Source organism: Macaca nemestrina, chromosome 13 (assembly GCF_043159975.1).
Source record: "Macaca nemestrina isolate mMacNem1 chromosome 13, mMacNem.hap1, whole genome shotgun sequence".
NCBI lineage: Eukaryota > Metazoa > Chordata > Mammalia > Primates > Cercopithecidae > Macaca > Macaca nemestrina.
In genome coordinates this window covers 97,208,987-97,353,165 of record NC_092137.1, presented here as the reverse complement: position 1 = coordinate 97,353,165, position 144,179 = coordinate 97,208,987, and positions in this window count along the sequence as shown.

The window sequence follows — 144,179 nt, the reverse complement described above, 5'->3', positions numbered from 1 at the left end:
CAGAGTTACATCTGTATTTCGTGGATCTCTTTGCTAGCCTTATTTCTGTGGAATCTGAGAACAGATATTTCGGATCCCTTGGAAGACTATAGGGCCAAAGGAAATATCCTCCGATAACAAACAGAAAGAAGCTTTCTGAGAAACTTCTTTGTGTTCTGTGAAATCATCTCACAGAGTTACAGCTTTCCCCTCAAGAAGCCTTTCGCTAAGACAGTTCTTGTGGAATTGGCAAAGTGATATTTGGAAGCCCATAGAGGGCTATGGTGAAAAAGGAAATATCCTCACATGAAATCTGGAAAGAAGCTTTCTGAGAAACTGCTTAGTGTTCTGTTAATTCATCTCACAGAGTTACATCTGTATTTCGTGGATCTCTTTGCTAGCCTTATTTCTGTGGAATCTGAGAACAGATATTTCGGATCCCTTGGAAGACTATAGGGCCAAAGGAAATATCCTCCGATAACAAAGAGAAAGAAGCTTTCTGAGAAACTTCTTTGTGTTCTGTGAAATCATCTCACAGAGTTACAGCTTTCCCCTCAAGAAGCCTTTCGCTAAGACAGTTCTTGTGGAATTGGCAAGGTGATATTTGGAAGCCCATAGAGGGCTATGGTGAAAAAGGAAATATCCTCAGATGAAATCTGGAAAGAAGCTTTCTGAGAAACTGCTTAGTGTTCTCTTAATTCATCTCACAGAGTTACATCTGTATTTCGTGGATCTCTTTGCTAGCCTTATTTCTGTGGAATCTGAGAACAGATATTTCGGATCCCTTGGAAGACTATAGGGCCAAAGGAAATATCCTCCGATAACAAAGAGAAAGAAGCTTTCTGAGAAACTTCTTTGTGTTCTGAGAAATCATCTCACAGAGTTACAGCTTTCCCCTCAAGAAGCCTTTCGCTAAGACAGTTCTTGTGGAATTGGCAAAGTGATATTTGGAAGCCCATAGAGGGCTATGGTGAAAAAGGAAATATCCTCAGATGAAATGTGGAAAGAAGCTTTCTGAGAAACTGCTTAGTGTTCTGTTAATTCATCTCACAGAGTTACATCTGTATTTCGTGGTTCTCTTTGCTAGCCTTATTTCTGTGGAATCTGAGAACAGATATTTCGGATTCCTTGGAAGACTATAGGGCCAAAGGAAATATCCTCCGATAACAAAGAGAAAGAAGCTTTCTGAGAAACTTCTTTGTGTTCTGTGAAATCATCTCACAGAGTTACAGCTTTCCCCTCAAGAAGCCTTTCGCTAAGACAGTTCTTGTGGAATTGGCAAAGTGATATTTGGAAGCCCAGAGAGGGCTATGGTGAAAAAGGAAATATCCTCAGATGCAATCTGGAAAGAAGCTTTCTGAGAAACTGCTTAGTGTTCTGTGAATTCATCTCACAATGTTATATCTGTATTTCGTGGATCTCTTTGCTAGCCTTATTTCTGTGGAATCTGAGAACAGATATTTCGGATCCCTTTGAAGACTATAGGGCCAAAGGAAATATCCTCCGATAACAAACAGAAAGAAGCTTTCTGAGAAACTTCTTTGTGTTCCTTGAAATCATCTCACAGAGTTACAGCTTTCCCCTCAAGAAGCCTTTCGCTAAGACAGTTCTTGTGGAATTGGCAAAGTGATATTTGGAAGCCACTAGGGGGCTATGGTGAAAAAGGAAATATCCTCACATGAAATCTGGAAAGAAGCTTTCTGAGAAACTGCTTAGTGTTCTGTTAATTCATCTCACAGACTTACATCTGTATTTCGTGGATCTCTTTGCTAGCCTTATTTCTGTGGAATCTGAGAACAGATATTTCGGATCCCTTGGAAGACTATAGGGCCAAAGGAAATATCCTCCGATAACAAACAGAAAGAAGCTTTCTGAGAAACTTCTTTGTGTTCTGTGAAATTATCTCACAGAGTTACAGCTTTCACCTCAAGAAGCCTTTCGCTAAGACAGTTCTTGTGGAATTGGCAAAGTGATATTTGGAAGCCCATAGAGGGCTATGGTGAAAAAGGAAATATCCTCAGATGAAATCTGGAAAGAAGCTTTCTGAGAAACTGCTTAGTGTTCTGTTAATTCATCTCACAGAGTTACATCTGTATTTCGTGGATCTCTTTGCTAGCCTTATTTCTGTGGAATCTGAGAACAGATATTTCGGATCCCTTGGAAGACTATAGGGCCAAAGGAAATAACCTCCGATAACAAACAGAAAGAAGCTTTCTGAGAAACTTCTTTGTGTTCTGTGAAATCATCTCACAGAGTTACAGCTTTCCCCTCAAGAAGCCTTTCGCTAAGACAGTTCTTGTGGAATTGGCAAAGTGATATTTGGAAGCCCATAGAGGGCTATGGTGAAAAAGGAAATATCCTCACATGAAATCTGGAAAGAAGCTTTCTGAGAAACTGCTTAGTGTTCTGTTAATTCATCTCACAGAGTTACATCTGTATTTCGTGGATCTCTTTGCTAGCCTTATTTCTGTGGAATCTGAGAACAGATATTTCGGATCCCTTGGAAGACTATAGGGCCAAAGGAAATATCCTCCGATAACAAAGAGAAAGAAGCTTTCTGAGAAACTTCTTTGTGTTCTGTGAAATCATCTCACAGAGTTACAGCTTTCCCCTCAAGAAGCCTTTCGCTAAGACAGTTCTTGTGGAATTGGCAAGGTGATATTTGGAAGCCCATAGAGGGCTATGGTGAAAAAGGAAATATCCTCAGATGACATCTGGAAGGAAGCTTTCTGAGAAACTGCTTAGTGTTCTCTTAATTCATCTCACAGAGTTACATCTGTATTTCGTGGATCTCTTTGCTAGCCTTATTTCTGTGGAATCTGAGAACAGATATTTCGGATCCCTTGGAAGACTATAGGGCCAAAGGAAATATCCTCCGATAACAAAGAGAAAGAAGCTTTCTGAGAAACTTCTTTGTGTTCTGAGAAATCATCTCACAGAGTTACAGCTTTCCCCTCAAGAAGCCTTTCGCTAAGACAGTTCTTGTGGAATTGGCAAAGTGATATTTGGAAGCCCATAGAGGGCTATGGTGAAAAAGGAAATATCCTCAGATGAAATGTGGAAAGAAGCTTTCTGAGAAACTGCTTGGTGTTCTGTTAATTCATCTCACAGAGTTACATCTGTATTTCGTGGATCTCTTTGCTAGCCTTATTTCTGTGGAATCTGAGAACAGATATTTCGGATTCCTTGGAAGACTATAGGGCCAAAGGAAATATCCTCCGATAACAAAGAGAAAGAAGCTTTCTGAGAAACTTCTTTGTGTTCTGTGAAATCATCTCACAGAGTTACAGCTTTCCCCTCAAGAAGCCTTTGGCTAAGACAGTTCTTGTGGAATTGGCAAAGTGATATTTGGAAGCCCAGAGAGGGCTATGGTGAAAAAGGAAATATCCTCAGATGAAATCTGGAAAGAAGCTTTCTGAGAAACTGCTTAGTGTTCTGTGAATTCATCTCACAGAGTTATATCTGTATTTCGTGGATCTCTTTGCTAGCCTTATTTCTGTGGAATCTGAGAACAGATATTTCGGATCCCTTTGAAGACTATAGGGCCAAAGGAAATATCCTCCGATAACAAACAGAAAGAAGCTTTCTGAGAAACTTCTTTGTGTTCCGTGAAATCATCTCACAGAGTTACAGCTTTCCCCTCAAGAAGCCTTTCGCTAAGACAGTTCTTGTGGAATTGGCAAAGTGATATTTGGAAGCCACTAGGGGGCTATGATGAAAAAGGAAATATCCTCACATGAAATCTGGAAAGAAGCTTTCTGAGAAACTGCTTAGTGTTCTGTTAATTAATCTCACAGACTTACATCTGTATTTCGTGGATCTCTTTGCTAGCCTTATTTCTGTGGAATCTGGGAACAGATATTTCGGATCCCTTGGAAGACTATAGGGCCAAAGGAAATATCCTCCGATAACAAACAGAAAGAAGCTTTCTGAGAAACTTCTTTGTGTTCTGTGAAATCATCTCACAGAGTTACAGCTTTCACCTCAAGAAGTCTTTCGCTAAGACAGTTCTTGTGGAATTGGCAAAGTGATATTTGGAAGCCCATAGAGGGCTATGGTGAAAAAGGAAATATCCTCAGATGAAATCTGGAAAGAAGCTTTCTGAGAAACTGCTTAGTGTTCTGTTAATTCATCTCACAGACTTACATCTGTATTTCGTGGATCTCTTTGCTAGCCTTATTTCTGTGGAATCTGAGAACAGATATTTCGGATCCCTTGGAAGACTATAGGGCCAAAGGAAATATCCTCCGATAACAAAGAGAAAGAAGCTTTCTGAGAAACTTCTTTGTGTTCTGTGAAATCATCTCACAGAGTTACAGCTTTCCCCTCAAGAAGCCTTTCGCTAAGACAGTTCTTGTGGAATTGGCAAGGTGATATTTGGAAGCCCATAGAGGGCTATGGTGAAAAAGGAAATATCCTCAGATGACATCTGGAAGGAAGCTTTCTGAGAAACTGCTTAGTGTTCTCTTAATTCATCTCACAGAGTTACATCTGTATTTCGTGGATCTCTTTGCTAGCCTTATTTCTGTGGAATCTGAGAACAGATATTTCGGATCCCTTGGAAGACTATAGGGCCAAAGGAAATATCCTCCGATAACAAAGAGAAAGAAGCTTTCTGAGAAACTTCTTTGTGTTCTGAGAAATCATCTCACAGAGTTACAGCTTTCCCCTCAAGAAGCCTTTCGCTAAGACAGTTCTTGTGGAATTGGCAAAGTGATATTTGGAAGCCCATAGAGGGCTATGGTGAAAAAGGAAATATCCTCAGATGAAATGTGGAAAGAAGCTTTCTGAGAAACTGCTTAGTGTTCTGTTAATTCATCTCACAGAGTTACATCTGTATTTCGTGGATCTCTTTGCTAGCCTTATTTCTGTGGAATCTGAGAACAGATATTTCGGATTCCTTGGAAGACTATAGGGCCAAAGGAAATATCCTCCGATAACAAAGAGAAAGAAGCTTTCTGAGAAACTTCTTTGTGTTCTGTGAAATCATCTCACAGAGTTACAGCTTTCCCCTCAAGAAGCCTTTCGCTAAGACAGTTCTTGTGGAATTGGCAAAGTGATATTTGGAAGCCCAGAGAGGGCTATGGTGAAAAAGGAAATATCCTCAGATGAAATCTGGAAAGAAGCTTTCTGAGAAACTGCTTAGTGTTCTGTGAATTCATCTCACAGAGTTATATCTGTATTTCGTGGATCTCTTTGCTAGCCTTATTTCTGTGGAATCTGAGAACAGATATTTCGGATCCCTTTGAAGACTATAGGGCCAAAGGAAATATCCTCCGATAACAAACAGAAAGAAGCTTTCTGAGAAACTTCTTTGTGTTCCGTGAAATCATCTCACAGAGTTACAGCTTTCCCCTCAAGAAGCCTTTCGCTAAGACAGTTCTTGTGGAATTGGCAAAGTGATATTTGGAAGCCACTAGGGGGCTATGATGAAAAAGGAAATATCCTCACATGAAATCTGGAAAGAAGCTTTCTGAGAAACTGCTTAGTGTTCTGTTAATTAATCTCACAGACTTACATCTGTATTTCGTGGATCTCTTTGCTAGCCTTATTTCTGTGGAATCTGGGAACAGATATTTCGGATCCCTTGGAAGACTATAGGGCCAAAGGAAATATCCTCCGATAACAAAGAGAAAGAAGCTTTCTGAGAAACTTCTTTGTGTTCTGTGAAATCATCTCACAGAGTTACAGCTTTCACCTCAAGAAGCCTTTCGCTAAGACAGTTCTTGTGGAATTGGCAAAGTGATATTTGGAAGCCCATAGAGGGCTATGGTGAAAAAGGAAATATCCTCAGATGAAATCTGGAAAGAAGCTTTCTGAGAAACTGCTTAGTGTTCTGTTAATTCATCTCACAGAGTTACATCTGTATTTCGTGGATCTCTTTGCTAGCCTTATTTCTGTGGTATCTGAGAACAGATATTTCGGATCCCTTGGAAGACTATAGGGCCAAAGGAAATATCCTCCGATAACAAAGAGAAAGAAGCTTTCTGAGAAATTTCTTTGTGTTCTGTGAAATCATCTCACAGAGTTACAGCTTTCCCCTCAAGAAGCCTTTCGCTAAGACAGTTCTTGTGGAATTGGCAAAGTGATATTTGGAAGCCCATAGAGGGCTATGGTGAAAAAGGAAATATCCTCCGATGAAATGTGGAAAGAAGCTTTCTGAGAAACTGCTTAGTGTTCTGTTAATTCATCTCACAGAGTTACATCTGTATTTCGTGGATCTCTTTGCTAGCCTTATTTCTGTGGAATCTGAGAACAGATATTTCGGATCCCTTGGAAGACTATAGGGCCAAAGGAAATATCCTCCGATAACAAAGAGAAAGAAGCTTTCTGAGAAACTTCTTTGTGTTCTGTGAAATCATCTCACAGAGATACAGCTTTCCCCTCAAGAAGCCTTTCGCTAAGACAGTTCTTGTGGAATTGGCAAAGTGATATTTGGAAGCCCATAGAGGGCTATGGTGAAAAAGGAAATATCCTCAGATGAAATGTGGAAAGAAGCTTTCTGAGAAACTGCTTAGTGTTCTGTTAATTCATCTCACAGACTTACATCTGTATTTCGTGGATCTCTTTGCTAGCCTTATTTCTGTGGAATCTGAGAACAGATATTTCGGATCCCTTGGAAGACTATAGGGCCAAAGGAAATATCCTCCGATAACAAACAGAAAGAAGCTTTCTGAGAAACTTCTTTGTGTTCTGTGAAATCATCTCACAGAGTTACAGCTTTCACCTCAAGAAGCCTTTCGCTAAGACAGTTCTTGTGGAATTGGCAAAGTGATATTTGGAAGCCCATAGAGGGCTATGGTGAAAAAGGAAATATCCTCAGATGAAATCTGGAAAGAAGCTTTCTGAGAAACTGCTTAGTGTTCTGTTAATTCATCTCACAGACTTACATCTGTATTTCGTGGATCTCTTTGCTAGCCTTATTTCTGTGGAATCTGAGAACAGATATTTCGGATCCCTTGGAAGACTATAGGGCCAAAGGAAATAACCTCCGATAACAAACAGAAAGAAGCTTTCTGAGAAACTTCTTTGTGTTCTGTGAAATCATCTCACAGAGTTACAGCTTTCCCCTCAAGAAGCCTTTCGCTAAGACAGTTCTTGTGGAATTGGCAAAGTGATATTTGGAAGCCCATAGAGGGCTATGGTGAAAAAGGAAATATCCTCACATGAAATCTGGAAAGAAGCTTTCTGAGAAACTGCTTAGTGTTCTGTTAATTCATCTCACAGAGTTACATCTGTATTTCGTGGATCTCTTTGCTAGCCTTATTTCTGTGGAATCTGAGAACAGATATTTCGGATCCCTTGGAAGACTATAGGGCCAAAGGAAATATCCTCCGATAACAAAGAGAAAGAAGCTTTCTGAGAAACTTCTTTGTGTTCTGTGAAATCATCTCACAGAGTTACAGCTTTCCCCTCAAGAAGCCTTTCGCTAAGACAGTTCTTGTGGAATTGGCAAGGTGATATTTGGAAGCCCATAGAGGGCTATGGTGAAAAAGGAAATATCCTCAGATGACATCTGGAAGGAAGCTTTCTGAGAAACTGCTTAGTGTTCTCTTAATTCATCTCACAGAGTTACATCTGTATTTCGTGGATCTCTTTGCTAGCCTTATTTCTGTGGAATCTGAGAACAGATATTTCGGATCCCTTGGAAGACTATAGGGCCAAAGGAAATATCCTCCGATAACAAAGAGAAAGAAGCTTTCTGAGAAACTTCTTTGTGTTCTGAGAAATCATCTCACAGAGTTACAGCTTTCCCCTCAAGAAGCCTTTCGCTAAGACAGTTCTTGTGGAATTGGCAAAGTGATATTTGGAAGCCCATAGAGGGCTATGGTGAAAAAGGAAATATCCTCAGATGAAATGTGGAAAGAAGCTTTCTGAGAAACTGCTTACTGTTCTGTTAATTCATCTCACAGAGTTACATCTGTATTTCGTGGATCTCTTTGCTAGCCTTATTTCTGTGGAATCTGAGAACAGATATTTCGGATTCCTTGGAAGACTATAGGGACAAAGGAAATATCCTCCGATAACAAAGAGAAAGAAGCTTTCTGAGAAACTTCTTTGTGTTCTGTGAAATCATCTCACAGAGTTACAGCTTTCCCCTCAAGAAGCCTTTCGCTAAGACAGTTCTTGTGGAATTGGCAAAGTGATATTTGGAAGCCCATAGAGGGCTATGGTGAAAAAGGAAATATCCTCAGATGAAATCTGGAAAGAAGCTTTCTGAGAAACTGCTTAGTGTTCTGTTAATTCATCTCACAGAGTTATATCTGTATTTCGTGGATCTCTTTGCTAGCCTTATTTCTGTGGAATCTGAGAACAGATATTTCGGATCCCTTTGAAGACTATAGGGCCAAAGGAAATATCCTCCGATAACAAACAGAAAGAAGCTTTCTGAGAAACTTCTTTGTGTTCCGTGAAATCATCTCACAGAGTTACAGCTTTCCCCTCAAGAAGCCTTTCGCTAAGACAGTTCTTGTGGAATTGGCAAAGTGATATTTGGAATCCACTAGGGGGCTATGGCGAAAAAGGAAATATCCTCACATGAAATCTGGAAAGAAGCTTTCTGAGAAACTGCTTAGTGTTCTGTTAATTCATCTCACAGACTTACATCTGTATTTCGTGGATCTCTTTGCTAGCCTTATTTCTGTGGAATCTGAGAACAGATATTTCGGATCCCTTGGAAGACTATAGGGCCAAAGGAAATATCCTCCGATAACAAACAGAAAGAAGCTTTCTGAGAAACTTCTTTGTGTTCTGTGAAATCATCTCACAGAGTTACAGCTTTCCCCTCAAGAAGCCTTTCGCTAAGACAGTTCTTGTGGAATTGGCAAAGTGATATTTGGAAGCCCATAGAGGGCTATGGTGAAAAAGGAAATATCCTCCGATGAAATCTGGAAAGAAGCTTTCTGAGAAACTGCTTAGTGTTCTGTTAATTCATCTCACAGAGTTACATCTGTATTTCGTGGATCTCTTTGCTAGCCTTATTTCTGTGGAATCTGAGAACAGATATTTCGGATCCCTTGGAAGACTATAGGGCCAAAGGAAATATCCTCCGATAACAAACAGAAAGAAGCTTTCTGAGAAACTTCTTTGTGTTCTGAGAAATCATCTCACAGAGTTACAGCTTTCCCCTCAAGAAGCCTTTCGCTAAGACAGTTCTTGTAGAATTGGCAAAGTGATATTTGGAAGCCCATAGAGGGCTATGGTGAAAAAGGAAATATCCTCACATGAAATCTGGAAAGAAGCCATCTGAGAAACTGCTTAGTGTTCTGTTAATTCATCTCACAGAGTTACATCTGTATTTCGTGGATCTCTTTGCTAGCCTTATTTCTGTGGAATCTGAGAACAGATATTTCGGATTCCTTGGAAGACTATAGGGCCAAAGGAAATATCCTCCGATAACAAAGAGAAAGAAGCTTTCTGAGAAACTTCTTTGTGTTCTGTGAAATCATCTCACAGAGTTACAGCTTTCCCCTCAAGAAGCCTTTCGCTAAGACAGTTCTTGTGGAATTGGCAAAGTGATATTTGGAAGCCCAGAGAGGGCTATGGTGAAAAAGGAAATATCCTCCGATGAAATGTGGAAAGAAGCTTTCTGAGAAACTGCTTAGTGTTCTGTTAATTCATCTCACAGAGTTACATCTGTATTTCGTGGATCTCTTTGCTAGCCTTATTTCTGTGGAATCTGAGAACAGATATTTCGGATCCCTTGGAAGACTATAGGGCCAAAGGAAATATCCTCCGATAACAAAGAGAAAGAAGCTTTCTGAGAAACTTCTTTGTGTTCTGAGAAATCATCTCACAGAGTTACAGCTTTCCCCTCAAGAAGCCTTTCGCTAAGACAGTTCTTGTGGAATTGGCAAAGTGATATTTGGAAGCCCATAGAGGGCTATGGTGAAAAAGGAAATATCCTCAGATGAAATGTGGAAAGAAGCTTTCTGAGAAACTGCTTAGTGTTCTGTTAATTCATCTCACAGAGTTACATCTGTATTTCGTGGATCTCTTTGCTAGCCTTATTTCTGTGGAATCTGAGAACAGATATTTCGGATTCCTTGGAAGACTATAGGGCCAAAGGAAATATCCTCCGATAACAAAGAGAAAGAAGCTTTCTGAGAAACTTCTTTGTGTTCTGTGAAATCATCTCACAGAGTTACAGCTTTCCCCTCAAGAAGCCTTTCGCTAAGACAGTTCTTGTGGAATTGGCAAAGTGATATTTGGAAGCCCAGAGAGGGCTATGGTGAAAAAGGAAATATCCTCAGATGAAATCTGGAAAGAAGCTTTCTGAGAAACTGCTTAGTGTTCTGTGAATTCATCTCACAGAGTTATATCTGTATTTCGTGGATCTCTTTGCTAGCCTTATTTCTGTGGAATCTGAGAACAGATATTTCGGATCCCTTTGAAGACTATAGGGCCAAAGGAAATATCCTGCGATAACAAACAGAAAGAAGCTTTCTGAGAAACTTCTTTGTGTTCTGTGAAATCATCTCACAGAGTTACAGCTTTCCCCTCAAGAAGCCTTTCGCTAAGACAGTTCTTGTGGAATTGGCAAAGTGATATTTGGAAGCCACTAGGAGGCTATGGTGAAAAAGGAAATATCCTCACATGAAATCTGGAAAGAATCTTTCTGAGAAACTGCTTAGTGTTCTGTTAATTCATCTCACAGACTTACATCTGTATTTCGTGGATCTCTTTGCTAGCCTTATTTCTGTGGAATCTGAGAACAGATATTTCCTTTCCCTTTGAAGACTATAGGGCCAAAGGAAATATCCTCCGATAACAAACAGAAAGAAGCTTTCTGAGAAACTTCTTTGTGTTCTGTGAAATTATCTCACAGAGTTACAGCTTTCACCTCAAGAAGCCTTTCGCTAAGACAGTTCTTGTGGAATTGGCAAAGTGATATTTGGAAGCCCATAGAGGGCTATGGTGAAAAAGGAAATATCCTCAGATGAAATCTGGAAAGAAGCTTTCTGAGAAACTGCTTAGTGTTCTGTTAATTCATCTCACAGACTTACATCTGTATTTCGTGGATCTCTTTGCTAGCCTTATTTCTGTGGTATCTGAGAACAGATATTTCGGATCCCTTGGAAGACTATAGGGCCAAAGGAATTATCCTCCGATAACAAAGAGAAAGAAGCTTTCTGAGAAACTTCTTTGTGTTCTGTGAAATCATCTCACAGAGTTACAGCTTTCCCCTCAAGAAGCCTTTCCCTAAGACAGTTCTTGTGGAATTGGCAAAGTGATATTTGGAAGCCCATAGAGGGCTATGGTGAAAAAGGAAATATCCTCCGATGAAATGTGGAAAGAAGCTTTCTGAGAAACTGCTTAGTGTTCTGTTAATTCATCTCACAGAGTTACATCTGTATTTCGTGGATCTCTTTGCTAGCCTTATTTCTGTGGAATCTGAGAACAGATATTTCGGATCCCTTGGAAGACTATAGGGCCAAAGGAAATATCCTCCGATAACAAAGAGAAAGAAGCTTTCTGAGAAACTTCTTTGTGTTCTGTGAAATCATCTCACAGAGATACAGCTTTCCCCTCAAGAAGCCTTTCGCTAAGACAGTTCTTGTGGAATTGGCAAAGTGATATTTGGAAGCCCATAGAGGGCTATGGTGAAAAAGGAAATATCCTCAGATGAAATGTGGAAAGAAGCTTTCTGAGAAACTGCTTAGTGTTCTGTTAATTCATCTCACAGAGTTACATCTGTATTTCGTGGATCTCTTTGCTAGCCTTATTTCTGTGGAATCTGAGAACAGATATTTCGGATCCCTTGGAAGACTATAGGGCCAAAGGAAATATCCTCCGATAACAAAGAGAAAGAAGCTTTCTCAGAAACTTCTTTGTGTTCTGTGAAATCATCTCACAGAGTTACAGCTTTCCCCTCAAGAAGCCTTTCGCTAAGACAGTTCTTGTGGAATTGGCAAGGTGATATTTGGAAGCCCATAGAGGGCTATGGTGAAAAAGGAAATATCCTCAGATGACATCTGGAAGGAAGCTTTCTGAGAAACTGCTTAGTGTTCTCTTAATTCATCTCACAGAGTTACATCTGTATTTCGTGGATCTCTTTGCTAGCCTTATTTCTGTGGAATCTGAGAACAGATATTTCGGATCCCTTGGAAGACTATAGGGCCAAAGGAAATATCCTCCGATAACAAAGAGAAAGAAGCTTTCTGAGAAACTTCTTTGTGTTCTGAGAAATCATCTCACAGAGTTACAGCTTTCCCCTCAAGAAGCCTTTCGCTAAGACAGTTCTTGTGGAATTGGCAAAGTGATATTTGGAAGCCCATAGAGGGCTATGGTGAAAAAAGAAATATCCTCAGATGAAATGTGGAAAGAAGCTTTCTGAGAAACTGCTTAGTGTTCTGTTAATTCATCTCACAGAGTTACATCTGTATTTCGTGGATCTCTTTGCTAGCCTTATTTCTGTGGAATCTGAGAACAGATATTTCGGATCACTTGGAAGACTATAGGGCCAAAGGAAATATCCTCCGATAACAAACAGAAAGAAGCTTTCTGAGAAACTTCTTTGTGTTCTGTGAAATCATCTCACAGAGTTACAGCTTTCCTCTCAAGAAGTCTTTCGCTAAGACAGTTCTTGTGGAATTGGCAAGGTGATATTTGGAAGCCCATAGAGGGTTATGGTGAAAAAGGAAATATCCTCAGATGACATCTGGAAGGAAGCTTTCTGAGAAACTGCTTAGTGTTCTGTTAATTCATCTCACAGAGTTACATCTGTATTTCGTGGATCTCTTTGCTAGCCTTATTTCTGTGGAATCTGAGAACAGATATTTCGGATCCCTTGGAAGACTATAGGGCCAAAGGAAATATCCTCCGATAACAAAGACAGAGAAGTTTTCTGAGAAACATCTTTGTGTTCTGTGAAATCATCTCACAGAGTTACAGCATTCCCCTCAAAAAGCCTTTCGCTAAGACAGTGCTTGTGGAATTGGCAAAGTGATATTTGGAAGCCCATAGAGGGCTATGGTGAAAAAGGAAATATCCTCAGATGAAATCTGGAAAGAAGCTTTCTGAGAAACTGCTTAGTGTTCTGTTAATTCATCTCACAGAGTTACATCTGTATTTCGTGGATCTCTTTGCTAGCCTTATTTCTGTGGAATCTGAGAACAGATATTTCGGATCCCTTGGAAGACTATAGGGCCAAATGAAATATCCTCGGATAACAAACAGAAAGAAGCTTTCTGAGGAAATTCTTTGTGTTCTGTGAAATCATCTCACAGAGTTACAGCATACCCCTCAAGAAGCCTTTCGCTAAGACAGTTCTTGTGGAATTGGCAAAGTGATATTTGGAAGCCCATAGAGGACTATGGTGAAAAAGGAAATATCCTCACATGAAATGTGGAAAGAAGCTTTCTGAGAAACTGCTTAGTGTTCTGTTAATTCATCTCACAGAGATACATCTGTATTTCGTGGATCTCTTTGCTAGCCTTATTTCTGTGGAATCTGAGAACAGATATTTCGGATTCCTTGGAAGACTATAGGGCCAAAGGAAATATCCTCCGATAACAAAGAGAAAGAAGCTTTCTGAGAAACTTCTTTGTGTTCTGTGAAATCATCTCACAGAGTTACAGCTTTCCCCTCAAGAAGCCTTTCGCTAAGACAGTTCTTGTGGAATTGGCAAAGTGATATTTGGAAGCCCATAGAGGGCTATGGTGAAAAAGGAAATATCCTCCGATGAAATGTGGAAAGAAGCTTTCTGAGAAACTGCTTAGTGTTCTGTTAATTCATCTCACAGAGTTACATCTGTATTTCGTGGATCTCTTTGCTAGCCTTATTTCTGTGGAATCTGAGAACAGATATTTCGGATCCCTTGGAAGACTATAGGGCCAAAGGAAATATCCTCCGATAACAAACAGAAAGAAGCTTTCTGAGAAACTTCTTTGTGTTCTGAGAAATCATCTCACAGAGTTACAGCTTTCCCCTCAAGAAGCCTTTCGCTAAGACAGTTCTTGTAGAATTGGCAAAGTGATATTTGGAAGCCCATAGAGGGCTATGGTGAAAAAGGAAATATCCTCACATGAAATCTGGAAAGAAGCTATCTGAGAAACTGCTTAGTGTTCTGTTAATTCATCTCACAGAGTTACATCTGTATTTCGTGGATCTCTTTGCTAGCCTTATTTCTGTGGAATCTGAGAACAGATATTTCGGATTCCTTGGAAGACTATAGGGCCAAAGGAAATATCCTCCGATAACAAAGAGAAAGAAGCTTTCTGAGAAACTTCTTTGTGTTCTGTGAAATCATCTCACAGAGTTACAGCTTTCCCCTCAAGAAGCCTTTCGCTAAGACAGTTCTTGTGGAATTGACAAAGTGATATTTGGAAGCCCAGAGAGGGCTATGGTGAAAAAGGAAATATCCTCCGATGAAATGTGGAAAGAAGCTTTCTGAGAAACTGCTTAGTGTTCTGTTAATTCATCTCACAGAGTTACATCTGTATTTCGTGGATCTCTTTGCTAGCCTTATTTCTGTGGAATCTGAGAACAGATATTTCGGATCCCTTGGAAGACTATAGGGCCAAAGGAAATATCCTCCGATAACAAAGAGAAAGAAGCTTTCTGAGAAACTTCTTTGTGTTCTGAGAAATCATCTCACAGAGTTACAGCTTTCCCCTCAAGAAGCCTTTCGCTAAGACAGTTCTTGTGGAATTGGCAAAGTGATATTTGGAAGCCCATAGAGGGCTATGGTGAAAAAGGAAATATCCTCAGATGAAATGTGGAAAGAAGCTTTCTGAGAAACTGCTTAGTGTTCTGTTAATTCATCTCACAGAGTTACATCTGTATTTCGTGGATCTCTTTGCTAGCCTTATTTCTGTGGAATCTGAGAACAGATATTTCGGATTCCTTGGAAGACTATAGGGCCAAAGGAAATATCCTCCGATAACAAAGAGAAAGAAGCTTTCTGAGAAACTTCTTTGTGTTCTGTGAAATCATCTCACAGAGTTACAGCTTTCCCCTCAAGAAGCCTTTCGCTAAGACAGTTCTTGTGGAATTGGCAAAGTGATATTTGGAAGCCCAGAGAGGGCTATGGTGAAAAAGGAAATATCCTCAGATGAAATCTGGAAAGAAGCTTTCTGAGAAACTGCTTAGTGTTCTGTGAATTCATCTCACAGAGTTATATCTGTATTTCGTGGATCTCTTTGCTAGCCTTATTTCTGTGGAATCTGAGAACAGATATTTCGGATCCCTTTGAAGACTATAGGGCCAAAGGAAATATCCTGCGATAACAAACAGAAAGAAGCTTTCTGAGAAACTTCTTTGTGTTCCGTGAAATCATCTCACAGAGTTACAGCTTTCCCCTCAAGAAGCCTTTCGCTAAGACAGTTCTTGTGGAATTGGCAAAGTGATATTTGGAAGCCACTAGGAGGCTATGGTGAAAAAGGAAATATCCTCACATGAAATCTGGAAAGAAGCTTTCTGAGAAACTGCTTAGTGTTCTGTTAATTCATCTCACAGACTTACATCTGTATTTCGTGGATCTCTTTGCTAGCCTTATTTCTGTGGAATCTGAGAACAGATATTTCCTTTCCCTTTGAAGACTATAGGGCCAAAGGAAATATCCTCCGATAACAAACAGAAAGAAGCTTTCTGAGAAACTTCTTTGTGTTCTGTGAAATTATCTCACAGAGTTACAGCTTTCACCTCAAGAAGCCTTTCGCTAAGACAGTTCTTGTGGAATTGGCAAAGTGATATTTGGAAGCCCATAGAGGGCTATGGTGAAAAAGGAAATATCCTCAGATGAAATCTGGAAAGAAGCTTTCTGAGAAACTGCTTAGTGTTCTGTTAATTCATCTCACAGACTTACATCTGTATTTCGTGGATCTCTTTGCTAGCCTTATTTCTGTGGTATCTGAGAACAGATATTTCGGATCCCTTGGAAGACTATAGGGCCAAAGGAATTATCCTCCGATAACAAAGAGAAAGAAGCTTTCTGAGAAACTTCTTTGTGTTCTGTGAAATCATCTCACAGAGTTACAGCTTTCCCCTCAAGAAGCCTTTCCCTAAGACAGTTCTTGTGGAATTGGCAAAGTGATATTTGGAAGCCCATAGAGGGCTATGGTGAAAAAGGAAATATCCTCCGATGAAATGTGGAAAGAAGCTTTCTGAGAAACTGCTTAGTGTTCTGTTAATTCATCTCACAGAGTTACATCTGTATTTCGTGGATCTCTTTGCTAGCCTTATTTCTGTGGAATCTGAGAACAGATATTTCGGATCCCTTGGAAGACTATAGGGCCAAAGGAAATATCCTCCGATAACAAAGAGAAAGAAGCTTTCTGAGAAACTTCTTTGTGTTCTGTGAAATCATCTCACAGAGATACAGCTTTCCCCTCAAGAAGCCTTTCGCTAAGACAGTTCTTGTGGAATTGGCAAAGTGATATTTGGAAGCCCATAGAGGGCTATGGTGAAAAAGGAAATATCCTCAGATGAAATGTGGAAAGAAGCTTTCTGAGAAACTGCTTAGTGTTCTGTTAATTCATCTCACAGAGTTACATCTGTATTTCGTGGATCTCTTTGCTAGCCTTATTTCTGTGGAATCTGAGAACAGATATTTCGGATCCCTTGGAAGACTATAGGGCCAAAGGAAATATCCTCCGATAACAAAGAGAAAGAAGCTTTCTCAGAAACTTCTTTGTGTTCTGTGAAATCATCTCACAGAGTTACAGCTTTCCCCTCAAGAAGCCTTTCGCTAAGACAGTTCTTGTGGAATTGGCAAGGTGATATTTGGAAGCCCATAGAGGGCTATGGTGAAAAAGGAAATATCCTCAGATGACATCTGGAAGGAAGCTTTCTGAGAAACTGCTTAGTGTTCTCTTAATTCATCTCACAGAGTTACATCTGTATTTCGTGGATCTCTTTGCTAGCCTTATTTCTGTGGAATCTGAGAACAGATATTTCGGATCCCTTGGAAGACTATAGGGCCAAAGGAAATATCCTCCGATAACAAAGAGAAAGAAGCTTTCTGAGAAACTTCTTTGTGTTCTGAGAAATCATCTCACAGAGTTACAGCTTTCCCCTCAAGAAGCCTTTCGCTAAGACAGTTCTTGTGGAATTGGCAAAGTGATATTTGGAAGCCCATAGAGGGCTATGGTGAAAAAAGAAATATCCTCAGATGAAATGTGGAAAGAAGCTTTCTGAGAAACTGCTTAGTGTTCTGTTAATTCATCTCACAGAGTTACATCTGTATTTGGTGGATCTCTTTGCTAGCCTTATTTCTGTGGAATCTGAGAACAGATATTTCGGATCACTTGGAAGACTATAGGGCCAAAGGAAATATCCTCCGATAACAAACAGAAAGAAGCTTTCTGAGAAACTTCTTTGTGTTCTGTGAAATCATCTCACAGAGTTACAGCTTTCCTCTCAAGAAGTCTTTCGCTAAGACAGTTCTTGTGGAATTGGCAAGGTGATATTTGGAAGCCCATAGAGGGTTATGGTGAAAAAGGAAATATCCTCAGATGACATCTGGAAGGAAGCTTTCTGAGAAACTGCTTAGTGTTCTGTTAATTCATCTCACAGAGTTACATCTGTATTTCGTGGATCTCTTTGCTAGCCTTATTTCTGTGGAATCTGAGAACAGATATTTCGGATCCCTTGGAAGACTATAGGGCCAAATGAAATATCCTCCGATAACAAAGACAGAGAAGCTTTCTGAGAAACATCTTTGTGTTCTGTGAAATCATCTCACAGAGTTACAGCATTCCCCTCAAAAAGCCTTTCGCTAAGACAGTGCTTGTGGAATTGGCAAAGTGATATTTGGAAGCCCATAGAGGGCTATGGTGAAAAAGGAAATATCCTCAGATGAAATCTGGAAAGAAGCTTTCTGAGAAACTGCTTAGTGTTCTGTTAATTCATCTCACAGAGTTACATCTGTATTTCGTGGATCTCTTTGCTAGCCTTATTTCTGTGGAATCTGAGAACAGATATTTCGGATCCCTTGGAAGACTATAGGGCCAAATGAAATATCCTCGGATAACAAACAGAAAGAAGCTTTCTGAGGAAATTCTTTGTGTTCTGTGAAATCATCTCACAGAGTTACAGCATACCCCTCAAGAAGCCTTTCGCTAAGACAGTTCTTGTGGAATTGGCAAAGTGATATTTGGAAGCCCATAGAGGACTATGGTGAAAAAGGAAATATCCTCACATGAAATGTGGAAAGAAGCTTTCTGAGAAACTGCTTAGTGTTCTGTTAATTCATCTCACAGAGATACATCTGTATTTCGTGGATCTCTTTGCTAGCCTTATTTCTGTGGAATCTGAGAACAGATATTTCGGATCCCTTGGAAGACTATAGGGCCAAAGGAAATATCCTCCGATAACAAACAGAAAGAGGCTTTCTGAGAAACTTCTTTGTGTTCTGTGAAATCATCTCACAGAGTTACAGCTTTCCCCTCAAGAAGCCTTTCCCTAAGACAGTTCTTGTGGAATTGGCAAAGTGATATTTGGAAGCCCATAGAGGGCTATGGTGAAAAAGGAAATATCCTCCGATGAAATGTGGAAAGAAGCTTTCTGAGAAACTGCTTAGTGTTCTGTTAATTCATCTCACAGAGTTACATCTGTATTTCGTGGATCTCTTTGCTAGCCTTATTTCTGTGGAATCTGAGAACAGATATTTCGGATCCCTTGGAAGACTATAGGGCCAAAGGAAATATCCTCCGATAACAAAGAGAAAGAAGCTTTCTGAGAAACTTCTTTGTGTTCTGTGAAATCATCTCACAGAGTTACAGCTTTTCCCTCAAGAAGCCTTTCCCTAAGACAGTTCTTGTGGAATTGGCAAAGTGATATTTGGAAGCCCATAGAGGGCTATGGTGAAAAAGGAAATATCCTCTCATGAAATCTGGAAAGAGGCTTTCTGAGAAACTGCTTTGTGTTCTGTTAATTCATCTCACAGAGTTACATCTGTATTTCGTGGATCTCTTTGCTAGCCTTATTTCTGTGGAATCTGAGAACAGATATTTCGGATCCCTTGGAAGACTATAGGGCCAAAGGAAATATCCTCCGATAACAAAGAGAAAGAAGCTTTCTGAGAAACTTCTTTGTGTTTTGTGAAATCATCTCACAGAGTTACAGCTTTCCCGTCAAGAAGCCTTTCGCTAAGACAGTTCTTGTGGAATTGGCAAAGTGATATTTGGAAGCCCATAGAGGGCTATGGTGAAAAAGGAAATATCCTCACATGAAATCTGGAAAGTAGCCTTCTGAGAAACTCCTTAGTGTTCTGTTAATTCATCGCACAGAGTTACATCTGTATTTCGTGGATCTCTTTGCTAGCCTTATTTCTGTGGAATCTGAGAACAGATATTTCCTTTCCCTTTGAAGACTATAGGGCCAAAGGAAATATCCTCCGATAACAAAGAGAAAGAAGCTTTCTGAGAAATTTCTTTGTGTTCTGTGAAATCATCTCACAGAGTTACAGCTTTCCCCTCAAGAAGCCTTTCGCTAAGACAGTTCTTGTGGAATTGGCAAAGTGATATTTGGAAGCCCATAGAGTGCTATGGTAAAAAAGGAAATATCCTCAGATGAAATCTGGAAAGTAGCTTTCTGAGAAACTGCTTAGTATTCTGTTAATTCATCTCACAGAGTTACATCTGTATTTCGTGGATCTCTTTGCTAGCCTTATTTCTGTGGAATCTGAGAACAGATATTTCGGATCCATTGGAAGACTATAGGGCCAAAGGAAATATCCTGCGATAACAAAGAGAAAGAAGCTTTCTGAGAAAATTCTTTGTGTTCTGTGAAATCATCTCACAGAGTTACAGCTTTCCCCTCAAGAAGCCTTTCGCTAAGACAGTTCTTGTGGAATTGGCAAAGTGATATTTGGAAGCCCATAGAGGGCTATGGTGAAAAAGGAAATATCCTCACATGAAATCTGGAAAGAAGCTTTCTGAGAAACTGCTTAGTGTTCTGTTAATTCATCGCACAGAGTTACATCTGTATTTCGTGGATCTCTTTGCTAGCCTTATTTCTGTGGAATCTGAGAACAGATATTTCCTTTCCCTTTGAAGACTATAGGGCCAAAGGAAATATCCTCCGATAACAAAGAGAAAGAAGCTTTCTGAGAAATTTCTTTGTGTTCTGTGAAATCATCTCACAGAGTTACAGCTTTCCCCTCAAGAAGCCTTTCGCTAAGACAGTTCTTGTGGAATTGGCAAAGTGATATTTGGAAGCCCATAGAGGGCTATGGTGAAAAAGGAAATATCCTCAGATGAAATCTGGAAAGTAGCTTTCTGAGAAACTGCTTAGTGTTCTGTTAATTCATCTCACAGAGTTACATCTGTATTTCGTGGATTTCTTTGCTAGCCTTATTTCTGTGGAAGCTGAGAACAGATATTTCGGATCCCTTCGAAGACTATAGGGCCAAAGGAAATATCCTGCGATAACAAAGAGAAAGAAGCTTTCTGAGAAACTACTTTGTGTTCTGTGAAATCATCTCACAGAGTTACAGCTTTCCCCTCAAGAAGCCTTTCGCTAAGACAGTTCTTGTGGAATTGGCAAAGTGATATTTGGAAGCCCATAGAGGGCTATGGTGAAAAAGGAAATATCCTCACATGAAATCTGGAAAGAAGCTTTCTGAGAAACTCCTAAGTGTTCTGTTAATTCATCTCACAGAGTTACATCTGTATTTCGTGGATCTCTTTGCTAGCCTTATTTCTGTGGAATCTGAGAACAGATATTTCCTTTCCCTTTGAAGACTATAGGGCCAAAGCAAATATCCTCCGATAACAAAGAGAAAGAAGCTTTCTGAGAAACTTCTTTGTGTTCTGTGAAATCATCTCACAGAGTTACAGCTTTCCCCTCAAGAAGCCTTTCGCTAAGACAGTTCTTGTGGAATTGGCAAAGTGATATTTGGAAGCCCATAGAGGGCTATGGTGAAAAAGGAAATATCCTCAGATGAAATCTGGAAAGTAGCTTTCTGAGAAACTGCTTAGTGTTCTGTTAATTCATCTCACAGAGTTACATCTGTATTTCGTGGATCTCTTTGCTAGCCTTATTTCTGTGGAATCTGAGAACAGATATTTCGGATCCCTTGGAAGACTATAGGGCCAAAGGAAATATCCTCCGATAACAAAGAGAAAGAAGCTTTCTGAGAAACTTCTTTGTGTTTTGTGAAATCATCTCACAGAGTTACAGCTTTCCCGTCAAGAAGCCTTTCGCTAAGACAGTTCTTGTGGAATTGGCAAAGTGATATTTGGAAGCCCATAGAGGGCTATGGTGAAAAAGGAAATATCCTCACATGAAATCTGGAAAGAAGCTTTCTGAGAAACTCCTTAGTGTTCTGTTAATTCATCGCACAGAGTTACATCTGTATTTCGTGGATCTCTTTGCTAGCCTTATTTCTGTGGAATCTGAGAACAGATATTTCGGATCCATTGGAAGACTACAGGGCCAAAGGAAATATCCTGCGATAACAAAGAGAAAGAAGCTTTCTGAGAAACTTCTTTGGGTTCTGTGAAATCATCTCACAGAGTTACAGCTTTCCCCTCAAGAAGCCTTTCGCTAAGACAGTTCTTGTGGAATTGGCAAAGTGATATTTGGAAGCCCATAGAGGGCTATGGTGAAAAAGGAAATATCCTCAGATGAAATCTGGAAAGAAGCTTTCTGAGAAACTGCTTAGTGTTCTGTTAATTCATCTCACAGAGTTACATCTGTATTTCGTGGATCTCTTTGCTAGCCTTATTTCTGTGGAATCTGAGAACAGATATTTCGGATCCCTTGGAAGACTATAGGGCCAAAGGAAATATCCTCCGATAACAAAGAGAAAGAAGCTTTCTGAGAAACTTCTTTGTGTTCTGTGAAATCATCTCACAGAGTTACAGCTTTCCCCTCAAGAAGCCTTTCCCTAAGACAGTTCCTGTGGAATTGGCAAAGTGATATTTGGAAGCCCATAGAGGGCTATGGTGAAAAAGGAAATATCCTCACATGAAATCTGGAAAGAAGCTTTCTGAGAAACTGCTTAGTGTTCTGTTAATTCATCTCACAGAGTTACATCTGTATTTCGTGGATCTCTTTGCTAGCCTTATTTCTGTGGAATCTGAGAACAGATATTTCGGATCCCTTGCAAGACTATAGGGCCAAAGGAAATATCCTCCAATAACAAACAGAAAGAAGCTTTCTGAGAAACTTCTTTGTGTTCTGTGAAATCATCTCACAGAGTTACAGCTTTCCCCTCAAGAAGCCTTTCGCTAAGACAGTTTTTGTGGAATTGGCAAAGTGATATTTGGAAGCCCATAGAGGGCAATGGTGAAAAAGGAAATATCCTCAAATGAAATCTGTTAAGAAGCTTTCTGAGAAACTGCTTAGTGTTCTGTTAATTCATCTCACAGAGTTACATCTGTATTTCGTGGATCTCTTTGCTAGCCTTATTTCTGTGGAATCTGAGAACAGATATTTCGGATCCCTTGGAAGACTATAGGGCCAAAGGAAATATCCTCCGATAACAAAGAGAAAGAAGCTTTCTGAGAAACTTCTTTGTGTTTTGTGAAATCATCTCACAGAGTTACAGCTTTCCCGTCAAGAAGCCTTTCGCTAAGACAGTTCTTGTGGAATTGGCAAAGTGATATTTGGAAGCCCATAGAGGGCTATGGTGAAAAAGGAAATATCCTCACATGAAATCTGGAAAGAAGCTTTCTGAGAAACTCCTTAGTGTTCTGTTAATTCATCTCACAGAGTTACATCTGTATTTCGTGGATCTCTTTGCTAGCCTTATTTCTGTGGAATCTGAGAAGAGATATTTCCTTTCCCTTTGAAGACTATAGGGCCAAAGGAAATATCCTCCGATAACAAAGAGAAAGAAGCTTTCTGAGAAACTTCTTTGTGTTCTGTGAAATCATCTCACAGAGTTACAGCTTTCCCCTCAAGAAGCCTTTAGCTAAGACAGTTGTTGTGGAATTGGCAAAGTGATATTTGGAAGCCCATAGAGGGCTATGGTGAAAAAGGAAATATCCTCAGATGAAATCTGGAAAGTAGCTTTCTGAGAAACTGCTTAGTGTTCTGTTAATTCATCTCACAGAGTTACATCTGTATTTCGTGGATCTCTTTGCTAGCCTTATTTCTGTGGAATCTGAGAACAGATATTTCGGATCCATTGGAAGACTATAGGGCCAAAGGAAATATCCTGCGATAACGAAGAGAAAGAAGCTTTCTGAGAAACTTCTTTGTGTTCTGTGAAATCATCTCACAGAGTTACAGCTTTCCCCTCAAGAAGCCTTTCGCTAAGACAGTTCTTGTGGAATTGGCAAAGTGATATTTGGAAGCCCATAGAGGGCTATGGTGAAAAAGGATATATCCTCAGATGAAATCTGGAAAGAAGCTTTCTGAGAAACTGCTTAGTGTTCTGTTAATTCATCTCACAGACTTACATCTATATTTCGTGGATCTCTTTGCTAGCCTTATTTCTGTGGAATCTGAGAACAGATATTTCGGATACCTTGGAAGACTATAGGGCCAAAGGAAATATCCTCCGATAACAAAGAGAAAGAAGCTTTCTGAGAAACTTCTTTGTGTTCTGTGAAATCATCTCACAGAGTTACAGCTTTCCCCTCAAGAAGCCTTTCCCTAAGACAGTTCTTGTGGAATTGGCAAAGTGATATTTGGAAGCCCTTAGAGGGCTATGGTGAAAAAGGAAATATCCTCAGATGAAATCTGGAAAGAAGCTTTCTGAGAAACTGCTTAGTGTTCTGTTAATTCATCTCACAGAGTTACATCTGTATTTCGTGGATCTCTTTGCTAGCCTTATTTCTGTGGAATCTGAGAACAGATATTTCGGATCCCTTGGAAGACTATAGGGCCAAAGGAAATATCCTGCGATAACAAAGAGAAAGAAGCTTTCTGAGAAATTTCTTTGTGTTCTGTGAAATCATCTCACAGAGTTACAGCTTTCCCGTGAAGAAGCCTTTCGCTAAGACAGTTCTTGTGGAATTGGCAAAGTGATATTTGGAAGCCCATAGAGGGCTATGGTGAAAAAGGAAATATCCTCACATGAAATCTGGAAAGAGGCTTTCTGAGAAACTGCTTTGTGTTCTGTTAATTCATCTCACAGAGTTACATCTGTATTTCGTGGATCTCTTTGCTAGCCTTATTTCTGTGGAATCTGAGAACAGATATTTCGGATCCCTTGGAAGACTATAGGGCCAAAGGAAATATCCTCCGATAACAAAGAGAAAGAAGCTTTCTGAGAAACTTCTTTGTGTTCTGTGAAATCATCTCACAGAGTTACAGCTTTCCCCTCAAGAAGCCTTTCCCTAAGACAGTTCTTGTGGAATTGGCAAAGTGATATTTGGAAGCCCATAGAGGGCTATGGTGAAAAAGGAAATATCCTCACTTGAAATCTGGAAAGAAGCTTTCTGAGAAACTGCTTAGTGTTCTGTTAATTCATCTCACAGAGTTACATCTGTATTTCGTGGATCTCTTTGCTAGCCTTATTTCTGTGGAATCTGAGAACAGATATTTCGGATCCCTTGGAAGACTATAGGGCCAAAGGAAATATCCTCCGATAACAAAGAGAAAGAAGCTTTCTGAGAAACTTCTTTGTGTTTTGTGAAATCATCTCACAGAGTTACAGCTTTCCCGTCAAGAAGCCTTTCGCTAAGACAGTTCTTGTGGAATTGGCAAAGTGATATTTGGAAGCCCATAGAGGGCTATGGTGAAAAAGGAAATATCCTCACATGAAATCTGGAAAGAAGCTTTCTGAGAAACTCCTTAGTGTTCTGTTAATTCATCTCACAGAGTTACATCTGTATTTCGTGGATCTCTTTGCTAGCCTTATTTCTGTGGAATCTGAGAACAGATATTTCCTTTCCCTTTGAAGACTATAGGGCCAAAGGAAATATCCTCCGATAAAAAAGAGAAAGAAGCTTTCTGAGAAACTTCTTTGTGTTCTGTGAAATCATCTCACAGAGTTACAGCTTTCCCCTCAAGAAGCCTTTCGCTAAGACAGTTCTTGTGGAATTGGCAAAGTGATATTTGGAAGCCCATAGAGGGCTATGGTGAAAAAGGAAATATCCTCAGATGAAATCTGGAAAGTAGCTTTCTGAGAAACTGCTTAGTGTTCTGTTAATTCATCTCACAGAGTTACATCTGTATTTCGTGGATCTCTTTGCTAGCCTTATTTCTGTGGAATCTGAGACCAGATATTTCGGATCCATTGGAAGACTACAGGGCCAAAGGAAATATCCTGCGATAACAAAGAGAAAGAAGCTTTCTGAGAAACTTCTTTGTGTTCTGTGAAATCATCTCACAGAGTTACAGCTTTCCCCTCAAGAAGCCTTTCCCTAAGACAGTTCTTGTGGAATTGGCAAAGTGATATTTGGAAGCCCATAGAGGGCTATGGTGAAAAAGGAAATATCCTCACATGAAATCTGGAAAGAAGCTTTCTGAGAAACTCCTTAGTGTTCTGTTAATTCATCTCACAGAGTTACATCTGTATTTCGTGGATCTCTTTGCTAGCCTTATTTCTGTGGAATCTGAGAACAGATATTTCGGATCCCTTGCAAGACTATAGGGCCAAAGAAAATATCCTCCTATAACAAACAGAAAGAAGCTTTCTGAGAAACTTCTTTGTGTTCTGTGAAATCATCTCACAGAGTTACAGCTTTCCCCTCAAGAAGCCTTTCGCTAAGACAGTTCTTGTGGAATTGGCAAAGTGATATTTGGAAGCCCATAGAGGGCCATGGTGAAAAAGGAAATATCCTCACATGAAATCTGGAAAGAAGCTTTCTGAGAAACTGCTTAGTGTTCTGTTAATTCATCTCACAGAGTTACATCTGTATTTCGTGGATCTCTTTGCTAGCCTTATTTCTGTGGAATCTGAGAACAGATATTTCGGATCCCTTGGAAGACTATAGGGCCAAAGGAAATATCCTCCGATAACAAAGAGAAAGAAGCTTTCTGAGAAACTTCTTTGTGTTTTGTGAAATCATCTCACAGAGTTACAGCTTTCCCGTCAAGAAGCCTTTCGCTAAGACAGTTCTTGTGGAATTGGCAAAGTGATATTTGGAAGCCCATAGAGGGCTATGGTGAAAAAGGAAATATCCTCACATGAAATATGGAAAGAAGCTTTCTGAGAAACTCCTTAGTGTTCTGTTAATTCATCTCACAGAGTTACATCTGTATTTCGTGTATCTCTTTGCTAGCCTTATTTCTGTGGAATCTGAGAACAGATATTTCCTTTCCCTTTGAAGACTATAGGGCCAAAGGAAATATCCTCCGATAACAAAGAGAAAGAAGCTTTCTGAGAGACTTCTTTGTGTTCTGTGAAATCATCTCACAGAGTTACAGCTTTCCCCTCAAGAAGCCTTTCGCTAAGACAGTTCTTGTGGAATTGGCAAAGTGATATTTGGAAGCCCATAGAGGGCTATGGTGAAAAAGGAAATATCCTCAGATGAAATCTGGAAAGTAGCTTTCTGAGAAACTGCTTAGTGTTCTGTTAATTCATCTCACAGAGTTACATCTGTATTTCGTGGATCTCTTTGCTAGCCTTATTTCTGTGGAATCTGAGAACAGATATTTCGGATACCTTGGAAGACTATAGGGCCAAAGGAAATATCCTGCGATAACAAAGAGAAAGAAGCTTTCTGAGAAATTTCTTTGTGTTCTGTGAAATCATCTCACAGAGTTACAGCTTTCCCCTCAAGAAGCCTTTCGCTAAGACAGTTCTTGTGGAATTGGCAAAGTGATATTTGGAAGCCCATAGAGGGCTATGGTGAAAAAGGAAATATCCTCACATGAAATCTGGAAAGAGGCTTTCTGAGAAACTGCTTTGTGTTCTGTTAATTCATCTCACAGAGTTACATCTGTATTTCGTGGATCTCTTTGCTAGCCTTATTTCTGTGGAATCTGAGAACAGATATTTCGGATCCCTTGGAAGACTATAGGGCCAAAGGAAATATCCTCCGATAACAAAGAGAAAGAAGCTTTCTGAGAAACTTCTTTGTGTTTTGTGAAATCATCTCACAGAGTTACAGCTTTCCCGTCAAGAAGCCTTTCGCTAAGACAGTTCTTGTGGAATTGGCAAAGTGATATTTGGAAGCCCATAGAGGGCTATGGTGAAAAAGGAAATATCCTCACATGAAATCTGGAAAGAAGCTTTCTGAGAAACTCCTTAGTGTTCTGTTAATTCATCGCACAGAGTTACATCTGTATTTCGTGGATCTCTTTGCTAGCCTTATTTCTGTGGAATCTGAGAACAGATATTTCCTTTCCCTTTGAAGACTATAGGGCCAAAGGAAATATCCTCCGATAACAAAGAGAAAGAAGCTTTCTGAGAAATTTCTTAGTGTTCTGTGAAATCATCTCACAGAGTTACAGCTTTCCCCTCAAGAAGCCTTTCGCTAAGACAGTTGTTGTGGAATTGGCAAAGTGATATTTGGAAGCCCATAGAGGGCTATGGTAAAAAAGGAAATATCCTCAGATGAAATCTGGAAAGTAGCTTTCTGAGAAACTGCTTAGTGTTCTGTTAATTCATCTCACAGAGTTACATCTGTATTTCGTGGATCTCTTTGCTAGCCTTATTTCTGTGGAATCTGAGAACAGATATTTCGGATCCATTGGAAGACTATAGGGCCAAAGGAAATATCCTGCGATAACGAAGAGAAAGAAGCTTTCTGAGAAACTTCTTTGTGTTCTGTGAAATCATCTCACAGAGTTACAGCTTTCCCCTCAAGAAGCCTTTCGCTAAGACAGTTCTTGTGGAATTGGCAAAGTGATATTTGGAAGCCCATAGAGGGCTATGGTGAAAAAGAAATATCCTCACATGAAATCTGGAAAGTAGCTTTCTGAGAAACTGCTTAGTGTTCTGTTAATTCATCTCACAGAGTTACATCTGTATTTCGTGGATCTCTTTGCTAGCCTTATTTCTGTGGAATCTGAGAACAGATATTTCGGATCCCTTGGAAGACTATAGGGTCAAAGGAAATATCCTGCGATAACAAAGAGAAAGAAGCTTTCTGAGAAACTACTTTGTGTTCTGTGAAATCATCTCACAGAGTTACAGCTTTCCCCTCAAGAAGCCTTTCGCTAAGACAGTTCTTGTGGAATTGGCAAAGTGATATTTGGAAGCCCATAGAGGGCTATGGTGAAAAAGGAAATATCCTCCGATGAAATGTGGAAAGAAGCTGTCTGAGAAACTGCTTAGTGTTCTGTTAATTCATCTCACAGAGTTACATCTGTATTTCGTGGATCTCTTTGCTAGCCTTATTTCTGTGGAATCTGAGAACAGATATTTCGGATACCTTGGAAGACTATAGGGCCAAAGGAAATATCCTCCGATAACAAAGAGAAAGAAGCTTTCTGAGAAACTTCTTTGTGTTCTGTGAAATCATCTCACGGAATTACAGCTTTCCCCTCAAGAAGCCTTTCGCTAAGACAGTTCTTGTGGAATTGGCAAAGTGATATTTGGAAGCCCATAGAGGGCTATGGTGAAAAAGGAAATATCCTCAGATGAAATCTGGAAAGTAGCTTTCTGAGAAACTGCTTAGTGTTCTGTTAATTCATCTCACAGAGTTACATCTGTATTTCGTGGATCTCTTTGCTAGCCTTATTTCTGTGGAATCTGAGACCAGATATTTCGGATCCATTGGAAGACTACAGGGCCAAAGGAAATATCCTGCGATAACAAAGAGAAAGAAGCTTTCTGAGAAACTTCTTTGTGTTCTGTGAAATCATCTCACAGAGTTACAGCTTTCCCCTCAAGAAGCCTTTCGCTAAGACAGTTCTTGTGGAATTGGCAAAGTGATATTTGGAAGCCCATAGAGGGCTATGGTGAAAAAGGAAATATCCTCAGATGAAATCTGGAAAGAAGCTTTCTGAGAAACTGCTTAGTGTTCTGTTAATTCATCTCACAGAGTTACATCTGTATTTCGTGGATCTCTTTGCTAGCCTTATTTCTGTGGAATCTGAGAACAGATATTTCGGATCCCTTGGAAGACTATAGGGCCAAAGGAAATATCCTCCGATAACAAAGAGAAAGAAGCTTTCTGAGAAACTTCTTTGTGTTCTGTGAAATCATCTCACAGAGTTACAGCTTTTCCCTCAAGAAGCATTTCGCTAAGACAGTTCTTGTGGAATTGGCAAAGTGATATTTGGAAGCCCATAGAGGGCCATGGTGAAAAAGGAAATATCCTCACATGAAATCTGGAAAGAAGCTTTCTGAGAAACTGCTTAGTGTTCTGTTAATTCATCTCACAGAGTTACATCTGTATTTCGTGGATCTCTTTGCTAGCCTTATTTCTGTGGAATCTGAGAACAGATATTTCGGATCCCTTGGAAGACTATAGGGCCAAAGGAAATATCCTCCGATAACAAAGAGAAAGAAACTTTCTGAGAAACTTCTTTGTGTTTTGTGAAATAATCTCACAGAGTTACAGCTTTCCCGTCAAGAAGCCTTTCGCTAAGACAGTTCTTGTGGAATTGGCAAAGTGATATTTGGAAGCCCATAGAGGGCTATGGTGAAAAAGGAAATATCCTCACATGAAATCTGGAAAGAAGCTTTCTGAGAAACTCCTTAGTGTTCTGTTAATTCATCTCACAGAGTTACATCTGTATTTCGTGTATCTCTTTACTAGCCTTATTTCTGTGGAATCTGAGAACAGATATTTCCTTTCCCTTTGAAGACTATAGGGCCAAAGGAAATATCCTCCGATAACAAAGAGAAAGAAGCTTTCTGAGAAACTTCTTTGTGTTCTGTGAAATCATCTCACAGAGTTACAGCTTTCCCCTCAAGAAGCCTTTCGCTAAGACAGTTCTTGTGGAATTGGCAAAGTGATATTTGGAAGCCCATAGAGGGCTATGGTGAAAAAGGAAATATCCTCCGATGAAATGTGGAAAGAAGCTGTCTGAGAAACTGCTTAGTGTTCTGTTAATTCATCTCACAGAGTTACATCTGTATTTCGTGGATCTCTTTGCTAGCCTTATTTCTGTGGAATCTGAGAACAGATATTTCGGATACCTTGGAAGACTATAGGGCCAAAGGAAATATCCTCCGATAACAAAGAGAAAGAAGCTTTCTGAGAAACTTCTTTGTGTTCTGTGAAATCATCTCACGGAATTACAGCTTTCCCCTCAAGAAGCCTTTCGCTAAGACAGTTCTTGTGGAATTGGCAAAGTGATATTTGGAAGCCCTTAGAGGGCTATGGTGAAAAAGGAAATATCCTCAGATGAAATCTGGAAAGTAGCTTTCTGAGAAACTGCTTAGTGTTCTGTTAATTCATCTCACAGAGTTACATCTGTATTTCGTGGATCTCTTTGCTAGCCTTATTTCTGTGGAATCTGAGACCAGATATTTCGGATCCATTGGAAGACTACAGGGCCAAAGGAAATATCCTGCGATAACAAAGAGAAAGAAGCTTTCTGAGAAACTTCTTTGTGTTCTGTGAAATCATCTCACAGAGTTACAGCTTTCCCCTCAAGAAGCCTTTCGCTAAGACAGTTCTTGTGGAATTGGCAAAGTGATATTTGGAAGCCCATAGAGGGCTATGGTGAAAAAGGAAATATCCTCAGATGAAATCTGGAAAGAAGCTTTCTGAGAAACTGCTTAGTGTTCTGTTAATTCATCTCACAGAGTTACATCTGTATTTCGTGGATCTCTTTGCTAGCCTTATTTCTGTGGAATCTGAGAACAGATATTTCGGATCCCTTGGAAGACTATAGGGCCAAAGGAAATATCCTCCGATAACAAAGAGAAAGAAGCTTTCTGAGAAACTTCTTTGTGTTCTGTGAAATCATCTCACAGAGTTACAGCTTTTCCCTCAAGAAGCCTTTCGCTAAGACAGTTCTTGTGGAATTGGCAAAGTGATATTTGGAAGCCCATAGAGGGCCATGGTGAAAAAGGAAATATCCTCACATGAAATCTGGAAAGAAGCTTTCTGAGAAACTGCTTAGTGTTCTGTTAATTCATCTCACAGAGTTACATCTGTATTTCGTGGATCTCTTTGCTAGCCTTATTTCTGTGGAATCTGAGAACAGATATTTCGGATCCCTTGGAAGACTATAGGGCCAAAGGAAATATCCTCCGATAACAAAGAGAAAGAAACTTTCTGAGAAACTTCTTTGTGTTTTGTGAAATAATCTCACAGAGTTACAGCTTTCCCGTCAAGAAGCCTTTCGCTAAGACAGTTCTTGTGGAATTGGCAAAGTGATATTTGGAAGCCCATAGAGGGCTATGGTGAAAAAGGAAATATCCTCACATGAAATCTGGAAAGAAGCTTTCTGAGAAACTCCTTAGTGTTCTGTTAATTCATCTCACAGAGTTACATCTGTATTTCGTGTATCTCTTTACTAGCCTTATTTCTGTGGAATCTGAGAACAGATATTTCCTTTCCCTTTGAAGACTATAGGGCCAAAGGAAATATCCTCCGATAACAAAGAGAAAGAAACTTTCTGAGAAACTTCTTTGTGTTCTGTGAAATCATCTCACAGAGTTACAGCTTTCCCCTCAAGAAGCCTTTCGCTAAGACAGTTCTTGTGGAATTGGCAAAGTGATATTTGGAAGCCCATAGAGGGCTATGGTGAAAAAGGAAATATCCTCAGATGAAATCTGGAAAGTAGCTTTCTGAGAAACTGCTTAGTGTTCTGTTAATTCATCTCACAGAGTTACATCTGTATTTCGTGGATGTCTTTGCTAGCCTTATTTCTGTGGAATCTGAGAACAGATATTTCGGATCCCTTGGAAGACTATAGGGCCAAAGGAAATATCCTGCGATAACAAAGAGAAAGAAGCTTTCTGAGAAATTTCTTTGTGTTCTGTGAAATCATCTCACAGAGTTACAGCTTTCCCCTCAAGAAGCCTTTCGCTAAGACAGTTCTTGTGGAATTGGCAAAGTGATATTTGGAAGCCCATAGAGGGCTATGGTGAAAAAGGAAATATCCTCACATGAAATCTGGAAAGAGGCTTTCTGAGAAACTGCTTTGTGTTCTGTTAATTCATCTCACAGAGTTACATCTGTATTTCGTGGATCTCTTTGCTAGCCTTATTTCTGTGGAATCTGAGAACAGATATTTCGGATCCCTTGGAAGACTATAGGGCCAAAGGAAATATCCTCCGATAACAAAGAGAAAGAAGCTTTCTGAGAAACTTCTTTGTGTTCTGTGAAATCATCTCACAGAGTTACAGCTTTCCCGTCAAGAAGCCTTTCGCTAAGACAGTTCTTGTGGAATTGGCAAAGTGATATTTGGAAGCCCATAGAGGGCTATGGTGAAAAAGGAAATATCCTCACATGAAATCTGGAAAGAAGCTTTCTGAGAAACTCCTTAGTGTTCTGTTAATTCATCGCACAGAGTTACATCTGTATTTCGTGGATCTCTTTGCTAGCCTTATTTCTGTGGAATCTGAGAACAGATATTTCCTTTCCCTTTGAAGACTATAGGGCCAAAGGAAATATCCTCCGATAACAAAGAGAAAGAAGCTTTCTGAGAAATTTCTTTGTGTTCTGTGAAATCATCTCACAGAGTTACAGCTTTCCCCTCAAGAAGCCTTTCGCTAAGACAGTTCTTGTGGAATTGGCAAAGTGATATTTGGAAGCCCATAGAGGGCTATGGTAAAAAAGGAAATATCCTCAGATGAAATCTGGAAAGTAGCTTTCTGAGAAACTGCTTAGTGTTCTGTTAATTCATCTCACAGAGTTACATCTGTATTTCGTGGATCTCTTTGCTAGCCTTATTTCTGTGGAATCTGAGAACAGATATTTCGGATCCATTGGAAGACTATAGGGCCAAAGGAAATATCCTGCGATAACGAAGAGAAAGAAGCTTTCTGAGAAACTTCTTTGTGTTCTGTGAAATCATCTCACAGAGTTACAGCTTTCCCCTCAAGAAGCCTTTCGCTAAGACAGTTCTTGTGGAATTGGCAAAGTGATATTTGGAAGCCCATAGAGGGCTATGGTGAAAAAGGAAATATCCTCACATGAAATCTGGAAAGTAGCTTTCTGAGAAACTGCTTAGTGTTCTGTTAATTCATCTCACAGAGTTACATCTGTATTTCGTGGATCTCTTTGCTAGCCTTATTTCTGTGGAATCTGAGAACAGATATTTCGGATCCCTTGGAAGACTATAGGGCCAAAGGAAATATCCTGCGATAACAAAGAGAAAGATGCTTTCTGAGAAACTACTTTGTGTTCTGTGAAATCATCTCACAGAGTTACAGCTTTCCCCTCAAGAAGCCTTTCGCTAAGACAGTTCTTGTGGAATTGGCAAAGTGATATTTGGAAGCCCATAGAGGGCTATGGTGAAAAAGGAAATATCCTCCGATGAAATGTGGAAAGAAGCTGTCTGAGAAACTGCTTAGTGTTCTGTTAATTCATCTCACAGAGTTACATCTGTATTTCGTGGATCTCTTTGCTAGCCTTATTTCTGTGGAATCTGAGAACAGATATTTCGGATACCTTGTAAGACTATAGGGCCAAAGGAAATATCCTCCGATAACAAAGAGAAAGAAGCTTTCTGAGAAACTTCTTTGTGTTCTGTGAAATCATCTCACAGAGTTACAGCTTTCCCCTCAAGAAGCCTTTCGCTAAGACAGTTCTTGTGGAATTGGCAAAGTGATATTTGGAAGCCCATAGAGGGCTGTGGTGAAAAAGGAAATATGCTCAGATGAAATCTGGAAAGAAGCTTTCTGAGAAACTGCTTTGTGTTCTGTTAATTCATTTCACAGAGTTACATCTGTATTTCGTGGATCTCTTTGCTAGCCTTATTTCTGTGGAATCTGAGAACAGATATTTCGGATCCCTTGGAAGACTATAGGGCCAAATGAAATATCATCGGATAACAAAGAAAAAGAAGCTTTCTGAGGAAATTCTTTGTGTTCTGTGAAATCATCTCACAGACTTACAGCATTCCCCTCAAGAAGCCTTTCGCTAAGCCAGTTCTTGTGGAATTGGCAAAGTGATATTTGGAAGCCCATAGAGGGCTACGGTGAAAAAGGAAATATCCTCAGATGAAATCTGGAAAGAAGCTTTCTGAGAAACTGCTTAGTGTTCTGTTAATTCATCTCAGAGACTTACATCTGTATTTCGTGGATCTCTTTGCTAGCCTTATTTCTGTGGAATCTGAAAACAGATATTTCGGATCCTTTGGAAGACTATAGGGCCAAAGGAAATATCCTCCGATAACAAAGAGAAAGAAGCTTTCTGAGAAACTTCTTTGTGTTCTGTGAAATCATCTCACAGAGTTACAGCTTTCCCCTCAATAAGCCTTTCCCTAAGACAGTTCTTGTGGAATTGGCAAAGTGATATTTGGAAGCCCATAGAGGGCTATGGTGAAAAAGGAAATATCCTCAGAAGAAATCTGGAAAGAAGCTTTCTGAGAAACTGCTTAGTGTTCTGTTAATTCATCTCACATAGTTATATCTGTATTTCGTGGATCTCTTTGCTAGCCTTATTTCTGTGGAGTCTGAGAACAGATATTTCGGATCCCTTGGAAGACTATAGGGCCAAAGGAAATATCCTCCGATAACAAACAGAAAGAAGCTTTCTGAGAAACTTCTTTGTGTTCTGTGAAATCATCTCACAGAGTTACAGCTTTCCCCTCAAGAAGCCTTTCGCTAAGACAGTTCTTGTGGAATTGGCAAAGTGATATTTGGAAGCCCATAGAGGGCTATGGTGAAAAAGGAAATATCCTCAGATGAAATCCGGAAAGAAGCTTTCTGAGAAACTGCTTAGTGTTCTGTTAATTCATCTCACAGAGTTACATCTGTATTTCGTGGATCTCTTTGCTAGCCTTATTTCTGTGGAATCTGAGAACAGATATTTCGGATCCCTTGGAAGACTATAGGGCCAAAGGAAATATCCTGCGATAACAAAGAGAAAGAAGCTTTCTGAGAAACTTCTTTGTGTTCTGTGAAATCATCTCACAGAGTTACAGCTTTCCCCTCAAGAAGCCTTTCGCTAAGACAGTTCTTGTGGAATTGGCAAAGTGATATTTGGAAGCCCATAGAGGGCTACGGTGAAAAAGGAAATATCCTCACATGAAATCTGGAAAGAAGCTTTCTGAGAAACTGCTTAGTGTTCTGTTAATTCATCTCACAGAGTTACATCTGTATTTCGTGGATCTCTTTGCTAGCCTTATTTCTGTGGAATCTGAGAACAGATATTTCGGATCCCTTGGAAGACTATAGGGCCAAAGGAAATATCCTCCGATAACAAAGAGAAAGAAGCTTTCTGAGAAACTTCTTTGTGTTCTGTGAAATCATTTCACAGAGTTACAGCTTTCACCTCAAGAAGCCTTTCGCTAAGACAGTTCTTGTGGAATTGGCAAAGTGATATTTGGAAGCCCATAGAGGGCTATGGTGAAAAAGGAAATATCCTCAGATGAAATCTGGAAAGAAGCTTTCTGAGAAACTGCTTAGTGTTCTGTTAATTCATCTCACAGAGTTACATCTGTATTTCGTGGATCTCTTTGCTAGCCTTATTTCTGTGGAATCTGAGAACAGATATTTCGGATCCCTTGGAAGACTATAGGGCCAAAGGAAATATCCTCCGATAACAAAGAGAAAGAAGCTTTCTGAGAAACTTCTTTGTGTTTTGTGAAATCATCTCACAGAGTTACAGCTTTCCCGTCAAGAAGCCTTTCGCTAAGACAGTTCTTGTGGAATTGGCAAAGTGATATTTGGAAGCCCATAGAGGGCTATGGTGAAAAAGGAAATATCCTCACATGAAATCTGGAAAGAAGCTTTCTGAGAAACTCCTTAGTGTTCTGTTAATTCATCGCACAGAGTTACATCTGTATTTCGTGGATCTCTTTGCTAGCCTTATTTCTGTGGAATCTGAGAACAGATATTTCCTTTCCCTTTGAAGACTATAGGGCCAAAGGAAATATCCTCCGATAACAAAGAGAAAGAAGCTTTCTGAGAAATTTCTTTGTGTTCTGTGAAATCATCTCACAGAGTTACAGCTTTCCCCTCAAGAAGCCTTTCGCTAAGACAGTTCTTGTGGAATTGGCAAAGTGATATTTGGAAGCCCATAGAGGGCTATGGTGAAAAAGGAAATATCCTCACATGAAATCTGGAAAGTAGCTTTCTGAGAAACTGCTTAGTGTTCTGTTAATTCATCTCACAGAGTTACATCTGTATTTCGTGGATCTCTTTGCTAGCCTTATTTCTGTGGAATCTGAGAACAGATATTTCGGATCCCTTGGAAGACTATAGGGCCAAAGGAAATATCCTGCGATAACAAAGAGAAAGAAGCTTTCTGAGAAACTTCTTTGTGTTCTGTGAAATCATCTCACAGAGTTACAGCTTTCCCCTCAAGAAACCTTTCGCTAAGACAGTTCTTGTGGAATTGGCAAAGTGATATTTGGAAGCCCATAGAGGGCTATGGTGAAAAAGGAAATATCCTCAGATGAAATCTGGAAAGAAGCTTTCTGAGAAACTGCTTAGTGTTCTGTTAATTCATCTCACAGAGTTACATCTGTATTTCGTGGATCTCTTTGCTAGCCTTATTTCTGTGGAATCTGAGAACAGATATTTCGGATCCCTTGGAAGTCTATAGGGCCAAAGGAAATATCCTCCGATAACAAACAGAAAGAAGCTTTCTGAGAAACTTCTTTGTGTTCTGTGTAATCATCTCACAGAGTTACAGCTTTCCCCTCAAGAAGCCTTTCGCTAAGACAGTTCTTGTGGAATTGGCAAAGTGATATTTGGAAGCCCATAGAGGGCTATGGTGAAAAAGGAAATATCCTCACATGAAATCTGGAAAGAAGCTTTCTGAGAAACTGCTTAGTGTTCTGTTAATTCATCTCACAGAGTTACATCTGTATTTCGTGGATCTCTTTGCTAGCCTTATTTCTGTGGAATCTGAGAACAGATATTTCGGATCCCTTGGAAGACTATAGGGCCAAAGGAAATATCCTCCGATAACAAAGAGAAAGAAGCTTTCTGAGAAACTTCTTTGTGTTCTGTGAAATCATCTCACAGAGTTACAGCTTTCCCGTCAAGAAGCCTTTCGCTAAGACAGTTCTTGTGGAATTGGCAAAGTGATATTTGGAAGCCCATAGAGGGCTATGGTGAAAAAGGAAATATCCTCACATGAAATCTGGAAAGAAGCTTTCTGAGAAACTGCTTAGTGTTCTGTTAATTCATCTCACAGAGTTACATCTGTATTTCGTGGATCTCTTTGCTAGCCTTATTTCTGTGGAATCTGAGAACAGATATTTCGGATCCCTTGGAAGACTATAGGGCCAAAGGAAATATCCTCCGATAACAAAGAGAAAGAAGCTTTCTGAGAAACTTCTTTATGTTCTGTGAAATCATCTCACAGAGTTACAGCTTTCCCCTCAAGAAGCTTTTCGCTAAGACAGTTCTTGTGGAATTGGCAAAGTGATATTTGGAAGCCCATAGAGGGCTATGGTGAAAAAGGAAATATCCTCAGATGAAATCTGGAAAGTAGCTTTCTGAGAAACTGCTTAGTGTTCTGATAATTCATCTCACAGAGTTACATCTGTATTTCGTGGATCTCTTTGCTTGCCTTATTTCTGTGGAATCTGAGAACAGATATTTCGGATCCCTTGGAAGACTATAGGGCCAAAGGAAATATCCTGCGATAACAAAGAGAAAGAAGCTTTCTGAGAAATTTCTTTGTGTTCTGTGAAATCATCTCACAAAGTTACAGCTTTCCCCTCAAGAAGCCTTTCGCTAAGACAGTTCTTGTGGAATTGGCAAAGTGATATTTGGAAGCCCATAGAGGGCTATGGTGAAAAAGGAAATATCCTCACATGAAATCTGGAAAGAGGCTTTCTGAGAAACTGCTTTGTGTTCTGTTAATTCATCTCACAGAGTTACATCTGTATTTCGTGGATCTCTTTGCTAGCCTTATTTCTGTGGAATCTGAGAACAGATATTTCGGATCCCTTGGAAGACTATAGGGCCAAAGGAAATATCCTCCGATAACAAAGAGAAAGAAGCTTTCTGAGAAACTTCTCTGTGTTTTGTGAAATCATCTCACAGAGTTACAGCTTTCCCGTCAAGAAGCCTTTCGCTAAGACAGTTCTTGTGGAATTGGCAAAGTGATATTTGGAAGCCCATAGAGGGCTATGGTGAAAAAGGAAATATCCTCACATGAAATCTGGAAAGATGCTTTCTGAGAAACTCCTTAGTGTTCTGTTAATTCATCGCACAGAGTTACATCTGTATTTCGTGGATCTCTTTGCTAGCCTTATTTCTGTGGAATCTGAGAACAGATATTTCCTTTCCCTTTGAAGACTATAGGGCCAAAGGAAATATCCTCCGATAACAAAGAGAAAGAAGCTTTCTGAGAAATTTCTTTGTGTTCTGTGAAATCATCTCACAGAGTTAGAGCTTTCCCCTCAAGAAGCCTTTCTCTAAGACAGTTCTTGTGGAATTGGCAAAGTGATATTTGGAAGCCCATAGAGGGCTATGGTGAAAAAGGAAATATCCTCAGATTAAATCTGGAAAGTAGCTTTCTGAGAAACTGCTTAGTGTTCTGTTAATTCATCTCACAGAGTTACATCTGTATTTCGTGGATCTCTTTGCTAGCCTTATTTCTGTGGAATCTGAGAACAGATATTTCGGATCCCTTGGAAGTCTATAGGGCCAAAGGAAATATCCTCCGATAACAAACAGAAAGAAGCTTTCTGAGAAACTTCTTTGTGTTCTGTGAAATCATCTCACAGAGTTACAGCTTTCCCCTCAAGAAGCCTTTCGCTAAGACAGTTCTTGTGGAATTGGCAAAGTGATATTTGGAAGCCCATAGAGGGCTATGATGAAAAAGGAAATATCCTCAAATGAAATCTGGAAAGAAGCTTTCTGAGAAACTGCTTAGTGTTCTGTTAATTCATCTCACAGAGTTACATCTGTATTTCGTGGATCTCTTTGCTAGCCTTATTTCTGTGGAATCTGAGAACAGATATTTCGGATCCCTTGGAAGACAATAGGGCCAAAGGAAATATCCTCCGATAACAAAGAGAAAGAAGCTTTCTGAGAAACTTCTTTGTGTTCTGTGAAATCATCTCACAGAGTTACAGCTTTCCCGTCAAGAAGCCTTTCGCTTAGACAGTTCTTGTGGAATTGGCAAAGTGATATTTGGAAGCCCATAGAGGGCTATGGTGAAAAAGGAAATATCCTCACATGAAATCTGGAAAGAAGCTTTCTGAGAAACTGCTTAGTGTTCTGTTAATTCATCTCACAGAGTTACATCTGTATTTCGTGGATCTCTTTGCTAGCCTTATTTCTGTGGAATCTGAGAACAGATATTTCGGATCCCTTGGAAGACTATAGGGCCAAAGGAAATATCCTCCGATAACAAAGAGAAAGAAGCTTTCTGAGAAACTTCTTTGTGTTCTGTGAAATCATCTCACAGAGTTACAGCTTTCCCCTCAAGAAGCCTTTCGCTAAGAAAGTTCTTGTGGAATTGGCAAAGTGATATTTGGAAGCCCATAGAGGGCTATGGTGAAAAAGGAAATATCCTCAAATGAAATGTGGAAAGAAGCTTTCTGAGAAACTGCTTAGTGTTCTGTTAATTCATCTCACAGAGTTACATCTGTATTTCGTGGTTCTCTTTGCTAGCCTTATTTCTGTGGAATCTGAGAACAGATATTTCGGATCCCTTGGAAGACTATAGGGCCAAAGGAAATATCCTCCGATAACAAAGAGAAAGATGCTTTCTGAGAAACTTCTTTGTGTTTTGTGAAATCATCTCACAGAGTTATAGCTTTCCCGTCAAGAAGCCTTTCGCTAAGACAGTTCTTGTGGAATTGGCAAAGTGATATTTGGAAGCCCATAGAGGGCTATGGTGAAAAAGGAAATATCCTCACATGAAATCTGGAAAGAAGCTTTCTGCGAAACTCCTTAGTGTTCTGTTAATTCATCTCACAGAGTTACATCTGTATTTCGTGGATCTCTTTGCTAGCCTTATTTCTGTGGAATCTGAGAACAGATATTTCCTTTCCCTTTGAAGACTATAGGGCCAAAGGAAATATCCTCCGATAACAAAGAGAAAGAAGCTTTCTGAGAAACTTCTTTATGTTCTGTGAAATCATCTCACAGAGTTACAGCTTTCCCCTCAAGAAGCTTTTCGCTAAGACAGTTCTTGTGGAATTGGCAAAGTGATATTTGGAAGCCCATAGAGGGCTATGGTGAAAAAGGAAATATCCTCAGATGAAATCTGGAAAGTAGCTTTCTGAGAAACTGCTTAGTGTTCTGTTAATTCATCTCACAGAGTTACATCTGTATTTCGTGGATCTCTTTGCTTGCCTTATTTCTGTGGAATCTGAGAACAGATATTTCGGATCCCTTGGAAGACTATAGGGCCAAAGGAAATATCCTGCGATAACAAAGAGAAAGAAGCTTTCTGAGAAATTTCTTTGTGTTCTGTGAATTCATCTCACACAGTTACAGCTTTCCCCTCAAGAAGCCTTTGGCTAAGACAGTTCTTGTGGAATTGGCAAAGTGATATTTGGAAGCCCATAGAGGGCTATGGTGAAAAAGGAAATATCCTCACATGAAATCTGGAAAGAGGCTTTCTGAGAAACTGCTTTGTGTTCTGTTAATTCATCTCACAGAGTTACATCTGTATTTCGTGGATCTCTTTGCTAGCCTTATTTCTGTGGAATCTGAGAACAGATATTTCGGATCCCTTGGAAGACTATAGGGCCAAAGGAAATATCCTCCGATAACAAAGAGAAAGAAGCTTTCTGAGAAACTTCTTTGTGTTTTGTGAAATCATCTCACAGAGTTACAGCTTTCCCGTCAAGAAGCCTTTCGCTAAGACAGTTCTTGTGGAATTGGCAAAGTGATATTTGGAAGCCCATAGAGGGCTATGGTGAAAAAGGAAATATCCTCACATGAAATCTGGAAAGAAGCTTTCTGAGAAACTCCTTAGTGTTCTGTTAATTCATCGCACAGAGTTACATCTGTATTTCGTGGATCTCTTTGCTAGCCTTATTTCTGTGGAATCTGAAAACAGATATTTCCTTTCCCTTTGAAGACTATAGGGCCAAAGGAAATATCCTCCGATAACAAAGAGAAAGAAGCTTTCTGAGAAATTTCTTTGTGTTCTGTGAAATCATCTCACAGAGTTACAGCTTTCCCCTCAAGAAGCCTTTCGCTAAGACAGTTCTTGTGGAATTGGCAAAGTGATATTTGGAAGCCCATAGAGGGCTATGGTGAAAAAGGAAATATCCTCACATGAAATCTGGAAAGAAGCGTTCTGAGAAACTCCTTAGTGTTCTGTTAATTCATCTCACAGAGTTACATCTGTATTTCGTGGATCTCTTTGCTAGCCTTATTTCTGTGGAATCTGAGAACAGATATTTCCTTTCCCTTTGAAGACTATAGGGCCAAAGGAAATATCCTCCGATAACAAAGAGAAAGAAGCTTTCTGAGAAACTTCTTTATGTTCTGTGAAATCATCTCACAGAGTTACAGCTTTCCCCTCAAGAAGCTTTTCGCTAAGACAGTTCTTGTGGAATTGGCAAAGTGATATTTGGAAGCCCATAGAGGGCTATGGTGAAAAAGGAAATATCCTCAAATGAAATCTGGAAAGAAGCTTTCTGAGAAACTGCTTAGTGTTCTGTTAATTCATCTCACAGAGTTACATCTGTATTTCGTGGATCTCTTTGCTAGCCTTATTTCTGTGGAATCTGAGAACAGATATTTCGGATCCCTTGGAAGACTATAGGGCCAAAGGAAATATCCTCCGATAACAAAGAGAAAGAAGCTTTCTGAGAAACTTCTTTGTGTTTTGTGAAATCATCTCACAGAGTTATAGCTTTCCCGTCAAGAAGCCTTTCGCTAAGACAGTTCTTGTGGAATTGGCAAAGTGATATTTGGAAGCCCATAGAGGGCTATGGTGAAAAAGGAAATATCCTCACATGAAATCTGGAAAGAAGCTTTCTGAGAAACTCCTTAGTGTTCTGTTAATTCATCTCACAGAGTTACATCTGTATTTCGTGGATCTCTTTGCTAGCCTTATTTCTGTGGAATCTGAGAACAGATATTTCCTTTCCCTTTGAAGACTATAGGGCCAAAGGAAATATCCTCCGATAACAAAGAGAAAGAAGCTTTCTGAGAAACTTCTTTATGTTCTGTGAAATCATCTCACAGAGTTACAGCTTTCCCCTCAAGAAGCTTTTCGCTAAGACAGTTCTTGTGGAATTGGCAAAGTGATATTTGGAAGCCCATAGAGGGCTATGGTGAAAAAGGAAATATCCTCAGATGAAATCTGGAAAGTAGCTTTCTGAGAAACTGCTTAGTGTTCTGATAATTCATCTCACAGAGTTACATCTGTATTTCGTGGATCTCTTTGCTTGCCTTATTTCTGTGGAATCTGAGAACAGATATTTCGGATCCCTTGGAAGACTATAGGGCCAAAGGAAATATCCTGCGATAACAAAGAGAAAGAAGCTTTCTGAGAAATTTCTTTGTGTTCTGTGAAATCATCTCACAAAGTTACAGCTTTCCCCTCAAGAAGCCTTTCGCTAAGACAGTTCTTGTGGAATTGGCAAAGTGATATTTGGAAGCCCATAGAGGGCTATGGTGAAAAAGGAAATATCCTCACATGAAATCTGGAAAGAGGCTTTCTGAGAAACTGCTTAGTGTTCTGTTAATTCATCGCACAGAGTTACATCTGTATTTCGTGGATCTCTTTGCTAGCCTTATTTCTGTGGAATCTGAGAACAGATATTTCGGATCCCTTGGAAGACTATAGGGCCAAAGGAAATATCCTCCTATAACAAACAGAAAGAAGCTTTCTGAGAAACTTCTTTGTGTTCTGTGAAATCATCTCACAGAATTACAGCTTTCCCCTCAAGAAGCCTTTCGCTAAGACAGTTCTTGTGGAATTGGCAAAGTGATATTTGGAAGCCCATAGAGGGCTATGGTGAAAAAGGAAATATCCTCACATGAAATCTGGAAAGAGGCTTTCTGAGAAACTGCTTAGTGTTCTGTTAATTCATCTCACAGAGTTACATCTGTATTTCGTGGATCTCTTTGCTAGCCTTATTTCTGTGGAATCTGAGAACAGATATTTCGGATCCCTTGGAAGACTATAGGGCCAAAGGAAATATCCTGCGATAACAAAGAGAAAGAAGCTTTCTGAGAAATTTCCTTGTGTTCTGTGAAATCATCTAACAGAGTTACAGCTTTCCCCTCAAGAAGCCTTTCGCTAAGACAGTTCTTGTGGAATTGGCAAAGTGATATTTGGAAGCCCATAGAGGGCTATGGTGAAAAAGGAAATATCCTCACATGAAATCTGGAAAGAGGCTTTCTGAGAAACTGCTTAGTGTTCTGTTAATTCATCGCACAGAGTTACATCTGTATTTCGTGGATCTCTTTGCTAGCCTTATTTCTGTGGAATCTGAGAACAGATATTTCGGATCCCTTGGAAGACTATAGGGCCAAAGGAAATATCCTCCTATAACAAACAGAAAGAAGCTTTCTGAGAAACTTCTTTGTGTTCTGTGAAATCATCTCACAGAATTACAGCTTTCCCCTCAAGAAGCCTTTCGCTAAGACAGTTCTTGTGGAATTGGCAAAGTGATATTTGGAAGCCCATAGAGGGCTATGGTGAAAAAGGAAATATCCTCAGATGAAATCTGGAAAGTAGCTTTCTGAGAAACTGCTTAGTGTTCTGTTAATTCATCTCACAGAGTTACATCTGTATTTCGTGGATCTCTTTGCTAGCCTTATTTCTGTGGAATCTGAGAACAGATATTTCGGATCCCTTGGAAGACTATAGGGCCAAAGGAAATATCCTGCGATAACAAAGAGAAAGAAGCTTTCTGAGAAATTTCCTTGTGTTCTGTGAAATCATCTAACAGAGTTACAGCTTTCCCCTCAAGAAGCCTTTCGCTAAGACAGTTCTTGTGGAATTGGCAAAGTGATATTTGGAAGCCCATAGAGGGCTATGGTGAAAAAGGAAATATCCTCACATGAAATCTGGAAAGAGGCTTTCTGAGAAACTGCTTTGTGTTCTGTTAATTCATCTCACAGAGTTACATCTGTATTTCGTGGATCTCTTTGCTAGCCTTATTTCTGTGGAATCTGAGAACAGATATTTCGGATCCCTTGGAAGACTATAGGGCCAAAGGAAATATCCTCCGATAACAAAGAGAAAGAAGCTTTCTGAGAAACTTCTTTGTGTTTTGTGAAATCATCTCACAGAGTTACAGCTTTCCAGTCAAGAAGCCTTTCGCTAAGACAGTTCTTGTGGAATTGGCAAAGTGATATTTGGAAGCCCATAGAGGGCTATGGTGAAAAAGGAAATATCCTCACATGAAATCTGGAAAGAAGCTTTCTGAGAAACTCCTTAGTGTTCTGTTAATTCATCGCACAGAGTTACATCTGTATTTCGTGGATCTCTTTGCTAGCCTTATTTCTGTGGAATCTGAGAACAGATATTTCCTTTCCCTTTGAAGACTATAGGGCCAAAGGAAATATCCTCTGATAACAAAGAGAACGAAGCTTTCTGAGAAATTTCTTTGTGTTCTGTGAAATCATCTCACAGAGTTACAGCTTTCCCCTCAAGAAGCCTTTCGCTAAGACAGTTCTTGTGGAATTGGCAAAGTGATATTTGGAAGCCCATAGAGGGCTATGGTGAAAAAGGAAATATCCTCAGATGAAATCTGGAAAGTAGCTTTCTGAGAAACTGCTTAGTGTTCTGTTAATTCATCTCACAGAGTTACATCTGTATTTCGTGGATCTCTTTGCTAGCCTTATTTCTGTGGAATCTGAGAACAGATATTTCGGATCCCTTGGAAGACTATAGGGCCAAAGGAAATATCCTGCGATAACAAAGAGAAAGAAGCTTTCTGAGAAATTTCCTTGTGTTCTGTGAAATCATCTAACAGAGTTACAGCTTTCCCCTCAAGAAGCCTTTCGCTAAGACAGTTCTTGTGGAATTGGCAAAGTGATATTTGGAAGCCCATAGAGGGCTATGGTGAAAAAGGAAATATCCTCACATGAAATCTGGAAAGAGGCTTTCTGAGAAACTGCTTAGTGTTCTGTTAATTCATCGCACAGAGTTACATCTGTATTTCGTGGATCTCTTTGCTAGCCTTATTTCTGTGGAATCTGAGAACAGATATTTCGGATCCCTTGGAAGACTATAGGGCCAAAGGAAATATCCTCCTATAACAAACAGAAAGAAGCTTTCTGAGAAACTTCTTTGTGTTCTGTGAAATCATCTCACAGAATTACAGCTTTCCCCTCAAGAAGCCTTTCGCTAAGACAGTTCTTGTGGAATTGGCAAAGTGATATTTGGAAGCCCATAGAGGGCTATGGTGAAAAAGGAAATATCCTCAGATGAAATCTGGAAAGTAGCTTTCTGAGAAACTGCTTAGTGTTCTGTTAATTCATCTCACAGAGTTACATCTGTATTTCGTGGATCTCTTTGCTAGCCTTATTTCTGTGGAATCTGAGAACAGATATTTCGGATCCCTTGGAAGACTATAGGGCCAAAGGAAATATCCTGCGATAACAAAGAGAAAGAAGCTTTCTGAGAAATTTCCTTGTGTTCTGTGAAATCATCTAACAGAGTTACAGCTTTCCCCTCAAGAAGCCTTTCGCTAAGACAGTTCTTGTGGAATTGGCAAAGTGATATTTGGAAGCCCATAGAGGGCTATGGTGAAAAAGGAAATATCCTCACATGAAATCTGGAAAGAGGCTTTCTGAGAAACTGCTTTGTGTTCTGTTAATTCATCTCACAGAGTTACATCTGTATTTCGTGGATCTCTTTGCTAGCCTTATTTCTGTGGAATCTGAGAACAGATATTTCGGATCCCTTGGAAGACTATAGGGCCAAAGGAAATATCCTCCGATAACAAAGAGAAAGAAGCTTTCTGAGAAACTTCTTTGTGTTTTGTGAAATCATCTCACAGAGTTACAGCTTTCCAGTCAAGAAGCCTTTCGCTAAGACAGTTCTTGTGGAATTGGCAAAGTGATATTTGGAAGCCCATAGAGGGCTATGGTGAAAAAGGAAATATCCTCACATGAAATCTGGAAAGAAGCTTTCTGAGAAACTCCTTAGTGTTCTGTTAATTCATCGCACAGAGTTACATCTGTATTTCGTGGATCTCTTTGCTAGCCTTATTTCTGTGGAATCTGAGAACAGATATTTCCTTTCCCTTTGAAGACTATAGGGCCAAAGGAAATATCCTCTGATAACAAAGAGAACGAAGCTTTCTGAGAAATTTCTTTGTGTTCTGTGAAATCATCTCACAGAGTTACAGCTTTCCCCTCAAGAAGCCTTTCGCTAAGACAGTTCTTGTGGAATTGGCAAAGTGATATTTGGAAGCCCATAGAGGGCTATGGTGAAAAAGGAAATATCCTCAGATGAAATCTGGAAAGTAGCTTTCTGAGAAACTGCTTAGTGTTCTGTTAATTCATCTCACAGAGTTACATCTGTATTTCGTGGATCTCTTTGCTAGCCTTATTTCTGTGGAATCTGAGAACAGATATTTCGGATCCATTGGAAGACTACAGGGCCAAAGGAAATATCCTGCGATAACAAAGAGAAAGAAGCTTTCTGAGAAACTTCTTTGTGTTCTGTGAAATCATCTCACAGAGTTACAGCTTTCCCCTCAAGAAGCCTTTCGCTAAGACAGTTCTTGTGGAATTGGCAAAGTGATATTTGGAAGCCCATAGAGGGCTATGGTGAAAAAGGAAATATCCTCAGATGAAATCTGGAAAGAAGCTTTCTGAGAAACTGCTTAGTGTTCTGTTAATTCATCTCACAGAGTTACATCTGTATTTCGTGGATCTCTTTGCTAGCCTTATTTCTGTGGAATCTGAGAACAGATATTTCGGATCCCTTGGAAGACTATAGGGCCAAAGGAAATATCCTCTGATAACAAAGAGAAAGAAGCTTTCTGAGAAACTTCTTTGTGTTCTGTGAAATCATCTCACAGAGTTACAGCTTTCCCCTCAAGAAGCCTTTCCCTAAGACAGTTCTTGTGGAATTGGCAAAGTGATATTTGGAAGCCCATAGAGGGCTATGGTGAAAAAGGAAATATCCTCACATGAAATCTGGAAAGAAGCTTTCTGAGAAACTGCTTAGTGTTCTGTTAATTCATCTCACAGAGTTACATCTGTATTTCGTGGATCTCTTTGCTAGCCTTATTTCTGTGGAATCTGAGAACAGATATTTCGGATCCCTTGCAAGACTATAGGGCCAAAGGAAATATCCTCCTATAACAAACAGAAAGAAGCTTTCTGAGAAACTTCTTTGTGTTCTGTGAAATCATCTCACAGAGTTACAGCTTTCCCCTCAAGAAGCCTTTCGCTAAGACAGTTTTTGTGGAATTGGCAAAGTGATATTTGGAAGCCCATAGAGGGCAATGGTGAAAAAGGAAATATCCTCAAATGAAATCTGGAAAGAAGCTTTCTGAGAAACTGCTTAGTGTTCTGTTAATTCATCTCACAGAGTTACATCTGTATTTCGTGGATCTCTTTGCTAGCCTTATTTCTGTGGAATCTGAGAACAGATATTTCGGATCCCTTGGAAGACTATAGGGCCAAAGGAAATATCCTCCGATAACAAAGAGAAAGAAGCTTTCTAAGAAACTTCTTTGTGTTTTGTGAAATCATCTCACAGAGTTACAGCTTTCCCGTCAAGAAGCCTTTCGCTAAGACAGTTCTTGTGGATTGGCAAAGTGATATTTGGAAGCCCATAGAGGGCTATGGTGAAAAAGGAAATATCCTCACATGAAATCTGGAAAGAAGCTTTCTGAGAAACTCCTTAGTGTTCTGTTAATTCATCTCACAGAGTTACATCTGTATTTCGTGGATCTCTTTGCTAGCCTTATTTCTGTGGAATCTGAGAACAGATATTTCCTTTCCCTTTGAAGACTATAGGGCCAAAGGAAATATCCTCCGATAACAAAGAGAAAGAAGCTTTCTGAGAAACTTCTTTGTGTTCTGTGAAATCATCTCACAGAGTTACAGCTTTCCCCTCAAGAAGCCTTTCGCTAAGACCGTTCTTGTGGAATTGGCAAAGTGATATTTGGAAGCCCATAGAGGGCTATGGTGAAAAAGGAAATATCCTCAGATGAAATCTGGAAAGTAGCTTTCTGAGAAACTGCTTAGTGTTCTGTTAATTCATCTCACAGAGTTACATCTGTATTTCGTGGATCTCCTTGCTAGCCTTATTTCTGTGGAGTCTGAGAACAGATATTTCGGATCCATTGGAAGACTACAGGGCCAAAGGAAATATCCTGCGATAACAAAGAGAAAGAAGCTTTCTGAGAAACTTCTTTGTGTTCTGTGAAATCATCTCACAGAGTTACAGCTTTCCCCTCAAGAAGCCTTTCCCTAAGACAGTTCTTGTGGAATTGGCAAAGTGATATTTGGAAGCCCATAGAGGGCTATGGTGAAAAAGGAAATATCCTCACATGAAATCTGGAAAGAAGCTTTCTGAGAAACTGCTTAGTGTTCTGTTAATTCATCTCACAGAGTTACATCTGTATTTCGTGGATCTCTTTGCTAGCCTTATTTCTGTGGAATCTGAGAACAGATATTTCGTATCCCTTGCAAGACTATAGGGCCAAAGGAAATATCCTCCTATAACAAACAGAAAGAAGCTTTCTGAGAAACTTCTTTGTGTTCTGTGAAATCATCTCACAGAGTTACAGCTTTCCCCTCAAGAAGCCTTTCGCTAAGACAGTTCTTGTGGAATTGGCAAAGTGATATTTGGAAGCCCATAGAGGGCAATGGTGAAAAAGGAAATATCCTCAAATGAAATCTGGAAAGAAGCTTTCTGAGAAACTGCTTAGTGTTCTGTTAATTCATCTCACAGAGTTACATCTGTATTTCGTGGATCTCTTTGCTAGCCTTATTTCTATGGAATCTGAGAACAGATATTTCGGATCCCTTGGAAGACTATAGGGCCAAAGGAAATATCCTCCGATAACAAAGAGAAAGAAGCTTTCTGAGAAACTTCTTTGTGTTTTGTGAAATCATCTCACAGAGTTACAGCTTTCCCGTCAAGAAGCCTTTCGCTAAGACAGTTCTTGTGGAATTGGCAAAGTGATATTTGGAAGCCCATAGAGGGCTATGGTGAAAAAGGAAATATCCTCAGATGAAATCTGGAAAGAAGCTTTCTGAGAAACTCCTTAGTGTTCTGTTAATTCATCTCACAGAGTTACATCTGTATTTCGTGGATCTCTTTGCTAGCCTTATTTCTGTGGAATCTGAGAACAGATATTTCCTTTCCCTTTGAAGACTACAGGGCCAAAGGAAATATCCTGCGATAACAAAGAGAAAGAAGCTTTCTGAGAAACTTCTTTGTGTTCTGTGAAATCATCTCACAGAGTTACAGCTTTCCCCTCAAGAAGCCTTTCGCTAAGACAGTTGTTGTGGAATTGGCAAAGTGATATTTGGAAGCCCATAGAGGGCTATGGTGAAAAAGGAAATATCCTCAGATTAAATCTGGAAAGTAGCTTTCTGAGAAACTGCTTAGTGTTCTCTTAATTCATCTCACAGAGTTACATCTGTATTTCGTGGATCTCTTTGCTAGCCTTATTTCTGTGGAATCTGAGAACAGATATTTCGGATCCATTGGAAGACTATAGGGCCAAAGGAAATATCCTGCGATAACGGAGAGAAAGAAGCTTTCTGAGAAACTTCTTTGTGTTCTGTGAAATCATCTCACAGAGTTACAGCTTTCCCCTCAAGAAGCCTTTCGCTAAGACAGTTCTTGTGGAATTGGCAAAGTGATATTTGGAAGCCCATAGAGGGCTATGGTGAAAAAGGAAATATCCTCAGATGAAATCTGGAAAGAAGCTTTCTGAGAAACTGCTTAGTGTTCTGTTAATTCATCTCACAGAGTTACATCTGTATTTCGTGGATCTCTTTGCTAGCCTTATTTCTGTGGAATCTGAGAACAGATATTTCGGATCCCTTGGAAGACTATAGGGCCAAAGGAAATATCCTCCGATAACAAAGAGAAAGAAGCTTTCTGAGAAACTTCTTTGTGTTCTGTGAAATCATCTCACAGAGTTACAGCTTTTCCCTCAAGAAGCTTTTCCCTAAGACAGTTCTTGTGGAATTGGCAAAGTGATATTTGGAAGCCCATAGAGGGCTATGGTGAAAAAGGAAATATCCTCAGATGAAATCTGGAAAGAAGCTTTCTGAGAAACTGCTTAGTGTTCTGTTAATTCATCTCACAGAGTTACATCTGTATTTCGTGGATCTCTTTGCTAGCCTTATTTCTGTGGAATCTGAGAACAGATATTTCGGATCCCTTGGAAGACTATAGGGCCAAAGGAAATATCCTGTGATAACAAAGAGAAAGAAGCTTTCTGAGAAATTTCTTTGTGTTCTGTGAAATCATCTCACAGAGTTACAGCTTTCCCGTGAAGAAGCCTTTCGCTAAGACAGTTCTTGTGGAATTGGCAAAGTGATATTTGGAAGCCCATAGAGGGCTATGGTGAAAAAGGAAATATCCTCACATGAAATCTGGAAAGAGGCTTTCTGAGAAACTGCTTTGTGTTCTGTTAATTCATCTCACAGAGTTACATCTGTATTTCGTGGATCTCTTTGCTAGCCTTATTTCTGTGGAATCTGAGAACAGATATTTCGGATCCCTTGGAAGACTATAGGGCCAAAGGAAATATCCTCCGATAACAAAGAGAAAGAAGCTTTCTGAGAAACTTCTTTGTGTTCTGTGAAATCATCTCACAGAGTTACAGCTTTCCCCTCAAGAAGCCTTTCCCTAAGACAGTTCTTGTGGAATTGGCAAAGTGATATTTGGAAGCCCATAGAGGGCTATGGTGAAAAAGGAAATATCCTCACATGAAATCTGGAAAGAAGCTTTCTGAGAAACTGCTTAGTGTTCTGTTAATTCATCTCACAGAGTTACATCTGTATTTCGTGGATCTCTTTGCTAGCCTTATTTCTGTGGAATCTGAGAACAGATATTTCGGATCCCTTGGAAGACTATAGGGCCAAAGGAAATATCCTCCGATAACAAAGAGAAAGAAGCTTTCTGAGAAACTTCTTTGTGTTTTGTGAAATCATCTCACAGAGTTACAGCTTTCCCGTCAAGAAGCCTTTCGCTAAGACAGTTCTTGTGGAATTGGCAAAGTGATATTTGGAAGCCCATAGAGGGCTATGGTGAAAAAGGAAATATCCTCACATGAAATCTGGAAAGAAGCTTTCTGAGAAACTCCTTAGTGTTCTGTTAATTCATCTCACAGAGTTACATCTGTATTTCGTGGATCTCTTTGCTAGCCTTATTTCTGTGGAATCTGAGAACAGATATTTCCTTTCCCTTTGAAGACTATAGGGCCAAAGGAAATATCCTCCGATAACAAAGAGAAAGAAGCTTTCTGAGAAACTTCTTTGTGTTCTGTGAAATCATCTCACAGAGTTACAGCTTTCCCCTCAAGAAGCCTTTCGCTAAGACAGTTCTTGTGGAATTGGCAAAGTGATATTTGGAAGCCCATAGAGGGCTATGGTGAAAAAGGAAATATCCTCAGATGAAATCTGGAAAGAAGCTTTCTGAGAAACTGCTTAGTGTTCTGTTAATTCATCTCACAGAGTTACATCTGTATTTCGTGGATCTCTTTGCTAGCCTTATTTCTGTGGAATCTGAGAACAGATATTTCGGATCGATTGGAAGACTACAGGGCCAAAGGAAATATCCTGCGATAACAAAGAGAAAGAAGCTTTCTGAGAAACTTCTTTGTGTTCTGTGAAATCATCTCACAGAGTTACAGCTTTCCCCTCAAGAAGCCTTTCGCTAAGACAGTTCTTGTGGAATTGGCAAAGTGATATTTGGAAGCCCATAGAGGGCTATGGTGAAAAAGGAAATATCCTCAGATGAAATCTGGAAAGAAGCTTTCTGAGAAACTGCTTAGTGTTCTGTTAATTCATCTCACAGAGTTACATCTGTATTTCGTGGATCTCTTTGCTAGCCTTATTTCTGTGGAATCTGAGAACAGATATTTCGGATCCCTTGGAAGACTATAGGGCCAAAGGAAATATCCTCCGATAACAAAGAGAAAGAAGCTTTCTGAGAAACTTCTTTGTGTTCTGTGAAATCATCTCACAGAGTTACAGCTTTCCCCTCAAGAAGCCTTTCGCTAAGACAGTTCTTGTGGAATTGGCAAAGTGATATTTGGAAGCCCATAGAGGGCTATGGTGAAAAAGGAAATATCCTCACATGAAATCTGGAAAGAAGCTTTCTGAGAAACTGCTTAGTGTTCTGTTAATTCATCTCACAGAGTTACATCTGTATTTCGTGGATCTCTTTGCTAGCCTTATTTCTGTGGAATCTGAGAACAGATATTTCGGATCCCTTGAAAGACTATAGGGCCAAAGGAAATATCCTCCTATAACAAACAGAAAGAAGCTTTCTGAGAAACTTCTTTGTGTTCTGTGAAATCATCTCACAGAGTTACAGCTTTCCCCTCAAGAAGCCTTTCGCTAAGACAGTTCTTGTGGAATTGGCAAAGTGATATTTGGAAGCCCATAGAGGGCAATGGTGAAAAAGGAAATATCCTCAAATGAAATCTGGAAAGAAGCTTTCTGAGAAACTGCTTAGTGTTCTGTTAATTCATCTCACAGAGTTACATCTGTATTTCGTGGATCTCTTTGCTAGCCTTATTTCTGTGGAATCTGAGAACAGATATTTCCTTTCCCTTTGAAGACTATAGGGCCAAAGGAAATATCCTCCGATAACAAAGAGAAAGAAGCTTTCTGAGAAACTTCTTTGTGTTCTGTGAAATCATCTCACAGAGTTACAGCTTTCCCCTCAAGAAGCCTTTCGCTAAGACAGTTCTTGTGGAATTGGCAAAGTGATATTTGGAAGCCCATAGAGGGCTATGGTGAAAAAGGAAATATCCTCAGATGAAATCTGGAAAGTAGCTTTCTGAGAAACTGCTTAGTGTTCTGTTAATTCATCTCACAGAGTTACATCTGTATTTCGTGGATCTCTTTGCTAGCCTTATTTCTGTGGAATCTGAGAACAGATATTTCGGATCCCTTGGAAGACTATAGGGCCAAAGGAAATATCCTGCGATAACAAAGAGAAAGAAGCTTTCTGAGAAATTTCTTTGTGTTCTGTGAAATCATCTCACAGAGTTACAGCTTTCCCCTCAAGAAGCCTTTCGCTAAGACAGTTCTTGTGGAATTGGCAAAGTGATATTTGGAAGCCCATAGAGGGCTATGGTGAAAAAGGAAATATCCTCACATGAAATCTGGAAAGAGGCTTTCTGAGAAACTGCTTTGTGTTCTGTTAATTCATCTCACAGAGTTACATCTGTATTTCGTGGATCTCTTTGCTAGCCTTATTTCTGTGGAATCTGAGAACAGATATTTCGGATCCCTTGGAAGACTATAGGGCCAAAGGAAATATCCTCCGATAACAAAGAGAAAGAAGCTTTCTGAGAAACTTCTTTGTGTTTTGTGAAATCATCTCACAGAGTTACAGCTTTCCCGTCAAGAAGCCTTTCGCTAAGACAGTTCTTGTGGAATTGGCAAAGTGATATTTGGAAGCCCATAGAGGGCTATGGTGAAAAAGGAAATATCCTCACATGAAATCTGGAAAGAAGCTTTCTGAGAAACTGCTTAGTGTTCTGTTAATTCATCTCACAGAGTTACATCTGTATTTCGTGGATCTCTTTGCTAGCCTTATTTCTGTGGAATCTGAGAACAGATATTTCGGATCCATTGGAAGACTATAGGGCCAAAGGAAATATCCTGTGATAACGAAGAGAAAGAAGCTTTCTGAGAAACTTCTTTGTGTTCTGTGAAATCATCTCACAGAGTTACAGCTTTCCCCTCAAGAAGCCTTTCGCTAAGACAGTTCTTGTGGAATTGGCAAAGTGATATTTGGAAGCCCATAGAGGGCTATGGTGAAAAAGGAAATATCCTCAGATGAAATCTGGAAAGAAGCTTTCTGAGAAACTGCTTAGTGTTCTGTTAATTCATCTCACAGAGTTACATCTGTATTTCGTGGATCTCTTTGCTAGCCTTATTTCTGTGGAATATGAGAACAGATATTTCGGATCCCTTGGAAGACTATAGGGCCAAAGGAAATATCCTCCGATAACAAAGAGAAAGAAGCTTTCTGAGAAACTTCTTTGTGTTCTGTGAAATCATCTCACAGAGTTACAGCTTTCCCCTCAAGAAGCCTTTCCCTAAGACAGTTCTTGTGGAATTGGCAAAGTGATATTTGGAAGCCCATAGAGGGCTATGGTGAAAAAGGGAATATCCTCAGATGAAATCTGGAAAGAAGCTTTCTGAGAAACTGCTTAGTGTTCTGTTAATTCATCTCACAGAGTTACATCTGTATTTCGTGGATCTCTTTGCTAGCCTTATTTCTGTGGAATCTGAGAACACATATTTCGCATCCCTTGGAAGACTATAGGGCCAAAGGAAATATCCTCCAAAAACAAAGAGAAAGAAGCTTTCTGAGAAACTTCTTTGTGTTGTTTGAAATCATCTCACAGAGTTACAGCTTTCCCCTCAAGAAGCCTTTCCCCAAGACAGTTCTTGTGGAATTGGCAAAGTGATATTTTTAAGCCCATAGAGGGCTATGGTGAAAAAGGAAATATCCTCAGATGAAATCTGGAAAGAAGCTTTCTGAGAAACTGCTTAGTGTTCTGTTAATTCATCTCACAGAGTTACATCTGTATTTCGTGGATCTCTTTGCTAGCCTTATTTCTGTGGAATCTGAGGACAGATATTTCGGATCCCTTGGAAGACTATAGGGCCAAAGGAAATATCCTCCGATAACAAAGAGAAAGAAGCTTTCTGAGAAACTTCTTAGTGTTCTGTGAAATCATCTCACAGAGTTACAGCTTTCCCCTCAAGAAGCCTTTCGCTAAGACAGTTCTTGTGGAATTGGCAAAGTGATATTTGGAAGCCCATAGAGGGCTATGGTGAAAAAGGAAATATCCTCAGATGAAATCTGGAAAGAAGCTTTCTGAGAAACTGCTAAGTGTTCTCTTAATTAATCTCACAGAGTTACATCTGTATTTCATGGATCTCTTTGCTAGCCTTATTTCTTTGGAATCTGAGAACAGATATTTCGGAACCCTTGGAAGACTGTAGGGCCAAAGGAAATATCCTCCGATAACAAAGAGAAAGAAGCTTTCTGAGAAACTTCTTTGTGTTCTGTGAAATCATCTCACAGAGTTACAGTTTTCCCCTCAAGAAGCCTTTCGCTAAGACAGTTCTTGTGGAATTGGCAAAGTGCTATTTGGAAGCCCATAGAGGGGTACGGTGAAAAAGGAAATATCCTCAGATGAAATCTGGAAAGAAGCTTTCTGAGAATCTGCTTAGTGTTCTGTGAATTCATCTCACAGAGTTACATCTGTATTTCGTCGATCTTTTTGCTAGCCTTATTTCTGTGAAATCTGAGAACAGATATTTCGGATCCCTTGGAAGAGTATAGGGCCAAAGGAAATATCCCACGATAACAAAGAGAAAGAAGCTTTCTGAGAAACTTCTTAGTGTTCTGTGAAATCATCTCACAGAGTTACAGCTTTCCCCTCAAGAAGCCTTTCGCTAAGACAGTTCTTGTGGAATTGGCAAAGTGATATTTGGAAGCCCATAGAGGGCTATGGTGAAAAAGGAAATATCCTCAGATGAAATATGCAAAGAAGCTTTCTGAGAAACTGCTTAGTGTTCTCTTAATTCATCTCACAGAGTTACATCTGTATTTCTTGGATCTCTTTGCTAGCCTTATTTCTGTGGAATCTGAGAACAGATATTTCGGATCCCTTGGAAGACTATAGGGCCAAAGGAAATATCCTCCAATAACAAAGAGAAAGAAGCTTTCTGAGAAACTCCTTTGTGTTCTGTGAAATCATCTCACAGAGTTACAGCTTTACCCTCAAGAAGCCTTTCGCTGAGACAGTTGTTGTGGAATTGGCAAAGTGATATTTGGAAGCCCATAGAGGGCTTTGGTGAAAAAGGAAATATCCTCAGATGAAATCTGGAAAGAAGCTTTCTGAGAAACTGCTTAGTGTTATGTTAATTCATCTCACAGAGTTACATCTGTATTTCGTGGATCTCTTTGCTAGCCTTATTTCTGTGGAATCTGAGAACAGATATTTCGGATCCCTTGCAAGACTATAGGGCCAAAGGAAATATCCTCCGATAACAAAGAGAAAGAAGCTTTCTGAGGAACTTCTTTGTGTTCTGTGAAATCAACTCACAGAGTTACAGCTTTCCCCTCAAGAAGCCTTTCGCTAAGACAGTTCTTGTGGAATTGGCAAAGTGATATTTGTAAGCCCATAGAGGGCTATGGTGAAAAAGGAAATATCCTCAGATGAAATCTGGAAAGAAGCTTTCTGAGAAACTGCTTAGTGTTCTGTTAATTCATCTCACAGAGTTACATCTGTATTTCGTCGATCTCTTTGCTAGTCTTGTTTCTGTGGAATCTGAGAACAGATATTTCGGATCCCTTGGAAGACTATACGGCCAAAGGAAATATCCTCCGATAACAAAGAGAAAGAAGCTTTCTGAGAAACTTCTTTGTGTTCTGTGAAATCATCTCACAGAGTTACAGCTTTCCCCTCAAGACGCTTTTCGCCAAGACAGGTCTTGTGGAATTGGCAAACTGACATTTGGAAGCCCATAGAGGGCTATGATGAAAAAGGAAATATCCTCAGATGAAATCTGGAAAGAAGCTGTCTGAGAAACTGCTTAGTGTTCTGTTAATTCATCTCACAGAGTTACATCTGTATTTCGTGGATCTCTTTGCTAGCCTTATTTCTGTGGAATCTGAGAACAGATATTTCGGAACCCCTGGAAGACTGTAGGGCCAAAGGAAATATCCTCCGATAACAAAGAGAAAGAAGCTTTCTGAGAAACTTCTTTGTGTTCTGTGAAATCATCTCACAGAGTTACAGCTTTCCCCTCAAGAAGCCTTTCGCTAAGACAGTTGTTGTGGAATTGGCAAAGTGATATTTGGAAGCCCATAGAGGGCTATGGTGAAAAAGGAAATATCCTCAGATGAAATCTGGAAAGAAGCTTTCTGAGAAACTGCTTAGTGTTCTGTTAATTCATCTCACAGAGTTACATCTGTATTTCGTGGATCTCTTTGCTAGCCTTATTTCTGTGGAATCTGAGAACAGATATTTCGGATCCCTTGGAAGACTATAGGGCCAAAGGAAATATCCTCCGATAACAAAGAGAAAGAAGCTTTCTGAGAAACTTCTTAGTGTTCTGTGAAATCATCTCACAGAGTTACAGCTTTCCCCTCAAGAAGCCTTTCGCTAAGACAGTTCTTGTGGAATTGGCAAAGTGATATTTGGAAGCCCTTAGAGGGCTATGGTGAAAAAGGAAATATCCTCACATGAAATCTGGAAAGAAGCTTTCTGAGAAACTGCTTAGTGTTCTGTTAATTCATCTCACAGAGTTACATCTGTATTTCGTGGATCTCTTTGCTAGCCTTATTTCTGTGGAATCTGAGAACAGATATTTCGGATCCCTTGCAAGACTATAGGGCCAAAGGAAATATCCTCCGATAACAAAGAGAAAGAAGCTTTCTGAGAAACTTCTTAGTGTTCTGTGAAATCATCTCACAGAGTTACAGCTTTCCCGTCAAGAAGCCTTTCCCTACGACAGTTCTTGTGGAATTGGCAAAGTGATATTTGGAAGCCCATAGAGGGCTATGGTGAAAAAGGAAATATCCTCACATGAAATCTGGAAAGAAGCTTTATGAGAAACTGCTTAGTGTTCTGTTAATTCATCTCACAGAGTTACATCTGTATTTCGTGGATCTCTTTGCTAGCCTTATTTCTGTGGAATCTGAGAACAGATATTTCGGAACCCCTGGAAGACTGTAGGGCCAAAGGAAATATCCTCCGATAACAAAGAGAAAGAAGCTTTCTGAGAAACTTCTTTGTGTTCTGTGAAATCATCTCACAGAGTTACAGCTTTCCCCTCAAGAAGCCTTTCGCTAAGACAGTTGTTGTGGAATTGGCAAAGTGATATTTGGAAGACCATAGAGGGCTATGGTGAAAAAGGAAATATCCTCAGATGAAATCTGGAAAGAAGCTTTCTGAGAAACTGCTTAGTGTTCTGTTAATTCATCTCACAGAGTTACATCTGTATTTCGTGGATCTCTTTGCTAGCCTTATTTCTGTGGAATCTGAGAACAGATATTTCGGATCCCTTGGAAGACTATAGGGCCAAAGGAAATATCCTCCGATAACAAAGAGAAAGAAGCTTTCTGAGAAACTTCTTAGTGTTCTGTGAAATCACCTCACAGAGTTACAGCTTTCCCCTCAAGAAGCCTTTCGCTAAGACAGTTCTTGTGGAATTGGCAAAGTGATATTTGGAAGCCCATAGAGGGCTATGGTGAAAAAGGAAATATCCTCAGATGAAATCTGGATAGAAGCTTTCTGAGAAACTGCTAAGTGTTCTCTTAATTCATCTCACAGAGTTACATCTGTATTTCATGGATCTCTTTGCTAGCCTTATTTCTGTGGAATCTGAGAACAGATATTTCGGAACCCTTGGAAGACTGTAGGGCCAAAGGAAATATCCTCCGATAACAAAGAGAAAGAAGCTTTCTGAGAAACTTCTTTGTGTTCTGTGAAATCATCTCACAGAGTTACAGCTTTCCCGTCAAGAAGCCTTTCGCTAAGACAGTTCTTGTGGAATTGGCAAAGTGATATTTGGAAGCCCATAGAGGGGTACGGTGAAAAAGGAAATATCCTCAGATGAAATCTGGAAAAAGCTTTCTGAGAATCTGCTTAGTGTTCTGTTAATTCATCTCACAGAGTTACATCTGTATTTCGTCGATCTCTTTGCTAGCCTTATTTCTGTGAAATCTGAGAACAGATATTTCGGATACCTTAGAAGACTATACGTCCAAAGGAAATATCCCACGATAACAAAGAGAAAGAAGATTTCTGAGAAACTTCTTTGTGTTCTGTGAAATCATCTCTCAGAGTTACAGCTTTCTCAACAAGAAGCCTTTCGCTAAGACAGTTCTTGTGGAATTGGCAAAGTTATATTTGGAAGCCCATAGAGTGCTATGGTGAAAAAGGAAATATCCTCAGATGAAATCTGGAAAGAAGCTTTCTGAGAAACTGCTTAGTGTTCTCTTAATTCATCTCACAGAGTTACATCTGTATTTCTTGGATCTCTTTGCTAGCCTTATTTCTGTGGAATCTGAGAACAGATATTTCGGATCCCTTGGAAGACTATAGGGCCAAAGGAAATATCCTCCGATAACAAAGAGAAAGAAGCTTTCTGAGAAACTTCTTTGTGTTCTCTGAAATCATCTCACAGAGTTACAGCTTTCCCGTCAAGAAGCCTTTCCCTACGACAGTTCTTGTGGAATTGGCAAAGTGATATTTGGAAGCCCATAGAGGGCTATGGTGAAAAAGGAAATATCCTCACATGAAATCTGGAAAGAAGCTTTCTGAGAAACTGCTTAGTGTTCTGTTAATTCATCTCACAGAGTTACATCTGTATTTCGTGGATCTCTTTGCTAGCCTTATTTCTGTGGAATCTGAGAACAGATATTTCGGATCCCTTGCAAGACTATAGGGCCAAAGGAAATATCCTCCGATAACAAAGAGAAAGAAGCTTTCTGAGAAACTTCTTTGTGTTCTGTGAAATCATCTCACAGAGTTACAGCTTTCCCCTCAAGAAGCCTTTCCCTAAGACAGTTCTTGTGGAATTGGCAAAGTGATATTTGGAAGCCCATAGAGGGCTATGGTGAAAAAGGAAATATCCTCACATGAAATCTGGAAAGAAGCTTTCTGAGAAACTGCTTAGTGTTCTGTTAATTCATCTCACAGAGTTACATCTGTATTTCGTGGATCTCTTTGCTAGCCTTATTTCTGTGGAATCTGAGAACAGATATTTCGGATCCCTTGGAAGACTATAGGGCCAAAGGAAATATCCTCCGATAACAAAGAGAAAGAAGCTTTCTGAGAAACTTCTTTGTGTTTTGTGAAATCATCTCACAGAGTTACAGCTTTCCCGTCAAGAAGCCTTTCGCTAAGACAGTTCTTGTGGAATTGGCAAAGTGATATTTGGAAGCCCATAGAGGGCTATGGTGAAAAAGGAAATATCCTCACATGAAATCTGGAAAGAAGCTTTCTGAGAAACTCCTTAGTGTTCTGTTAATTCATCTCACAGAGTTACATCTGTATTTCGTGGATCTCTTTGCTAGCCTTATTTCTGTGGAATCTGAGAACAGATATTTCCTTTCCCTTTGAAGACTATAGGGCCAAAGGAAATATCCTCCGATAACAAAGAGAAAGAAGCTTTCTGAGAAACTTCTTTGTGTTCTGTGAAATCATCTCACAGAGTTACAGCTTTCCCCTCAAGAAGCCTTTCGCTAAGACAGTTGTTGTGGAATTGGCAAAGTGATATTTGGAAGCCCATAGAGGGCTATGGTGAAAAAGGAAATATCCTCAGATGAAATCTGGAAAGTAGCTTTCTGAGAAACTGCTTAGTGTTCTGTTAATTCATCTCACAGAGTTACATGTGTATTTCGAGGATCTCTTTGCTAGCCTTATTTCTGTGGAATCTGAGAACAGATATTTCGGATCCATTGGAAGACTATAGGGCCAAAGGAAATATCCTGCGATAACGAAGAGAAAGAAGCTTTCTGAGAAACTTCTTTGTGTTCTGTGAAATCATCTCACAGAGTTACAGCTTTCCCCTCAAGAAGCCTTTCGCTAAGACAGTTCTTGTGGAATTGGCAAAGTGATATTTGGAAGCCCATAGAGGGCTATGGTGAAAAAGGAAATATCCTCAGATGAAATCTGGAAAGAAGCTTTCTGAGAAACTGCTTAGTGTTCTGTTAATTCATCTCACAGAGTTACATCTGTATTTCGTGGATCTCCTTGCTAGCCTTATTTCTGTGGAATCTGAGAACAGATATTTCGGATCCCTTGGAAGACTATAGGGCCAAAGGAAATATCCTCCGATAACAAAGAGAAAGAAGCTTTCTGAGAAACTTCTTTGTGTTCTGTGAAATCATCTCACAGAGTTACAGCTTTCCCCTCAAGAAGCCTTTCCCTAAGACAGTTCTTGTGGAATTGGCAAAGTGATATTTGGAAGCCCATAGAGGGCTATGGTGAAAAAGGAAATATCCTCAGATGAAATCTGGAAAGAAGCTTTCTGAGAAACTGCTTAGTGTTCTGTTAATTCATCTCACAGAGTTTCATCTGTATTTCGTGGATCTCTTTGCTAGCCTTATTTCTGTGGAATCTGAGAACAGATATTTCGGATCCCTTGGAAGACTATAGGGCCAAAGGAAATATCCTGCGATAACAAAGAGAAAGAAGCTTTCTGAGAAATTTCTTTGTGTTCTGTGAAATCATCTCACAGAGTTACAGCTTTCCCGTGAAGAAGCCTTTCGCTAAGACAGTTCTTGTGGAATTGGCAAAGTGATATTTGGAAGCCCATAGAGGGCTATGGTGAAAAAGGAAATATCCTCACATGAAATCTGGAAAGAGGCTTTCTGAGAAACTGCTTAGTGTTCTGTTAATTCATCTCACAGAGTTACATCTGTATTTCGTGGATCTCTTTGCTAGCCTTATTTCTGTGGAATCTGAGAACAGATATTTCGGATCCCTTGGAAGACTATAGGGCCAAAGGAAATATCCTCCGATAACAAAGAGATAGAAGCTTTCTGAGAAACTTCTTTGTGTTCTGTGAAATCATCTCACAGAGTTACAGCTTTCCCCTCAAGAAGCCTTTCCCTAAGACAGTTCTTGTGGAATTGGCAAAGTGATATTTGGAAGCCCATAGAGGGCTATGGTGAAAAAGGAAATATCCTCACATGAAATCTGGAAAGAAGCTTTCTGAGAAACTGCTTAGTGTTCTGTTAATTCATCTCACAGAGTTACATCTGTATTTCGTGGATCTCTTTGCTAGCCTTATTTCTGTGGAATCTGAGAACAGATATTTCGGATCCCTTGCAAGACTATAGGGCCAAAGGAAATATCCTCCTATAACAAACAGAAAGAAGCTTTCTGAGAAACTTCTTTGTGTTCTGTGAAATCATCTCACAGAGTTACAGCTTTCCCCTCAAGAAGCCTTTCGCTAAGACAGTTCTTGTGGAATTGGCAAAGTGATATTTGGAAGCCCATAGAGGGCAATGGTGAAAAAGGAAATATCCTAAAATGATTTCTGGAAAGAAGCTTTCTGAGAAACTGCTTAGTGTTCTGTTAATTCATCTCACAGAGTTACATCTGTATTTCGTGGATCTCTTTGCTAGCCTTATTTCTGTGGAATCTGAGAACAGATATTTCGGATCCCTTGGAAGACTATAGGGCCAAAGGAAATATCCTCCGATAACAAAGAGAAAGAAGCTTTCTGAGAAACTTCTTTGTGTTCTGTGAAATCATCTCACAGAGTTACAGCTTTCCCGTCAAGAAGCCTTTCGCTAAGACAGTTCTTGTGGAATTGGCAAAGTGATATTTGGAAGCCCATAGAGGGCTATGGTGAAAAAGGAAATATCCTCACATGAAATCTGGAAAGAAGCTTTCTGAGAAACTCCTTAGTGTTCTGTTAATTCATCTCACAGAGTTACATCTGTATTTCGTGGATCTCTTTGCTAGCCTTATTTCTGTGGAATCTGAGAACAGATATTTCCTTTCCCTTTGAAGACTATAGGGCCAAAGGAAATATCCTCCGATAACAAAGAGAAAGAAGCTTTCTGAGAAACTTCTTTGTGTTCTGTGAAATCATCTCACAGAGTTACAGCTTTCCCCTCAAGAAGCCTTTCGCTAAGACAGTTCTTGTGGAATTGGCAAAGTGATATTTGGAAGCCCATAGAGGGCTATGGTGAAAAAGGAAATATCCTCAGATGAAATCTGGAAAGTAGCTTTCTGAGAAACTGCTTAGTGTTCTGTTAATTCATCTCACAGAGTTACATCTGTATTTCGAGGATCTCTTTGCTAGCCTTATTTCTGTGGAATCTGAGAACAGATATTTCGGATCCATTGGAAGACTATAGGGCCAAAGGAAATATCCTGCGATAACGAAGAGAAAGAAGCTTTCTGAGAAACTTCTTTGTGTTCTGTGAAATCATCTCACAGAGTTACAGCTTTCCCCTCAAGAAGCCTTTCGCTAAGACAGTTCTTGTGGAATTGGCAAAGTGATATTTGGAAGCCCATAGAGGGCTATGGTGAAAAAGGAAATATCCTCAGATGAAATCTGGAAAGAAGCTTTCTGAGAAACTGCTTAGTGTTCTGTTAATTCATCTCACAGAGTTACATCTGTATTTCGTGGATCTCTTTGCTAGCCTTATTTCTGTGGAATCTGAGAACAGATATTTCGGATCCCTTGGAAGACTATAGGGCCAAAGGAAATATCCTCCGATAACAAAGAGAAAGAAGCTTTCTGAGAAACTTCTTTGTGTTCTGTGAAATCATCTCACAGAGTTACAGCTTTCCCCTCAAGAAGCCTTTCCCTAAGACAGTTCTTGTGGAATTGGCAAAGTGATATTTGGAAGCCCATAGAGGGCTATGGTGAAAAAGGAAATATCCTCATATGAAATCTGGAAAGAAGCTTTCTGAGAAACTGCTTAGTGTTCTGTTAATTCATCTCACAGAGTTACATCTGTATTTCGTGGATCTCTTCGCTAGCCTTATTTCTGTGGAATCTGAGAACAGATATTTCGGATCCCTTGCAAGACTATAGGGCCAAAGGAAATATCCTCCTATAACAAACAGAAAGAAGCTTTCTGAGAAACTTCTTTGTGTTCTGTGAAATCATCTCACAGAGTTACAGCTTTCCCCTCAAGAAGCCTTTCGCTAAGACAGTTCTTGTGGAATTGGCAAAGTGATATTTGGAAGCCCATAGAGGGCAATGGTGAAAAAGGAAATATCCTCAAATGAAATCTGGAAAGTAGCTTTCTGAGAAACTGCTTAGTGTTCTGTTAATTCATCTCACAGAGATACATCTGTATTTCGTGGATCTCTTTGCTAGCCTTATTTCTGTGGAATCTGAGAACAGATATTTCGGATCCCTTGGAAGACTATAGGGCCAAAGGAAATATCCTCCGATAACAAAGAGAAAGAAGCTTTCTGAGAAATTTCTTTGTGTTCTGTGAAATCATCTCACAGAGTTACAGCTTTCCCCTCAAGAAGGCTTTCGCTAAGACAGTTCTTGTGGAATTGGCAAAGTGATATTTGGAAGCCCATAGAGGGCTATGGTGAAAAATGAAATATCCTCACATGAAATCTGGAAAGAGGCTTTCTGAGAAACTGCTTTGTGTTCTGTTAATTCATCTCACAGAGTTACATCTGTATTTCGTGGATCTCTTTGCTAGCCTTATTTCTGTGGAATCTGAGAACAGATATTTCGGATCCCTTGGAAGACTATAGGGCCAAAGGAAATATCCTCCGATAACAAAGAGAAAGAAGCTTTCTGAGAAACTTCTTTGTGTTTTGTGAAATCATCTCACAGAGTTACAGCTTTCCCGTCAAGAAGCCTTTCGCTAAGACAGTTCTTGTGGAATTGGCAAAGTGATATTTGGAAGCCCATAGAGGGCTATGGTGAAAAAGGAAATATCCTCACATGAAATCTGGAAAGAAGCTTTCTGAGAAACTCCTTAGTGTTCTGTTAATTCATCGCACAGAGTTACATCTGTATTTCGTGGATCTCTTTGCTAGCCTTATTTCTGTGGAATCTGAGAACAGATATTTCCTTTCCCTTTGAAGACTATAGGGCCAAAGGAAATATCCTCCGATAACAAAGAGAAAGAAGCTTTCTGAGAAATTTCTTTGTGTTCTGTGAAATCATCTCACAGAGTTACAGCTTTCCCCTCAAGAAGCCTTTCGCTAAGACAGTTGTTGTGGAATTGGCAAAGTGATATTTGGAAGCCCATAGAGGGCTATGGTGAAAAAGGAAATATCCTCAGATGAAATCTGGAAAGTAGCTTTCTGAGAAACTGCTTAGTGTTCTGTTACTTCATCTCACAGAGTTACATCTGTATTTCGTGGATCTCTTTGCTAGCCTTATTTCTGTGGAATCTGAGAACAGATATTTCGGATCCATTGGAAGACTATAAGGCCAAAGGAAATATCCTGCGATAACGAAGAGAAAGAAGCTTTCTGAGGAACTGCTTTGTGTTCTGTGAAATCATCTCACAGAGTTACAGCTTTCTCCTCAAGAAGCCTTTCGCTAAGACAGTTCTTGTGGAATTGGCAAAGTGATATTTGGAAGCCCATAGAGGGCTATGGTGAAAAAGGAAATATCCTCAGATGAAATCTGGAAAGAAGCTTTCTGAGAAACTGCTTAGTGTTCTGTTAATTCATCTCACAGAGTTACATCTGTATTTCGTGGATCTCTTTGCTAGCCTTATTTCTGTGGAATCTGAGAACAGATATTTCGGATCCCTTGGAAGACTATAGGGCCAAAGGAAATATCCTCCGATAACAAAGAGAAAGAAGCTTTCTGAGAAACTTCTTTGTGTTCTGTGAAATCATCTCACAGAGTTACAGCTTTCCCCTCAAGAAGCCTTTCCCTAAGACAGTTCTTGTGGAATTGGCAAAGTGATATTTGGAAGCCCATAGAGGGCTATGGTGAAAAAGGAAATATCCTCAGATGAAATCTGGAAAGAAGCTTTCTGAGAAACTGCTTAGTGTTCTGTTAATTCATCTCACAGAGTTACATCTGTATTTCGTGGATCTCTTTGCTAGCCTTATTTCTGTGGAATCTGAGAACAGATATTTCGGATCCCTTGGAAGACTATAGGGCCAAAGGAAATATCCTCCGATAACAAAGAGAAAGAAGCTTTCTGAGAAACTTCTTTGTGTTTTGTGAAATCATCTCACAGAGTTACAGCTTTCCCGTCAAGAAGCCTTTCGCTAAGACAGTTCTTGTGGAATTGGCAAAGTGATATTTGGAAGCCCATAGAGGGCTATGGTGAAAAAGGAAATATCCTCACATGAAATCTGGAAAGAAGCTTTCTGAGAAACTCCTTAGTGTTCTGTTAATTCATCTCACAGAGTTACATCTGTATTTCGTGGATCTCTTTGCTAGCCTTATTTCTGTGGAATCTGAGAACAGATATTTCCTTTCCCTTTGAAGACTATAGGGCCAAAGGAAATATCCTCCGATAACAAAGAGAAAGAAGCTTTCTGAGAAACTTCTTTGTGTTCTGTGAAATCATCTCACAGAGTTACAGCTTTCCCCTCAAGAAGCCTTTCGCTAAGACAGTTCTTGTGGAATTGGCAAAGTGATATTTGGAAGCCCATAGAGGGCTATGGTGAAAAAGGAAATATCCTCAGATGAAATCTGGAAAGTAGCTTTCTGAGAAACTGCTTAGTGTTCTGTTAATTCATCTCACAGAGTTACATCTGTATTTCGTGGATCTCTTTGCTAGCCTTATTTCTGTGGAATCTGAGAACAGATATTTCGGATCCATTGGAAGACTACAAGGCCAAAGGAAATATCCTGCGATAACAAAGAGAAAGAAGCTTTCTGAGAAACTTCTTTGTGTTCTGTGAAATCATCTCACAGAGTTACAGCTTTCCCCTCAAGAAGCCTTTCGCTAAGACAGTTCTTGTGGAATTGGCAAAGTGATATTTGGAAGCCCATAGAGGGCTATGGTGAAAAAGGAAATATCCTCAGATGAAATCTGGAAAGTAGCTTTCTGAGAAACTGCTTAGTGTTCTGTTAATTCATCTCACAGAGTTACATCTGTATTTCGTGGATCTCTTTGCTAGCCTTATTTCTGTGGAATCTGAGAACAGATATTTCGGATCCCTTGGAAGACTATAGGGCCAAAGGAAATATCCTCCGATAACAAAGAGAAAGAAGCTTTCTGAGAAACTTCTTTGTGTTCTGTGAAATCATCTCACAGAGTTACAGCTTTCCCCTCAAGAAGCCTTTCCCTAAGACAGTTCTTGTGGAATTGGCAAAGTGATATTTGGAAGCCCATAGAGGGCTATGGTGAAAAAGGAAATATCCTCACATGAAATCAGGAAAGAAGCTTTCTGAGAAACTGCTTAGTGTTCTGTTAATTCATCTCACAGAGTTACATCTGTATTTCGTGGATCTCTTTGCTAGCCTTATTTCTGTGGAATCTGAGAACAGATATTTCGGATCCCTTGCAAGACTATAGGGCCAAAGGAAATATCCTCCTATAACAAACAGAAAGAAGCCTTCTGAGAAACTTCTTTGTGTTCTGTGAAATCATCTCACAGAGTTACAGCTTTCCCCTCAAGAAGCCTTTCGCTAAGACAGTTCTTGTGGAATTGGCAAAGTGATATTTGGAAGCCCATAGAGGGCTATGGTGAAAAAGGAAATATCCTCACATGAAATCTGGAAAGAGGCTTTCTGAGAAACTGCTTTGTGTTCTGTTAATTCATCTCACAGAGTTACATCTGTATTTCGTGGATTTCTTTGCTAGCCTTATTTCTGTGGAATCTGAGAACAGATATTTCGGATCCCTTGGAAGACTATAGGGCCAAAGGAAATATCCTGCGATAACAAAGAGAAAGAAGCTTTCTGAGAAACTTCTTTGTGTTTTGTGAAATCATCTCACAGAGTTACAGCTTTCCCGTCAAGAAGCCTTTCGCTAAGACAGTTCTTGTGGAATTGGCAAAGTGATATTTGGAAGCCCATAGAGGGCTATGGTGAAAAAGGAAATATCCTCACATGAAATCTGGAAAGAGGCTTTCTGAGAAACTCCTTAGTGTTCTGTTAATTCATCGCACAGAGTTACATCTGTATTTCGTGGATCTCTTTGCTAGCCTTATTTCTGTGGAATCTGAGAACAGATATTTCCTTTCCCTTTGAAGACTATAGGGCCAAAGGAAATATCCTCCGATAACAAAGAGAAAGAAGCTTTCTGAGAAATTTCTTTGTGTTCTGTGAAATCATCTCACAGAGTTACAGCTTTCCCCTCAAGAAGCCTTTCGCTAAGACAGTTGTTGTGGAATTGGCAAAGTGATATTTGGAAGCCCATAGAGGTCTATGGTGAAAAAGGAAATATCCTCAGATGAAATCTGGAAAGTAACTTTCTGAGAAACTGCTTAGTGTTCTGTTAATTCATCTCACAGAGTTACATCTGTATTTCGTGGATCTCTTTGCTAGCCTTATTTCTGTGGAATCTGAGAACAGATATTTCGGATCCATTGGAAGACTATAGGGCCAAAGGAAATATCCTGCGATAACGAAGAGAAAGAAGCTTTCTGAGAAACTTCTTTGTGTTCTGTGAAATCATCTCACAGAGTTACAGCTTTCCCCTCAAGAAGCCTTTCGCTAAGACAGTTCTTGTGGAATTGGCAAAGTGATATTTGGAAGCCCATAGAGGTCTATGGTGAAAAAGGAAATATCCTCAGATGAAATCTGGAAAGAAGCTTTCTGAGAAACTGCTTAGTGTTCTGTTAATTCATCTCACAGAGTTACATCTGTATTTCGTGGATCTCTTTGCTTGCCTTATTTCTGTGGAATCTGAGAACAGATATTTCGGATCCCTTGGAAGACTATAGGGCCAAAGGAAATATCCTCCGATAACAAAGAGAAAGAAGCTTTCTGAGAAACTTCTTTGTGTTCTGTGAAATCATCTCACAGAGTTACAGCTTTCCCCTCAAGAAGCCTTTCCCTAAGACAGTTCTTGTGGAATTGGCAAAGTGATATTTGGAAGCCCATAGAGGGCTATGGTGAAAAAGGAAATATCCTCAGATGAAATCTGGAAAGAAGCTTTCTGAGAAACTGCTTAGTGTTCTGTTAATTCATCTCACAGAGTTACATCTGTATTTCGTGGATCTCTTTGCTAGCCTTATTTCTGTGGAATCTGAGAACAGATATTTCGGATCCCTTGGAAGACTATAGGGCCAAAGGAAATATCCTCCGATAACAAAGAGAAAGAAGCTTTCTGAGAAACTTCTTTGTGTTCTGTGAAATCATCTCACAGAGTTACAGCTTTCCCCTCAAGCAGCCTTTCCCTAAGACAGTTCTTGTGGAATTGGCAAAGTGATATTTGGAAGCCCATAGAGGGCTATGGTGAAAAAGGAAATATCCTCAGATTAAATCTGGAAAGAGGCTTTCTGAGAAACTGCTTTGTGTTCTGTTAATTCATCTCACATAGTTACATCTGTATTTCGTGGATCTCTTTGCTAGCCTTATTTCTGTGGAATCTGAGAACAGATATTTCGGATCCCTTGGAAGACTATAGGGCCAAAGGAAATATCCTCCGATAACAAAGAGAAAGAAGCTTTCTGAGAAACTTCTTTGTGTTCTGTGAAATCATCTCACAGAGTTACAGCTTTCCCCTCAAGAAGCCTTTCCCTAAGACAGTTCTTGTGGAATTGGCAAAGTGATATTTGGAAGCCCATAGAGGGCTATGGTGAAAAAGGAAATATCCTCAGATGAAATCTGGAAAGAAGCTTTCTGAGAAACTTCTTAGTGTTCTGTTAATTCATCTCACAGAGTTACATCTGTATTTCGTGGATCTCTTTGCTAGCCTTATTTCTGTGGAATCTGAGAACAGATATTTCGGATCCCTTGCAAGACTATAGGGCCAAAGGAAATATCCTCCTATAACAAACAGAAAGAAGCTTTCTGAGAAACTTCTTTGTGTTCTGTGAAATCATCTCACAGAGTTACAGCTTTCCCCTCAAGAAGCCTTTCGCTAAGACAGTTCTTGTGGAATTGGCAAAGTGATATTTGGAAGCCCATAGAGGGCAATGTTGAAAAAGGAAATATCCTCAAATGAAATCTGGAAAGAAGCTTTCTGAGAAACTGCTTAGTGTTCTGTTAATTCATCTCACAGAGTTACATCTGTATTTCGTGGATCTCTTTGCTAGCCTTATTTCTGTGGAATCTGAGAACAGATATTTCGGATCCCTTGGAAGACTATAGGGCCAAAGGAAATATCCTCCGATAACAAAGAGAAAGAAGCTTTCTGAGAAACTTCTTTGTGTTTTGTGAAATCATCTCACAGAGTTACAGCTTTCCCGTCAAGAAGCCTTTCGCTAAGACAGTTCTTGTGGAATTGGCAAAGTGATATTTGGAAGCCCATAGAGGGCTATGGTGAAAAAGGAAATATCCTCACATGAAATCTGGAAAGAAGCTTTCTGAGAAACTCCTTAGTGTTCTGTTAATTCATCTCACAGAGTTACATCTGTATTTCGTGGATCTCTTTGCTAGCCTTATTTCTGTGGAATCTGAGAACAGATATTTCCTTTCCCTTTGAAGACTATAGGGCCAAAGGAAATATCCTCCGATAACAAAGAGAAAGAAGCTTTCTGAGAAACTTCTTTGTGTTCTGTGAAATCATCTCACAGAGTTACAGCTTCCCCCTCAGGAAGCCTTTCGCTAAGACAGTTCTTGTGGAATTGGCAAAGTGATATTTGGAAGCCCTTAGAGGGCTATGGTGAAAAAGGAAATATCCTCAGATGAAATCTGGAAAGTAGCTTTCTGAGAAACTGCTTAGTGTTCTGTTAATTCATCTCACAGAGTTACATCTGTATTTCGTGGATCTCTTTGCTAGCCTTATTTCTGTGGAATCTGAGAACAGATATTTCGGATCCATTGGAAGACTACAAGGCCAAAGGAAATATCCTGCGATAACAAAGAGAAAGAAGCTTTCTGAGAAACTTCTTTGTGTTCTGTGAAATCATCTCACAGAGTTACAGCTTTCCCCTCAAGAAGCCTTTCGCTAAGACAGTTCTTGTGGAATTGGCAAAGTGATATTTGGAAGCCCATAGAGGGCTATGGTGAAAAAGGAAATATCCTCAGATGAAATCTGGAAAGTAGCTTTCTGAGAAACTGCTTAGTGTTCTGTTAATTCATCTCACAGAGTTACATCTGTATTTCGTGGATCTCTTTGCTAGCCTTATTTCTGTGGAATCTGAGAACAGATATTTCGGATCCCTTGGAAGACTATAGGGCCAAAGGAAATATCCTCCGATAACAAAGAGAAAGAAGCTTTCTGAGAAACTTCTTTGTGTTCTGTGAAATCATCTCACAGAGTTACAGCTTTCCCCTCAAGAAGCCTTTCCCTAAGACAGTTCTTGTGGAATTGGCAAAGTGATATTTGGAAGCCCATAGAGGGCTATGGTGAAAAAGGAAATATCCTCACATGAAATCTGGAAAGAAGCTTTCTGAGAAACTGCTTAGTGTTCTGTTAATTCATCTCACAGAGTTACATCTGTATTTCGTGGATCTCTTTGCTAGCCTTATTTCTGTGGAATCTGAGAACAGATATTTCGGATCCCTTGCAAGACTTTAGGGCCAAAGGAAATATCCTCCTATAACAAACAGAAAGAAGCCTTCTGAGAAACTTCTTTGTGTTCTGTGAAATCATCTCACAGAGTTACAGCTTTCCCCTCAAGAAGCCTTTCGCTAAGACAGTTCTTGTGGTATTGGCAAAGTGATATTTGGAAGCCCATAGAGGGCAATGGTGAAAAAGGAAATATCCTCAAATGAAATCTGGAAAGAAGCTTTCTGAGAAACTGCTTAGTGTTCTGTTAATTCATCTCACAGAGTTACATCTGTATTTCGTGGATCTCTTTGCTAGCCTTATTTCTGTGGAATCTGAGAACAGATATTTCCTTTCCCTTTGAAGACTATAGGGCCAAAGGAAATATCCTCCGATAACAAAGAGAAAGAAGCTTTCTGAGAAATTTCTTTGTGTTCTGTGAAATCATCTCACAGAGTTACAGCTTTCCCCTCAAGAAGCCTTTCGCTAAGACAGTTCTTGTGGAATTGGCAAAGTGATATTTGGAAGCCCCTAGAGGGCTATGGTGAAAAAGGAAATATCCTCAGATGAAATCTGGAAAGAAGCTTTCTGAGAAACTGCTTAGTGTTCTGTTAATTCATCTCACAGAGTTACATCTGTATTTCGTGGATCTCTTTGCTAGCCTTATTTCTGTGGAATCTGAGAACAGATATTTCGGATCCCTTGGAAGACTATAGGGCCAAAGGAAATATCCTCCGATAACAAAGAGAAAGAAGCTTTCTGAGAAACTTCTTTGTGTTCTGTGAAATCATCTCACAGAGTTACAGTTTTCCCCTCAAGAAGCCGTTCCCTAAGACAGTTCTTGTGGAATTGGCAAAGTGATATTTGGAAGCCCATAGAGGGCTACGGTGAAAAAGGAAATATCCTCAGATGAAATCTGGAAAGAAGCTTTCTGAGAAACTGCTTAGTGTTCTGTTAATTCATCTCACATAGTTATATCTGTATTTCGTGGATCTCTTTGCTAGCCTTATTTCTGTGGAATCTGAGAAGAGATATTTCGGATCCCTTGGAAGACTATAGGGCCAAAGGAAATATCCTCCGATAACCAAGAGAAAGAAGCTTTCTGAGAAACTTCTTTGTGTTCTGTGAAATCATCTCACAGAGTTACAGCTTTCCCCTCAAGAAGCCTTTCGCTAAGACAGTTCTTGTGGAATTGGCAAAGTGATATTTGGAAGCCCATAGAGGGCTATGGTGAAAAAGGAAATATCCTCAAATGAAATCTGGAAAGAAGCTTTCTGAGAAACTGCTTAGTGTTCTGTTAATTCATCTCACAGAGTTACATCTGTATTTCGTGGATCTCTTTGCTAGCCTTATTTCTGTGGAATCTGAGAACAGATAGTTCGGATCCCTTGGAAGACTATAGGGCCAAAGGAAATATCCTCCGATAACAAAGAGAAAGAAGCTTTCTGAGAAACTTCTTTGTGTTTTGTGAAATCAACTCACAGAGTTACAGCTTTCCCGTCAAGAAGCCTTTCGCTAATACAGTTCTTGTGGAATTGGCAAAGTGATATTTGGAAGCCCATAGAGGGCTATGGTGAAAAAGGAAATATCCTCACATGAAATCTGGAAAGAAGCTTTCTGAGAAACTGCTTAGTGTTCCGTTAATTCATCTCACAGAGTTACATCTGTATTTCGTGGATCTCTTTGCTAGCCTTATTTCTGTGGAATCTGAGAACAGATATTTCCTTTCCCTTTGAAGACTATAGGGCCAAAGGAAATATCCTCCGATAACAAAGAGAAAGAAGCTTTCTGAGAAACTTCTTTGTGTTCTGTGAAATCATCTCACAGAGTTACAGCTTTCCCCTCAAGAAGCCTTTCGCTAAGACAGTTCTTGTGGAATTGGCAAAGTGATATTTGGAAGCCCATAGAGGGCTATGGTGAAAAAGGAAATATCCTTAGATGAAATCTGGAAAGTAGCATTCTGAGAAACTGCTTAGTGTTCTGTTAATTCATCTCACAGACTTACATCTGTATTTCGTGGATCTCTTTGCTAGCCTTATTTCTGTGGAATCTGAGAACAGATATTTCGGATCCCTTGGAAGACTATAGGGCCAAAGGAAATATCCTGCGATAACAAAGAGAAAGAAGCTTTCGGAGAAATTTCTTTGTGTTCTGTGAAATCATCTCACAAAGTTACAGCTTTCCCCTCAAGAAGCCTTTCGCTAAGACAGTTCTTGTGGAATTGGCAAAGTGATATTTGGAAGCCCATAGAGGGCTATGGTGAAAAAGGAAATATCCTCACATGAAATCTGGAAAGAGGCTTTCTGAGAAACTGCTTTGTGTTCTGTTAATTCATCTCACAGAGTTACATCTGTATTTCGTGGATCTCTTTGCTAGCCTTATTTCTGTGGAATCTGAGAACAGATATTTCGGATCCCTTGGAAGACTATAGGGCCAAAGGAAATATCCTCCGATAACAAAGAGAAAGAAGCTTTCTGAGAAACTTCTTTGTGTTTTGTGAAATCATCTCACAGAGTTACAGCTTTCCCGTCAAGAAGCCTTTCGCTAAGACAGTTCTTGTGGAATTGGCAAAGTGATATTTGGAAGCCCATAGAGGGCTATGGTGAAAAAGGAAATATCCTCACATGAAATCTGGAAAGAAGCTTTCTGAGAAACTCCTTAGTGTTCTGTTAATTCATCGCACAGAGTTACATCTGTATTTCGTGGATCTCTTTGCTAGCCTTATTTCTGTGGAATCTGAGAACAGATATTTCCTTTCCCTTTGAAGACTATAGGGCCAAAGGAAATATCCTCCGATAACAAAGAGAAAGAAGCTTTCTGAGAAACTTCTTTGTGTTCTGTGAAATCATCTCACAGAGTTACAGCTTTCCCCTCAAGAAGCCTTTCGCTAAGACAGTTCTTGTGGAATTGGCAAAGTGATATTTGGAAGCCCCTAGAGGGCTATGGTGAAAAAGGAAATATCCTCAGATTAAATCTGGAAAGTAGCTTTCTGAGAAACTGCTCAGTGTTCTGTTAATTCATCTCACAGAGTTACATCTGTATTTCGTGGATCTCTTTGCTAGCCTTATTTCTGTGGAATCTGAGAACAGATATTTCGGATCCATTGGAAGACTACAGGGCCAAAGGAAATATCCTGCGATAACAAAGAGAAAGAAGCTTTCTGAGAAACTTCTTTGTGTTCTGTGAAATCATCTCACAGAGTTACAGCTTTCCCCTCAAGAAGCCTTTCGCTAAGACAGTTCTTGTGGAATTGGCAAAGTGATATTTGGAAGCCCATAGAGGGCTATGGTGAAAAAGGAAATATCCTCAGATGAAATCTGGAAAGAAGCTTTCTGAGAAACTGCTTAGTGTTCTGTTAATTCATCTCACAGAGTTACATCTGTATTTCGTGGATCTCTTTGCTAGCCTTATTTCTGTGGAATCTGAGAACAGATATTTCGGATCCCTTGGAAGACTATAGGGCCAAAGGAAATATCCTCCGATAACAAAGAGAAAGAAGCTTTCTGAGAAACTTCTTTGTGTTCTGTGAATTCATCTCACAGAGTTACAGCTTTCCCCTCAAGAAGCCTTTCCCTAAGACAGTTCTTGTGGAATTGGCAAAGTGATATTTGGAAGCCCATAGAGGGCAATGTTGAAAAAGGAAATATCCTCAAATGAAATCTGGAAAGAAGCTTTCTGAGAAACTGCTTAGTGTTCTGTTAATTCATCTCACAGAGTTACATCTGTATTTCGTGGATCTCTTTGCTAGCCTTATTTCTGTGGAATCTGAGAACAGATATTTCGGATCCCTTGGAAGACTATAGGGCCAAAGGAAATATCCTCCGATAACAAAGAGAAAGAAGCTTTCTGAGAAACTTCTTTGTGTTTTGTGAAATCATCTCACAGAGTTACAGCTTTCCCGTCAAGAAGCCTTTCGCTAAGACAGTTCTTGTGGAATTGGCAAAGTGATATTTGGAAGCCCATAGAGGGCTATGGTGAAAAAGGAAATATCCTCACATGAAATCTGGAAAGAAGCTTTCTGAGAAACTCCTTAGTGTTCTGTTAATTCATCTCACAGAGTTACATCTGTATTTCGTGGATCTCTTTGCTAGCCTTATTTCTGTGGAATCTGAGAACAGATATTTCCTTTCCCTTTGAAGACTATAGGGCCAAAGGAAATATCCTCCGATAACAAAGAGAAAGAAGCTTTCTGAGAAACTTCTTTGTGTTCTGTGAAATCATCTCACAGAGTTACAGCTTTCCCCTCAGGAAGCCTTTCGCTAAGACAGTTCTTGTGGAATTGGCAAAGTGATATTTGGAAGCCCTTAGAGGGCTATGGTGAAAAAGGAAATATCCTCAGATGAAATCTGGAAAGTAGCTTTCTGAGAAACTGCTTAGTGTTCTGTTAATTCATCTCACAGAGTTACATCTGTATTTCGTGGATCTCTTTGCTAGCCTTATTTCTGTGGAATCTGAGAACAGATATTTCGGATCCATTGGAAGACTACAAGGCCAAAGGAAATATCCTGCGATAACAAAGAGAAAGAAGCTTTCTGAGAAACTTCTTTGTGTTCTGTGAAATCATCTCACAGAGTTACAGCTTTCCCCTCAAGAAGCCTTTCGCTAAGACAGTTCTTGTGGAATTGGCAAAGTGATATTTGGAAGCCCATAGAGGGCTATGGTGAAAAAGGAAATATCCTCAGATGAAATCTGGAAAGTGGCTTTCTGAGAAACTGCTTAGTGTTCTGTTAATTCATCTCACAGAGTTACATCTGTATTTCGTGGATCTCTTTGCTAGCCTTATTTCTGTGGAATCTGAGAACAGATATTTCGGATCCCTTGGAAGACTATAGGGCCAAAGGAAATATCCTCCGATAACAAAGAGAAAGAAGCTTTCTGAGAAACTTCTTTGTGTTCTGTGAAATCATCTCACAGAGTTACAGCTTTCCCCTCAAGAAGCCTTTCCCTAAGACAGTTCTTGTGGAATTGGCAAAGTGATATTTGGAAGCCCATAGAGGGCTATGGTGAAAAAGGAAATATCCTCACATGAAATCTGGAAAGAAGCTTTCTGAGAAACTGCTTAGTGTTCTGTTAATTCATCTCACAGAGTTACATCTGTATTTCGTGGATCTCTTTGCTAGCCTTATTTCTGTGGAATCTGAGAACAGATATTTCGGATCCCTTGCAAGACTTTAGGGCCAAAGGAAATATCCTCCTATAACAAACAGAAAGAAGCCTTCTGAGAAACTTCTTTGTGTTCTGTGAAATCATCTCACAGAGTTACAGCTTTCCCCTCAAGAAGCCTTTCGCTAAGACAGTTCTTGTGGAATTGGCAAAGTGATATTTGGAAGCCCATAGAGGGCAATGGTGAAAAAGGAAATATCCTCAAATGAAATCTGGAAAGAAGCTTTCTGAGAAACTGCTTAGTGTTCTGTTAATTCATCTCACAGAGTTACATCTGTATTTCGTGGATCTCTTTGCTAGCCTTATTTCTGTGGAATCTGAGAACAGATATTTCCTTTCCCTTTGAAGACTATAGGGCCAAAGGAAATATCCTCCGATAACAAAGAGAAAGAAGCTTTCTGAGAAATTTCTTTGTGTTCTGTGAAATCATCTCACAGAGTTACAGCTTTCCCCTCAAGAAGCCTTTCGCTAAGACAGTTCTTGTGGAATTGGCAAAGTGATATTTGGAAGCCCCTAGAGGGCTATGGTGAAAAAGGAAATATCCTCAGATGAAATCTGGAAAGAAGCTTTCTGAGAAACTGCTTAGTGTTCTGTTAATTCATCTCACAGAGTTACATCTGTATTTCGTGGATCTCTTTGCTAGCCTTATTTCTGTGGAATCTGAGAACAGATATTTCGGATCCCTTGGAAGACTATAGGGCCAAAGGAAATATCCTCCGATAACAAAGAGAAAGAAGCTTTCTGAGAAACTTCTTTGTGTTCTGTGAAATCATCTCACAGAGTTACAGTTTTCCCCTCAAGAAGCCGTTCCCTAAGACAGTTCTTGTGGAATTGGCAAAGTGATATTTGGAAGCCCATAGAGGGCTACGGTGAAAAAGGAAATATCCTCAGATGAAATCTGGAAAGAAGCTTTCTGAGAAACTGCTTAGTGTTCTGTTAATTCATCTCACATAGTTATATCTGTATTTCGTGGATCTCTTTGCTAGCCTTATTTCTGTGGAATCTGAGAAGAGATATTTCGGATCCCTTGGAAGAATATAGGGCCAAAGGAAATATCCTCCGATAACCAAGAGAAAGAAGCTTTCTGAGAAACTTCTTTGTGTTCTGTGAAATCATCTCACAGAGTTACAGCTTTCCCCTCAAGAAGCCTTTCGCTAAGACAGTTCTTGTGGAATTGGCAAAGTGATATTTGGAAGCCCATAGAGGGCTATGGTGAAAAAGGAAATATCCTCAAATGAAATCTGGAAAGAAGCTTTCTGAGAAACTGCTTAGTGTTCTGTTAATTCATCTCACAGAGTTACATCTGTATTTCGTGGATCTCTTTGCTAGCCTTATTTCTGTGGAATCTGAGAACAGATAGTTCGGATCCCTTGGAAGACTATAGGGCCAAAGGAAATATCCTCCGATAACAAAGAGAAAGAAGCTTTCTGAGAAACTTCTTTGTGTTTTGTGAAATCAACTCACAGAGTTACAGCTTTCCCGTCAAGAAGCCTTTCGCTAATACAGTTCTTGTGGAATTGGCAAAGTGATATTTGGAAGCCCATAGAGGGCTATGGTGAAAAAGGAAATATCCTCACATGAAATCTGGAAAGAAGCTTTCTGAGAAACTGCTTAGTGTTCCGTTAATTCATCTCACAGAGTTACATCTGTATTTCGTGGATCTCTTTGCTAGCCTTATTTCTGTGGAATCTGAGAACAGATATTTCCTTTCCCTTTGAAGACTATAGGGCCAAAGGAAATATCCTCCGATAACAAAGAGAAAGAAGCTTTCTGAGAAACTTCTTTGTGTTCTGTGAAATCATCTCACAGAGTTACAGCTTTCCCCTCAAGAAGCCTTTCGCTAAGACAGTTCTTGTGGAATTGGCAAAGTGATATTTGGAAGCCCATAGAGGGCTATGGTGAAAAAGGAAATATCCTTAGATGAAATCTGGAAAGTAGCATTCTGAGAAACTGCTTAGTGTTCTGTTAATTCATCTCACAGACTTACATCTGTATTTCGTGGATCTCTTTGCTAGCCTTATTTCTGTGGAATCTGAGAACAGATATTTCGGATCCCTTGGAAGACTATAGGGCCAAAGGAAATATCCTGCGATAACAAAGAGAAAGAAGCTTTCGGAGAAATTTCTTTGTGTTCTGTGAAATCATCTCACAAAGTTACAGCTTTCCCCTCAAGAAGCCTTTCGCTAAGACAGTTCTTGTGGAATTGGCAAAGTGATATTTGGAAGCCCATAGAGGGCTATGGTGAAAAAGGAAATATCCTCACATGAAATCTGGAAAGAGGCTTTCTGAGAAACTGCTTTGTGTTCTGTTAATTCATCTCACAGAGTTACATCTGTATTTCGTGGATCTCTTTGCTAGCCTTATTTCTGTGGAATCTGAGAACAGATATTTCGGATCCCTTGGAAGACTATAGGGCCAAAGGAAATATCCTCCGATAACAAAGAGAAAGAAGCTTTCTGAGAAACTTCTTTGTGTTTTGTGAAATCATCTCACAGAGTTACAGCTTTCCCGTCAAGAAGCCTTTCGCTAAGACAGTTCTTGTGGAATTGGCAAAGTGATATTTGGAAGCCCATAGAGGGCTATGGTGAAAAAGGAAATATCCTCACATGAAATCTGGAAAGAAGCTTTCTGAGAAACTCCTTAGTGTTCTGTTAATTCATCGCACAGAGTTACATCTGTATTTCGGGGATCTCTTTGCTAGCCTTATTTCTGTGGAATCTGAGAACAGATATTTCCTTTCCCTTTGAAGACTATAGGGCCAAAGGAAATATCCTCCGATAACAAAGAGAAAGAAGCTTTCTGAGAAACTTCTTTGTGTTCTGTGAAATCATCTCACAGAGTTACAGCTTTCCCCTCAAGAAGCCTTTCGCTAAGACAGTTCTTGTGGAATTGGCAAAGTGATATTTGGAAGCCCCTAGAGGGCTATGGTGAAAAAGGAAATATCCTCAGATTAAATCTGGAAAGTAGCTTTCTGAGAAACTGCTCAGTGTTCTGTTAATTCATCTCACAGAGTTACATCTGTATTTCGTGGATCTCTTTGCTAGCCTTATTTCTGTGGAATCTGAGAACAGATATTTCGGATCCATTGGAAGACTACAGGGCCAAAGGAAATATCCTGCGATAACAAAGAGAAAGAAGCTTTCTGAGAAACTTCTTTGTGTTCTGTGAAATCATCTCACAGAGTTACAGCTTTCCCCTCAAGAAGCCTTTCGCTAAGACAGTTCTTGTGGAATTGGCAAAGTGATATTTGGAAGCCCATAGAGGGCTATGGTGAAAAAGGAAATATCCTCAGATGAAATCTGGAAAGAAGCTTTCTGAGAAACTGCTTAGTGTTCTGTTAATTCATCTCACAGAGTTACATCTGTATTTCGTGGATCTCTTTGCTAGCCTTATTTCTGTGGAATCTGAGAACAGATATTTCGGATCCCTTGGAAGACTATAGGGCCAAAGGAAATATCCTCCGATAACAAAGAGAAAGAAGCTTTCTGAGAAACTTCTTTGTGTTCTGTGAATTCATCTCACAGAGTTACAGCTTTCCCCTCAAGAAGCCTTTCCCTAAGACAGTTCTTGTGGAATTGGCAAAGTGATATTTGGAAGCCCATAGAGGGCTATGGTGAAAAAGGAAATATCCTCAAATGAAATCTGGAAAGAAGCTTTCTGAGAAACTGCTTAGTGTTCTGTTAATTCATCTCACAGAGTTACATCTGTATTTCGTGGATCTCTTTGCTAGCCTTATTTCTGTGGAATCTGAGAACAGATATTTCGGATCCCTTGGAAGACTATAGGGCCAAAGGAAATATCCTCCGATAACAAAGAGAAAGAAGCTTTCTGAGAAACTTCTTTGTGTTTTGTGAAATCATCTCACAGAGTTACAGCTTTCCCGTCAAGAAGGCTTTCGCTAAGACAGTTCTTGTGGAATTGGCAAAGTGATATTTGGAAGCCCACAGAGGGCTATGGTGAAAAAGGAAATATCCTCACATGAAATCTGGAAAGAGCTTTCTGAGAAACTCCTTAGTGTTCTGTTAATTCATCTCACAGAGTTACATCTGTATTTCGTGGATCTCTTTGCTAGCCTTATTTCTGTGGAATCTGAGAACAGATATTTCGGATCCCTTGGAAGACTATAGGGCCAAAGGAAATATCCTCCGATAAAAAAGAGAAAGATGCTTTCTGAGAAACTTCTTTGTGTTCTGTGAAATCATCTCACAGAGTTACAGCTTTCCCCTCAAGAAGCCTTTCGCTAAGACAGTTCTTGTGGAATTGGCAAAGTGATATTTGGAAGCCCATAGAGGGCTATGGTGAAAAAGGAAATATCCTCAGATGAAATCTGGAAAGTAGCTTTCTGAGAAACTGCTTAGTGTTCTGTTAATTCATCTCACAGAGTTACATCTGTATTTCGTGGATCTCTTTGCTAGCCTTATTTCTGTGGAATCTGAGAACAGATATTTCGGATCCCTTGGAAGACTATAGGGCCAAAGGAAATATCCTGCGATAACAAAGAGAAAGAAGCTTTCTGAGAAATTTCTTTGTGTTCTGTGAAATCATCTAACAGAGTTACAGCTTTCCCCTCAAGAAGCCTTTCGCTAAGACAGTTCTTGTGGAATTGGCAAAGTGATATTTGGAAGCCCATAGAGGGCTATGGTGAAAAAGGAAATATCCTCACATGAAATCTGGAAAGAGGCTTTCTGAGAAACTGCTTTGTGTTCTGTTAATTCATCTCACAGAGTTACATCTGTATTTCGTGGATCTCTTTGCTAGCCTTATTTCTGTGGAATCTGAGAACAGATATTTCGGATCCCTTGGAAGACTATAGGGCCAAAGGAAATATCCTCCGATAACAAAGAGAAAGAAGCTTTCTGAGAAACTTCTTTGTGTTTTGTGAAATCATCTCACAGAGACACAGCTTTCCCGTCTAGAAGCCTTTCGCTAAGACAGTTCTTGTGGAATTGGCAAAGTGATATTTGGAAGCCCATAGAGGGCTATGGTGAAAAAGGAAATATCCTCACATGAAATCTGGAAAGAAGCTTTCTGAGAAACTCCTTAGTGTTCTGTTAATTCATCGCACAGAGTTACATCTGTATTTCGTGGATCTCTTTGCTAGCCTTATTTCTGTGGAATCTGAGAACAGATATTTCCTTTCCCTTTGAAGACTATAGGGCCAAAGGATATATCCTCCGATAACAAAGAGAAAGAAGCTTTCTGAGAAATTTCTTTGTGTTCTGTGAAATCATCTCACAGAGTTACAGCTTTCCCCTCAAGAAGCCTTTCGCTAAGACAGTTCTTGTGGAATTGACAAAGTTATATTTGGAAGCCCATAGAGGGCTATGGTGAAAAAGGAAATATCCTCAGATGAAATCTGGAAAGTAGCTTTCTGAGAAACTGGTTAGTGTTCTGTTAATTCATCTCACAGACTTACATCTGTATTTCGTGGATCTCTTTGCTAGCCTTATTTCTGTGGAATCTGAGAACAGATATTTCGGATCCATTGGAAGACTACAGGGCCAAAGGAAATATCCTGCGATAACAAAGAGAAAGAAGCTTTCTGAGAAACTTCTTTGTGTTCTGTGAAATCATCTCACAGAGTTACAGCTTTCCCCTCAAGAAGCCTTTCGCTAAGACAGTTCTTGTGGAATTGGCAAAGTGATATTTGGAAGCCCATAGAGGGCTATGGTGAAAAAGGAAATATCCTCAGATGAAATCTGGAAAGAAGCTTTCTGAGAAACTGCTTTGTGTTCTGTTAATTCATCTCACAGAGTTACATCTGTATTTCGTGGATCTCTTTGCTAGCCTTATTTCTGTGGAATCTGAGAACAGATATTTCGGATCCCTTGGAAGACTATAGGGCCAAAGGAAATATCCTCCGATAACAAAGAGAAAGAAGCTTTCTGAGAAACTTCTTTGTGTTCTGTGAAATCATCTCACAGAGTTACAGCTTTCCCCTCAAGAAGCCTTTCCCTAAGACAGTTCTTGTGGAATTGGCAAAGTGATATTTGGAAGCCCATAGAGGGCTATGGTGAAAAAGGAAATATCCTCACATGAAATCTGGAAAGAAGCTTTCTGAGAAACTGCTTAGTGTTCTGTTAATTCATCTCACAGAGTTACATCTGTATTTCGTGGATCTCTTTGCTAGCCTTATTTCTGTGGAATCTGAGAACAGATATTTCGGATCCCTTGCAAGACTATAGGGCCAAAGGAAATATCCTCCTATAACAAACAGAAAGAAGCTTTCTGAGAAACTTCTTAGTGTTCTGTGAAATCATCTCACAGAGTTACAGCTTTCCCCTCAAGAAGCCTTTCGCTAAGACAGTTCTTGTGGAATTGGCAAAGTGATATTTGGAAGCCCATAGAGGGCTATGGTGTAAAAGGAAATATCCTCACATGAAATCTGGAAAGAAGCTTTCTGAGAAACTCCTTAGTGTTCTGTTAATTCATCTCACAGAGTTACATCTGTATTTCGTGGATCTCTTTGCTAGCCTTATTTCTGTGGAATCTGAGAACAGATATTTCGGATCCCTTGGAAGACTATAGGGCCAAAGGAAATATCCTCCGATAACAAAGAGAAAGAAGCTTTCTGAGAAACTTCTTTGTGTTCTGTGAAATCATCTCACAGAGTTACAGCTTTCCCCTCAAGAAGCCTTTCGCTAAGACAGTTCTTGTGGAATTGGCAAAGTGATATTTGGAAGCCCATAGAGGGCTATGGTGAAAAAGGAAATATCCTCACATGAAATCTGGAAAGAAGCTTTCTGAGAAACTCCTTAGTGTTCTGTTAATTCATCGCACAGAGTTACATCTGTATTTCGTGGATCTCTTTGCTAGCCTTATTTCTGTGGAATCTGAGAACAGATATTTCCTTTCCCTTTGAAGACTATAGGGCCAAAGGAAATATCCTCCGATAACAAAGAGAAAGAAGCTTTCTGAGAAATTTCTTTGTGTTCTGTGAAATCATCTCACAGAGTTACAGCTTTCCCCTCAAGAAGCCTTTCGCTAAGACAGTTCTTGTGGAATTGGCAAAGTGATATTTGGAAGCCCATAGAGGGCTATGGTGAAAAAGGAAATATCCTCAGATGAAATCTGGAAAGTAGCTTTCTGAGAAACTGCTTAGTGTTCTGTTAATTCATCTCACAGAGTTACATCTGTATTTCGTGGATCTCTTTGCTAGCCTTATTTCTGTGGAATCTGAGAACAGATATTTCGGATCCCTTGGAAGACTATAGGGCCAAAGGAAATATCCTGCGATAACGAAGAGAAAGAAACTTTCTGAGAAACTTCTTTGTGTTCTGTGAAATCATCTCACAGAGTTACAGCTTTCCCCTCAAGAAGCCTTTCGCTAAGACAGTTCTTGTGGAATTGGCAAAGTGATATTTGGAAGCCCATAGAGGGCTATGGTGAAAAAGGAAATATCCTCAGATGAAATCTGGAAAGAAGCTTTCTGAGAAACTGCTTAGTGTTCTGTTAATTCATCTCACAGAGTTACATCTGTATTTCGTGGATCTCTTTGCTAGCCTTATTTCTGTGGAATCTGAGAACAGATATTTCGGATCCCTTGGAAGACTATAGGGCCAAAGGAAATATCCTCCCATAACAAAGAGAAAGAAGCTTTCTGAGAAACTTCTTTGTGTTCTGTGAAATCATCTCACAGAGTTACAGCTTTCCCGTCAAGAAGCCTTTCGCTAAGACAGTTCTTGTGGAATTGGCAAAGTGATATTTGGAAGCCCATAGAGGGCTATGGTGAAAAAGGAAATATCCTCACATGAAATCTGGAAAGAAGCTTTCTGAGAAACTCCTTAGTGTTCTGTTAATTCATCGCACAGAGTTACATCTGTATTTCGTGGATCTCTTTGCTAGCCTTATTTCTGTGGAATCTGAGAACAGATATTTCCTTTCCCTTTGAAGACTATAGGGCCAAAGGAAATATCCTCCGATAACAAAGAGAAAGAAGCTTTCTGAGAAATTTCTTTGTGTTCTGTGAAATCATCTCACAGAGTTACAGCTTTCCCCTCAAGAAGCCTTTCGCTAAGACAGTTCTTGTGGAATTGGCAAAGTGATATTTGGAAGCCCATAGAGGGCTATGGTGAAAAAGGAAATATCCTCAGATGAAATCTGGAAAGTAGCTTTCTGAGAAACTGCTTAGTGTTCTGTTAATTCATCTCACAGAGTTACATCTGTATTTCGTGGATCTCTTTGCTAGCCTTATTTCTGTGGAATCTGAGAACAGATATTTCGGATCCCTTGGAAGACTATAGGGCCAAAGGAAATATCCTGCGATAACGAAGAGAAAGAAACTTTCTGAGAAACTTCTTTGTGTTCTGTGAAATCATCTCACAGAGTTACAGCTTTCCCCTCAAGAAGCCTTTCGCTAAGACAGTTCTTGTGGAATTGGCAAAGTGATATTTGGAAGCCCATAGAGGGCTATGGTGAAAAAGGAAATATCCTCAGATGAAATCTGGAAAGAAGCTTTCTGAGAAACTGCTTAGTGTTCTGTTAATTCATCTCACAGAGTTACATCTGTATTTCGTGGATCTCTTTGCTAGCCTTATTTCTGTGGAATCTGAGAACAGATATTTCGGATCCCTTGGAAGACTATAGGGCCAAAGGAAATATCCTGCGATAACAAAGAGAAAGAAGCTTTCTGAGAAACTTCTTTGTGTTCTGTGAAATCATCTCACAGAGTTACAGCTTTCCCCTCAAGAAGCCTTTCGCTAAGACAGTTCTTGTGGAATTGGCAAAGTGATATTTGGAAGCCCATAGAGGGCAATGGTGAAAAAGGAAATATCCTCAAATGAAATCTGGAAAGAAGCTTTCTGAGAAACTGCTTAGTGTTCTGTTAATTCGTCTCACAGAGTTACATCTGTATTTCGTGGATCTCTTTGCTAGCCTTATTTCTGTGGAATCTGAGAACAGATATTTCGGATCCCTTGGAAGACTATAGGGCCAAAGGAAATATCCTCCGATAACAAAGATAAAGAAGCTTTCTGAGAAACTTCTTTGTGTTTTGTGAAATCATCTCACAGAGACACAGCTTTCCCGTCAAGAAGCCTTTCGCTAAGACAGTTCTTGTGGAATTGGCAAAGTGATATTTGGAAGCCCATAGAGGGCTATGGTGAAAAAGGAAATATCCTCACATGAAATCTGGAAAGAAGCTTTCTGAGAAACTGCTTAGTGTTCTGTTAATTCATCTCACAGAGTTACATCTGTATTTCGTGGATCTCTTTGCTAGCCTTATTTCTGTGGAATCTGAGAACAGATATTTCGGATCCCTTGCAAGAGTATAGGGCCAAAGGAAATATCCTCGTATAACAAACAGAAAGAAGCTTTCTGAGAAACTTCTTAGTGTTCTGTGAAATCATCTCACAGAGTTACAGCTTTCCCCTCAAGAAGCCTTCGCTAAGACAGTTCTTGTGGAATTGGCAAAGTGATATTTGGAAGCCCATAGAGGGCTATGGTGTAAAAGGAAATATCCTCACATGAAATCTGGAAAGAAGCTTTCTGAGAAACTCCTTAGTGTTCTGTTAATTCATCTCACAGAGTTACATCTGTATTTCGTGGATCTCTTTGCTAGCCTTATTTCTGTGGAATCTGAGAACAGATATTTCGGATCCCTTGGAAGACTATAGGGCCAAAGGAAATATCCTCCGATAACAAAGAGAAAGAAGCTTTCTGAGAAACTTCTTTGTGTTCTGTGAAATCATCTCACAGAGTTACAGCTTTCCCCTCAAGAAGCCTTTCGCTAAGACAGTTCTTGTGGAATTGGCAAAGTGATATTTGGAAGCCCATAGAGGGCTATGGTGAAAAAGGAAATATCCTCACATGAAATCTGGAAAGAGGCTTTCTGAGAAACTGCTTTGTGTTCTGTTAATTCATCTCACAGAGTTACATCTGTATTTCGTGGATCTCTTTGCTAGCCTTATTTCTGTGGAATCTGAGAACAGATATTTCGGATCCCTTGGAAGACTATAGGGCCAAAGGAAATATCCTCCGATAACAAAGAGAAAGAAGCTTTCTGAGAAACTTCTTTGTGTTCTGTGAAATCATCTCACAGAGTTACAGCTTTCCCCTCAAGAAGCCTTTCGCTAAGACTGTTCTTCTGGAATTGGCAAAGTGATATTTGGAAGCCCATAGAGGGCTATGGTGAAAAAGGAAATATCCTCAGATGAAATCTGGAAAGTAGCTTTCTGAGAAACTGCTTAGTGTTCTGTTAATTCATCTCACAGAGTTACATCTGTATTTCGTGGATCTCTTTGCTAGCCTTATTTCTGTGGAATCTGAGAACAGATATTTCGGATCCATTGGAAGACTATAGGGCCAAAGGAAATATCCTGCGATAACAAAGAGAAAGAAGCTTTCTGAGAAACTTCTTTGTGTTCTGTGAAATCATCTCACAGAGTTACAGCTTTCCCCTCAAGAAGCCTTTCGCTAAGACAGTTCTTGTGGAATTGGCAAAGTGATATTTGGAAGCCCATAGAGGGCTATGGTGAAAAAGGAAATATCCTCAGATGAAATCTGGAAAGAAGCTTTCTGAGAAACTGCTTAGTGTTCTGTTAATTCATCTCACAGAGTTACATCTGTATTTCGTGGATCTCTTTGCTAGCCTTATTTCTGTGGAATCTGAGAACAGATATTTCGGATCCCTTGGAAGACTATAGGGCCAAAGGAAATATCCTCCGATAACAAAGAGAAAGAAGCTTTCTGAGAAACTTCTTTGTGTTCTGTGAAATCATCTCACAGAGTTACAGCTTTCCCCTCAAGAAGCCTTTCCCTAAGACAGTTCTTGTGGAATTGGCAAAGTGATATTTGGAAGCCCATAGAGGGCTATGGTGAAAAAGGAAATATCCTCAGATGAAATCTGGAAAGAAGCTTTCTGAGAAACTGCTTAGTGTTCTGTTAATTCATCTCACATAGTTATATCTGTATTTCGTGGATCTCTTTGCTAGCCTTATATCTGTGGAATCTGAGAACAGATATTTCGGATCCCTTGGAAGACATTAGGGCCAAAGGAAATATCCTCCTATAACAAACAGAAAGAAGATTTCTGAGAAACTTCTTTGTGTTCTGTGAAATCATCTCACAGAGTTACAGCTTTCCACTCAAGAAGGCTTTCGCTAAGACAGTTCTTGTGGAATTGGCAAAGTGATATTTGGAAGCCCATAGAGGGCTATGGTGAAAAAGGAAATATCCTCAAATGAAATCTGGAAAGAAGCTTTCTGAGAAACTGCTTAGTGTTCTGTTAATTCATCTCACAGAGTTACATCTGTATTTCGTGGATCTCTTTGCTAGCCTTATTTCTGTGGAATCTGAGAACAGATATTTCGGATCACTTGGAAGACTATAGGGCCAAAGGAAATATCCTCCGATAACAAAGAGAAAGAAGCTTTCTGAGAAACTTCTTTGTGTTTTGTGAAATCATCTCACAGAGTTACAGCTTTCCCGTCAAGAAGCCTTTCGCTAAGACAGTTCTTGTGGAATTGGCAAAGTGATATTTGGAAGCCCATGGAGGGCTATGGTGAAAAAGGAAATATACTCACATGAAATCTGGAAAGAAGCTTTCTGAGAAACTCCTTAGTGTTCTGTTAATTCATCGCACAGAGTTACATTTGTATTTCGTGGATCTCTTTGCTAGCCTTATTTCTGTGGAATCTGAGAACAGATATTTCCTTTCCCTTTGAAGACTATAGGGCCAAAGGAAATATCCTGCGATAACAAAGAGAAAGAAGCTTTCTGAGAAACTTCTTTGTGTTCTGTGAAATCATCTCACAGACTTACAGCTTTCCCCTCAAGAAGCCTTTCGCTAAGACAGTTCTTGTGGAATTGGCAAAGTGATATTTGGAAGCCCCTAGAGGGCTATGGTGAAAAAGGAAATATCCTCAGATTAAATCTGGAAAGTAGCTTTCTAAGAAACTGCTCAGTGTTCTGTTAATTCATCTCACAGAGTTACATCTGTATTTCGTGGATCTCTTTGCTAGCCTTATTTCTGTGGAATCTGAGAACAGATATTTCGGATCCATTGGAAGACTACAGGGCCAAAGGAAATATCCTGCGATAACAAAGAGAAAGAAGCTTTCTGAGAAACTTCTTTGTGTTCTGTGAAATCATCTCACAGAGTTACAGCTTTCCCCTCAAGAAGCCTTTCGCTAAGACAGTTCTTGTGGAATTGGCAAAGTGATATTTGTAAGATCATAGAGGGCTATGGTGAAAAAGGAAATATCCTCACATGAAATCTGGAAAGAAGCTTTCTGAGAAACTGCTTAGTGTTCTGTTAATTCATCTCACAGAGTTACATCTGTATTTCGTGGATCTCTTTGCTAGCCTTATTTCTGTGGAATCTGAGAACAGATATTTCGGATCCCTTGGAAGACTATAGGGCCAAAGGAAATATCCTGCGATAACAAAGAGAAAGAAGCTTTCTGAGAAATTTCTTTGTGTTCTGTGAAATCATCTCACAGAGTTACAGCTTTCCCGTGAAGAAGCCTTTCGCTAAGACAGTTCTTGTGGAATTGGCAAAGTGATATTTGGAAGCCCATAGAGGGCTATGGTGAAAAAGGAAATATCCTCACATGAAATCTGGAAAGAGGCTTTCTGAGAAACTGCTTTGTGTTCTGTTAATTCATCTCACAGAGTTACATCTGTATTTCGTGGATCTCTTTGCTAGCCTTATTTCTGTGGAATCTGAGAACAGATATTTCGGATCCCTTGGAAGACTATAGGGCCAAAGGAAATATCCTCCGATAACAAAGAGAAAGAAGCTTTCTGAGAAACTTCTTTGTGTTTTGTGAAATCATCTCACAGAGTAACAGCTTTCCCGTCAAGAAGCCTTTCGCTAAGACAGTTCTTGTGGAATTGTCAAAGTGATATTTGGAAGCCCATAGACGGCTATGGTGAAAAAGGAAATATCCTCACATGAAATCTGGAAAGAAGCTTTCTGAGAAACTCCTTAGTGTTCTGTTAATTCATCGCACAGAGTTACATCTGTATTTCGTGGATCTCTTTGCTAGCCTTATTTCTGTGGAATCTGACAACAGATATTTCCTTTCCCTTTGAAGACTATAGGGCCAAAGGAAATATCCTCCGATAACAAAGAGAAAGAAGCTTTCTGAGAAATTTCTTTGTGTTCTTTGAAATCATCTCACAGAGTTTCAGCTTTCCCCTCAAGAAGCCTTTCGCTAAGACTGTTCTTCTGGAATTGGCAAAGTGATATTTGGAAGCCCATAGAGGGCTATGGTGAAAAAGGAAATATCCTCAGATGAAATCTGGAAAGTAGCTTTCTGAGAAACTGCTTAGTGTTCTGTTAATTCATCTCACAGAGTTACATCTGTATTTCGTGGATCTCTTTGCTAGCCTTATTTCTGTGGAATCTGAGAACAGATATTTCGGATCCATTGGAAGACTATAGGGCCAAAGGAAATATCCTGCGATAACAAAGAGAAAGAAGCTTTTGAGAAACTTCTTTGTGTTCTGTGAAATCATCTCACAGAGTTACAGCTTTCCCCTCAAGAAGCCTTTCGCTAAGACAGTTCTTGTGGAATTGGCAAAGTGATATTTGGAAGCCCATAGAGGGCTATGGTGAAAAAGGAAATATCCTCAGATGAAATCTGGAAAGAAGCTTTCTGAGAAACTGCTTAGTGTTCTGTTAATTCATCTCACAGAGTTACATCTGTATTTCGTGGATCTCTTTGCTAGCCTTATTTCTGTGGAATCTGAGAACAGATATTTCGGATCCCTTGGAAGACTATAGGGCCAAAGGAAATATCCTCCGATAACAAAGAGAAAGAAGCTTTCTGAGAAACTTCTTTGTGTTCTGTGAAATCATCTCACAGAGTTACAGCTTTCCCCTCAAGAAGCCTTTCCCTAAGACAGTTCTTGTGGAATTGGCAAAGTGATATTTGGAAGCCCATAGAGGGCTATGGTGAAAAAGGAAATATCCTCAAATGAAATCTGGAAAGAAGCTTTCTGAGAAACTGCTTAGTGTTCTGTTAATTCATCTCACAGAGTTACATCTGTATTTCGTGGATCTCTTTGCTAGCCTTATTTCTGTGGAATCTGAGAACAGATATTTCGGATCCCTTGGAAGACTATAGGGCCAAAGGAAATATCCTCCGATAACAAAGAGAAAGAAGCTTTCTGAGAAACTTCTTTGTGTTTTGTGAAATCATCTCACAGAGACACAGCTTTCCCGTCAAGAAGCCTTTCGCTAAGACAGTTCTTGTGGAATTGGCAAAGTGATATTTGGAAGCCCATAGAGGGCTATGGTGAAAAAGGAAATATCCTCACATGAAATCTGGAAAGAAGCTTTCTGAGAAACTCCTTAGTGTTCTGTTAATTCATCGCACAGAGTTACATCTGTATTTCGTGGATCTCTTTGCTAGCCTTATTTCTGTGGAATCTGAGAACAGATATTTCCTTTCCCTTTGAAGACTATAGGGCCAAAGGAAATATCCTCTGATAACAAAGAGAAAGAAGCTTTCTGAGAAATTTCTTTGTGTTCTGTGAAATCATCTCACAGAGTTTCAGCTTTCCCCTCAAGAAGCCTTTCGCTAAGACTGTTCTTCTGGAATTGGCAAAGTGATACTTGGAAGCCCATAGAGGGCTATGGTGAAAAAGGAAATATCCTCAGATGAAATCTGGAAAGTAGCTTTCTGAGAAAATGCTTAGTGTTCTGTTAATTCATCTCACAGAGTTACATCTGTATTTCGTGGATCTCTTTGCTAGCCTTATTTCTGTGGAATCTGAGAACAGATATTTCGGATCCATTGGAAGACTATAGGGCCAAAGGAAATATCCTGCGATAACAAAGAGAAAGAAGCTTTCTGAGAAACTTCTTTGTGTTCTGTGAAATCATCTCACAGAGTTACAGCTTTCCCCTCAAGAAGCCTTTCGCTAAGACAGTTCTTGTGGAATTGGCAAAGTGATATTTGGAAGCCCATAGAGGGCTATGGTGAAAAAGGAAATATCCTCACATGAAATCTGGAAAGAAGCTTTCTGAGAAACTGCTTAGTGTTCTGTTAATTCATCTCACAGAGTTACATCTGTATTTCGTGGATCTCTTTGCTAGCCTTATTTCTGTGGAATCTGAGAACAGATATTTCGGATCCCTTGGAAGACTATAGGGCCAAAGGAAATATCCTCCGATAACAAAGAGAAAGAAGCTTTCTGAGAAACTTCTTTGTGTTCTGTGAAATCATCTCACAGAGTTACAGCTTTCCCCTCAAGAAGCCTTTCCCTAAGACAGTTCTTGTGGAATTGGCAAAGTGATATTTGGAAGCCCATAGAGGGCTATGGTGAAAAAGGAAATATCCTCAGATGAAATCTGGAAAGAAGCTTTCTGAGAAACTGCTTAGTGTTCTGTTAATTCATCTCACATAGTTATATCTGTATTTCGTGGATCTCTTTGCTAGCCTTATTTCTGTGGAATCTGAGAACAGATAGATATTTCGGATCCCTTGGAAGACTATAGGGCCAAAGGAAATATCCTCCGATAACAAACAGAAAGAAGCTTTCTGAGAAACTTCTTTGTGTTCTGTGAAATCATCTCACAGAGTTACAGCTTTCCCCTCAAGAAGCCTTTCGCTAAGACAGTTCTTGTGGAATTGGCAAAGTGATATTTGGAAGCCCATAGAGGGCTATGGTGAAAAAGGAAATATCCTCAGATGAAATCTGGAAAGTAGCTTTCTGAGAAACTGCTTAGTGTTCTGTTAATTCATCTCACAGAGTTACATCTGTATTTCGTGGATCTCTTTGCTAGCCTTATTTCTGTGGAATCTGAGAACAGATATTTCGGATCCATTGGAAGACTACAGGGCCAAAGGAAATATCCTGCGATAACAAAGAGAAAGAAGCTTTCTGAGAAACTTCTTTGTGTTCTGTGAAATCATCTCACAGAGTTACAGCTTTCCCCTCAAGAAGCCTTTCGCTAAGACAGTTCTTGTGGAATTGGCAAAGTGATATTTGGAAGCCCATAGAGGGCTATGGTGAAAAAGGAAATATCCTCAGATGAAATCTGGAAAGAAGCTTTCTGAGAAACTGCTTAGTGTTCTGTTAATTCATCTCACAGAGTTACATCTGTATTTCGTGGATCTCTTTGCTAGCCTTATTTCTGTGGAATCTGAGAACAGATATTTCCTTTCCCTTTGAAGACTATAGGGCCAAAGGAAATATCCTCCGATAACAAAGAGAAAGAAGCTTTCTGAGAAACTTCTTTGTGTTCTGTGAAATCATCTCACAGAGTTACAGCTTTCCCCTCAAGAAGCCTTTCGCTAAGACAGTTCTTGTGGAATTGGCAAAGTGATATTTGGAAGCCCATAGAGGGCTATGGTGAAAAAGGAAATATCCTCACATGAAATCTGGAAAGTAGCTTTCTGAGAAACTGCTTAGTGTTCTGTTAATTCATATCACAGAGTTACATCTGTATTTCGTGGATCTCTTTGCTAGCCTTATTTCTGTGGAATCTGAGAACAGATATTTCGGATCCCTTGGAAGACTATAGGGCCAAAGGAAATATCCTGCGATAACAAAGAGAAAGAAGCTTTCTGAGAAATTTCTTTGTGTTCTGTGAAATCATCTCACAGAGTTACAGCTTTCCCCTCAAGAAGCCTTTCGCTAAGACAGTTCTTGTGGAATTGGCAAAGTGATATTTGGAAGCCCATAGAGGGCTATGGTGAAAAAGGAAATATCCTCACATGAAATCTGGAAAGAGGCTTTCTGAGAAACTGCTTTGTGTTCTGTTAATTCATCTCACAGAGTTACATCTGTATTTCGTGGATCTCTTTGCTAGCCTTATTTCTGTGGAATCTGAGAACAGATATTTCGGATCCCTTGGAAGACTATAGGGCCAAAGGAAATATCCTCCGATAACAAAGAGAAAGAAGCTTTCTGAGAAACTTCTTTGTGTTTTGTGAAATCATCTCACAGAGTTACAGCTTTCCCGTCAAGAAGCCTTTCGCTAAGACAGTTCTTGTGGAATTGGCAAAGTGATATTTGGAAGCCCATAGAGGGCTATGGTGAAAAAGGAAATATCCTCACATGAAATCTGGAAAGAAGCTTTCTGAGAAACTCCTTAGTGTTCTGTTAATTCATCGCACAGAGTTACATCTGTATTTCGTGGATCTCTTTGCTAGCCTTATTTCTGTGGAATCTGAGAACAGATATTTCCTTTCCCTTTGAAGACTATAGGGCCAAAGGAAATATCCTCCGATAACAAAGAGAAAGAAGCTTTCTGAGAAATTTCTTTGTGTTCTGTGAAATCATCTCACAGAGTTACAGCTTTCCCCTCAAGAAGCCTTTCGCTAAGACAGTTCTTCTGGAATTGGCAAAGTGATATTTGGAAGCCCATAGAGGGCTATGGTGAAAAATGAAATATCCTCAGATGAAATCTGGAAAGTAGCTTTCTGAGAAACTGCTTAGTGTTTTGTTAATTCATCTCACAGAGTTACATCTGTATTTCGTGGATCTCTTTGCTAGCCTTATTTCTGTGGAATCTGAGAACAGATATTTCGGATCACTTGGAAGACTATAGGGCCAAAGGAAATATCCTCCGATAACAAAGAGAAAGAAGCTTTCTGAGAAACTTCTTTGTGTTTTGTGAAATCATCTCACAGAGTTACAGCTTTCCCGTCAAGAAGCCTTTCGCTAAGACAGTTCTTGTGGAATTGGCAAAGTGATATTTGGAAGCCCATGGAGGGCTATGGTGAAAAAGGAAATATACTCACATGAAATCTGGAAAGAAGCTTTCTGAGAAACTCCTTAGTGTTCTGTTAATTCATCGCACAGAGTTACATTTGTATTTCGTGGATCTCTTTGCTAGCCTTATTTCTGTGGAATCTGAGAACAGATATTTCCTTTCCCTTTGAAGACTATAGGGCCAAAGGAAATATCCTGCGATAACAAAGAGAAAGAAGCTTTCTGAGAAACTTCTTTGTGTTCTGTGAAATCATCTCACAGACTTACAGCTTTCCCCTCAAGAAGCCTTTCGCTAAGACAGTTCTTGTGGAATTGGCAAAGTGATATTTGGAAGCCCCTAGAGGGCTATGGTGAAAAAGGAAATATCCTCAGATTAAATCTGGAAAGTAGCTTTCTAAGAAACTGCTCAGTGTTCTGTTAATTCATCTCACAGAGTTACATCTGTATTTCGTGGATCTCTTTGCTAGCCTTATTTCTGTGGAATCTGAGAACAGATATTTCGGATCCATTGGAAGACTACAGGGCCAAAGGAAATATCCTGCGATAACAAAGAGAAAGAAGCTTTCTGAGAAACTTCTTTGTGTTCTGTGAAATCATCTCACAGAGTTACAGCTTTCCCCTCAAGAAGCCTTTCGCTAAGACAGTTCTTGTGGAATTGGCAAAGTGATATTTGGAAGATCATAGAGGGCTATGGTGAAAAAGGAAATATCCTCACATGAAATCTGGAAAGAAGCTTTCTGAGAAACTGCTTAGTGTTCTGTTAATTCATCTCACAGAGTTACATCTGTATTTCGTGGATCTCTTTGCTAGCCTTATTTCTGTGGAATCTGAGAACAGATATTTCGGATCCCTTGGAAGACTATAGGGCCAAAGGAAATATCCTGCGATAACAAAGAGAAAGAAGCTTTCTGAGAAATTTCTTTGTGTTCTGTGAAATCATCTCACAGAGTTACAGCTTTCCCGTGAAGAAGCCTTTCGCTAAGACAGTTCTTGTGGAATTGGCAAAGTGATATTTGGAAGCCCATAGAGGGCTATGGTGTAAAAGGAAATATCCTCACATGAAATCTGGAAAGAGGCTTTCTGAGAAACTGCTTTGTGTTCTGTTAATTCATCTCACAGAGTTACATCTGTATTTCGTGGATCTCTTTGCTAGCCTTATTTCTGTGGAATCTGAGAACAGATATTTCGGATCCCTTGGAAGACTATAGGGCCAAAGGAAATATCCTCCGATAACAAAGAGAAAGAAGCTTTCTGAGAAACTTCTTTGTGTTTTGTGAAATCATCTCACAGAGTAACAGCTTTCCCGTCAAGAAGCCTTTCGCTAAGACAGTTCTTGTGGAATTGTCAAAGTGATATTTGGAAGCCCATAGACGGCTATGGTGAAAAAGGAAATATCCTCACATGAAATCTGGAAAGAAGCTTTCTGAGAAACTCCTTAGTGTTCTGTTAATTCATCGCACAGAGTTACATCTGTATTTCGTGGATCTCTTTGCTAGCCTTATTTCTGTGGAATCTGACAACAGATATTTCCTTTCCCTTTGAAGACTATAGGGCCAAAGGAAATATCCTCCGATAACAAAGAGAAAGAAGCTTTCTGAGAAATTTCTTTGTGTTCTGTGAAATCATCTCACAGAGTTACAGCTTTCCCCTCAAGAAGCCTTTCGCTAAGACAGTTCTTCTGGAATTGGCAAAGTGATATTTGGAAGCCCATAGAGGGCTATGGTGAAAAATGAAATATCCTCAGATGAAATCTGGAAAGTAGCTTTCTGAGAAACTGCTTAGTGTTTTGTTAATTCATCTCACAGAGTTACATCTGTATTTCGTGGATCTCTTTGCTAGCCTTATTTCTGTGGAATCTGAGAACAGATATTTCGGATCACTTGGAAGACTATAGGGCCAAAGGAAATATCCTCCGATAACAAAGAGAAAGAAGCTTTCTGAGAAACTTCTTTGTGTTTTGTGAAATCATCTCACAGAGTTACAGCTTTCCCGTCAAGAAGCCTTTCGCTAAGACAGTTCTTGTGGAATTGGCAAAGTGATATTTGGAAGCCCATGGAGGGCTATGGTGAAAAAGGAAATATACTCACATGAAATCTGGAAAGAAGCTTTCTGAGAAACTCCTTAGTGTTCTGTTAATTCATCGCACAGAGTTACATTTGTATTTCGTGGATCTCTTTGCTAGCCTTATTTCTGTGGAATCTGAGAACAGATATTTCCTTTCCCTTTGAAGACTATAGGGCCAAAGGAAATATCCTGCGATAACAAAGAGAAAGAAGCTTTCTGAGAAACTTCTTTGTGTTCTGTGAAATCATCTCACAGACTTACAGCTTTCCCCTCAAGAAGCCTTTCGCTAAGACAGTTCTTGTGGAATTGGCAAAGTGATATTTGGAAGCCCCTAGAGGGCTATGGTGAAAAAGGAAATATCCTCAGATTAAATCTGGAAAGTAGCTTTCTAAGAAACTGCTCAGTGTTCTGTTAATTCATCTCACAGAGTTACATCTGTATTTCGTGGATCTCTTTGCTAGCCTTATTTCTGTGGAATCTGAGAACAGATATTTCGGATCCATTGGAAGACTACAGGGCCAAAGGAAATATCCTGCGATAACAAAGAGAAAGAAGCTTTCTGAGAAACTTCTTTGTGTTCTGTGAAATCATCTCACAGAGTTACAGCTTTCCCCTCAAGAAGCCTTTCGCTAAGACAGTTCTTGTGGAATTGGCAAAGTGATATTTGGAAGATCATAGAGGGCTATGGTGAAAAAGGAAATATCCTCACATGAAATCTGGAAAGAAGCTTTCTGAGAAACTGCTTAGTGTTCTGTTAATTCATCTCACAGAGTTACATCTGTATTTCGTGGATCTCTTTGCTAGCCTTATTTCTGTGGAATCTGAGAACAGATATTTCGGATCCCTTGGAAGACTATAGGGCCAAAGGAAATATCCTGCGATAACAAAGAGAAAGAAGCTTTCTGAGAAATTTCTTTGTGTTCTGTGAAATCATCTCACAGAGTTACAGCTTTCCCGTGAAGAAGCCTTTCGCTAAGACAGTTCTTGTGGAATTGGCAAAGTGATATTTGGAAGCCCATAGAGGGCTATGGTGAAAAAGGAAATATTCTCACATGAAATCTGGAAAGAGGCTTTCTGAGAAACTGCTTTGTGTTCTGTTAATTCATCTCACAGAGTTACATCTGTATTTCGTGGATCTCTTTGCTAGCCTTATTTCTGTGGAATCTGAGAACAGATATTTCGGATCCCTTGGAAGACTATAGGGCCAAAGGAAATATCCTCCGATAACAAAGAGAAAGAAGCTTTCTGAGAAACTTCTTTGTGTTTTGTGAAATCATCTCACAGAGTAACAGCTTTCCCGTCAAGAAGCCTTTCGCTAAGACAGTTCTTGTGGAATTGTCAAAGTGATATTTGGAAGCCCATAGACGGCTATGGTGAAAAAGGAAATATCCTCACATGAAATCTGGAAAGAAGCTTTCTGAGAAACTCCTTAGTGTTCTGTTAATTCATCGCACAGAGTTACATCTGTATTTCGTGGATCTCTTTGCTAGCCTTATTTCTGTGGAATCTGAGAACAGATATTTCCTTTCCCTTTGAAGACTATAGGGCCAAAGGAAATATCCTCCGATAACAAAGAGAAAGAAGCTTTCTGAGAAATTTCTTTGTGTTCTTTGAAATCATCTCACAGAGTTTCAGCTTTCCCCTCAAGAAGCCTTTCGCTAAGACTGTTCTTCTGGAATTGGCAAAGTGATATTTGGAAGCCCATAGAGGGCTATGGTGAAAAAGGAAATATCCTCAGATGAAATCTGGAAAGTAGCTTTCTGAGAAACTGCTTAGTGTTCTGTTAATTCATCTCACAGAGTTACATCTGTATTTCGTGGATCTCTTTGCTAGCCTTATTTCTGTGGAATCTGAGAACAGATATTTCGGATCCATTGGAAGACTATAGGGCCAAAGGAAATATCCTGCGATAACAAAGAGAAAGAAGCTTTTGAGAAACTTCTTTGTGTTCTGTGAAATCATCTCACAGAGTTACAGCTTTCCCCTCAAGAAGCCTTTCGCTAAGACAGTTCTTGTGGAATTGGCAAAGTGATATTTGGAAGCCCATAGAGGGCTATGGTGAAAAAGGAAATATCCTCAGATGAAATCTGGAAAGAAGCTTTCTGAGAAACTGCTTAGTGTTCTGTTAATTCATCTCACAGAGTTACATCTGTATTTCGTGGATCTCTTTGCTAGCCTTATTTCTGTGGAATCTGAGAACAGATATTTCGGATCCCTTGGAAGACTATAGGGCCAAAGGAAATATCCTCCGATAACAAAGAGAAAGAAGCTTTCTGAGAAACTTCTTTGTGTTCTGTGAAATCATCTCACAGAGTTACAGCTTTCCCCTCAAGAAGCCTTTCCCTAAGACAGTTCTTGTGGAATTGGCAAAGTGATATTTGGAAGCCCATAGAGGGCTATGGTGAAAAAGGAAATATCCTCAGATGAAATCTGGAAAGAAGCTTTCTGAGAAACTGCTTAGTGTTCTGTTAATTCATCTCACATAGTTATATCTGTATTTCGTGGATCTCTTTGCTAGCCTGATATCTGTGGAATCTGAGAACAGATATTTCGGATCCCTTGGAAGACTATAGGGCCAAAGGAAATATCCTCCTATAACAAACAGAAAGAAGATTTCTGAGAAACTTCTTTGTGTTCTGTGAAATCATCTCACAGAGTTACAGCTTTCCCCTCAAGAAGGCTTTCGCTAAGACAGTTCTTGTGGAATTGGCAAAGTGATATTTGGAAGCCCATAGAGGGCTATGGTGAAAAAGGAAATATCCTCAAATGAAATCTGGAAAGAAGCTTTCTGAGAAACTGCTTAGTGTTCTGTTAATTCATCTCACAGAGTTACATCTGTATTTCGTGGATCTCTTTGCTAGCCTTATTTCTGTGGAATCTGAGAACAGATATTTCGGATCCCTTGGAAGACTATAGGGCCAAAGGAAATATCCTCCGATAACAAAGAGAAAGAAGCTTTCTGAGAAACTTCTTTGTGTTTTGTGAAATCATCTCACAGAGACACAGCTTTCCCGTCAAGAAGCCTTTCGCTAAGACAGTTCTTGTGGAATTGGCAAAGTGATATTTGGAAGCCCATAGAGGGCTATGGTGAAAAAGGAAATATCCTCACATGAAATCTGGAAAGAAGCTTTCTGAGAAACTCCTTAGTGTTCTGTTAATTCATCGCACAGAGTTACATCTGTATTTCGTGGATCTCTTTGCTAGCCTTATTTCTGTGGAATCTGAGAACAGATATTTCCTTTCCCTTTGAAGACTATAGGGCCAAAGGAAATATCCTCCGATAACAAAGAGAAAGAAGCTTTCTGAGAAATTTCTTTGTGTTCTGTGAAATCATCTCACAGAGTTTCAGCTTTCCCCTCAAGAAGCCTTTCGCTAAGACTGTTCTTCTGGAATTGGCAAAGTGATATTTGGAAGCCCATAGAGGGCTATGGTGAAAAAGGAAATATCCTCAGATGAAATCTGGAAAGTAGCTTTCTGAGAAAATGCTTAGTGTTCTGTTAATTCATCTCACAGAGTTACATCTGTATTTCGTGGATCTCTTTGCTAGCCTTATTTCTGTGGAATCTGAGAACAGATATTTCGGATCCATTGGAAGACTATAGGGCCAAAGGAAATATCCTGCGATAACAAAGAGAAAGAAGCTTTCTGAGAAACTTCTTTGTGTTCTGTGAAATCATCTCACAGAGTTACAGCTTTCCCCTCAAGAAGCCTTTCGCTAAGACAGTTCTTGTGGAATTGGCAAAGTGATATTTGGAAGCCCATAGAGGGCTATGGTGAAAAAGGAAATATCCTCAGATGAAATCTGGAAAGAAGCTTTCTGAGAAACTGCTTAGTGTTCTGTTAATTCATCTCACAGAGTTACATCTGTATTTCGTGGATCTCTTTGCTAGCCTTATTTCTGTGGAATCTGAGAACAGATATTTCGGATCCCTTGGAAGACTATAGGGCCAAAGGAAATATCCTCCGATAACAAAGAGAAAGAAGCTTTCTGAGAAACTTCTTTGTGTTCTGTGAAATCATCTCACAGAGTTACAGCTTTCCCCTCAAGAAGCCTTTCCCTAAGACAGTTCTTGTGGAATTGGCAAAGTGATATTTGGAAGCCCATAGAGGGCTATGGTGAAAAAGGAAATATCCTCAGATGAAATCTGGAAAGAAGCTTTCTGAGAAACTGCTTAGTGTTCTGTTAATTCATCTCACATAGTTATATCTGTATTTCGTGGATCTCTTTGCTAGCCTTATTTCTGTGGAATCTGAGAACAGATAGATATTTCGGATCCCTTGGAAGACTATAGGGCCAAAGGAAATATCCTCCTATAACAAACAGAAAGAAGATTTCTGAGAAACTTCTTTGTGTTCTGTGAAATCATCTCACAGAGTTACAGCTTTCCCCTCAAGAAGGCTTTCGCTAAGACAGTTCTTGTGGAATTGGCAAAGTGATATTTGGAAGCCCATAGAGGGCTATGGTGAAAAAGGAAATATCCTCACATGAAATCTGGAAAGAAGCTTTCTGAGAAACTCTTTAGTGTTCTGTTAATTCATCGCACAGAGTTACATCTGTATTTCGTGGATCTCTTTGCTAGCCTTATTTCTGTGGAATCTGAGAACAGATATTTCCTTTCCCTTTGAAGACTATAGGGCCAAAAGAAATATCCTCCGATAACAAAGAGAAAGAAGCTTTCTGAGAAATTTCTTTGTGTTCTGTGAAATCATCTCACAGAGTTACAGCTTTCCCCTCAAGAAGCCTTTCGCTAAGACAGTTCTTGTGGAATTGGCAAATTGATATTTGGAAGCCCATAGAGGGCTATGGTGAAAAAGGAAATATCCTCAGATGAAATCTGGAAAGTAGCTTTCTGAGAAACTGCTTAGTGTTCTGTTAATTCATCTCACAGACTTACATCTGTATTTCGTGGATCTCTTTGCTAGCCTTATTTCTGTGGAATCTGAGAACAGATATTTCGGATCCATTGGAAGACTACAGGGCCAAAGGAAATATCCTGCGATAACAAAGAGAAAGAAGCTTTCTGAGAAACTTCTTTGTGTTCTGTGAAATCATCTCACAGAGTTACAGCTTTCCCCTCAAGAAGCCTTTCGCTAAGACAGTTCTTGTGGAATTGGCAAAGTGATATTTGGAAGCCCATAGAGGGCTATGGTGAAAAAGGAAATATCCTCAGATGAAATCTGGAAAGAAGCTTTCTGAGAAACTGCTTAGTGTTCTGTTAATTCATCTCACAGAGTTACATCTGTATTTCGTGGATCTCTTTGCTAGCCTTATTTCTGTGGATTCTGAGAACAGATATTTCGGATCCCTTGGAAGACTATAGGGCCAAAGGAAATATCCTCCGATAACAAAGAGAAAGAAGCTTTCTGAGAAACTTCTTTGTGTTCTGTGAAATCATCTCACAGAGTTACAGCTTTCCCGTCAAGAAGCCTTTCGCTAAGACAGTTCTTGTGGAATTGGCAAAGTGATATTTGGAAGCCCATAGAGGGCTATGGTGAAAAAGGAAATATCCTCACATGAAATCTGGAAAGAAGCTTTCTGAGAAACTCCTTAGTGTTCTGTTAATTCATCTCACAGAGTTACATCTGTATTTCGTGGATCTCTTTGCTAGCCTTATTTCTGTGGAATCTGAGAACAGATATTTCGGATCCCTTGGAAGACTATAGGGCCAAAGGAAATATCCTCCGATAACAAACAGAAAGAAGCTTTCTGAGAAACTTCTTTGTGTTCTGTGAAATCATCTCACAGAGTTACAGCTTTCCCCTCAAGAAGCCTTTCGCTAAGACAGTTCTTGTGGAATTGGCAAAGTGATATTTGGAAGCCCATAGAGGGCTATGGTGAAAAAGGAAATATCCTCAGATGAAATCTGGAAAGTAGCTTTCTGAGAAACTGCTTAGTGTTCTGTTAATTCATCTCACAGAGTTACATCTGTATTTCGTGGATCTCTTTGCTAGCCTTATTTCTGTGGAATCTGAGAACAGATATTTCGGATCCATTGGAAGACTACAGGGCCAAAGGAAATATCCTGCGATAACAAAGAGAAAGAAGCTTTCTGAGAAACTTCTTTGTGTTCTGTGAAATCATCTCACAGAGTTACAGCTTTCCCCTCAAGAAGCCTTTCGCTAAGACAGTTCTTGTGGAATTGGCAAAGTGATATTTGGAAGCCCATAGAGGGCTATGGTGAAAAAGGAAATATCCTCAGATGAAATCTGGAAAGAAGCTTTCTGAGAAACTGCTTAGTGTTCTGTTAATTCATCTCACAGAGTTACATCTGTATTTCGTGGATCTCTTTGCTAGCCTTATTTCTGTGGAATCTGAGAACAGATATTTCCTTTCCCTTTGAAGACTATAGGGCCAAAGGAAATATCCTCCGATAACAAAGAGAAAGAAGCTTTCTGAGAAACTTCTTTGTGTTCTGTGAAATCATCTCACAGAGTTACAGCTTTCCCCTCAAGAAGCCTTTCGCTAAGACAGTTCTTGTGGAATTGGCAAAGTGATATTTGGAAGCCCATAGAGGGCTATGGTGAAAAAGGAAATATCCTCACATGAAATCTGGAAAGTAGCTTTCTGAGAAACTGCTTAGTGTTCTGTTAATTCATATCACAGAGTTACATCTGTATTTCGTGGATCTCTTTGCTAGCCTTATTTCTGTGGAATCTGAGAACAGATATTTCGGATCCCTTGGAAGACTATAGGGCCAAAGGAAATATCCTGCGATAACAAAGAGAAAGAAGCTTTCTGAGAAATTTCTTTGTGTTCCGTGAAATCATCTCACAGAGTTACAGCTTTCCCCTCAAGAAGCCTTTCGCTAAGACAGTTCTTGTGGAATTGGCAAAGTGATATTTGGAAGCCCATAGAGGGCTATGGTGAAAAAGGAAATATCCTCACATGAAATCTGGAAAGAGGCTTTCTGAGAAACTGCTTTGTGTTCTGTTAATTCATCTCACAGAGTTACATCTGTATTTCGTGGATCTCTTTGCTAGCCTTATTTCTGTGGAATCTGAGAACAGATATTTCGGATCCCTTGGAAGACTATAGGGCCAAAGGAAATATCCTCCGATAACAAAGAGAAAGAAGCTTTCTGAGAAACTTCTTTGTGTTTTGTGAAATCATCTCACAGAGTTACAGCTTTCCCGTCAAGAAGCCTTTCGCTAAGACAGTTCTTGTGGAATTGGCAAAGTGATATTTGGAAGCCCATAGAGGGCTATGGTGAAAAAGGAAATATCCTCACATGAAATCTGGAAAGAAGCTTTCTGAGAAACTCCTTAGTGTTCTGTTAATTCATCGCACAGAGTTACATCTGTATTTCGTGGATCTCTTTGCTAGCCTTATTTCTGTGGAGTCTGAGAACAGATATTTCCTTTCCCTTTGAAGACTATAGGGCCAAAGGAAATATCCTCCGATAACAAAGAGAAAGAAGCTTTCTGAGAAATTTCTTTGTGTTCTGTGAAATCATCTCACAGAGTTACAGCTTTCCCCTCAAGAAGCCTTTCGCTAAGACAGTTCTTCTGGAATTGGCAAAGTGATATTTGGAAGCCCATAGAGGGCTATGGTGAAAAATGAAATATCCTCAGATGAAATCTGGAAAGTAGCTTTCTGAGAAACTGCTTAGTGTTTTGTTAATTCATCTCACAGAGTTACATCTGTATTTCGTGGATCTCTTTGCTAGCCTTATTTCTGTGGAATCTGAGAACAGATATTTCGGATCCCTTGGAAGACTATAGGGCCAAAGGAAATATCCTGCGATAACAAAGAGAAAGAAGCTTTCTGAGAAACTTCTTTGTGTTCTGTGAAATCATCTCACAGTGTTACAGCTTTCCCCTCAAGAAGCCTTTCCCTAAGACAGTTCTTGTGGAATTGGCAAAGTGATATTTGGAAGCCCATAGAAGGCTATGGTGAAAAAGGAAATATCCTCAGATGAAATCTGGAAAGAAGCTTTCTGAGAAACTGCTTAGTGTTCTGTTAATTCATCTCACAGACTTACATCTGTATTTCGTGGATCTCTTTGCTAGCCTTATTTCTGTGGAATCTGAGAACAGATATTTCCTTTCCCTTTGAAGACTATAGGGCCAAAGGAAATATCCTGCGATAACAAAGAGAAAGAAGCTTTCTGAGAAATTTCTTTGTGTTCTGTGAAATCATCTCACAGAGTTACAGCTTTCCCGTGAAGAAGCCTTTCGCTAAGACAGTTCTTGTGGAATTGGCAAAGTGATATTTGGAAGCCCATAGAGGGCTATGGTGAAAAAGGAAATATCCTCAGATGAAATCTGGAAAGTAGCTTTCTGAGAAACTGCTTAGTGTTCTGTTAATTCATCTCACAGACTTACATCTGTATTTCGTGGATCTCTTTGCTAGCCTTATTTCTGTGGAATCTGAGAACAGATATTTCTGATCCCTTGGAAGACTATAGGGCCAAAGGAAATATCCTCCGATAACAAAGAGAAAGAAGCTTTCTGAGAAACTTCTTTGTGTTCTGTGAAATCATCTCACAGAGTTACAGCTTTCCCCTCAAGAAGCCTTTCGCTAAGACAGTTCTTGTGGAATTGTCAAAGTGATATTTGGAAGCCCATAGACGGCTATGGTGAAAAAGGAAATATCCTCACATGAAATCTGGAAAGAAGCTTTCTGAGAAACTCCTTAGTGTTCTGTTAATTCATCTCACAGAGTTACATCTGTATTTCGTGGATCTCTTTGCTAGCCTTATTTCTGTGGAATCTGAGAACAGATATTTCCTTTCCCTTTGAAGACTATAGGGCCAAAGGAAATATCCTCCGATAACAAAGAGAAAGAAGCTTTCTGAGAAATTTCTTTGTGTTCTGTGAAATCATCTCACAGAGTTACAGCTTTCCCCTCAAGAAGCCTTTCGCTAAGACTGTTCTTCTGGAATTGGCAAAGTGATATTTGGAAGCCCATAGAGGGCTATGGTGAAAAAGGAAATATCCTCAGATGAAATCTGGAAAGTAGCTTTCTGAGAAACTGCTTAGTGTTCTGTTAATTCATCTCACATAGTAATATCTGTATTTCGTGGATCTCTTTGCTAGCCTTATATCTGTGGAATCTGAGAACAGATATTTCGGATCCCTTGGAAGACTATAGGGCCAAAGGAAATATCCTCCTATAACAAACAGAAAGAAGATTTCTGAGAAACTTCTTTGTGTTCTGTGAAATCATCTCACAGAGTTACAGCTTTCCCCTCAAGAAGGCTTTCGCTAAGACAGTTCTTGTGGAATTGGCAAAGTGATATTTGGAAGCCCATAGAGGGCTATGGTGAAAAAGGAAATATCCTCACATGAAATCTGGAAAGAAGCTTTCTGAGAAACTCCTTAGTGTTCTGTTAATTCATCGCACAGAGTTACATCTGTATTTCGTGGATCTCTTTGCTAGCCTTATTTCTGTGGAATCTGAGAACAGATATTTCGGATCCCTTGGAAGACTATAGGGCCAAAGGAAATATCCTCCGATAACAAAGAGAAAGAAGCTTTCTGAGAAACTTCTTTGTGTTTTGTGAAATCATCTCACACAGTTACAGCTTTCCCGTCAAGAAGCCTTTCGCTAAGACAGTTCTTGTGGAATTGGCAAAGTGATATTTGGAAGCCCATAGAGGGCTATGGTGAAAAAGGAAATATCCTCACATGAAATCTGGAAAGAAGCTTTCTGAGAAACTCCTTAGTGTTCTGTTAATTCATCGCACAGAGTTACATCTGTATTTCGTGGATCTCTTTGCTAGCCTTATTTCTGTGGAATCTGAGAACAGATATTTCCTTTCCCTTTGAAGACTATAGGGCCAAAGGAAATATCCTCCGATAACAAAGAGAAAGAAGCTTTCTGAGAAACTTCTTTGTGTTCTGTGAAATCATCTCACAGAGTTACAGCTTTCCCGTGAAGAAGCCTTTCGCTAAGACAGTTCTTGTGGAATTGGCAAAGTGATATTTGGAAGCCCCTAGAGGGCTATGGTGAAAAAGGAAATATCCTCAGATTAAATCTGGAAACTAGCTTTCTGAGAAACTGCTCAGTGTTCTGTTAATTCATCTCACAGAGTTACATCTGTATTTCGTGGATCTCTTTGCTAGCCTTATTTCTGTGGAATCTGAGAACAGATAATTCGGATCCATTGGAAGACTACAGGGCCAAAGGAAATATCCTGCGATAACAAAGAGAAAGAAGCTTTCTGAGAAACTTCTTTGTGTTCTGTGAAATCATCTCACAGAGTTACAGCTTTCCCCTCAAGAAGCCTTTCGTTAAGACAGTTCTTGTGGAATTGGCAAAGTGATATTTGGAAGCCCATAGAGGGCTATGGTGAAAAAGGAAATATCCTCAGATGAAATCTGGAAAGAAGCTTTCTGAGAAACTGCTTAGTGTTCTGTTAATTCATCTCACAGAGTTACATCTGTATTTCGTGGATCTCTTTGCTAGCCTTATTTCTGTGGAATCTGAGAACAGATATTTCGGATCCCTTGGAAGACTATAGGGCCAAAGGAAATATCCTCCGATAACAAAGAGAAAGAAGCTTTCTGAGAAACTTCTTTGTGTTCTGTGAAATCATCTCACAGAGTTACAGCTTTCCCCTCAAGAAGCCTTTCGCTAAGACAGTTCTTGTGGAATTGGCAAAGTGATATTTGGAAGCCCATAGAGGGCTATGGTGAAAAAGGAAATATCCTCAAATGAAATCTGGAAAGAAGCTTTCTGAGAAACTGCTTAGTGTTCTGTTAATTCATCTCACAGAGTTACATCTGTATTTCGTGGATCTCTTTGCTAGCCTTATTTCTGTGGAATCTGAGAACAGATATTTCGGATCCCTTGGAAGACTATAGGGCCAAAGGAAATATCCTCCGATAACAAAGAGAAAGAAGCTTTCTGAGAAACTTCTTTGTGTTTTGTGAAATCATCTCACAGAGTTACAGCTTTCCCGTCAAGAAGCCTTTCGCTAAGACAGTTCTTGTGGAATTGGCAAAGTGATATTTGGAAGCCCATAGAGGGCTATGGTGAAAAAGGAAATATCCTCACATGAAATCTGGAAAGAGGCTTTCTGAGAAACTGCTTTGTGTTCTGTTAATTCATCTCACAGAGTTACATCTGTATTTCGTGGATCTCTTTGCTAGCCTTATTTCTGTGGAATCTGAGAACAGATATTTCGGATCCCTTGGAAGACTATAGGGCCAAAGGAAATATCCTCCGATAACAAAGAGAAAGAAGCTTTCTGAGAAACTTCTTTGTGTTTTGTGAAATCATCTCACAGAGACACAACTTTCCCGTCAAGAAGCCTTTCGCTAAGACAGTTCTTGTGGAATTGGCAAAGTCATATTTGGAAGCCCATAGAGGGCTATGGTGAAAAAGGAAATATCCTCACATGAAATCTGGAAAGAAGCTTTCTGAGAAACTCCTTAGTGTTCTGTTAATTCATCGCACAGAGTTACATCTGTATTTCGTGGATCTCTTTGCTAGCCTTATTTCTGTGGAATCTGAGAACAGATATTTCCTTTCCCTTTGAAGACTATAGGGCCAAAGGAAATATCCTCCGATAACAAAGAGAAAGAAGCTTTCTGAGAAACTTCTTTGTGTCTGTGAAATCATCTCACAGAGTTACAGCTTTCCCCTCAAGAAGCCTTTCGCTAAGACAGTTCTTGTGGAATTGGCAAAGTGATATTTGGAAGCCCCTAGAGGGCTATGGTGAAAAAGGAAATATCCTCAGATTAAATCTGGAAAGTAGCTTTCTGAGAAACTGCTCAGTGTTCTGTTAATTCATCTCACAGAGTTACATCTGTATTTCGTGGATCTCTTTGCTAGCCTTATTTCTGTGGAATCTGAGAACAGATATTTCGGATCCATTGGAAGACTACAGGGCCAAAGGAAATATCCTGCGATAACAAAGAGAAAGAAGCTTTCTGAGAAACTTCTTTGTGTTCTGTGAAATCATCTCACAGAGTTACAGCTTTCCCCTCAAGAAGCCTTTCGCTAAGACAGTTCTTGTGGAATTGGCAAAGTGATATTTGGAAGACCATAGAGGGCTATGGTGAAAAAGGAAATATCCTCAGATGAAATCTGGAAAGAAGCTTTCTGAGAAACTGCTTAGTGTTCTGTTAATTCATCTCACAGAGTTACATCTGTATTTCGTGGATCTCTTTGCTAGCCTTATTTCTGTGGAATCTGAGAACAGATATTTCAGATCCCTTGGAAGACTATAGGGCCAAAGGAAATATCCTCCGATAACAAAGAGAAAGAAGCTTTCTGAGAAACTTCTTTGTGTTCTGTGACATCATCATCTCACAGAGTTACAGCTTTCCCCTCAAGAAGCCTTTCCCTAAGACAGTTCTTGTGGAATTGGCAAAGTGATATTTGGAAGACCATAGAGGGCTATGGTGAAAAAGGAAATATCCTCAGATGAAATCTGGAAAGAAGCTTTCTGAGAAACTGCTTAGTGTTCTGTTAATTCATCTCACAGAGTTACATCTGTATTTCGTGGATCTCTTTGCTAGCCTTATTTCTGTGGAATCTGAGAACAGATATTTCGGATCCCTTGGAAGACTATAGGGCCAAAGGAAATATCCTCCGATAACAAAGAGAAAGAAGCTTTCTGAGAAACTTCTTTGTGTTCTGTGAAATCATCTCACAGAGTTACAGCTTTCCCCTCAAGAAGCCTTTCGCTAAGACAGTTCTTGTGGAATTGGCAAAGTGATATTTGGAAGCCCATAGAGGGCTATGGTGAAAAAGGAAATATCCTCAAATGAAATCTGGAAAGAAGCTTTCTGAGAAACTGCTTAGTGTTCTGTTAATTCATCTCACAGAGTTACATCTGTATTTCGTGGATCTCTTTGCTAGCCTTATTTCTGTGGAATCTGAGAACAGATATTTCGGATCCCTTGGAAGACTATAGGGCCAAAGGAAATATCCTCCGATAACAAAGAGAAAGAAGCTTTCTGAGAAACTTCTTTGTGTTTTGTGAAATCATCTCACAGAGTTACAGCTTTCCCGTCAAGAAGCCTTTCGCTAAGACAGTTCTTGTGGAATTGGCAAAGTGATATTTGGAAGCCCATAGAGGGCTATGGTGAAAAAGGAAATATCCTCAGATGAAATCTGGAAAGTAGCTTCTGAGAAACTGCTTAGTGTTCTGTTAATTCATCTCACAGAGTTACATCTGTATTTCGTGGATCTCTTTGCTAGCCTTATTTCTGTGGAATCTGAGAACAGATATTTCGGATCCCTTGGAAGACTATAGGGCCAAAGGAAATATCCTCCGATAACAAAGAGAAAGAAGCTTTCTGAGAAATTTCTTTGTGTTCTGTGAAATCATCTCACAGAGTTACAGCTTTCCCCTCAAGAAGCCTTTCGCTAAGACAGTTCTTGTGGAATTGGCAAAGTGATATTTGGAAGCCCATAGAGGGCTATGGTGAAAAAGGAAATATCCTCACATGAAATCTGGAAAGAGGCTTTCTGAGAAACTGCTTTGTGTTCTGTTAATTCATCTCACAGAGTTACATCTGTATTTCGTGGATCTCTTTGCTAGCCTTATTTCTGTGGAATCTGAGAACAGATATTTCGGATCCCTTGGAAGACTATAGGGCCAAAGGAAATATCCTCCGATAACAAAGAGAAAGAAGCTTTCTGAGAAACTTCTTTGTGTTTTGTGAAATCATCTCACAGAGACACAGCTTTCCCGTCAAGAAGCCTTTCGCTAAGACAGTTCTTGTGGAATTGGCAAAGTGATATTTGGAAGCCCGTAGAGGGCTATGGTGAAAAAGGAAATATCCTCACATGAAATCTGGAAAGAAGCTTTCTGAGAAACTCCTTAGTGTTCTGTTAATTCATCGCACAGAGTTACATCTGTATTTCGTGGATCTCTTTGCTAGCCTTATTTCTGTGGAATCTGAGAACAGATATTTCCTTTCCCTTTGAGGACTATAGGGCCAAAGGAAATATCCTCCGATAACAAAGAGAAAGAAGCTTTCTGAGAAATTTCTTTGTGTTCTGTGAAATCATCTCACAGAGTTACAGCTTTCCCCTCAAGAAGCCTTTCGCTAAGACAGTTCTTGTGGAATTGGCAAAGTGATATTTGGAAGCCCATAGAGGGCTATGGTGAAAAAGGAAATATCCTCAGATGAAATCTGGAAAGTAGCTTTCTGAGAAACTGCTTAGTGTTCTGTTAATTCATCTCACAGACTTACATCTGTATTTCGTGGATCTCTTTGCTAGCCTTATTTCTGTGGAATCTGAGAACAGATATTTCGGATCCATTGGAAGACTACAGGGCCAAAGGAAATATCCTGCGATAACAAAGAGAAAGAAGCTTTCTGAGAAACTTCTTTGTGTTCTGTGAAATCATCTCACAGAGTTACAGCTTTCCCCTCAAGAAGCCTTTCGCTAAGACAGTTCTTGTGGAATTGGCAAAGTGATATTTGGAAGCCCATAGAGGGCTATGGTGAAAAAGGAAATATCCTCAGATGAAATCTGGAAAGAAGCTTTCTGAGAAACTGCTTAGTGTTCTGTTAATTCATCTCACAGAGTTACATCTGTATTTCGTGGATCTCTTTGCTAGCCTTATTTCTGTGGAATCTGAGAACAGATATTTCGGATCCCTTGGAAGACTATAGGGCCAAAGGAAATATCCTGCGATAACAAAGAGAAAGAAGCTTTCTGTGAAATTTCTTTGTGTTCTGTGAAATCATCTAACAGAGTTACAGCTTTCCCCTCAAGAAGCCTTTCGCTAAGACAGTTCTTGTGGAATTGGCAAAGTGATATTTGGAAGCCCATAGAGGGCTATGGTGAAAAAGGAAATATCCTCACATGAAATCTGGAAAGAGGCTTTCTGAGAAACTGCTTTGTGTTCTGTTAATTCATCTCACAGAGTTACATCTGTATTTCGTGGATCTCTTTGCTAGCCTTATTTCTGTGGAATCTGAGAACAGATATTTCGGATCCCTTGGAAGACTATAGGGCCAAAGGAAATATCCTCCGATAACAAAGAGAAAGAAGCTTTCTGAGAAACTTCTTTGTGTTTTGTGAAATCATCTCACAGAGACACAGCTTTCCCGTCAAGAAGCCTTTCGCTAAGACAGTTCTTGTGGAATTGGCAAAGTGATATTTGGAAGCCCATAGAGGGCTATGGTGAAAAAGGAAATATCCTCACATGAAATCTGGAAAGAAGCTTTCTGAGAAACTCCTTAGTGTTCTGTTAATTCATCGCACAGAGTTACATCTGTATTTCGTGGATCTCTTTGCTAGCCTTATTTCTGTGGAATCTGAGAACAGATATTTCCTTTCCCTTTGAAGACTATAGGGCCAAAGGAAATATCCTCCGATAACAAAGAGAAAGAAGCTTTCTGAGAAATTTCTTTGTGTTCTGTGAAATCATCTCACAGAGTTACAGCTTTCCCCTCAAGAAGCCTTTCGCTAAGACAGTTCTTGTGGAATTGGCAAAGTGATATTTGGAAGCCCATAGAGGGCTATGGTGAAAAAGGAAATATCCTCAGATGAAATCTGGAAAGTAGCTTTCTGAGAAACTGCTTAGTGTTCTGTTAATTCATCTCACAGACTTACATCTGTATTTCGTGGATCTCTTTGCTAGCCTTATTTCTGTGGAATCTGAGAACAGATATTTCGGATCCATTGGAAGACTACAGGGCCAAAGGAAATATCCTGCGATAACAAAGACAAAGAAGCTTTCTGAGAAACTTCTTTGTGTTCTGTGAAATCATCTCACAGAGTTACAGCTTTCCCCTCAAGAAGCCTTTCGCTAAGACAGTTCTTGTGGAATTGGCAAAGTGATATTTGGAAGCCCATAGAGGGCTATGGTGAAAAAGGAAATATCCTCAGATGAAATCTGGAACGAAGCTTTCTGAGAAACTGCTTAGTGTTCTGTTAATTCATCTCACAGAGTTACATCTGTATTTCGTGGATCTCTTTGCTAGCCTTATTTCTGTGGAATCTGAGAACAGATATTTCGGATCCCTTGGAAGACTATAGGGCCAAAGGAAATATCCTCCGATAACAAAGAGAAAGAAGCTTTCTGAGAAACTTCTTTGTGTTTTGTGAAATCATCTCACAGAGACACAGCTTTCCCGTCAAGAAGCCTTTCGCTAAGACAGTTCTTGTGGAATTGGCAAAGTGATATTTGGAAGCCCATAGAGGGCTATGGTGAAAAAGGAAATATCCTCACATGAAATCTGGAAAGAAGCTTTCTGAGAAACTCCTTAGTGTTCTGTTAATTCATCGCACAGAGTTACATCTGTATTTCGTGGATCTCTTTGCTAGCCTTATTTCTGTGGAATCTGAGAACAGATATTTCCTTTCCCTTTGAAGACTATAGGGCCAAAGGAAATATCCTCCGATAACAAAGAGAAAGAAGCTTTCTGAGAAATTTCTTTGTGTTCTGTGAAATCATCTCACAGAGTTACAGCTTTCCCCTCAAGAAGCCTTTCGCTAAGACAGTTCTTGTGGAATTGGCAAAGTGATATTTGGAAGCCCATAGAGGGCTATGGTGAAAAAGGAAATATCCTCAGATGAAATCTGGAAAGTAGCTTTCTGAGAAACTGCTTAGTGTTCTGTTAATTCATCTCACAGACTTACATCTGTATTTCGTGGATCTCTTTGCTAGCCTTATTTCTGTGGAATCTGAGAACAGATATTTCGGATCCATTGGAAGACTACAGGGCCAAAGGAAATATCCTGCGATAACAAAGACAAAGAAGCTTTCTGAGAAACTTCTTTGTGTTCTGTGAAATCATCTCACAGAGTTACAGCTTTCCCCTCAAGAAGCCTTTCGCTAAGACAGTTCTTGTGGAATTGGCAAAGTGATATTTGGAAGCCCATAGAGGGCTATGGTGAAAAAGGAAATATCCTCAGATGAAATCTGGAAAGAAGCTTTCTGAGAAACTGCTTAGTGTTCTGTTAATTCATCTCACAGAGTTACATCTGTATTTCGTGGATCTCTTTGCTAGCCTTATTTCTGTGGAATCTGAGAACAGATATTTCGGATCCCTTGGAAGACTATAGGGCCAAAGGAAATATCCTCCGATAACAAAGAGAAAGAAGCTTTCTGAGAAACTTCTTTGTGTTCTGTGAAATCATCTCACAGAGTTACAGCTTTCCCCTCAAGAAGCCTTTCGCTAAGACAGTTCTTGTGGAATTGGCAAAGTGATATTTGGAAGCCCATAGAGGGCTATGGTGAAAAAGGAAATATCCTCACATGAAATCTGGAAAGAAGCTTTCTGAGAAACTGCTTAGTGTTCTGTTAATTCATCTCACAGAGTTACATCTGTATTTCGTGGATCTCTTTGCTAGCCTTATTTCTGTGGAATCTGAGAACAGATATTTCGGATCCCTTGCAAGACTATAGGGCCAAAGGAAATATCCTCCTATAACAAACAGAAAGAAGCTTTCTGAGAAACTTCTTTGTGTTCTGTGAAATCATCTCACAGAGTTACAGCATTCCCCTCAAGAAGCCTTTCGCTAAGACAGTTCTTGTGGAATTGGCAAGGTGATATTTGGAAGTCCATAGAGGGCTATGGTGAAAAAGGAAATATCCTCCGATGAAATCTGGAAAGAATCTTTCTGAGAAACTGCTTAGTGTTCTGTTAAATCATCTCACAGAGTTACATCTGTATTTCGTGGATCTCTTTGCTAGCCTTATTTCTGTGGAATCTGAGAACAGATATTTCGGATCCCTTGGAAGACTATAGGGCCAAAGGAAATATCCTCCGATAACAAAGAGAAAGAAGCTTTCTGAGAAACTTCTTTGTGTTTTGTGAAATCATCTCACAGAGTTACAGCTTTCCCGTCAAGAAGCCTTTCGCTAAGACAGTTCTTGTGGAATTGGCAAAGTGATATTTGGAAGCCCATAGAGGGCTATGGTGAAAAAGGAAATATCCTCACATGAAATCTGGAAAGAAGCTTTCTGAGAAACTCCTTAGTGTTCTGTTAATTCATCTCACAGAGTTACATCTGTATTTCGTGGATCTCTTTGCTAGCCTTATTTCTGTGGAATCTGAGAACAGATATTTCGGATCCCTTGGAAGACTATAGGGCCAAAGGAAATATCCTCCGATAACAAACAGAAAGAAGCTTTCTGAGAAACTTCTTTGTGTTCTGTGAAATCATCTCACAGAGTTACAGCTTTCCCCTCAAGAAGCCTTTCGCTAAGACAGTTCTTGTGGAATTGGCAAAGTGATATTTGGAAGCCCATAGAGGGCTATGGTGAAAAAGGAAATATCCTCAGATGAAATCTGGAAAGTAGCTTTCTGAGAAACTGCTTAGTGTTCTGTTAATTCATCTCACAGAGTTACATCTGTATTTCGTGGATCTCTTTGCTAGCCTTATTTCTGTGGAATCTGAGAACAGATATTTCGGATCCATTGGAAGACTACAGGGCCAAAGGAAATATCCTGCGATAACAAAGAGAAAGAAGCTTTCTGAGAAACTTCTTTGTGTTCTGTGAAATCATCTCACAGAGTTACAGCTTTCCCCTCAAGAAGCCTTTCGCTAAGACAGTTCTTGTGGAATTGGCAAAGTGATATTTGGAAGCCCATAGAGGGCTATGGTGAAAAAGGAAATATCCTCAGATGAAATCTGGAAAGAAGCTTTCTGAGAAACTGCTTAGTGTTCTGTTAATTCATCTCACAGAGTTACATCTGTATTTCGTGGATCTCTTTGCTAGCCTTATTTCTGTGGAATCTGAGAACAGATATTTCCTTTCCCTTTGAAGACTATAGGGCCAAAGGAAATATCCTCCGATAACAAAGAGAAAGAAGCTTTCTGAGAAACTTCTTTGTGTTCTGTGAAATCATCTCACAGAGTAACAGCTTTCCCGTCAAGAAGCCTTTCGCTAAGACAGTTCTTGTGGAATTGTCAAAGTGATATTTGGAAGCCCATAGACGGCTATGGTGAAAAAGGAAATATCCTCACATGAAAACTGGAAAGAAGCTTTCTGAGAAACTCCTTAGTGTTCTGTTAATTCATCGCACAGAGTTACATCTGTATTTCGTGGATCTCTTTGCTAGCCTTATTTCTGTGGAATCTGAGAACAGATATTTCCTTTCCCTTTGAAGACTATAGGGCCAAAGGAAATATCCTCCGATAACAAAGAGAAAGAAGCTTTCTGAGAAACTTCTTTGTGTTCTGTGAAATCATCTCACAGAGTTACAGCTTTCCCCTCAAGAAGCCTTTCGCTAAGACAGTTCTTGTGGAATTGGCAAAGTGATATTTGGAAGCCCATAGAGGGCTATGGTGAATAAGGAAATATCCTCAGATGAAATCTGGAAAGAAGCTTTCTGAGAAACTGCTTAGTGTTCTGTTAATTCATCTCACAGAGTTACATCTGTATTTCGTGGATCTCTTTGCTAGCCTTATTTCTGTGGAATCTGAGAACAGATATTTCGGATCCCTTGGAAGACTATAGGGCCAAAGGAAATATCCTGCGATAACAAAGAGAAAGAAGCTTTCTGTGAAATTTCTTTGTGTTCTGTGAAATCATCTAACAGAGTTACAGCTTTCCCCTCAAGAAGCCTTTCGCTAAGACAGTTCTTGTGGAATTGGCAAAGTGATATTTGGAAGCCCATAGAGGGCTATGGTGAAAAAGGAAATATCCTCACATGAAATCTGGAAAGAGGCTTTCTGAGAAACTGCTTTGTGTTCTGTTAATTCATCTCACAGAGTTACATCTGTATTTCGTGGATCTCTTTGCTAGCCTTATTTCTGTGGAATCTGAGAACAGATATTTCGGATCCCTTGGAAGACTATAGGGCCAAAGGAAATATCCTCCGATAACAAAGAGAAAGAAGCTTTCTGAGAAACTTCTTTGTGTTTTGTGAAATCATCTCACAGAAACACAGCTTTCCCGTCAAGAAGCCTTTCGCTAAGACAGTTCTTGTGGAATTGGCAAAGTGATATTTGGAAGCCCATAGAGGGCTATGGTGAAAAAGGAAATATCCTCACATGAAATCTGGAAAGAAGCTTTCTGAGAAACTCCTTAGTGTTCTGTTAATTCATCGCACAGAGTTACATCTGTATTTCGTGGATCTCTTTGCTAGCCTTATTTCTGTGGAATCTGAGAACAGATATTTCCTTTCCCTTTGAAGACTATAGGGCCAAAGGAAATATCCTCCGATAACAAAGAGAAAGAAGCTTTCTGAGAAATTTCTTTGTGTTCTGTGAAATCATCTCACAGAGTTACAGCTTTCCCCTCAAGAAGCCTTTCGCTAAGACAGTTCTTGTGGAATTGGCAAAGTGATATTTGGAAGCCCATAGAGGGCTATGGTGAAAAAGGAAATATCCTCAGATGAAATCTGGAAAGTAGCTTTCTGAGAAACTGCTTAGTGTTCTGTTAATTCATCTCACAGACTTACATCTGTATTTCGTGGATCTCTTTGCTAGCCTTATTTCTGTGGAATCTGAGAACAGATATTTCGGATCCATTGGAAGACTACAGGGCCAAAGGAAATATCCTGCGATAACAAAGACAAAGAAGCTTTCTGAGAAACTTCTTTGTGTTCTGTGAAATCATCTCACAGAGTTACAGCTTTCCCCTCAAGAAGCCTTTCGCTAAGACAGTTCTTGTGGAATTGGCAAAGTGATATTTGGAAGCCCATAGAGGGCTATGGTGAAAAAGGAAATATCCTCAGATGAAATCTGGAACGAAGCTTTCTGAGAAACTGCTTAGTGTTCTGTTAATTCATCTCACAGAGTTACATCTGTATTTCGTGGATCTCTTTGCTAGCCTTATTTCTGTGGAATCTGAGAACAGATATTTCGGATCCCTTGGAAGACTATAGGGCCAAAGGAAATATCCTCCGATAACAAAGAGAAAGAAGCTTTCTGAGAAACTTCTTTGTGTTTTGTGAAATCATCTCACAGAGACACAGCTTTCCCGTCAAGAAGCCTTTCGCTAAGACAGTTCTTGTGGAATTGGCAAAGTGATATTTGGAAGCCCATAGAGGGCTATGGTGAAAAAGGAAATATCCTCACATGAAATCTGGAAAGAAGCTTTCTGAGAAACTCCTTAGTGTTCTGTTAATTCATCGCACAGAGTTACATCTGTATTTCGTGGATCTCTTTGCTAGCCTTATTTCTGTGGAATCTGAGAACAGATATTTCCTTTCCCTTTGAAGACTATAGGGCCAAAGGAAATATCCTCCGATAACAAAGAGAAAGAAGCTTTCTGAGAAATTTCTTTGTGTTCTGTGAAATCATCTCACAGAGTTACAGCTTTCCCCTCAAGAAGCCTTTCGCTAAGACAGTTCTTGTGGAATTGGCAAAGTGATATTTGGAAGCCCATAGAGGGCTATGGTGAAAAAGGAAATATCCTCAGATGAAATCTGGAAAGTAGCTTTCTGAGAAACTGCTTAGTGTTCTGTTAATTCATCTCACAGACTTACATCTGTATTTCGTGGATCTCTTTGCTAGCCTTATTTCTGTGGAATCTGAGAACAGATATTTCGGATCCATTGGAAGACTACAGGGCCAAAGGAAATATCCTGCGATAACAAAGACAAAGAAGCTTTCTGAGAAACTTCTTTGTGTTCTGTGAAATCATCTCACAGAGTTACAGCTTTCCCCTCAAGAAGCCTTTCGCTAAGACAGTTCTTGTGGAATTGGCAAAGTGATATTTGGAAGCCCATAGAGGGCTATGGTGAAAAAGGAAATATCCTCAGATGAAATCTGGAAAGAAGCTTTCTGAGAAACTGCTTAGTGTTCTGTTAATTCATCTCACAGAGTTACATCTGTATTTCGTGGATCTCTTTGCTAGCCTTATTTCTGTGGAATCTGAGAACAGATATTTCGGATCCCTTGGAAGACTATAGGGCCAAAGGAAATATCCTCCGATAACAAAGAGAAAGAAGCTTTCTGAGAAACTTCTTTGTGTTCTGTGAAACCATCTCACAGAGTTACAGCTTTCCCCTCAAGAACCCTTTCCCTAAGACAGTTCGTGTGGAATTGGCAAAGTGATATTTGGAAGCCCATAGAGGGCTATGGTGAAAAAGGAAATATCCTCACATGAAATCTGGAAAGAAGCTTTCTGAGAAACTGCTTAGTGTTCTGTTAATTCATCTCACAGAGTTACATCTGTATTTCGTGGATCTCTTTGCTAGCCTTATTTCTGTGGAATCTGAGAACAGATATTTCGGATCCCTTGCAAGACTATAGGGCCAAAGGAAATATCCTCCTATAACAAACAGAAAGAAGCTTTCTGAGAAACTTCTTTGTGTTCTGTGAAATCATCTCACAGAGTTACAGCATTCCCCTCAAGAAGCCTTTCGCTAAGACAGTTCTTGTGGAATTGGCAAGGTGATATTTGGAAGCCCATAGAGGGCTATGGTGAAAAAGGAAATATCCTCCGATGAAATCTGGAAAGAATCTTTCTGAGAAACTGCTTAGTGTTCTGTTAATTCATCTCACAGAGTTACATCTGTATTTCGTGGATCTCTTTGCTAGCCTTATTTCTGTGGAATCTGAGAACAGATATTTCGGATCCCTTGGAAGACTATAGGGCCAAAGGAAATATCCTCCGATAACAAAGAGAAAGAAGCTTTCTGAGAAACTTCTTTGTGTTCTGTGAAATCATCTCACAGAGTTACAGCTTTCCTCTCAAGAAGCCTTTCGCTAAGACAGTTCTTGTGGAATTGGCAAAGTGATATTTGGAAGCCCATAGAGGGCTATGGTGAAAAAGGAAATATCCTCCGATGAAATCTGGAAAGAAGCTTTCTGAGAAACTGCTTAGTGTTCTGTTAATTCATCTCACAGAGTTACATCTGTATTTCGTGGATCTCTTTGCTAGCCTTATTTCTGTGGAATCTGAGAACAGATATTTCGGATCCCTTGGAAGACTATAGGGCCAAAGGAAATATCCTGCGATAACAAAGAGAAAGAAGCTTTCTGAGAAACTTCTTTGTGTTCTGTGAAATCATCTCACAGAGTTACAGCTTTCCCCTCAAGAAGCCTTTCGCTAAGACAGTTCTTGTGGAATTGGCAAAGTGATATTTGGAAGCCCATAGAGGGCTATGGTGAAAAAGGAAATATCCTCAGATGAAATCTGGAAAGAAGCTTTCTGAGAAACTGCTTAGTGTTCTGTTAATTCATCTCACAGAGTTACATCTGTATTTCGTGGATCTCTTTGCTAGCCTTATTTCTGTGGAATCTGAGAACAGATATTTCGGATCCCTTGGAAGACTATAGGGCCAAAGGAAATATCCTCCGATAACAAAGAGAAAGAAGCTTTCTGAGAAACTTCTTTGTGTTCTGTGAAATCATCTCACAGAGTTACAGCTTTCCCCTCAAGAAGCCTTTCCCTAAGACAGTTCTTGTGGAATTGGCAAAGTGATATTTGGAAGCCCATAGAGGGCTATGGTGAAAAAGGAAATATCCTCAGATGAAATCTGGAAAGAAGCTTTCTGAGAAACTACTTAGTGTTCTGTTAATTCATCTCACATAGTTATATCTGTATTTCGTGGATCTCTTTGCTAGCCTTATATCTGTGGAATCTGAGAACAGATATTTCGGATCCCTTGGAAGACTATAGGGCCAAAGGAAATATCCTCCTATAACAAACAGAAAGAAGATTTCTGAGAAACTTCTTTGTGTTCTGTGAAATCATCTCACAGAGTTACAGCTTTCCCCTCAAGAAGGCTTTCGCTAAGACAGTTCTTGTGGAATTGGCAAAGTGATATTTGGAAGCCCATAGAGGGCTATGGTGAAAAAGGAAATATCCTCAAATGAAATCTGGAAAGAAGCTTTCTGAGAAACTGCTTAGTGTTCTGTTAATTCATCTCACAGAGTTACATCTGTATTTCGTGGATCTCTTTGCTAGCCTTATTTCTGTGGAATCTGAGAACAGATATTTCGGATCCCTTGGAAGACTATAGGGCCAAAGGAAATATCCTCCGATAACAAAGAGAAAGAAGCTTTCTGAGAAACTTCTTTGTGTTTTGTGAAATCATCTCACAGAGTTACAGCTTTCCCGTCAAGAAGCCTTTCGCTAAGACAGTTCTTGTGGAATTGGCAAAGTGATATTTGGAAGCCCATAGAGGGCTATGGTGAAAAAGGAAATATCCTCACATGAAATCTGGAAAGAAGCTTTCTGAGAAACTGCTTAGTGTTCTGTTAATTCATCTCACAGAGTTACATCTGTATTTCGTGGATCTCTTTGCTAGCCTTATTTCTGTGGAATCTGAGAACAGATATTTCCTTTCCCTTTGAAGACTATAGGGCCAAAGGAAATATCCTCCGATAACAAAGAGAAAGAAGCTTTCTGAGAAACTTCTTTGTGTTCTGTGAAATCATCTCACAGAGTAACAGCTTTCCCGTCAAGAAGCCTTTCGCTAAGACAGTTCTTGTGGAATTGTCAAAGTGATATTTGGAAGCCCATAGACGGCTATGGTGAAAAAGGAAATATCCTCACATGAAATCTGGAAAGAAGCTTTCTGAGAAACTCCTTAGTGTTCTGTTAATTCATCGCACAGAGTTACATCTGTATTTCGTGGATCTCTTTGCTAGCCTTATTTCTGTGGAATCTGAGAACAGATATTTCCTTTCCCTTTGAAGACTATAGGGCCAAAGGAAATATCCTCCGATAACAAAGAGAAAGAAGCTTTCTGAGAAACTTCTTTGTGTTCTGTGAAATCATCTCACAGAGTTACAGCTTTCCCCTCAAGAAGCCTTTCGCTAAGACAGTTCTTGTGGAATTGGCAAAGTGATATTTGGAAGCCCATAGAGGGCTATGGTGAAAAAGGAAATATCCTCAGATGAAATCTGGAAAGAAGCTTTCTGAGAAACTGCTTAGTGTTCTGTTAATTCATCTCACAGAGTTACATCTGTATTTCGTGGATCTCTTTGCTAGCCTTATTTCTGTGGAATCTGAGAACAGATATTTCGGATCCCTTGGAAGACTATAGGGCCAAAGGAAATATCCTGCGATAACAAAGAGAAAGAAGCTTTCTGTGAAATTTCTTTGTGTTCTGTGAAATCATCTAACAGAGTTACAGCTTTCCCCTCAAGAAGCCTTTCGCTAAGACAGTTCTTGTGGAATTGGCAAAGTGATATTTGGAAGCCCATAGAGGGCTATGGTGAAAAAGGAAATATCCTCACATGAAATCTGGAAAGAGGCTTTCTGAGAAACTGCTTTGTGTTCTGTTAATTCATCTCACAGAGTTACATCTGTATTTCGTGGATCTCTTTGCTAGCCTTATTTCTGTGGAATCTGAGAACAGATATTTCGGATCCCTTGGAAGACTATAGGGCCAAAGGAAATATCCTCCGATAACAAAGAGAAAGAAGCTTTCTGAGAAACTTCTTTGTGTTTTGTGAAATCATCTCACAGAGACACAGCTTTCCCGTCAAGAAGCCTTTCGCTAAGACAGTTCTTGTGGAATTGGCAAAGTGATATTTGGAAGCCCATAGAGGGCTATGGTGAAAAAGGAAATATCCTCACATGAAATCTGGAAAGAAGCTTTCTGAGAAACTCCTTAGTGTTCTGTTAATTCATCGCACAGAGTTACATCTGTATTTCGTGGATCTCTTTGCTAGCCTTATTTCTGTGGAATCTGAGAACAGATATTTCCTTTCCCTTTGAAGACTATAGGGCCAAAGGAAATATCCTCCGATAACAAAGAGAAAGAAGCTTTCTGAGAAATTTCTTTGTGTTCTGTGAAATCATCTCACAGAGTTACAGCTTTCCCCTCAAGAAGCCTTTCGCTAAGACAGTTCTTGTGGAATTGGCAAAGTGATATTTGGAAGCCCATAGAGGGCTATGGTGAAAAAGGAAATATCCTCAGATGAAATCTGGAAAGTAGCTTTCTGAGAAACTGCTTAGTGTTCTGTTAATTCATCTCACAGACTTACATCTGTATTTCGTGAATCTCTTTGCTAGACTTATTTCTGTGGAATCTGAGAACAGATATTTCGGATCCATTGGAAGACTACAGGGCCAAAGGAAATATCCTGCGATAACAAAGACAAAGAAGCTTTCTGAGAAACTTCTTTGTGTTCTGTGAAATCATCTCACAGAGTTACAGCTTTCCCCTCAAGAAGCCTTTCGCTAAGACAGTTCTTGTGGAATTGGCAAAGTGATATTTGGAAGCCCATAGAGGGCTATGGTGAAAAAGGAAATATCCTCAGATGAAATCTGGAACGAAGCTTTCTGAGAAACTGCTTAGTGTTCTGTTAATTCATCTCACAGAGTTACATCTGTATTTCGTGGATCTCTTTGCTAGCCTTATTTCTGTGGAATCTGAGAACAGATATTTCGGATCCCTTGGAAGACTATAGGGCCAAAGGAAATATCCTCCGATAACAAAGAGAAAGAAGCTTTCTGAGAAACTTCTTTGTGTTTTGTGAAATCATCTCACAGAGACACAGCTTTCCCGTCAAGAAGCCTTTCGCTAAGACAGTTCTTGTGGAATTGGCAAAGTGATATTTGGAAGCCCATAGAGGGCTATGGTGAAAAAGGAAATATCCTCACATGAAATCTGGAAAGAAGCTTTCTGAGAAACTCCTTAGTGTTCTGTTAATTCATCGCACAGAGTTACATATGTATTTCGTGGATCTCTTTGCTAGCCTTATTTCTGTGGAATCTGAGAACAGATATTTCCTTTCCCTTTGAAGACTATAGGGCCAAAGGAAATATCCTCCGATAACAAAGAGAAAGAAGCTTTCTGAGAAATTTCTTTGTGTTCTGTGAAATCATCTCACAGAGTTACAGCTTTCCCCTCAAGAAGCCTTTCGCTAAGACAGTTCTTGTGGAATTGGCAAAGTGATATTTGGAAGCCCATAGAGGGCTATGGTGAAAAAGGAAATATCCTCAGATGAAATCTGGAAAGTAGCTTTCTGAGAAACTGCTTAGTGTTCTGTTAATTCATCTCACAGACTTACATCTGTATTTCGTGGATCTCTTTGCTAGCCTTATTTCTGTGGAATCTGAGAACAGATATTTCGGATCCATTGGAAGACTACAGGGCCAAAGGAAATATCCTGCGATAACAAAGACAAAGAAGCTTTCTGAGAAACTTCTTTGTGTTCTGTGAAATCATCTCACAGAGTTACAGCTTTCCCCTCAAGAAGCCTTTCGCTAAGACAGTTCTTGTGGAATTGGCAAAGTGATATTTGGAAGCCCATAGAGGGCTATGGTGAAAAAGGAAATATCCTCAGATGAAATCTGGAAAGAAGCTTTCTGAGAAACTGCTTAGTGTTCTGTTAATTCATCTCACAGAGTTACATCTGTATTTCGTGGATCTCTTTGCTAGCCTTATTTCTGTGGAATCTGAGAACAGATATTTCGGATCCCTTGGAAGACTATAGGGCCAAAGGAAATATCCTCCGATAACAAAGAGAAAGAAGCTTTCTGAGAAACTTCTTTGTGTTCTGTGAAATCATCTCACAGAGTTACAGCTTTCCCCTCAAGAACCCTTTCCCTAAGACAGTTCGTGTGGAATTGGCAAAGTGATATTTGGAAGCCCATAGAGGGCTATGGTGAAAAAGGAAATATCCTCACATGAAATCTGGAAAGAAGCTTTCTGAGAAACTGCTTAGTGTTCTGTTAATTCATCTCACAGAGTTACATCTGTATTTCGTGGATCTCTTTGCTAGCCTTATTTCTGTGGAATCTGAGAACAGATATTTCGGATCCCTTGCAAGACTATAGGGCCAAAGGAAATATCCTCCTATAACAAACAGAAAGAAGCTTTCTGAGAAACTTCTTTGTGTTCTGTGAAATCATCTCACAGAGTTACAGCATTCCCCTCAAGAAGCCTTTCGCTAAGACAGTTCTTGTGGAATTGGCAAGGTGATATTTGGAAGCCCATAGAGGGCTATGGTGAAAAAGGAAATATCCTCCGATGAAATCTGGAAAGAATCTTTCTGAGAAACTGCTTAGTGTTCTGTTAATTCATCTCACAGAGTTACATCTGTATTTCGTGGATCTCTTTGCTAGCCTTATTTCTGTGGAATCTGAGAACAGATATTTCGGATCCCTTGGAAGACTATAGGGCCAAAGGAAATATCCTCCGATAACAAAGAGAAAGAAGCTTTCTGAGAAACTTCTTTGTGTTTCGTGAAATCATCTCACAGAGTTACAGCTTTCCCGTCAAGAAGCCTTTCGCTAAGACAGTTCTTGTGGAATTGGCAAAGTGATATTTGGAAGCCCATAGAGGGCTATGGTGAAAAAGGAAATATCCTCACATGAAATCTGGAAAGAAGCTTTCTGAGAAACTCCTTAGTGTTCTGTTAATTCATCTCACAGAGTTACATCTGTATTTCGTGGATCTCTTTGCTAGCCTTATTTCTGTGGAATCTGAGAACAGATATTTCGGATCCCTTGGAAGACTATAGGGCCAAAGGAAATATCCTCCGATAACAAACAGAAAGAAGCTTTCTGAGAAACTTCTTTGTGTTCTGTGAAATCATCTCACAGAGTTACAGCTTTCCCCTCAAGAAGGCTTTCGCTAAGACAGTTCTTGTGGAATTGGCAAAGTGATATTTGGAAGCCCATAGAGGGCTATGGTGAAAAAGGAAATATCCTCAGATGAAATCTGGAAAGTAGCTTTCTGAGAAACTGCTTAGTGTTCTGTTAATTCATCTCACAGAGTTACATCTGTATTTCGTGGATCTCTTTGCTAGCCTTATTTCTGTGGAATCTGAGAACAGATATTTCGGATCCATTGGAAGACTACAGGGCCAAAGGAAATATCCTGCGATAACAAAGAGAAAGAAGCTTTCTGAGAAACTTCTTTGTGTTCTGTGAAATCATCTCACAGAGTTACAGCTTTCCCCTCAAGAAGCCTTTCGCTAAGACAGTTCTTGTGGAATTGGCAAAGTGATATTTGGAAGCCCTTAGAGGGCTATGGTGAAAAAGGAAATATCCTCAGATGAAATCTGGAAAGAAGCTTTCTGAGAAACTGCTTAGTGTTCTGTTAATTCATCTCACAGAGTTACATCTGTATTTCGTGGATCTCTTTGCTAGCCTTATTTCTGTGGAATCTGAGAACAGATATTTCCTTTCCCTTTGAAGACTATAGGGCCAAAGGAAATATCCTCCGATAACAAAGAGAAAGAAGCTTTCTGAGAAACTTCTTTGTGTTCTGTGAAATCATCTCACAGAGTAACAGCTTTCCCGTCAAGAAGCCTTTCGCTAAGACAGTTCTTGTGGAATTGTCAAAGTGATATTTGGAAGCCCATAGACGGCTATGGTGAAAAAGGAAATATCCTCACATGAAATCTGGAAAGAAGCTTTCTGAGAAACTCCTTAGTGTTCTGTTAATTCATCGCACAGAGTTACATCTGTATTTCGTGGATCTCTTTGCTAGCCTTATTTCTGTGGAATCTGAGAACAGATATTTCCTTTCCCTTTGAAGACTATAGGGCCAAAGGAAATATCCTCCGATAACAAAGAGAAAGAAGCTTTCTGAGAAATTTCTTTGTGTTCTGTGAAATCATGTCACAGAGTTTCAGCTTTCCCCTCAAGAAGCCTTTCGCTAAGACTGTTCTTCTGGAATTGGCAAAGTGATATTTGGAAGCCCATAGAGGGCTATGGTGAAAAAGGAAATATCCTCAGATGAAATCTGGAAAGTAGCTTTCTGAGAAACTGCTTAGTGTTCTGTTAATTCATCTCACAGAGTTACATCTGTATTTCGTGGATCTCTTTGCTAGCCTTATTTCTGTGGAATCTGAGAACAGATATTTCGGATCCATTGGAAGACTATAGGGCCAAAGGAAATATCCTGCGATAACAAAGAGAAAGAAGCTTTCTGAGAAACTTCTTTGTGTTCTGTGAAATCATCTCACAGAGTTACAGCTTTCCCCTCAAGAAGCCTTTCGCTAAGACAGTTCTTGTGGAATTGGCAAAGTGATATTTGGAAGCCCATAGAGGGCTATGGTGAAAAAGGAAATATCCTCAGATGAAATCTGGAAAGAAGCTTTCTGAGAAACTGCTTAGTGTTCTGTTAATTCATCTCACAGAGTTACATCTGTATTTCGTGGATCTCTTTGCTAGCCTTATTTCTGTGGAATCTGAGAACAGATATTTCGGATCCCTTGGAAGACTATAGGGCCAAAGGAAATATCCTCCGATAACAAAGAGAAAGAAGCTTTCTGAGAAACTTCTTTGTGTTCTGTGAAATCATCTCACAGAGTTACAGCTTTCCCCTCAAGAAGCCTTTCCCTAAGACAGTTCTTGTGGAATTGGCAAAGTGATATTTGGAAGCCCATAGAGGGCTATGGTGAAAAAGGAAATATCCTCAGATGAAATCTGGAAAGAAGCTTTCTGAGAAACTACTTAGTGTTCTGTTAATTCATCTCACATAGTTATATCTGTATTTCGTGGATCTCTTTGCTAGCCTTATATCTGTGGAATCTGAGAACAGATATTTCGGATCCCTTGGAAGACTATAGGGCCAAAGGAAATATCCTCCTATAACAAACAGAAAGAAGATTTCTGAGAAACTTCTTTGTGTTCTGTGAAATCATCTCACAGAGTTACAGCTTTCCCCTCAAGAAGGCTTTCGCTAAGACAGTTCTTGTGGAATTGGCAAAGTGATATTTGGAAGCCCATAGAGGGCTATGGTGAAAAAGGAAATATCCTCAAATGAAATCTGGAAAGAAGCTTTCTGAGAAACTGCTTAGTGTTCTGTTAATTCATCTCACAGAGTTACATCTGTATTTCGTGGATCTCTTTGCTAGCCTTATTTCTGTGGAATCTGAGAACAGATATTTCGGATCCCTTGGAAGACTATAGGGCCAAAGGAAATATCCTCCGATAACAAAGAGAAAGAAGCTTTCTGAGAAACTTCTTTGTGTTTTGTGAAATCATCTCACAGAGTTACGGCTTTCCCGTCAAGAAGCCTTTCGCTAAGACAGTTCTTGTGGAATTGGCAAAGTGATATTTGGAAGCCCATAGAGGGCTATGGTGAAAAAGGAAATATCCTCACATGAAATCTGGAAAGAAGCTTTCTGAGAAACTGCTTAGTGTTCTGTTAATTCATCTCACAGAGTTACATCTGTATTTCGTGGATCTCTTTGCTAGCCTTATTTCTGTGGAATCTGAGAACAGATATTTCCTTTCCCTTTGAAGACTATAGGGCCAAAGGAAATATCCTCCGATAACAAAGAGAAAGAAGCTTTCTGAGAAACTTCTTTGTGTTCTGTGAAATCATCTCACAGAGTAACAGCTTTCCCGTCAAGAAGCCTTTCGCTAAGACAGTTCTTGTGGAATTGTCAAAGTGATATTTGGAAGCCCATAGACGGCTATGCTGAAAAAGGAAATATCCTCACATGAAATCTGGAAAGAAGCTTTCTGAGAAACTCCTTAGTGTTCTGTTAATTCATCGCACAGAGTTACATCTGTATTTCGTGGATCTCTTTGCTAGCCTTATTTCTGTGGAATCTGAGAACAGATATTTCCTTTCCCTTTGAAGACTATAGGGCCAAAGTAAATATCCTCCGATAACAAAGAGAAAGAAGCTTTCTGAGAAATTTCTTTGTGTTCTGTGAAATCATGTCACAGAGTTTCAGCTTTCCCCTCAAGAAGCCTTTCGCTAAGACTGTTCTTCTGGAATTGGCAAAGTGATATTTGGAAGCCCATAGAGGGCTATGGTGAAAAAGGAAATATCCTCAGATGAAATCTGGAAAGTAGCTTTCTGAGAAACTGTTTAGTGTTCTGTTAATTCATCTCACAGAGTTACATCTGTATTTCGTGGATCTCTTTGCTAGCCTTATTTCTGTGGAATCTGAGAACAGATATTTCGGATCCATTGGAAGACTATAGGGCCAAAGGAAATATCCTGCGATAACAAAGAGAAAGAAGCTTTCTGAGAAACTTCTTTGTGTTCTGTGAAATCATCTCACAGAGTTACAGCTTTCCCCTCAAGAAGCCTTTCGCTAAGACAGTTCTTGTGGAATTGGCAAAGTGATATTTGGAAGCCCATAGAGGGCTATGGTGAAAAAGGAAATATCCTCAGATGAAATCTGGAAAGAAGCTTTCTGAGAAACTGCTTAGTGTTCTGTTAATTCATCTCACAGAGTTACATCTGTATTTCGTGGATCTCTTTGCTAGCCTTATTTCTGTGGAATCTGAGAACAGATATTTCGGATCCCTTGGAAGACTATAGGGCCAAAGGAAATATCCTCCGATAACAAAGAGAAAGAAGCTTTCTGAGAAACTTCTTTGTGTTCTGTGAAATCATCTCACAGAGTTACAGCTTTCCCCTCAAGAAGCCTTTCCCTAAGACAGTTCTTGTGGAATTGGCAAAGTGATATTTGGAAGCCCATAGAGGGCTATGGTGAAAAAGGAAATATCCTCAGATGAAATCTGGAAAGAAGCTTTCTGAGAAACTACTTAGTGTTCTGTTAATTCATCTCACATAGTTATATCTGTATTTCGTGGATCTCTTTGCTAGCCTTATATCTGTGGAATCTGAGAACAGATATTTCGGATCCCTTGGAAGACTATAGGGCCAAAGGAAATATCCTCCTATAACAAACAGAAAGAAGATTTCTGAGAAACTTCTTTGTGTTCTGTGAAATCATCTCACAGAGTTACAGCTTTCCCCTCAAGAAGGCTTTCGCTAAGACAGTTCTTGTGGAATTGGCAAAGTGATATTTGGAAGCCCATAGAGGGCTGTGGTGAAAAAGGAAATATCCTCAAATGAAATCTGGAAAGAAGCTTTCTGAGAAACTGCTTAGTGTTCTGTTAATTCATCTCACAGAGTTACATCTGCATTTCGTGGATCTCTTTGCTAGCCTTATTTCTGTGGAATCTGAGAACAGATATTTCGGATCCCTTGGAAGACTATAGGGCCAAAGGAAATATCCTCCGATAACAAAGAGAAAGAAGCTTTCTGAGAAACTTCTTTGTGTTTTGTGAAATCATCTCACAGAGTTACAGCTTTCCCGTCAAGAAGCCTTTCGCTAAGACAGTTCTTGTGGAATTGGCAAAGTGATATTTGGAAGCCCATAGAGGGCTATGGTGAAAAAGGAAATATCCTCACATGAAATCTGGAAAGAAGCTTTCTGAGAAACTCCTTAGTGTTCTGTTAATTCATCGCACAGAGTTACATCTGTATTTCGTGGATCTCTTTGCTAGCCTTATTTCTGTGGAATCTGAGAACAGATATTTCCTTTCCCTTTGAAGACTTTAGGGCCAAAGGAAATATCCTCCGATAACAAAGAGAAAGAAGCTTTCTGAGAAACTTCTTTGTGTTCTGTGAAATCATCTCACAGAGTTACAGCTTTCCCCTCAAGAAGCCTTTCGCTAAGACAGTTCTTGTGGAATTGGCAAAGTGATATTTGGAAGCCCCTAGAGGGCTATGGTGAAAAATGAAATATCCTCAGATTAAATCTGGAAAGTAGCTTTCTGAGAAACTGCTCAGTGTTCTGTTAATTCATCTCACAGAGTTACATCTGTATTTCGTGGATCTCTTTGCTAGCCTTATTTCTGTGGAATCTGAGAACAGATATTTCGGATCCATTGGAAGACTACAGGGCCAAAGGAAATATCCTGCGATAACAAAGAGAAAGAAGCTTTCTGAGAAACTTCTTTGTGTTCTGTGAAATCATCTCACAGAGTTACAGCTTTCCCCTCAAGAAGCCTTTCGCTAAGACAGTTCTTGTGGAATTGGCAAAGTGATATTTGGAAGCCCATAGAGGGCTATGGTGAAAAAGGAAATATCCTCAGATGAAATCTGGAAAGAAGCTTTCTGAGAAACTGCTTAGTGTTCTGTTAATTCATCTCACAGAGTTACATCTGTATTTCGTGGATCTCTTTGCTAGCCTTATTTCTGTGGAATCTGAGAACAGATATTTCGGATCCCTTGGAAGACTATAGGGCCAAAGGAAATATCCTCCGATAACAAAGAGAAAGAAGCTTTCTGCGAAACTTCTTTGTGTTCTGTGAAATCATCTCACAGAGTTACAGCTTTCCCCTCAAGAAGCCTTTCCCTAAGACAGTTCTTGTGGAATTGGCAAAGTGATATTTGGAAGCCCATAGAGGGCTATGGTGAAAAAGGAAATATCCTCAGATGAAATCTGGAAAGAAGCTTTCTGAGAAACTGCTTAGTGTTCTGTTAATTCATCTCACAGAGTTACATCTGTATTTCGTGGATCTCTTTGCTAGCCTTATTTCTGTGGAATCTGAGAACAGATATTTCGGATCCCTTGGAAGACTATAGGGCCAAAGGAAATATCCTCCGATAACAAAGAGAAAGAAGCTTTCTGAGAAACTTCTTTGTGTTTTGTGAAATCATCTCATAGAGTTACAGCTTTCCCGTCAAGAAGCCTTTCGCTAAGACAGTTCTTGTGGAATTGGCAAAGTGATATTTGGAAGCCCATAGAGGGCTATGGTGAAAAAGGAAATATCCTCAGATGAAATCTGGAAAGTAACTTTCTGAGAAACTGCTTAGTGTTCTGTTAATTCATCTCACAGAGTTACATCTGTATTTCTTGGATCTCTTTGCTAGCCTTATTTCTGTGGAATCTGAGAACAGATATTTCGGATCCCTTGGAAGACTATAGGGCCAAAGGAAATATCCTGCGATAACAAAGAGAAAGAAGCTTTCTGTGAAATTTCTTTGTGTTCTGTGAAATCATCTAACAGAGTTACAGCTTTCCCCTCAAGAAGCCTTTCGCTAAGACAGTTCTTGTGGAATTGGCAAAGTGATATTTGGAAGCCCATAGAGGGCTATGGTGAAAAAGGAAATATCCTCACATGAAATCTGGAAAGAGGCTTTCTGAGAAACTGCTTTGTGTTCTGTTAATTCATCTCACAGAGTTACATCTGTATTTCGTGGATCTCTTTGCTAGCCTTATTTCTGTGGAATCTGAGAACAGATATTTCGGATCCCTTGGAAGACTATAGGGCCAAAGGAAATATCCTCCGATAACAAAGAGAAAGAAGCTTTCTGAGAAACTTCTTTGTGTTTTGTGAAATCATCTCACAGAGACACAGCTTTCCCGTCAAGAAGCCTTTCGCTAAGACAGTTCTTGTGGAATTGGCAAAGTGATATTTGGAAGCCCATAGAGGGCTATGGTGAAAAAGGAAATATCCTCACATGAAATCTGGAAAGAAGCTTTCTGAGAAACTCCTTAGTGTTCTGTTAATTCATCGCACAGAGTTACATCTGTATTTCGTGGATCTCTTTGCTAGCCTTATTTCTGTGGAATCTGAGAACAGATATTTCCTTTCCCTTTGAGGACTATAGGGCCAAAGAAAATATCCTCCGATAACAAAGAGAAAGAAGCTTTCTGAGAAACTTCTTTGTGTTCTGTGAAATCATCTCACAGAGTTACAGCTTTCCCCTCAAGAAGCCTTTCGCTAAGACAGTTCTTGTGGAATTGGCAAAGTGATATTTGGAAGCCCATAGAGGGCTATGGTGAAAAAGGAAATATCCTCAGATGAAATCTGGAAAGTAGCTTTCTGAGAAACTGCTTAGTGTTCTGTTAATTCATCTCACAGACTTACATCTGTATTTCGTGGATCTCTTTGCTAGCCTTATTTCTGTGGAATCTGAGAACAGATATTTCGGATCCATTGGAAGACTACAGGGCCAAAGGAAATATCCTGCGATAACAAAGAGAAAGAAGCTTTCTGAGAAACTTCTTTGTGTTCTGTGAAATCATCTCACAGAGTTACAGCTTTCCCCTCAAGAAGCCTTTCGCTAAGACAGTTCTTGTGGAATTGGCAAAGTGATATTTGGAAGCCCATAGAGGGCTATGGTGAAAAAGGAAATATCCTCAGATGAAATCTGGAAAGAAGCTTTCTGAGAAACTGCTTAGTGTTCTGTTAATTCATCTCACAGAGTTACATCTGTATTTCGTGGATCTCTTTGCTAGCCTTATTTCTGTGGAATCTGAGAACAGATATTTCGGATCCCTTGGAAGACTATAGGGCCAAAGTAAATATCCTCCGATAACAAAGAGAAAGAAGCTTTCTGAGAAACTTCTTTGTGTTTTGTGAAATCATCTCACAGAGACACAGCTTTCCCGTCAAGAAGCCTTTCGCTAAGACAGTTCTTGTGGAATTGGCAAAGTGATATTTGGAAGCCCATAGAGGGCTATGGTGAAAAAGGAAATATCCTCACATGAAATCTGGAAAGAAGCTTTCTGAGAAACTCCTTAGTGTTCTGTTAATTCATCGCACAGAGTTACATCTGTATTTCGTGGATCTCTTTGCTAGCCTTATTTCTGTGGAATCTGAGAACAGATATTTCCTTTCCCTTTGAGGACTATAGGGCCAAAGAAAATATCCTCCGATAACAAAGAGAAAGAAGCTTTCTGAGAAACTTCTTTGTGTTCTGTGAAATCATCTCACAGAGTTACAGCTTTCCCCTCAAGAAGCCTTTCGCTAAGACAGTTCTTGTGGAATTGGCAAAGTGATATTTGGAAGCCCATAGAGGGCTATGGTGAAAAAGGAAATATCCTCAGATGAAATCTGGAAAGTAGCTTTCTGAGAAACTGCTTAGTGTTCTGTTAATTCATCTCACAGACTTACATCTGTATTTCGTGGATCTCTTTGCTAGCCTTATTTCTGTGGAATCTGAGAACAGATATTTCGGATCCATTGGAAGACTACAGGGCCAAAGGAAATATCCTGCGATAACAAAGAGAAAGAAGCTTTCTGAGAAACTTCTTTGTGTTCTGTGAAATCATCTCACAGAGTTACAGCTTTCCCCTCAAGAAGCCTTTCGCTAAGACAGTTCTTGTGGAATTGGCAAAGTGATATTTGGAAGCCCATAGAGGGCTATGGTGAAAAAGGAAATATCCTCACATGAAATCTGGAAAGAAGCTTTCTGAGAAACTGCTTAGTGTTCTGTTAATTCATCTCACAGAGTTACATCTGTATTTCGTGGATCTCTTTGCTAGCCTTATTTCTGTGGAATCTGAGAACAGATATTTCGGATCCCTTGGAAGACTATAGGGCCAAAGGAAATATCCTCCGATAACAAAGAGAAAGAAGCTTTCTGAGAAACTTCTTTGTGTTCTGTGAAATCATCTCACAGAGTTACAGCTTTCCCCTCAAGAAGCCTTTCCCTAAGACAGTTCTTGTGGAATTGGCAAAGTGATATTTGGAAGCCCATAGAGGGCTATGGTGAAAAAGGAAATATCCTCACATGAAATCTGGAAAGAAGCTTTCTGAGAAACTGCTTAGTGTTCTGTTAATTCATCTCACAGAGTTACATCTGTATTTCGTGGATCTCTTTGCTAGCCTTATTTCTGTGGAATCTGAGAAGAGATATTTCGGATCCCTTGCAAGACTATAGGGCCAAAGGAAATATCCTCCTATAACAAACAGAAAGAAGCTTTCTGAGAAACTTCTTTGTGTTCTGTGAAATCATCTCACAGAGTTACAGCATTCCCCTCAAGAAGCCTTTCGCTAAGACAGTTCTTGTGGAATTGGCAAAGTGATATTTGGAAGCCCATAGAGGGCAATGGTGAAAGAGGAAATATCCTCAAATGAAATCTGGAAAGAAGCTTTCTGAGAAACTGCTTAGTGTTCTGTTAATTCATCTCACAGAGTTACATCTGTATTTCGTGGATCTCTTTGCTAGCCTTATTTCTGTGGAATCTGAGAACAGATATTTCGGATCCCTTTGAAGACTATAGGGCCAAAGGAAATATCCTCCGATAACAAAGAGAAAGAAGCTTTCTGAGAAACTTCTTTGTGTTTTGTGAAATCATCTCACAGAGTTACAGCTTTCCCGTCAAGAAGCCTTTCGTTAAGACAGTTCTTGTGGAATTGGCAAAGTGATATTTGGAAGCCCATAGAGGGCTATGGTGAAAAAGGAAATATCCTCACATGAAATCTGGAAAGAAGCTTTCTGAGAAACTCCTTAGTGTTCTGTTAATTCATCTCACAGAGTTACATCTGTATTTCGTGGATCTCTTTGCTAGCCTTATTTCTGTGGAATCTGAGAACAGATATTTCGGATCCCTTGGAAGACTATAGGGCCAAAGGAAATATCCTCCGATAACAAAGAGAAAGAAGCTTTCTGAGAAACTTCTTTGTGTTCTGTGAAATCATCTCACAGAGTTACAGCTTTCCCCTCAAGAAGCCTTTCGCTAAGACAGTTTTTGTGGAATTGGCAAAGTGATATTTGGAAGCCCATAGAGGGCTATGGTGAAAAAGAAAATATCCTCAGATGAAATCTGGAAAGTAGCTTTCTGAGAAACTGCTTAGTGTTCTGTTAATTCATCTCACAGAGTTACATCTGTATTTCGTGGATCTCTTTGCTAGCCTTATTTCTGTGGAATCTGAGAACAGATATTTCGGATCCATTGGAAGACTATAGGGCCAAAGGAAACATCCTGCGATAACAAAGAGAAAGAAGCTTTCTGAGAAACTTCTTTGTGTTCTGTGAAATCATCTCACAGAGTTACAGCTTTTCCCTCAAGAAGCCTTTCGCTAAGACAGTTCTTGTGGAATTGGCAAAGTGATATTTGGAAGCCCATAGAGGGCTATGGTGAAAAAGGAAATATCCTCAGATGAAATCTGGAAAGAAGCTTTCTGAGAAACTGCTTAGTGTTCTGTTAATTCATCTCACAGAGTTACATCTGTATATCGTGGATCTCTTTGCTAGCCTTATTTCTGTGGAATCTGAGAACAGATATTTCCTTTCCCTTTGAAGACTATAGGGCCAAAGGAAATATCCTCCGATAACAAAGAGAAAGAAGCTTTCTGAGAAACTTCTTTGTGTTCTGTGAAATCATCTCACAGAGTTACAGCTTTCCCCTCAAGAAGCCTTTCGCTAAGACAGTTCTTGTGGAATTGGCAAAGTGATATTTGGAAGCCCATAGAGGGCTATGGTGAAAAAGGAAATGTCCTCAGATGAAATCTGGAAAGTAGCTTTCTGAGAAACTGCTTAGTGTTCTGTTAATTCATCTCACAGAGTTACATCTGTATTTCGTGGATCTCTTTGCTAGCCTTATTTCTGTGGAATCTGAGAACAGATATTTCGGATACCTTGGAAGACTATAGGGCCAAAGGAAATATCCTGCGATAACAAAGAGAAAGAAGCTTTCTGAGAAATTTCTTTGTGTTCTGTGAAATCATCTCACAGAGTTACAGCTTTCCCCTCAAGAAGCCTTTCGCTAAGACAGTTCTTGTGGAATTGGCAAAGTGATATTTGGAAGCCCATAGAGGGCTATGGTGAAAAAGGAAATATCCTCACATGAAATCTGGAAAGAGGCTTTCTGAGAAACTGCTTTGTGTTCTGTTAATTCATCTCACAGAGTTACATCTGTATTTCGTGGATCTCTTTGCTAGCCTTATTTCTGTGGAATCTGAGAACAGATATTTCGGATCCCTTGGAAGACTATAGGGCCAAAGGAAATATCCTCCGATAACAAAGAGAAAGAAGCTTTCTGAGAAACTTCTTTGTGTTCTGTGAAATCATCTCACAGAGTTACAGCTTTCCCGTCAAGAAGCCTTTCGCTAAGACAGTTCTTGTGGAATTGGCAAAGTGATATTTGGAAGCCCATAGAGGGCTATGGTGAAAAAGGAAATATCCTCACATGAAATCTGGAAAGAAGCTTTCTGAGAAACTCCTTAGTGTTCTGTTAATTCATCGCACAGAGTTACATCTGTATTTCGTGGATCTTTTTGCTAGCCTTATTTCTGTGGAATCTGAGAACAGATATTTCGGATCCATTGGAAGACTATAGGGCCAAAGGAAATATCCTCCGATAACAAAGAGAAAGAAGCTTTCTGAGAAATTTCTTTGTGTTCTGTGAAATCATCTCACAGAGTTACAGCTTTCCCCTCAAGAAGCCTTTCGCTAAGACAGTTCTTGTGGAATTGTCAAAGTGATATTTGGAAGCCCATAGAGCTATGGTGAAAAAGGAAATATCCTCAGATGAAATCTGGAAAGTAGCTTTCTGAGAAACTGCTTAGTGTTCTGTTAATTCATCTCACAGAGTTACATCTGTATTTCGTGGATCTCTTTGCTAGCCTTATTTCTGTGGAATCTGAGAACAGATATTTCGGATCCCTTGGAAGACTATAGGGCCAAAGGAAATATCCTCCGATAACAAAGAGAAAGAAGCTTTCTGAGAAACTTCTTTGTGTTCTGTGAAATCATCTCACAGAGTAACAGCTTTCCCGTCAAGAAACCTTTCCCTAAGACAGTTCTTGTGGAATTGGCAAAGTGATATTTGGAAGCCCATAGAGGTCTATGGTGAAAAAGGAAATATCCTCACATGAAATCTGGAAAGAAGCTTTCTGAGAAACTCCTTAGTGTTCTGTTAATTCATCGCACAGAGTTACATCTGTATTTCGTGGATCTCTTTGCTAGCCTTATTTCTGTGGAATCTGAGAACAGATATTTCCTTTCCCTTTGAAGACTATAGGGCCAAAGGAAATATCCTCCGATAACAAAGAGAAAGAAGCTTTCTGAGAAATTTCTTTGTGTTCTGTGAAATCATCTCACAGAGTTTCAGCTTTCCCCTCAAGAAGCCTTTCGCTAAGACTGTTCTTCTGGAATTGGCAAAGTGATATTTGGAAGCCCATAGAGGGCTATGGTGAAAAAGGAAATATCCTCAGATGAAATCTGGAAAGTAGCTTTCTGAGAAACTGCTTAGTGTTCTGTTAATTCATCTCACAGAGTTACATCTGTATTTCGTGGATCTCTTTGCTAGCCTTATTTCTGTGGAATCTGAGAACAGATATTTCGGATCCATTGGAAGACTACAGGGCCAAAGGAAATATCCTCCGATAACAAAGAGAAAGAAGCTTTCTGAGAAACTTCTTTGTGTTCTGTGAAATCATCTCACAGAGTTACAGCATTCCCGTCAAGAAGCCTTTCGCTAAGACAGTTCTTGTGGAATTGGCAAAGTGATATTTGGAAGCCCATAGAGGGCTATGGTGAAAAAGGAAATATCCTCACATGAAATCTGGAAAGAAACTTTCTGAGAAACTCCTTAGTGTTCTGTTAATTCATCGCACAGAGTTACATCTGTATTTCGTGGATCTCTTTGCTAGCCTTATTTCTGTGGAATCTGAGAACAGATATTTCGGATCCATTGGAAGACTATAGGGCCAAAGGAAATATCCTGCGATAACAAAGAGAAAGAAGCTTTCTGAGAAACTTCTTTGTGTTCTGTGAAATCATCTCACAGAGTTACAGCTTTCCCCTCAAGAAGCCTTTCGCTAAGACAGTTCTTGTGGAATTGGCAAAGTGATATTTGGAAGCCCATAGAGAGCTATGGTGAAAAAGGAAATATCCTCAGATGAAATCTGGAAAGTAGCTTTCTGAGAAACTGCTTAGTGTTCTGTTAATTCATCTCACAGAGTTACATCTGTATTTCGTGGATCTCTTTGCTAGCCTTATTTCTGTGGAATCTGAGAACAGATATTTCGGATCCCTTGGAAGACTATAGGGCCAAAGGAAATATCCTCCGATAACAAAGAGAAAGAAGCTTTCTGAGAAACTTCTTTGTGTTCTGTGAAATCATCTCACAGAGTTACAGCTTTCCCCTCAAGAAGGCTTTCGCTAAGACAGTTCTTGTGGAATTGGCAAAGTGATATTTGGAAGCCCATAGAGGGCTATGGTGAAAAAGGAAATATCCTCAAATGAAATCTGGAAAGAAGCTTTCTGAGAAACTGCTTAGTGTTCTGTTAATTCATCTCACAGAGTTACATCTGTATTTCGTGGATCTCTTTGCTAGCCTTATTTCTGTGGAATCTGAGAACAGATATTTCGGATCCCATGGAAGACTACAGGGCCAAAGGAAATATCCTCCGATAACAAAGAGAAAGAAGATTTCTGAGAAACTTCTTTGTGTTCTGTGAAATCATCTCACAGAGTTACAGCTTTCCCCTCAAGAAGGCTTTCGCTAAGACAGTTCTTGTGGAATTGGCAAAGTGATATTTGGAAGTCCATAGAGGGCTATGGTGAAAAAGGAAATATCCTCACATGAAATCTGGAAAGAAACTTTCTGAGAAACTCCTTAGTGTTCTGTTAATTCATCGCACAGAGTTACATCTGTATTTCGTGGATCTCTTTGCTAGCCTTATTTCTGTGGAATCTGAGAACAGATATTTCGGATCCCATGGAAGACTATAGGGCCAAAGGAAATATCCTCCGATAACAAAGAGAAAGAAGCTTTCTGAGAAACTTCTTTGTGTTCTGTGAAATCATCTCACAGAGTTACAGCTTTCCCCTCAAGAAGCCTTTCGCTAAGACAGTTCTTGTGGAATTGGCAAAGTGATATTTGGAAGCCCATAGAGAGCTATGGTGAAAAAGGAAATATCCTCAGATGAAATCTGGAAAGTAGCTTTCTGAGAAACTGCTTAGTGTTCTGTTAATTCATCTCACAGAGTTACATCTGTATTTCGTGGATCTCTTTGCTAGCCTTATTTCTGTGGAATCTGAGAACAGATATTTCGGATCCCTTGGAAGACTATAGGGCCAAAGGAAATATCCTCCGATAACAAAGAGAAAGAAGCTTTCTGAGAAACTTCTTTGTGTTCTGTGAAATCATCTCACAGAGTTACAGCTTTCCCCTCAAGAAGCCTTTCCCTAAGACACTTCTTGTGGAATTGGCAAAGTGATATTTGGAAGCCCATAGAGGGCTATGGTGAAAAAGGAAATATCCTCAGATGAAATCTGGAAAGAAGCTTTCTGAGAAACTGCTTAGTGTTCTGTTAATTCATCTCACATAGTTCCATCTGTATTTCGTGGATCTCTTTGCTAGCCTTATATCTGTGGAATCTGAGAACAGATATTTCGGATCCCTTGGAAGACTATAGGGCCAAAGGAAATATCCTCCGATAACAAAGAGAAAGAAGCTTTCTGAGAAACTTCTTTGTGTTCTGTGAAATCATCTCACAGAGTTACAGCTTTCCCCTCAAGAAGCCTTTCCCTAAGACAGTTCTTGTGGAATTGGCAAAGTGATATTTGGAAGCCCATAGAGGGCTATGGTGAAAAAGGAAATATCCTCAGATGAAATCTGGAAAGAAGCTTTCTGAGAAACTGCTTAGTGTTCTGTTAATTCATCTCACAGAGTTACATCTGTATTTCGTGGATCTCTTTGCTAGCCTTATTTCTGTGGAATCTGAGAACAGATATTTCGGATCCCTTGGAAGACTATAGGGCCAAAGGAAATATCCTCCGATAACAAAGAGAAAGAAGCTTTCTGAGAAACTTCTTTGTGTTTTGTGAAATCAACTCACAGAGTTACAGCTTTCCCGTCAAGAAGCCTTTCGCTAAGACAGTTCTTGTGGAATTGGCAAAGTGATATTTGGAAGCCCATAGAGGGCTATGGTGAAAAAGGAAATATCCTCACATGAAATCTGGAAAGAAGCTTTCTGAGAAACTGCTTAGTGTTCTGTTAATTCATCTCACAGAGTTACATCTGTATTTCGTGGATCTCTTTGCTAGCCTTATTTCTGTGGAATCTGAGAACAGATATTTCCTTTCCCTTTGAAGACTATAGGGCCAAAGGAAATATCCTCCGATAACAAAGAGAAAGAAGCTTTCTGAGAAATTTCTTTGTGTTCTGTGAAATCATCTCACAGAGTTACAGCTTTCCCCTCAAGAAGCCTTTCGCTAAGACAGTTCTTGTGGAATTGGCAAAGTGATCTTTGGAAGCCCATAGAGGGCTATGGTGAAAAAGGAAATATCCTCAGATGAAATCTGGAAAGTAGCATTCTGAGAAACTGCTTAGTGTTCTGTTAATTCATCTCACAGACTTACATCTGTATTTCGTGGATCTCTTTGCTAGCCTTATTTCTGTGGAATCTGAGAACAGATATTTCGGATCCCTTGGAAGACTATAGGGCCAAAGGAAATATCCTCCGATAACAAAGAGAAAGAAGCTTTCTGAGAAACTTCTTTGTGTTCTGTGAAATCATCTCACAGAGTTACAGCTTTCCCCTCAAGAAGCCTTTCCTTAAGACAGTTCTTGTGGAATTGGCAAAGTGATATTTGGAAGCCCATAGAGGGCTATGGTGAAAAAGGAAATATCCTCAAATGAAATCTGGAAAGAAGCTTTCTGAGAAACTGCTTAGTGTTCTGTTAATTCATCTCACAGAGTTACATCTGTATTTCGTGGATCTCTTTGCTAGCCTTATTTCTGTGGAATCTGAGAACAGATATTTCGGATCCCTTGGAAGACTACAGGGCCAAAGGAAATATCCTCCGATAACAAAGAGAAAGAAGCTTTCTGAGAAACTTCTTTGTGTTCTGTGAAATCATCTCACAGAGTTACAGCTTTCCCGTCAAGAAGCCTTTCGCTAAGACAGTTCTTGTGGAATTGGCAAAGTGATATTTGGAAGTCCATAGAGGGCTATGATGAAAAAGGAAATATCCTCACATGAAATCTGGAAAGAAACTTTCTGAGAAACTCCTTAGTGTTCTGTTAATTCATCGCACAGAGTTACATCTGTATTTCGTGGATCTCTTTGCTAGCCTTATTTCTGTGGAATCTGAGAACAGATATTTCCTTTCCCTTTGAAGACTATAGGGCCAAAGGAAATATCCTCCGATAACAAAGAGAAAGAAGCTTTCTGAGAAACTTCTTTGTGTTCTGTGAAATCATCTCACAGAGTTACAGCTTTCCCCTCAAGAAGCCTTTCGCTAAGACAGTTCTTGTGGAATTGGCAAAGTGATATTTGGAAGCCCATAGAGAGCTATGGTGAAAAAGGAAATATCCTCGGATGAAATCTGGAAAGTAGCTTTCTGAGAAACTGCTTAGTGTTCTGTTAATTCATCTCACAGAGTTACATCTGTATTTCGTGGATCTCTTTGCTAGCCTTATTTCTGTGGAATCTGAGAACAGATATTTCGGATCCCTTGGAAGACTATAGGGCCAAAGGAAATATCCTCCGATAACAAAGAGAAAGAAGCTTTCTGAGAAACTTCTTTGTGTTCTGTGAAATCATCTCACAGAGTTACAGCTTTCCCCTCAAGAAGCCTTTCCCTAAGACAGTTCTTGTGGAATTGGCAAAGTGATATTTGGAAGCCCATAGAGGGCTATGGTGAAAAAGGAAATATCCTCAGATGAAATCTGGAAAGAAGCTTTCTGAGAAACTGCTTAGTGTTCTGTTAATTCACCTCACATAGTTACATCTGTATTTCGTGGATCTCTTTGCTAGCCTTATTTCTGTGGAATCTGAGAACAGATATTTCGGATCCCTTGGAAGACTATAGGGCCAAAGGAAATATCCTCCGATAACAAAGAGAAAGAAGCTTTCTGAGAAACTTCTTTGTGTTCTGTGAAATCATCTCACAGAGTTACAGCTTTCCCCTCAAGAAGCCTTTCCCTAAGACAGTTCTTGTGGAATTGGCAAAGTGATATTTGGAAGCCCATAGAGGGCTATGGTGAAAAAGGAAATATCCTCAGATGAAATCTGGAAAGAAGCTTTCTGAGAAACTGCTTAGTGTTCTGTTAATTCATCTCACAGAGTTACATCTGTATTTCGTGGATCTCTTTGCTAGCCTTATTTCTGTGGAATCTGAGAACAGATATTTCGGATCCCTTGGAAGACTATAGGGCCAAAGGAAATATCCTCCGATAACAAAGAGAAAGAAGCTTTCTGAGAAACTTCTTTGTGTTTTGTGAAATCAACTCACAGAGTTACAGCTTTCCCGTCAAGAAGCCTTTCGCTAAGACAGTTCTTGTGGAATTGGCAAAGTGATATTTGGAAGCCCATAGAGGGCTATGGTGAAAAAGGAAATATCCTCACATGAAATCTGGAAAGAAGCTTTCTGAGAAACTGCTTAGTGTTCTGTTAATTCATCTCACAGAGTTACATCTGTATTTCGTGGATCTCTTTGCTAGCCTTATTTCTGTGGAATCTGAGAACAGATATTTCCTTTCCCTTTGAAGACTATAGGGCCAAAGGAAATATCCTCCGATAACAAAGAGAAAGAAGCTTTCTGAGAAACTTCTTTGTGTTCTGTGAAATCATCTCACAGAGTTACAGCTTTCCCCTCAAGAAGCCTTTCGTTAAGACAGTTCTTGTGGAATTGGCAAAGTGATATTTGGAACCCCTAGAGGGCTATGGTGAAAAAGGAAATATCCTCAGATGAAATCTGGAAAGTAGCATTCTGAGAAACTGCTTAGTGTTCTGTTAATTCATCTCACAGACTTACATCTGTATTTCGTGGATCTCTTTGCTAGCCTTATTTCTGTGGAATCTGAGAACAGATATTTCGGATCCCTTGGAAGACTATAGGGCCAAAGGAAATATCCTGCGATAACAAAGAGAAAGAAGCTTTCTGAGAAAGTTCTTTGTGTTCTGTGAAATCATCTCACAGAGTTACAGCTTTCCCCTCAAGAAGCCTTTCGCTAAGACAGTTCTTGTGGAATTGGCAAAGTGATATTTGGAAGCCCATAGAGGGCTATGGTGAAAAAGGAAATATCCTCACATGAAATCTGGAAAGAGGCTTTCTGAGATACTGCTTTGTGTTCTGTTAATTCATCTCACAGAGTTACATCTGTATTTCGTGGATCTCTTTGCTAGCCTTATTTCTGTGGAATCTGAGAACAGATATTTCGGATCCCTTGGAAGACTATAGGGCCAAAGGAAATATCCTCCGATAACCAAGAGAAAGAAGCTTTCTGAGAAACTTCTTTGTGTTTTGTGAAATCATCTCACAGAGTTACAGCTTTCCCCTCAAGAAGCCTTTCGCTAAGACAGTTCTTGTGGAATTGGCAAAGTGATATTTGGAAGCCCATAGAGGGCTATGGTGAAAAAGGAAATATCCTCACATGAAATCTGGAAAGAAGCTTTCTGAGAAACTCCTTAGTGTTCTGTTAATTCATCGCACAGAGTTACATCTGTATTTCGTGGATCTCTTTGCTAGCCTTATTTCTGTGGAATCTGAGAACAGATATTTCCTTTCCCTTTGTAGACTATAGGGCCAAAGGAAATATCCTCCGATAACAAAGAGAAAGAAGCTTTCTGAGAAATTTCTTTGTGTTCTGTGAAATCATCTCACAGAGTTACAGCTTTCCCCTCAAGAAGCCTTTCGCTAAGACAGTTCTTGTGGAATTGGCAAAGTGATATTTGGAAGCCCATAGAGGGCTATGGTGAAAAAGGAAATATCCTCAGATGAAATCTGGAAAGAAGCTTTCTGAGAAACTGCTTAGTGTTCTGTTAATTCATCTCACAGAGTTACATCTGTATTTCGTGGATCTCTTTGCTAGCCTTATTTCTGTGGAATCTGAGAACAGATATTTCGGATCCCTTGGAAGACTATAGGGCCAAAGGAAATATCCTCCGATAACAAAGAGAAAGAAGCTTTCTGAGAAACTTCTTTGTGTTCTGTGAAATCATCTCACAGAGTTACAGCTTTCCCCTCAAGAAGCCTTTCCCTAAGACAGTTCTTGTGGTATTGGCAAAGTGATATTTGGAAGCCCATAGAGGGCTATGGTGAAAAAGGAAATATCCTCAAATGAAATCTGGAAAGAAGCTTTCTGAGAAACTGCTTAGTGTTCTGTTAATTCATCTCACAGAGTTACATCTGTATTTCGTGGATCTCTTTGCTAGCCTTATTTCTGTGGAATCTGAGAACAGATATTTCGGATCCCTTGGAAGACTATAGGGCCAAAGGAAATATCCTCCGATAACAAAGAGAAAGAAGCTTTCTGAGAAACTTCTTTGTGTTTTGTGAAATCATCTCACAGAGTTACAGCTTTCCTGTCAAGAAGCCTTTCGCTAAGACAGTTCTTGTGGAATTGGCAAAGTGATATTTGGAAGCCCATAGAGGGCTATGGTGAAAAAGGAAATATCCTCACATGAAATCTGGAAAGAAGCTTTCTGAGAAACTGCTTAGTGTTCTGTTAATTCATCTCACAGAGTTACATCTGTATTTCGTGGATCTCTTTGCTAGCCTTATTTCTGTGGAATCTGAGAACAGATATTTCCTTTCCCTTTGAAGACTATAGGGCCAAAGGAAATATCCTCCGATAACAAAGAGAAAGAAGCTTTCTGAGAAACTTCTTTGTGTTCTGTGAAATCATCTCACAGAGTTACAGCTTTCCCCTCAAGAAGCCTTTCGCTAAGACAGTTCTTGTGGAATTGGCAAAGTGATATTTGGAAGCCCATAGAGGGCTATGGTGAAAAAGGAAATATCCTCAGATGAAATCTGGAAAGTAGCATTCTGAGAAACTGCTTAGTGTTCTGTTAATTCATCTCACAGACTTACATCTGTATTTCGTGGATCTCTTTGCTAGCCTTATTTCTGTGGAATCTGAGAACAGATATTTCGGATCCCTTGGAAGACTATAGGGCCAAAGGAAATATCCTGCGATAACAA